The sequence below is a fragment of the Carassius carassius genome, chromosome 16, assembly GCF_963082965.1.
Source record: "Carassius carassius chromosome 16, fCarCar2.1, whole genome shotgun sequence".
Lineage (NCBI taxonomy): Eukaryota > Metazoa > Chordata > Actinopteri > Cypriniformes > Cyprinidae > Carassius > Carassius carassius.
In genome coordinates this window covers 26,833,724-26,977,902 of record NC_081770.1, presented here as the reverse complement: position 1 = coordinate 26,977,902, position 144,179 = coordinate 26,833,724, and the positions used below count along the sequence as shown (strand labels likewise).

The following is a 144,179-nucleotide window of genomic DNA, read 5'->3' as shown; positions in this document are numbered from 1 at the left end:
CTTGGTCACACCCGCCCCTCTTCCGGTTTCACTATAGTCCAGGATTGCTGTAACCGTTTCGTCTGCGTACCCTGGGAGTTGCGTCGAGCACTCATAGAAAGCTTTGAGTGGAACATTTCGCGAGTGCATCCTGACATCGTGATGTGTGATCCGTGATGTGTGTGTGATTCTCGCGGGTCTTCCGCGTACCACGTGATTTCATTCAGGTCGTGCTGCTGTTTTTCTATGACTAGATTATTCTTTTGTCCTTCGTGAATAATTATTTTGTTAGGTTTTTCATGACTTTAATACAACCCGAATTCCGGAAAAGTTGGGACGTTTTTTAAATTTTAATAAAATGAAAACTAAAAGACTTTCAAATCACATGAGCCAATATTTTATTCACAATAGAACATAGATAACATAGCAAATGTTTAAACTGAGAAAGTTTACAATTTTATGCACAAAATGAGCTCATTTCAATTTTGATTTCTGCTACAGGTCTCAAAATAGTTGGGACGGGGCATGTTTACCATGGTGTAGCATCTCCTTTTCTTTTCAAAACAGTTTGAAGACGTCTGGGCATTGAGGCTATGAGTTGCTGGAGTTTTGCTGTTGGAATTTGGTCCCATTCTTGCCTTATATAGATTTCCAGCTGCTGAAGAGTTCGTGGTCGTCTTTGACGTATTTTTCGTTTAATGATGCGCCAAATGTTCTCTATAGGTGAAAGATCTGGACTGCAGGCAGGCCAGGTTAGCACCCGGACTCTTCTACGACGAAGCCATGCTGTTGTTATAGCTGCAGTATGTGGTTTTGCATTGTCCTGCTGAAATAAACAAGGCCTTCCCTGAAATAGACGTTGTTTGGAGGGAAGCATATGTTGCTCTAAAACCTTTATATACCTTTCAGCATTCACAGAGCCTTCCAAAACATACAAGCAGCCCATACCGTATGCACTTATGCACCCCCATACCATCAGAGATGCTGTCTTTTGAACTGAACGCTGATAACATGCTGGAAGGTCTCCCTCCTCTTTAGCCCGGAGGACACGGCGTCCGTGATTTCCAACAAGAATGTCAAATTTGGACTCGTCTGACCATAAAACACTATTCCACTTTGAAATAGTCCATTTTAAATGAGCCTTGGCCCACAGGACACGACGGCGCTTCTGGACCATGTTCACATATGGCTTCCTTTTTGCATGATAGAGCTTTAGTTGGCATCTGCTGATGGCACGGCGGATTGTGTTTACCGACAGTGGTTTCTGAAAGTATTCCTGGGCCCATTTAGTAATGTCATTGACACAATCATGCCGATGAGTGATGCAGTGTCGTCTGAGAGCCCGAAGACCACGGGCATCCAATAAAGGTCTCCGGCCTTGTCCCTTACGCACAGAGATTTCTCCAGTTTCTCTGAATCTTTTGATGATGTTATGCACTGTAGATGATGAGATTTGCAAAGCCTTTGCAATTTGACGTTGAGGAACATTGTTTTTAAAGTTTTCCACAATTTTTTTACGCAGTCTTTCACAGATTGGAGAGCCTCTGCCCATCTTTACTTCTGAGAGACTCTGCTTCTCTAAGACAAAGCTTTTATAGCTAATCATGTTACAGACCTGATATCAATTAACTTAAGTAATCACTAGATGTTCTCCCAGCTGAATCTTTTCAAAACTGCTTGCTTTTTTAGCCATTTGTTGCCCCCGTGCCAACTTTTTTGAGACCTGTAGCAGGCATTAAATTTTAAATGAGCTAATTAAGTGGATAAAAGTGTAAAATTTCTCAGTTTAAACATTTGCTATGTTATCTATGTTCTATTGTGAATAAAATATTGGCTCATGTGATTTGAAATTCCTTTAGTTTTCATTTTATTAAAATTTAAAAAACGTCCCAACTTTTCCGGAATTCGGGTTGTAGTCGCTGTGTGTTTCTGATTTAATTTTTTATGGTTTGGGTTACTGCTATTTCTGTAATTGAGTTGGACTGATCAGTGTGATTTGGGCCGTAGTGCCGTGTGGTGCTATATTAGTGTCTATCTAACGGTCATCCATCGAGTATTTTGGGGTCCTCACTGCAAATGAGGTTGGACCGATTATTTATCACCTGTGTACCACCTGATCTGATCAATCATCATAATTGTGATTGATGTGATTATCTTGTATGTGTATCTTCCCTACTAATCTTTTTTTGTTTCTTTTTCTTTGTTTCGAGTCAAGGCTGAGTGTGCCGAGGGGGAGGCTAGTCACCTGGGTGAACACATTTGCTGTGAGGTTGGAGCACCAGGGTTTGAGCACCTCTTCATATGTAGTTTGCCGTGCACACATAAATGGTTGAGAGCACAATTGTTTACAGCTAGCTTGCCACCCCTAACGGGAGCTTAAGCCTTGCCGTTACATTCTTTTTGTAGTAATAATTTTTCTTGTTTGTTTTATTTTGTGGGGACGGTACATACATTTTTGTTTGGTTTAATGTTATTCAGTGCTTGAAAACCAGCGATGTCTGGAGGAATGTTCTTTTAACATTTGATATATTGTGTATTGTTATAATAAACTTGCCAGTTATTTATATTACAAACAAATGGTGCTAGTGGGATATTTTTCCTTTTAAATAAAACCATTAATTCATTGGATGAAGCGACTCTGTCTTTTCTCTGCACCACCGAACCTGGGTCTTTTTTATATTTCCTTGGGTGCAATTCCCAGGGTGGCGTAGTCTGTGCTCTTTTGATTTAGTTATACCAAGAAAAATCATACCGCTCTCGTCACACTAACTACAGGAAAAGGATAGTAAGCGCTTAGCCAGGTATTTTTATATTTAATATTTTTATTTTTATCTTTTATACTCATTCCATCATGAGATTCTCTGTTTTTCATCTAAATTTTCTGAGCTTTAATGCTTTTCACAGTAATGCTCTCCAAAATATTAGTTCCTGTATCACCAAATTAAAAAAAATAATACAAATGAATTGTATTATCATTTGATCCCTTTCAGTTTCATTTTCAGTAAGTGCATTTTCCCACAAGAGTTCTCAATCCTTTTGAATATACACTAATTCATTTAGTAGTTTCACCTAACCAATATTAATGTATAATAATATATTAATATTAACCTATGTCAATATATAAACCAATTTATCCATGCAAATGGATCCCATAATTTTTTGTAGTTTCATACATTGTATATTTATTGTCATTATAATATGTTTCACAGTTTCTTTGGAATGCACGTTTAGGATCATACAACCCATATTTTAGCGTCGCATCTTGTCATTAGATTAGTTTCAATTCTAATCACACCTCTCTGGTTATTAATCTCAACCAATTTAACGAGCTCATCCTTATCTCATTGATAATTTCCTGTTTGAATTAAATTTTCTTGTCCTTGGATTTTAACCAAGATCAAATTCCTCTCACTCCACTGAGGCCATTATCTGCTAATTCCACATTGTTGATCGACTATTTTAGTTATTTGATCATTCTTAGGAATTAAATCTTTAAACGGTTTATTTTTATGTTTATTGTCTAACCTGATCCAGACGTGGTCTCCTACTCGGCAAGAGTCTTCTGGTTGGTCTTTTGACGTTTGATCTCTGCAAGATTAACATAAAACATTAAATCTTCCATATATTCATCCCATCTATCATGATTACAATTGGCCCATTTCCAGCTTTTCAGCTTTTTTATGCTTGAATAAAAATATTGCTGGATTTTTCTTTAGCTTTTGCTGCCATAGCTTAGCCTCTTTAATATAACTCTACTTAATGGTTTCTTTCGCCTTGTTATAAGCCTGTTACTGTTATCTTCACTCTTTATTTCTTATGTGCACATTTAACCCTTTCTGGGCTGTATTTAACAGTAACCTTTTACCCTTTCTGGGCTGTATTCATAACAGTAAGCTTCTACCCTTTCTGGGCTGTATTCGCAAATACTGGTCCACCCTTTCTGGGTGTTTCATCTATTTCCGCCCTTTCTGGGCTTTCTCACCGCTTAGTCGTCTTTTATGTAGTAATTTATATAGTACCTCAGCTATTTAACCGTAAGCCTAACTACGCTTACTCTTTTAGGCAAGCGCTCAATTGTCTAATTCTGGCCAGTAATTAGACAATTAAAGCACGTTGGGCGCCATGTTTTATGGTGTCTCCTTTATCTATACACCTTTTACCTGTTTCTTTATTATTCTCAGGTAGGTAAGGAAAGTCGACTCTGGACAATACTATAAGCATTTCAAAAATACTTAAAACTTGCTCAGTAGACTTCCCTGTGGTCCGTTCTTGCTTACGGCTCTTAAATTACTACTCTTGCAGACCATAACTTGTCAATAATAAAATACAAGTTTTACTAAAGTTAACAAAAGTTATATCAACGTACAATAGTAAAGTTACATAATCAAGGTATTATCAGCTGGTATCAGGCGTCGAGGGATACTGTGCTTGTTCAGTATCCGTCCGTCGAGTCTCTCTCTCAGTCTTTTATACACAGACGTCGAACGCTGGTTCTTCTGATGTCATCACCTGGAGTGCTGCCAACTCCTCTGCCGAGGCTTTCAGTTGTTTACTTCACATTGCTTTAGCCCTTTTCCTCTTCTTTTTCCTTTTAACCGTCTGTGAAATACACCTTAACTACTATATTGTCCATTTATCATAAAAACTATTTTTAATACATAAATGTTTCTACTCTAAATCAGTCACTACATACATTTCATGCAAGTAAGCAGTTTTCTTAATGTTAGTGAAGTTACACAATACATTTTCCATATAGCATTCATCACAGGGTTACATCTTTGTACTTAAGCAAAAGCATTATTACTAGTATATCTGTTTATAGCAAATTAAGCATTAATCAAGACAGTACAATTGCAAAATCATCATCTCCATTAACAATGTCTTCAGAAGTTTTTTAAAACAGTCTATGCAGCATATCTAATAAACAGAGGTATGCATTCCATAACTTGGGTGTGTTATAGGAAAAAGCCTTCCCCCACATAGTTTTTAATTTACAACGAGGCTGATACAAGGAAAAAGATTAAAGTCATCTTGAGGTCCCCGGTGGGATTTTACAAACCCAGTGCAAATGATTTATTGAATGTATAATCTTTCGAATGGAATTAACTATCCATCTAATTAAATATTAAGTGTCTGTATAATGCAGTGTGTTAATTTTTTAATTTTCAGGACTTTTGTTTGTTTTATGAGTGGCTCTGCTAGACAGGCCAATGGAGGTTCTGCCACTTTTTAGAGCCTCTCATTATAATAAAACGTCTCTAGTTAATGTAAGTCTATGGGTGATTCAGTGCTTGTTGTGTTAAGTTCTTGAATTCTACAGTATCACAGATTCTTGCACACCAGCAGCTTGTTTAAATCTGGACATGTGTGAGTAATGGTGTGTAGTTGCTTGGTGGGCTTTTATTCTAGCCCTTTAGTACACATCAGCTGTACACTGGTTATTGTGGAGCATTATGGGCTGAATGAGTGCACAGACATTTCAGACAAAGTCTGTCCTAGACAAGATCAGTCTCATTTGGGGTCAAAAATAATTAATTAGGCATTTAAAAGCTCTGAGAAAATTAAAGCATACAAAGTCCTGTAAGGGAAATACAGTTGTTGACCCGAAGACCAGATATGATGAATGAAGAGATGCACAGTGTTGGGCAGTAACGCATTACTTCGTAACAAGTTACTGTAATTTGATTACTTAGAGTAATTTAATGCATTATAAGCGGAGGTCTCTATACGGTTCTGCCATGTTACATTGCTGACAGAATGCAGTGTTTTATAATTCAGAGATTGTGGAGAAGATTCTCTCCAGCTGTGTGCTGCATCTTTTTTACAAAGAATATTCCATTGACAGAACACACATGAAAGTCTAATTACAAACTATTGTACTCTTTATTCGATCACTAAAATCTAAAAGGTTACATGCTTGATAAGATTTGATTCCTTATGCTACAATTATGAGAGTATTGTTTAAAATTTGTTTCATCAAACTTTACTTAAAGCAAATAGAAAAGTCAAGCAAAAGAGAAAATGAATTAGGCAGATCTGTGTTTTCACTGATGTCTCTGATGTGGTTTCTCTTCAGTGTGAATCCTTTCATGTGCTTTCAGGGTTTCTGCCACATTTAATTTCTTGTTGCAGTAAGAACACTGAAAAAAAAATTATTTGTTGTTTTTTTTTTAACAGTGATGTTTTGGCGCTTTCAGTTGAGCATTTGTAGTATATGACTTCCAGCACTTAAAACACACACATCAACTCTTCCTGCATGGATCACGGTGGTCTGGTTTCTTTACTGCATGGGTCTTCATGTGCAGCTTCAGGTGATTTTTCATAGCGAAACCCCTTCCACACTAATCACATGTGTGTGGCTTATCTCTATTGTGGATCTGCTCGTGTGATTTCAGATGTGCTGACAGACTGAATCTCTTGTCACAGTGTGAAAGGTTTCTCTCCAGTGTGAATCCTCTGGTGCCGTATTAAACGGTTTTCCAAAATAAAAGTCTTCCCACACTCAAAGCACATATAATCCTTCACAGCGTTATGTAATTTCTGATGTGTTTTTAAATTTTGCAGCAGGGAAAAGCTCTTTCCACATGAAGAACATGAATGAGGCTTCTCCTTCATATGAACTGTCAGGTGTTTCTTCAGGGATGATGTCTCAGGAAATGTTTTGCCGCATTGATCACATGCGTACGGCTTTTCTCCATTGTGGATCCTCATGTGTACTTTAAGGGTCGATGACTTAGTGAAACTCTTTCCACATAGATCACATGTGTGTGGCTTCTCTCCCGTGTGGATACTCATGTGGGATTTAAGACTTTCTTTGTATGTGAAACTCTTCCCGCACTGATCACACGTGTGCAGTTTCTCTCCAGTGTGGATCATCTCATGTCTTTTCAGCTTTTCTGACAGACTGAATCTCTTGTCGCAGTGTGAACACTTGTGTGGTTTTTCTCCAGTGTGAATGATCTGGTGCCGTTTTAAATGGGATCCTGAATTAAAAGTCTTTCCACAGTCACAGCACATATGAGCTCCTACACCAGTATGTGTTTTCTGATGTAATTTTAAACTATGCAGCCGTGAAAAACTCTTTTCACATAAAGAACATGAATGTGGCTTCTCCTTCGTATGAACTGTCAGGTGTCTCTTTAGAGATGAATCAATAAATGTTTTAACGCATTGATCACATGTGAACGGCCTCTCTCCAGTGTGGATTCTCATGTGAGCATCAAGATTTGGTTTCCCAGAGAATGTTTTTTCACAGTGATCACATACGTACGGTTTCTGTCCACTGTGGATCTTCATGTGTCCTTTAAGGTGTGATGATTGCATGAAGCCCTTCCCACACTGATCACAAATGAATGGCCTCTCTCCAGTGTGAACTCTTCTGTGAAACTTAAGATTTTGCTTGTTTAAGAATCTTTTTTCACAATGGTCACATTTGAACGGCTTTTCTCCCATGTGGATCCTCATGTGTAATTTAAGGCTTTCTTTTTGTGTGAATCGATTCCCACAGTGATCACACTTGAATGGTTTTTCACCTGTGTGAACTCTCATGTGAACATTAAGATTGCTTTTGTATGAGAAACTCTTCCCACACTGAGTGCAGGTGCATGATTTCTTAGCTTTTCTTTTATTTAAAAAAATATTTTTAGTTTCCGAGCGACTTAGAGGCTTTTCATTTTCTGTCAATAAAATAGAAAAGATAGGTTTAAGTGTGGGTTAAGGTGTTGGGGATGGGTCAACACTGTAATTATGAATGTAATTAGAGATATTTACAGTTGTAATTACATGCAGGTATTTTAAAAATATAAGTACAACATAAAAAACATTTGTACAACAATTGTATCAAATAATTTAAAATGTAAACAATCTGTAGTTAAGGCCACCTTATCTAAAAATCAATTATATGACCCTGAAACTTTGCACAAATGAGGTACATTGATTTTTCCAATTATTATTTTTAGAACATTTTAGCCATAATTTCCATGTTTCTGAAGTGAGAACTGTTAAAAGTTTGATCAAAGATGACAATTATCGGTTGCACTTTATTTTACAGTATGTGCACTAGGGCGGTCAAAAAAAACGTGAATTTCGGATAGTTGTCCAATTAAAAAAATAAAAATAAATCCAAATTCCAATACAAAAATGTTGCATTGTAAACCGAACTTTAGAATGTTTTAATCTGATAATGTCCCTTTTACTTATTTTAAGAATGGTTCAAAACCTTTGAACTCAAAAGCTTAGAAAACATTTAACATTCTTGTGTAACAAACACAAACCTCTCTGTTCTTCAGTGCGTTTCATTCTGCAGGGTTCTGGATCACACGTTCTCTCGGTCCTCTTAAACTCTTTGCAGATTTCACTTCTTCCTGATGATTTGATGCTCATCTCCACTAGTAAGCTGATGGGGAAAGTCCAGCATTTATTAGTGAGTAGCTGTGGGCGGAGCTTCACTGACTGTGAATTATGGGAGGCGGGACTTCATTGACTATTGCAGTTTGGTTGGAGAAGCTGATCTGTCTAAATCAGAATAAATTATTATTATATTATATATTATTATAATAAAGTTACTATGTTTGATTTAAAAGGGTAAAAAAAACTTTAAAAGGGAAAAATGACTGTCAGAATTAAATTACATTTACAAAACGGACTTTATGTACATAGAATGTATATTAAATACAAGTAAAAAGTCTGCTTTTTCAAATAACTTTAGTGAAAATCAAATGTCCAAACATGAGTGAAATAATGTTCCAATGGCATTCATTGAAACAGATGTATTTGTCAAAATAAAACCACATACTTATTCTGAGCTGTACTTATTAAAATATATCTAAGAATAAGAGATCAGACTAAATTGGATTCTGTTTGAAAGTTTTCCAAACTTCTTGCTGTCGAATGGGTCAAACCTAGTGGTTTGAAGGATAGTGGCAAAGTAGATAGATTTACAATGACAATGAGTGTTTTAGGGGTGCACTGTATTCCTTGAATAGAGTCTTTTAATATTATTAAATTAATTATTCTTCTAAATATGACACAGGATCTTTGGACATAGAAACTATTGTACACTCATGACATTCTATTCATTTATTTTGTGCTCAGAAAATTAAACATTATTAATAAACAATTTTTTTTTTAATCGCAAAAAACATTTGGTCTTTGACCCATATTGGTACATTTAATAATTTGTCTGTCTATCAAAAAGCAACTGATGCTACTTCACATGCTAATTCTTTTACTGCTAATTCTAAAATTATTATGCTTCCTTATTAAAATAGACAGATATATAGAAAAGTAGTTAAAAAATACTAAGAAAGTAGAGTTGAGTGAGAAATAAGCGATAACGCTGTAACAGCTTTAACTCTGTTACCTTAGTGGTTATATTTTTCCACACCATTAGGGGGCGCTAATCATCTTCATAGATTAGTATTTAGCCAGGTACTATACCTGAAGAAGTAGGCAAGCAGGTGGATAGAGGAAGCAATGGCTTCCTTGAGCTATTCCATTTGACTTTTTAAGGTCCTATGATTGAGGAATGTGTTTCCTTTGTGGTCAATCAGTAAGTAGTAGTGATGGCAAAATCGAGGCCTCTTGAACCAATGAAACAGTTGAACCAAATGTGCCATATTGTTTCGAGGCTTCGAATCAATCCGACACCCGTCTCAACGGTGACACCTAGTGGTCACTTGCAGGTGTTGCTCTTAAACAACCTTGACGAGCCATTAAAAAAAATGTGTTGTTTTTTTATTATTATAATGTTCTAATATGTGAAGCTTGTAACCTATAGGCTCCTCACTGTGCATAATGTTATTTTGGTCATGAAAAATGAATATTAATAAAAGAAATCAAGCCACAATGTCTCACTTTTTTAGAGATATTTATTCAAAAATATTAATTTATCTGCTGTGGAAGGACTTAGCCTACTTCTTTTTTTACAGATAATTTCTCCAGCCTTTGAAAAAATCCTCTCACAAGGGACACTTGTTGCTGGCATACAAATATATTTTTTTGCAAGGACATACAAATGAGGAAAGATTACTGCTCTCTCTTTCCAGTAAGTTAGTGGATCATGAGTTCTGGGCAAATACGCATCGTTGATGTATTTTTTCACTTCCACTGTGGCATCAGCTGTAGCATTGTGTATCATCTTGGTTTGATGGATGCGAGTATCAAAAAGTTCCCATAAACTGTCCTGTGTTTCTACTGGTGTTGATGTTGATGGTGATGATGATGATGATGGGTGTGATGTTGACATTTCTGGGTCTGAATAAAAATGAAAACAGCAATTAGTAACAAATCCTAAACTGACGGCATATATGAAGGATATATTATATTACATGATTCAGATTACATAACATAACACAGACTGAAACTGCTCACCAGGATTTGTGTTTGAACGCATCAGTGAAGCACACTCCAGTGTGATATGCTTTTCAGCTTCCTGGGCTTTGGCAGCATTTCCAAATGCCACATTTTTGAACCTTGGGTCCAGCAGTGTAGCCAGTGCCAAGGCTCTAAAACTCTCATAACCTCCACATCTGGAGTGCAGACCTTCTTGCAGATGTGAGCCTATGAGCCAAAACAGGAGAAACACATTTATAATAATGACAATAATATGACAGTTATGGCCAATCACATGGGTAGTATGGTCATTGTGGCCTACCTAATTGAACAGTTGATTCCTGCGTTGCATTTCCTTTTTTCTGTGCAAGCTTGTGCTGCAACATCCTGTACAGTGGTATAAGCTTTGAAGCAGACACTCTCTTTTCCTCTGACATCTCTGTTGTTGCGAGTTTGAATGGTTGCAGTATTGACAATGATTGTTCAATAATGTCATAATCAATACTTGTCAGGGGAGCAGTATCATTGTTTAAGTTGGAAAGTGCAACAGCCACTGGTTCATGTTGGTCATACAAGCGCTGTAGCATGTCAAATGTGCTGTTCCATCTCGTGTCAACCTCCTGTATCAGTTTCAGAGTTGGTCTTCCCATCAAGCTCTGCATCTCCACAAGCTTGTCCTTTGCTTTGCAGCTGGATCTGAACAACCCCACTATCTTTCTGGCCTTCTGGCGTATTTCATTGATGACTGGGGTTTGATCTAGTGCCTTTTTCACAATCAAATTTAAAGTATGAGCAAAACATGGGACATGGCGAAGGTGGAGGAGCTGGGCACTTAGGATCATGTTAGATGCATTGTCAGTCACCATGCACTGAACTTTGGAGGTTATTCCCCACTCAGCCATTAGCAAGGCTTTAGCCTCCATGAGATGCTGGGCTGTGTGGGTTTGGTAAAACCTCCTTACACCCAGTACAACAGTTGCCATTTTTGCCTCTGGTTTTATGTAATGGCAAGTCACACCAAGATATCCATCCATATTAATCGAGGACCACATGTCAGCTATAAGGCTAACAAATTCGGCCTTTTGTAGGTCCTCCATTGTCTTCTCCATGGCTTTGTTGTACTTTTCGCTGACCATTATTTTAAGCACCTTCCGGGATGGGAGGACATAGCTTGGATCAAGCTTGTTCACAAATGCCCTGAATCCCTCATCGTCCACGATGGTGAAGGGCTGCAGATCCTTCACCACCATGTTTATAAGAGCCTCATCCAATTCCCTCTGTCTGACTTTTAAAAGAGAAGACAAAACATACTTTCAGACAAATACATTGGAAAAATACAGCTTCAATTAGTGCACATCTATTAAAAGTATAGCCTACTGGTTCATTATTTGGAAACCTTCCAGTGTTTATAATCAGTGCTTTATATAACTTATAAACTTTATAAACAGTGTCCCAAAAGGTTGTAATTATATTTCAATTATAATTATATCCCAAACAATGCATACCTTGCTTAGATGGCCCAGCAGTGTCAGTAGCAGGCCTAGGTACAGGGGGAATGCCATCCTCTGCACCCTGCAAAATGGCAGGATGAGTGCTCCTCAAATGGCGCATCATGGATGATGTATTGTTGCAGTAGGCTAGCTGCCGATCACAATACACACATCTCACTTTATTTGGGGTTTCTAAATGGAAATGCTCCCACACCACAGATGTACGGCATCTCTTCTGGGGAGCTTCCATTTTATCTATCCAAATCTATCTATCTATATATGAATCGATCTATGTATCTAGATATGCATCTATAATCTATGTATCTATATATGTATCTATCTATAATATATGTATTTATATATGTATCTGTAATCTATCTATATATGTATCTATCTATTAATCTAGCTGTCTATATATATTTATATCTATGTATCTATTAATGTGTCACTATATGTATACTCTGTCTGTCTCTAGCCTCTCAGTCAATGTGTTGTGTAAATTTAAATGTAAGTCTAAATTGCCTATAACTAATCAAATCGCACTATGTCACTATATCACCAAAAATCCGCTATCTCAAAGTCAAACTCCTCTCACAAAAACCCACGAGGTCAAAATGCGTTTATTTCACTTTTATACAGATGTGCGATTGTGTGGTCTGTTCCCGACCGTTCCAATCAAACGCTGATTCGGCGGACCACACCTGATGAAACAATTAGTGAAACACTTCGAGGCTTCGTTTGGTCATAGTCACGTGACATGGGTGTTTCGAATCACGCTTCGGATCAGTGTTTCGACACATCTGCGCTTCGGGATCTCGCAAAGCTTCGGAACGGCTGTTTTGCTTCAGCCATCCTTAGTAAGTAGTGTTTTTTTCTCAATATTACCAAAAACAGAGTGTACATTTATTTAATGTATAGCTATGATATGGAGTGTGTTGAGCGTTGGTCTATTCATGCTAATTGTGAATGTGTCGTCTATTTGTAACAATTTCCCTTACACTATCAAAGCAAGGAAAAAGTACTGCACGCAAAACATAAGGTAACGGGCGGATCTGCTACCTACTGATATAAATAAAGCCAGTAACAGCTTACTTTCGTTAAATAAACACTAAAGAAAAAATATATAGAATACACTTGACATGTATGTAGACTTGAATTAATTATATATTAACGAAAAAACAATGAAACACAAGTTCAACCAAGTGTATTGAGAGATATATTACATTATAATACCCAGACGGGCAGCGATATGCGCTTATTTCACAGCTGGAGGCACGGCCGCACTCCAACACAGCAAACAAACATTCTCAAATTACCCACACACATTTAACCCTCAACACCCCAATGTCCCAAGGTCCTGGCCAGCAGACCGAAAGTTCATTCAAGCAACATAAATTGTCCGTACGGAACGACAATGTACTCCGTGAGAAGAAAAAGACACCAAACAAAAATGTAAGGCGAAGCGTGGCGAGAAGCCGCAGTCAATATATCCCCGTGGACTTACGCAATCTCGCCACAGTCTGTTTAGCCGATGGGAAGATGTAGTAGTCCAGAAAACAATTGTCACGTAATCCACAAAAATAGGGTATTAGTCCCTTTGAGGAATTCTTCCTGCAACTATTACACAGAGCCCGCTAAACACAGACCGCTTTCCCCGTTTGAACTCCGGAGTCCCCCCTGACGTCACTTCCACTTCTCCTTAAAACCATATTGCGTGACATAACAATGACGCGAGGACAAAACAAAACCAATAAAAAGTCCATATAATAGTCCGTGATTACACCACAGGCATCTGAGGCTTTTTCCATGTGAAGAAAAAAAAAACAATACAACAAAGCATGTTTATCATCACCTCAAAAAGCTGTACATAAAGGCAGAAATAGGTGACTATTACATCCCCCCCCCCCCCCCCCCCCCCCCCCCCCAAGCCAGCGGCTTATTGGGACCATAGAATGGTTTCAAGTCGACCACATTTACGTTATCCACCTTCAGTTTATCAGTTAGCCAACGAACACGGTAGTTTACCGGACCTAGTTTTTTCTCTACCCTAACAGGCCCTGACCATTTGGGTGCAAACTTGGCAGAGAATTTAGCTGAGGCTTTAGACAGAGGATGTGACCTAACCCAGACCAGATCCCCAACAACAAAGTGTACATCTTTGCGTCGTGCATTATAGTACCTGGCTTGTCTGGCCTTCGCCATTCCCACATGTCGTTCGACCTCCTTCAGTAATAATGTATGTGAGTGTACTGTGTGATATGTAGATGTATTGGGTGCAGGAGACTTGTGAATAAGGCGTTCTAACGGGCCTTTAAGGCTGCGCCCCAATGCCAGCACAGCAGGGGACACCCCAGTGGTCTCGTGCACGGCAGTGTTGATAGCCAACCGGAACTCGGGCAGCCACCGATCCCAGTCCTGATGATATTCGCCTACAAAGGAGGCCATCATGGTCTTAAGGGTCCTGTTGACCCTCTCCGTAAGGTTTGTCTGGGGATGGTATGCTGTCGTGAGCTTTTGGGTAACACCCCATGATTCACAGAGGCTGGATAATAAGTGACTAGTGAATTGAGGCCCCCGGTCAGACACAAGGAAGGCAGGTACCCCCCAGCGTGTAAAGATGTCATTCTTCAAGATCTGGCAGACCTTTGGTGTCTTGGCATCCTTCAATGCAAACAGTTCCACCCACTTACTAAAATAGTCGACAACCCCCATTAAAACTGAATTCCGGGCTTTACTGAGAGGGAATGGCCCCATAAAGTCCACTCCTATCATCTCCCCTGGTACTGTGACTTCGGTTGATTGAAGAAAACCAGCTGGCTTTTCATTCGAACCCTTGTACTGTTGACAGATATGACAAACTTGGACATGGGTCCAAACATCCTTGCGAACTGTGGGCCACCAGGCCACCTCCAGGATCTTCAGGAGGGTCTTCATCCTTCCTAGGTGACCTCCCAACGGACTGTCGTGGAAGTAAGACAGAAACTCCGCAACTAGGTTAGCGGGAACAACCAGCTGGTAATTAAAGCCACCATACTTAGACGGTACACCCCGGTATAACACTCCCTGCTGCAGCTGGTAATGGATGCGATCAGGTGAGTGCTGACCAATAGTGTGAGCAAGATCTTGACACAAAGGGTCTGTCTGCTGAGCTTTTCCGATGTCCTGAAGCGACTTGGGTAGGTCAGACCAGTAAGATTTTGCGACAGCCACACATACCCTCCCATCCTGTGGTAGAGGAACTCGGGACAGAGCATCAGGAACTACATTACAGCAGCCTTTTTTATAGTGCACACGGAAGGTGAATGCCTGTAGACGCAAAGTCCATCTTGTAAGCCATGATGACGTCTTGGGACAGTTGAATGCCCAGGCCAGTGCGCTGTGGTCTGTATACACTTCAAATGCCTCTCCTTCAAGGTAATGACGCCACTTTTCCACCGCCCATACAACAGCCAAGCACTCTTTTTCTGAAGTGGAGTATCTCAGCTCAGCGCCCTGGAGGGCTCTTGAGGCAAATGCAATGGCTCTGTCTTCACCCTCGATTGTCTGCATCAAAACAGCCCCCAAACCCACATCACTGGAGTCACAGTGCACCTGAAAACCAGACTGTGGCTCTGGCTGAGCCAGCACTGGTGGGGACTGCAGCAACCCTTTAAGACGTTCAAAAGCAACCTGACACTGCTCATTCCACTCCCACTTTACTCCTTTTTTCTTGAGGTTATTAAGAGGAGCAACAATGTCTGACAGCCGAGGAATGAATTTATGGTACCAGCCCACCAACCCGTTGTTTGGGGCTGGGTAAGCTGTAATGGCCTCCACCTTTGCCGTTTCCATCTCCACGCCTTTACCTGAGACCACATGTCCTAGGAAGGTAAGTTGAGTTTGCATGAGGTGGCATTTAGCAACATTCAGAGTTAGGCGGGCCTGATGAAGTTTTTTAAACACTGCCTCTAAGTCACCCAGGTGCTGCTCATGAGTCTTGGAGAAGACAATAATGTCATCTATGTAGACGAAACAGGTTCGGCCCTTCAACTCCCCCAGAACATTCTCCATCAAACGTTGAAAGGTTGCACCAGCATTTCTCAGCCCGAAAGGCATGACCTTAAATTGGAATAGGCCTAGGTGTGTGATCATAGCTGTTTTTTGTTTGCTTTCCTCATCCATGGCCACCTGCCAGTACCCACTCTGAAGGTCAAGCGAGCTAAAATATTGTGCTCCGTGCATGGACTCTAAGATCTCATGAATCAGTGGCATTGGGTAAGCATCATGGTGTGTTTTGGCATTAAGTCCTCTGAAGTCCACACAGAAACGGAGCGTTCCGTCCTTCTTAGGTGTCAAAACCACTGGGGAGGCCCAAGCAGAAGTGGAAGGCTCTATGACACCATTTTTTAGCATTTTCTTCATCTGTTCCTCAATAACCGCTTGCTTTTGTGGTGACACTCTATAAGCTCTCCTCCGTGTTGGCAGCTCGTCGGTAGTCAAGATCTTATGTTTTATGACGTCGGTGGCACCGGTGGAATCTGTCCAAACTGTAGGCCACTTCTGCAGCAGTGGTCTAACCAGCTCAGGCTGTGCGTCAAACAGCGGAACTGGAGAAAGTTTGTTACCGACCTCATCCATCACTGCCATGTAAAAATTAACTGTAGGCTCTGCATGTCTCCACCACAGGGCCTCACGACCCTTAGGCAAGAACCAATACCCTTTGCCGCCTGGCATCACATATTTCCTCAGGTGGGGTTTCAGAACAATTTGGCTGGCACACATGAAATCTAAACCCAGGAGTAAGGGCATGCAAAGTTGATCATCACTGAGTACATGTATGCTGACGGTGATATGGGCATCATGAAGGGAGAGGAGTAAGGTGGTTGTCCCCATAGCTTTACTCTCTTGACCATTTGCCATAATGAACCTTGGAATTTCACTTGCACTCAGTGTCTCACCTGCCTTTTTTATGTTGTTCCACAGAGTTTTACTCATTAAGGAGTACGTGCACCCTGAATCAAGGACAGCATCACCACTGGACCCTCGGATGGCTATTGGCACCACCAGGAGGGTTGGAATACCGAAAACGGTGGCCACATCCGCACTATGACCCCGGCCTTGTCCGTGTTCAGGTTTTTTGCTAGGTTTTTTAGAAGAGCGGTCTGAAGGGTGGGATTGTTGTACACGACTCCAATAATCCTTAGAGTTACTCCAATCCTTCTCAATAAGCGACCCCACCTTGACCACCTGTTCCACGGTAGACACGATACCCCGCAGACCACTGGCCAGCCTTGGATTACATGCACTAAGGATGCGCCGCACAATCTCGTCTTCCTCCATATCTGGTCTTCACTTCAGACAGAGTGCCCGATGATCGTAGGCAAAATCCCGAATGCACTGGGAGGGTGACTGCACCTGTGAGCGGAGCTGATCCTCAATCTCTGTCTGGTAATCAGTTGGAAGGAAAGCCTCAAGGAAAGCACTTTTAAATTCTTCCCAGTTGGAAATCTTGCCGCGGGAAGCCAACCACCAGCTCCGTGCAGGACCTTTAAGAACAGCATTGATTGTGCCTATGAACTCAAAGTCACTCAGTGGTCTGAGGGTGAGAAAGTTTTCACACTGCTCAATGAAATCAGTAACGTCCGTAGACTCCCTCGACTCCCCGAACTGGGGAAACTCCATTCTAATAGGGGGCTTGTTTGACGCTGCACCAGATGATGAAAGGGTGACATCCCTTTTAGACATATGCCGATTAGCAGATGATAACCCAGCAGGTGTGGAGAAACTAGCTGGCCTCCAAGAGGAACGATATTTATTGCGAGTCTTTTCCAGTTCTTCACCCCACTGCTTATCTCTTCGCTTTAAGCAGTCCACCAACACCTGATCAAATCTCTGCAATTTAATGTCAACATACTCTTTAGCCTCCTTAAGCATTGACTCAATAGATGCTCTGAGACCCTCCTCCCTGTTGAGTGTGCTGTCGTTTGAGTCTTTGAGACGGTTTTCTAAAGTCTCCATCTTAAACTGAAGTTCCTGGATTTGTTCCCCCATCGAGACTCCTTCAGCATCCTCATCCTCGTCCAGCGGTGGTTGTTCTTCTGCCGGTGGATCTAAATACAGAGAATCCAACAAGGTGGTTATTTCTGTGACACCACTTTGGTTGTGTCTAGTGGTAACGTGGCGATATGGGTCAACTTTCTCAGAAGGGATGGGTTCTGGATCCCAGTCTATAAGAGAGGCGGCATCATCTTGGGGCCCATAATTTACCACATTAGTCCCCTGCTGGCTTGGGGCAGCCATTAATGGCGTGAATAATTAAGTCAACAAGGGTGTGTAAATAATGCAATGTAGCAATAATGCAAAGTAATTAACGTGCCTTGAGTGAATGTGCAAAGACTGTGTAAAAATACATATATATATTGACTGAGGTAACCTTAGTAAACTACTATATAGGCTATTTCTCCTTTTTACACTGCCCACGCGTTTAACTCAACAGCAAATAAAAAAAATCTCAAAAATCTGTGTATGTTTCTTTGCTATCATTATTCTCCCCTTTCCCCGCAGCATGTATCAAAAGTATTTGTAATGAAAACCCAGAGTAGACAACTTAGCAATATTTTACAGTAGGAACAAACGGATATACATTCACAACAATACCAAAAACAAAATCATCCAAGATCCCCGTACTGGCCACCACTCTGTAACAATTTCTTTACACGCTGGGGGGTACCTGCCTTCCTTGTGTCTGACCGGGGGCCTCAATTCACTAGTCACTTATTATCCAGCCTCTGTGAATCATGGGGTGTTACCCAAAAGCTCACGACAGCATACCATCCCCAGACAAACCTTACGGAGAGGGTCAACAGGACCCTTAAGACCATGATGGCCTCCTTTGTAGGCGAATATCATCAGGACTGGGATCGGTGGCTGCCCGAGTTCCGGTTGGCTATCAACACTGCCGTGCACGAGACCACTGGGGTGTCCCCTGCTGTGCTGGCATTGGGGCGCAGCCTTAAAGGCCCGTTAGAACGCCTTATTCACAAGTCTCCTGCACCCAATACATCTACATATCACACAGTACACTCACATACATTATTACTGAAGGAGGTCGAACGACATGTGGGAATGGCGAAGGACAGACAAGCCAGGTACTATAATGCACGACGCAAAGATGTACACTTTGTTGTTGGGGATCTGGTCTGGGTTAGGTCACATCCTCTGTCTAAAGCCTCAGCTAAATTCTCTGCCAAGTTTGCACCCAAATGGTCAGGGCCTGTTAGGGTAGAGAAAAAACTAGGTCCGGTAAACTACCGTGTTCGTTGGCTAACTGATAAACTGAAGGTGGATAACGTAAATGTGGTCGACTTGAAACCATTCTATGGTCCCAATAAGCCGCTGGCTGGGGGGGGGGGGGGGGGGGGAATGTAATAGTCACCTATTTCTGCCTTTATGTACAGCTTTTTGAGGTGATGATAAACATGCTTTGTTGTATTGTTTTTTTTTTCTTCACATGGAAAAAGCTAACTGTTGTATCAGATGCCTGTGGTGTAATCACGGACTATTATATGGACTTTTTATTGGTTTTGTTTTGTCCTCGCGTCATTGTTATGTCACGCAATATGGTTTTAAGGAGAAGTGGAAGTGACGTCAGGGGGGACTCCGGAGTTCAAACGGGGAAAGCGGTCTGTGTTTAGCGGGCTCTGTGTAATAGTTGCAGGAAGAATTCCTCAAAGGGACTAATACCCTATTTTTGTGGATTACGTGACAATTGTTTTCTGGACTACTACATCTTCCCATCGGCTAAACAGACTGTGGCGAGATTGCGTAAATCCACGGGGATATATTGACTGCGGCTTCTCGCCACGCTTCGCCTTACATTTTTGTTTGGTGTCTTTTTCTTCTCACGGAGTACATTGTCGTTCCGTACGGACAATTTATGTTGCTTGAATGAACTTTCGGTCTGCTGGCCAGGACCTTGGGACATTGGGGTGTTGAGGGTTAAATGTGTGTGGGTAATTTGAGAATGTTTGTTTGCTGTGTTGGAGTGCGGCCGTGCCTCCAGCTGTGAAATAAGCACATATCGCTGCCCGTCTGGGTATTATAATGTAATATATCTCTCAATACACTTGGTTGAACTTGTGTTTCATTGTTTTTTCGTTAATATATAATTAATTCAAGTCTACATACATGTCAAGTGTATTCTATATATTTTTTCTTTAGTGTTTATTTAACGAAAGTAAGCTGTTACTGGCTTTATTTATATCAGTAGGTAGCAGATCCGCCCGTTACCTTATGTTTTGCGTGCAGTACTTTTTCCTTGCTTTGATAGTGTAAGGGAAATTGTTACATATTTAGATGGACCTTTTTATTCCTGTGCTTTCTTACATGGGTGAAAGTACTTGCTTCAGCTAACGTTCTGCTTTATGGTTGGATGCTTGAATTATGATGCCTGGACGTTTAACGTGAGCAGTAGAGGGTTTGGATTGCACTTGTGGAAGACAGGAGGACACTTTTCCTAGTTGCAACATTGGGACTATCTACTTAAACGTGTGGACTTTTGCAAGGACATTTCATCCGTTATCAAACTTTGTCGGCTTCACCATCAGCTAAGTTTTGTAATTCATTTTTCCAGTCAAGATTCCCAAACGCTTAATTTTCTTGTTTGATGTCTGATGTAACTGATGTTTTCCTGTTTTCTACCTTGTTTATTATTTTGTTTTGTTTTTGTATAATACAAACGTTTGAGATTCTGGGTTGGTGAATACATTATAAGCAAAGTATTTCTGAGTAAACCAGAGCAAACTAGTCTTTCTTTTACCTAAGTTAATATCAAGCCTTGCCATCTCTACTCTGATATATAACTTAAGTCCAAAAAGGGGTAAGGGTTATAACGCTTTAGATTAAAACCCACAATGTACCACGCAATTAAGCAGAATTTACCTATTTGTAACTATAGAGTACTTCAAAGTACCCACTCAGAAAATAAAATGCACTACAACATACAAAATACAACATGTTTCTTTTAATTGTGATGATTATAACTGACAACTAAGGAAAATTCCAAATTCAGTATCTCAGAAAATTAGAATATTGTGAAAAGGTTCAATATTGAAGACATGAAGACACACTCTAATTAGCTAATTAACTCAAAACACCTGCAAAGCCTTTAAATGGTCTCTCAGTCTAGTTCTGTAGGCTACACAATCATGGGGAAGACTGCTGACTTGACAGTTGTCCAAAAACGACCATTGACACCTTGAACAAGGAGGGCAAGACACAAAAGGTCATTGCAAAATAGGTTGGCTGTTCACAGAGCTCTGTGTACAAGCAATAGGGATAACCAGAGATTCACAAAGAGTGGACTGCAGCTGGAGTCAGTGCTTCAAGAACCACTACACACAGACGTATGGAAGACATGGGTTTCAGCTGTCGCATTCATTGTGTCAAGCCACTCTTGAACAACATACAGCGTCAGAAGCATCTAAAGACAAAAAGGACTGGACTGCTGCTGAGTGGTCCAAAGTTATGTTCTCTGATGAAAGTAAATTTTGCCTTTCCTTTGGAAATCAGGGTCCCAAAATCTGGAAGAAGAGAGGAGAGGCACACAATCCACGTTGCTTGAGGTCCAGTGTAAAGTTTCCACAGTCAGTGATGGTTTGGGGTGCCATGTCATCCGCTGGTGTTGGTCCACTGTGTTTTCTGAGGTCCAAGCTCAATGCAGCCGTATATTAGGAAGTTTTAGAGCACTTCATGCTTCCTGTTGCTTACCAACTTTATGGAGATGCAGATTAAATTTTCCAACAGGACTTGGCATCTGCACACAGTGCCAAAGCTACCAGTACCTGGTTTAAGGACCATGGTATCCCTGTTCTTAATTGGCCATCAAACTCACCTGACCTTAACCCCATAGAAAATCTATGGGGTATTGTGAAGAGGAAGATGTGATATGCCAGACCCAACAATGCAGAAGAGCTGAAGGCCAATATCAGAGTTACCTGGGCTCTCATATCACCTGAGCAGTGCCACAGACTAATCGACTCCATGCCACGCCACATTGCTGCAGTAATTCAGGCTAAAGGAGCCCCAATTAAGTATTAAGTGCTGTACATGCTCATACTATTCATTTTTATACTTTTCAGTTGGCCAAGATTTCTAAAAATCCTTTCTTTTTATTGGTCTTAAAGGTCACATGACATGGATTATTTCCTTTTCTTTAAATGCTTTTTAATGTTTCCTGAGGTGTAGCATTTTTATATCCTGATATTAGCCCTCTGGCTTGAATGCTCTGTTTGAAGGGGCGTGTCTGCTGTGACACTCTGAGTGAATGACAACTGTTGTGATTGGCTGACATCTTTGCATATGAAATGCGTAATACATGTGGAACCCCTCTCATATACATATATACATATACATACATATATTTACTATTACAGCTGTCATGATTAACGAATCGTAGAAGTGTTGATTATATCATTATTTTTTCGATCTTTTCCCATCACATGAAAGGCTGAAGATATGAGCATTGAGTAGACAGAGTCTGTTTCTCGCGTGGATGCAGTGATCTCTTCATTATTGCAACACGTTTTCTCTCACAAAATGCTTTCACCACAACTAGCAGCAAACATATGAATACACCACATGAATACAGTAAAAGCTTCGTTGTGCAGCATAACAGCGTAATTCCTTATAACAGCAGTTTGGGCAAGTGTGCAGATATACTCGTGATGTGTGATTGACAGCTCCGAACAATAGAAAGGGTGCGTTCTTTGATCGTTCTCTGTAGTTTAATCACAATTTAATTAACAGATTTGTTTAATGCTACTAAGAGAAACAACGTGAAGTTGATCGTTTAGTCACTGGCTTGATTCACTGATGCATAAACAATATTAAACGATTTAGAAAGAAAGTCTGTGTGAACTTGAATAATTAGCTACACATCAGAAATCACTGATCACAGATCAGGCATTAATGAACACTGTTACTCACTGTTTGTGGCGGTGCTGTCGAATCCATATCATAAAAGTGTGTTTGTTACGCCTGTGCTGACATTGCGACTGAATTATATGTAAATATTTGGGCGGGCAAAGCAGAAAAAGGGGAGGTAACATTTCTCCTTATAACTTCATAAGGAGGAGATATAAGATCAGCCCGGTTGAGCTTCCATCTTCTCAAAAGCAGAGACAGATAGCAAAATTTCGATTTACACCGATTAAAATTTCTAGACACTTGGGGACCATATACAGGCTAGGGGAACTCATATTAATGTTAAAAAACCTCAGAAAGTGAAATTTTCATGTCATAGGACCTTTAAGCAATATTCTAATTTTCTGAGATACTGAATTTGTGATTTTCCTTAGTTGAATTATTAAAAATTAAAAGAAATAAACATTTGAAATATATCAATTTTGTGTAATGAATGAATATAATATACAAGTTTTACTTTTTGAATGGAATTAGTGTAATCAACTTTTTGATGATATTCTAATTATATGACCAGCACCTGTAAATGCTTTATAATTCTGTAGGTTATTACCCCCTTATTTCCCAAACGTTGCATATTTTTCCCTTATACCTACGAGTAGGTACTCTGTAGATACTCTATTATAGTTACAAATAGGTGCAATGTAAATTTTGTTTAATTACGCAGTACATTGAGGGCTGTAACCTAAATCGTTCCCAAATAAACATACTCCAATGAAATAAGCTTTAAGTGTCAATTTACATGAGATCTGTAGACATCAGCATAATAAATGAGGTGAAAACAGGAACTATTGACATGAAATAAAGGGTCTTTTTAGCAGCTTGTTAATGTTGATGAGCCTCAGGCTATTTCACGGTCATCAGCAGATCATCTCTCTCTTTTCTCTCTACCCTCTAAGTTCCTGATACAGTGTATTTTTAATAACAACATATAATAGAAAAATAACACATTTGATCAGTCAATGCTAAATTTCAAAAGAGTAATAAAAGTTAAAATAATAATGAAAATGCTTAAATTGCTGCATCAACGCTTAACTTAATTCCCCTGACGAATCTAAAAAGTTGACAACTCTGTATATATAACATTGACTTAAATGATATATATATATATATATATATATATATATAACTGAAGTTGATATATGAATAACATTCAGTAACAGTGGCATTAAAAGTCCAAACATCGAAACGAACAAACGAACATACAAAAGCACGCAAAATCGCTAAGGTCTTCATGAACTAAATAGTTATGTTTTCATGCTCGCTGCTGCTGCACTAAAATGTTCATTTCAGTAGAAAGACGCCAGAAAAGACACAAAAGTATCCGATGAAAACAACACACAAATGAGCCTGCATGTTGCTTAAACTCTACCAAGTGTTTGAAATACCGTGCACGTCTCACCTCTCCTCAGAAGACTTACGTGGACTGCATGCGCTACTGGGGACGTCGTCGCGGCGCGATTAACGGCTGCGTCCGACAGGTACGGAGGCTTCTTCTGTTTTTTTTATTTTATTTTATTTTATTTTTATTTTTTTTATGGCGGTTGGCAAACCAACTTAACGGTGCATTACCGCCACCGACTGGGCTGGAGTGTGAATCAGGAGATATTGGATCTGAAATATTTTTAAAAAATCCTTCTGGCTAAGTCTGTTGCTGTGTCTGAAATCGCTCACTCATTCACTAGTCCCTATATAGTGTGTGGCAGTTGAGTTCACTATATCAGGAAGGAGTGAACAAATAAATAAGTGAATGGATTTGGACCATAGACAGTAAAAGAAATGGACACAGCGACCCCATTGGAACTCAATTGAGACAAGTGAAGGCCATTTTTAGCACTTCCGTTTCTGACGCGCAGACTCAAACCAAGCTTGATGACGTCAGCAACCTGTCTGACAGATGTAAATCTTCTAGTAGCTGTGTGTGCAAACTGCCATCGTTAATCTTGCAGAGACGGCGAGCTTGAGCGGGGAGTTCTTTGGCATGAGTGAGCAGGAGTAAGTATTCTGATTAATTGTTTTGTATAGTATTTTAAAATGTAATGCCAGTACGCTATATTAAGTTAATTGCCTGCGAGCTTCTCCTCCTGTCTGTACGGTCATTTCTCTACTGTGCGACAGAGTCGAGTGGTTATGACGCAATCGTTAGCCTATTTTTACAAAAACGGTTTCTACGGGGCCATAATGTAACATAGAAGGTAATGGAGCCCTTTATACATTGTCGTGTATCTTTAGAAATAAATAATGGACAAATGGAGTCTTTAAACGCCTCAGATGTAAAGTTATTCGCTGTCAAAGTGACGCCAAAATGAATGCAATGTCAATGGAATGCTAACGCAAGTGAAGTTCTGCTACAAGATGGCGGCTCGCGGCCGACTTCAACTTCTGGTCGACTTCCTTGCCGCCTGATGCGGACAGTGACGTAAAGCCTACACTGCGCGTGAGACTTGGAGCTGTTGCAAAAACATTGCCATATGTAGGTACTTTTATATTACATGTACCAAATTTTAGAAAATAATACTAATAGCAATGATACTCAAAAAAACTTTATATTGCAGTTATACATACCTCCGCGTCAGCTTTGTGGTTTCGATGGTATATAAATATTTTTTTTGTAATGCTTTTATGTTCATAATCATTAAATGCTATTAAAATAAGTACTGAGAACAAAAATAAACACACATAAACACGTTCATAATTATGTATTTATTATTTTTAGTATCTTGACACTTGCTCAAGCAGCGTTTGAGCTCAGATAAGATGGTTGTAGAGCGTCCTCAGGCGTACGTTAATTTTACATCAGAATACACTACCTGTTATTAACGAAAAAATTTAAATTATCCACCAAATTATCATCATTTTTGTAAGTTAACAACGATGCCACCTCAGTAAATTAGTCAAATATTAAACTGAGTTATTGTCTACGTAACATATTTTAATATAAATAATGTAGGAAAACGTTAAAACAGAAATAATAAAGATGTAAACTTCATCTCTCATTCAAACTCGCTCGCTCTCGCTTCCAGCTCGACGCTACTCCGCATTGGATTGTGGGAAATAGTGCTTCAGCGATTGAACATCGGTTGTACACTCGAAATCAGAATGAATTGTGGGTAAAAAGTAGTGGACAAATGTAGGGAATGAAGTAGTTCACTCAGAATTCGGACAGCACTACAAAATGGCTGACATCCCATATAGTGCACTATATAGTGGATAGGGAGCGGTTTCGGACACAGCATGTGTCTCTAAGAAACTTAACAACAAATTTACAAATATTACTGGATGCTTTCCCTAACAAACCTTGCATTGTAAAATTATTCTGATGGACACTTCTGAGAGACTGAAAAAGCTGGTTGATTTATTGGCTGTACTTTGCGCACTGAAATAAAATATGCTCTACAGTTTCTAAATGACTACAATATTGGCATTTCCCTGTTGGATGTTTCCCTATTATCTTCAATAAAGAATTGAGCACAGTGTGTCCAATTCTTAACCGTGTAATTATACTTCTCTTCTACTCCTACACTCTGTCCTTCCTATATCCATTTCTGGTTGTATATATTATAGAAATGCCTCCCTTTATCTTGATCCACCCAATACTCCTGCCATTTTGATCTTGCATATGCTTTAATGAATGTTTTAGCTTCAGATTTTCTATTTGGAACTTGTAATATTCTATTGTGTTTCAGTGTTTGTTTTGCAAGTTTATCAACCTCCTCATTACCTTTACTCCAACATGTGCGCAGGTACCCAGAGAAAGCAGATTTTTAAATCCTTTGCATTTAACTCAACTTTAAGCAAAACCAGACACATTTTATGAATTATATCATTTCTTATAGATTTTCCCAGTTTTTTATGTTTTCTAAAGCTGAATAACTATAAGATATAATCACTTAGTTATCACGGAGTTATTTAACTCATTTCCCCCTACCCATTCCAAAGCCAACAAAATTGCAACCAGCTCTGTTGTGTATACTGATAAATTATCTGTTATTCTTTCCTGAGATATTACCCCATTCTTTGGTATATATACTGCTGACCCAGCGTGTCCTGTCCTTGGATCCTTAGAACCATCTGTAAATATGAATGTTTAGTCAGGAAAATGCATATCCAGATAATATTTAACAATATCTCTCACTGCTACTTCCTGAAACCGTTGAACAGTACTGTAATTTATGTAACCCTATATTCTCAGCTTTCGCATCGCCAATCCACCCAAAACTTTATAATTGGATTTATATTCCCTGCAATCTTTAGGTGGGTGGCTATCAACTTGTCCCTTCACATTAATCCAGTATGCTAACATCAGTTGTACCCTTCTGATCCTCAAAGGCATCGCACCCATTTCCACTTGCATAGAAGATACCGGGGATGTTTTAAAAGATCCACTACATTTCCTTAGAGCCTGAGCTTGCATGACATCCAATGCTTTGATGTTAGACTCTGCTGATGACATATATGCTATACACCCATAATCAAAGACAGACCTCATTAGTAAGGTACAGAGGCGTCAAGATTTTTATTTGTCATTTTTCAAGAGCGCCATTTTTTATATGTATTGACTACAACATATTTTCTAATATAATGCACACGTTTTTTTCCACAAAAAAAATTAACAATACTTGATCATTTGTCTTATTTATTTTTCTATCTGAATGAATTGAGGAAGCAACATATATAGGTAAGCCTAGATATACCTTCTGCTTTGGCCAGCAAAGAATGACCTTTAAGAGCTAAATCCCTCTGTAACCAAATATTAAATCTGCTCTTTACTTTTTTTGATCACAAGATTAAAATTTTGTGAGATTCTGTCCTGTTCATTCTTGGAAATAGCCAAATAGATTGGAGCAACCTTTACGGGAATATTACAAATGCATTTGTCATGGCAACTCTTCAAGGCAAACAATTCACAGTTTTGTAAATTCAAACAAAGACCCTAAGCACTAGGGGGAAATAATCTATAATTTTGATAGCTGACTGAATTTGACAAGCGTTTTTTTTTAAAGAGCCATGTCATCGGCCAACTGACTTATCTTACTTTAATAGGCAGCACATTACTCCAAGTATACACAATATCATCCACACTTTTTTCTCTCCATACATCAATAAGATGAAAAAACCTGCTCATAAACGGTTTCAAATTTGAATTTAAATTTGAGGGTTGTCCTGGTGGCCATCCATCAACAGATTAATTCAAAACAACATTGAAATCACCTCCTAAAATTAAATGAGCAATAGGAAATTTGGATAGCCAATAAAGAAGTCTCTCTTCTAACAAAAACAATTACTGGTCATTGTCAGGTTTACGATTATATCCATAAATATTGACTGCAATAAAAGTTTATTGTAGTCAACATTTGACTTAATTCTTTTTTTGCTGTCTTCTTTTGCGTAGTCCTCCCTAAACTGCAGACCATTGTCACACATAAAAGAAGAATTTCTGGCTGCCTTCCAAATGGCATTTCTGTAGGTATGTGTAGAAAACTGGATAATGGTTGCTCTAGACCTAGAGCAACCTGTTGTGGTTTTCCAAGATGATGAACAACATTGACAACCTCAGAAGTTTTTTCCTTTATGCTGGAAAGCACAGCCAGACAAATCCTGACATTTTCATCAGCCACCGCCGGAATACCTATGAGCTTCAGGTTGTGCCATCTCATGTTGGTTTCTAGATCATCCACTCTTCTTTGCATCTGGCTAATCAGTTGTTCAACTTGATCCACGCGTCGCTCAGACACACACACTTCAGATCAGACGTCACAGCATCTACTTTTTCAGTCAAGTTGGATATCTTTTGCTCTATCATGTCTATGTTAACAGGCAAAGCTGAAAACTCTTCTGCTAGGCTTAATGAATCCTCCTCGCTCATAGAGGCAACATAATCATGCCCACAGCTAATGCCAATGAGTGAGCATGTGCTAGCGCTAACATTTTTAGCTTCTGAGTGAGCTGAAAGTTTTCGCTGACGAACAATGGTGAAGCAAAAGCAGTCATCAATAGTTCAACAAACTGTAAAAACCAAATATAGAACTGCAATAACTAAATACAGCTTATTAGGAACATCTATAAAGAAAGTTGGTGCCAGCATTCAAAACTGCACTTCATTCAGTCACGTTTGGGATAAAAAAAATATAGATGGCGTCTGAAGGTTGCCTTTGGTGGTCAGTTTGTGTGTAATTTATAATATATATAATGTCTGTGCAAAAATGTCATATTTTATGAACCATACATTGTTGAAGTGATTTTTAATTGGTGCTGAAGAAAAACAAAATCGGGGTACTCCGTGTAGCAACAATCACTTTCTGGGGAATAATTAACTCAAATGAAGTGAATATTCATGAGTCTATGAATATAACGTGCTTATTGCTTACAAATATTAAGTTACCCAAAGAGGGAATATTTAATCATTTAAAGGTAACCTTTACTGGAATTAATCTTAGTTAATCTAGACAATCTGTTCGTCCTGCAAACTGGAAGCTAGACTTCCTTATTAAAATTCAATAAAAATACCCTTCTTACAAACTCCAAGAAATATTAATTTTCTGATCAGGAAAAAACAATATTTTCTGTGTCTGTACTACTTAGATTACTGAAATTAATTAATATTAAACAAAGCATGTAGCTTAGATCACACGATTCAGGGACTTCGTAAATATGAATATAAAGCAAAACGAAAGTACAATTTAAACAAGATAAACGAACAAGAATAGTAATGAGATAGAGAGGGAGAGAAATGAGAGAGGGAGAGAAAGTGAAAGTGAAGACCAATCTCAGCACAGTTAACTTTGCAAGAGACCCAAAGTCATTGAATAATTTCACAAACATGGAATAGCCTAGACAACCTTAAACAGTAATTTTAAGTTGCGATATAAGAAAGTACTTGCTTTGATCTGGCTCTTGTGTGTAGCTGAGTTCAAATTGTCCGTCGGTGCGGGCTTCAGCGTTGTTCTTTCCAAAGCAGATGATGCTCGATGGTTAACGCGAATGCAAACTTTGCCAAAAGATGATTAGACTTAAGTTCGTTTGGCTCGTGAAGACAACTGAACGAAGTCAAATATCAGAAGACAATAAAGAAAAACTAAAACGAAAAGTAAAGAGGAACAAACGGAGAACTTCTTGAAGTCTGGTTGCGAAGCTAGGAACCCCCCTCTTTCTCTGACGGAATGCCAAGAACACAGGTTTCCCTTTGTTTTTATGTAAAAGTAGGTTTACACCTATCTTTCCGTATGAACCAATGAAGTGTAAGAAACTGAGGCGGGAAAAATCTTCTTTGTTCGCTGATTTCCGCCCACTGGTCTAATGGCTATGACAAAATTAAACATTTTCCTAAGCAAGATCGTTCCTCTGAAACAATGCATCTTTTTGTAATTTGCTGTCAAGATTCGTTACAGTCGTTTTTTTACGATTATACAGACACCCAAAACTATAATTTTGCAAATCAAGTATACAGACATACAGGGTTGTTCCTAACTACATGCCTATAAAGTTTGATTAAACACACAGTAACATTCATATATTCCACTTTGCCACATACATACATTTGAGCACATAAAGGGAGACATTTAAATACATTTAGAGGTAGTTTTATATTAAAAAAGTCTATGTGCTAGTCAAAAATGCTAATGCCTGTTTGTGTATGCGTGTGTGTCTGTTCTGGAATGAATGATCGCGCCGTGAGTGAAAAGGGCGGGTGTTTGTCTTTCCTTTGAAGTTCGGTCTTGTATCCCTGGATAGTCTCCAAGACGTTATAATTCTCATCCACGCCAGGATGTTGCCGCCATGGCGGCGCCTGGGTGGTGAGTTATGTTGGAAGATGTTGTAAAACGAAGGTCCTTGTTTTTTTCTTTAACTCACGTTCTGGTATTTGAGTGCATATACCATCCGCTCATTGGTGTTACATCCGTAATTGTCCACAAAATCTATAACTTCCATTCCAACCTCTCCCACCGGCATGGGCAAGAGCAAACAGCTGTCAAAGGATGTCAGAGACAAAACTGAAGATCTGAACAACACAGTATCATTATTTCTGTGTTACAAACTTTCAAATCACTTAAGTACTGGGATAAAAGTTTATAGTTCAGATATAAACTCTGATGTGTATGTTAGCGATTAAAATAGAGTAAATCACATTTTGAAACTAAATTGACACTTCAAATGACGATTTATCGAATGTATTGTTACACCATTAGGTGGCAAAAAGGGGCTGTTAAAATTTATTTGTCTTTAAATCATACAGGAGATTCGTTCAAGAATGCAGATTCATTCAGTAATACATCTGGAGTGAGTCATTTATTCATAAATTACATGTGGTTTTGTTTAGTTGTCTAATATTAAAGTTTTTTTTCCAGAATTTTGAGAGAAACCCACAGCTTCCATTGGGGAAGGAAAAAAAAAAAACATCAATCCACAACCATGCAGTTCTATGCAGCACACAAACACATCTTAAAGAGTCCAGTTTTTATGTAGCCTGTTAGCTTTTGTTCATGGTATTTAGCTCCAATAAATGGTTTGCAAAAAACAGACACAGGATTAATGTTTGATATCATTATTTAATCACATTGGAATCAATACAATTCAAATAATACCCAATCCTATTTATCTGTACATACATTATACTGTCTATTGTATTTTGTCTATCGTGTATTGCCTTTACACATTTATTTTTAATCACTTATTTTTATTTTGTTATCTATTTTATTTTGTGTCTCTATCGCTTGACATCTTAAAGCTCTTTCTGATTCTAAAAAAGTGCATATAGCTGCTAATTTTTTGTTAATTTTCAAATATAAAACTTTTCAAAAGGTTTTCAGTGAGATTCTCAGTTCTTTTTTAACATTGTCATTAATGTTTTCATCTGCCTTGATAATACTGATAATCGTGATAACTTTGGTCACTATAATTGTGATATGAAATTTTCAAAAAGTTCCATCCAGGCCCGGATTAGGAATTCAGATGCACCTGGGCACAATGTATTTTTATGGCCCCTAGGCACAATGTCCATGTCGATATAATCAAAATATGAGGAGCAATTCATTTATTTCTGACAGGAGACCAATGCCATATCATCTGCATACTTTATGAGGGAGAGGTTATCTTCATCACAAGGCAGTTCATTGATGTATGAATAAAACAGTATTGGAGACAGGACGCATCCCTGCAGTACCCCAGTATTCAAAACCAAGCAGTCACACATGACATTATTAATACAAACACGCAGAAGTCGATCTCTTGATAATTCCTTAATCCATGATATCATCCAACAACTAATACTTAAATCATAAAGGCGAGTATTACTCCATAAAGAGTATTCTAATACATACATTTTTGGCTTATTTAGATAATGTTGAACTTTATTTATATGAGTGAGGGAGGTGTCCACAGTGCTCCGACTGGCCCCATATCTAAACAGTAGGGAGTCAATGGATCTCCCTTACACACTGTGCTCCATACATGCAAAGAACTGATGTGAGTAATTGGACTAAAGCCATTTGCCAATTATTCCAGAGTGAATATACAAAATCATCAAATTTTTCAATGGTTCAATGTCAGTTCAGTCGCAAGACGAGTCTATTGAAAGTGACATGACTTCAGCTTTCTTCATGTCCGATAAAAGACTGGACAGACACTCACCCACCAATACCTCTGCTCTTCTTGTTACCATGCAATCGGATAATGGCACCTTCTTTAATAGCTCCGCATCCATTTAATTTTTTTGCTCTGTCATCGTGATTTAAAACATCCTTCATGTGAATTGCAGTTTTTAATTAATGCTGCATCCGTGAATGACTTTTTGGTCTTTGACAGGTTCCAAGCCACATGCATTCACCTGCAAGGATGTGTTTTTGTGAAGAACAGCAACTGATTGCTCGTAAGCTGCCAATTGTGTTACCTTCTGTTTGCGGCTCTCACAATGTTCTGGATAATTGCAGTCAAGATTGCTGTGCAATGTATTGAAATGGCGTTAAATGTTAGTCTGCATGCATAACATGGTGGCTTTGCATTGTGGTGGTCAGGCAAATAAAATTAATTTGTTCAGTCCATTCACATTTGTATAGTTTATTTTCTATTTCCACTTTTTTTTATACTGTTAGACTAAGCTGTCAATGCTTTATTTTAATTTTCACCAACATTACCTTAATAGCACTGCTTGAAATTAGCACAGGCTGCCAATTGAGGAACCCCAACATCATATCTCATAATAATGACATCATGTCTCATAATAATGACATACTTTCAAGCCACCAACAAAATGTTCTGTCACTTATTGTGGTTGTTAGGAAACTACCTTACACAGAAGAGACTGTATTGCTCAGCACATAGGGATGAAGAGCTTACTGTGATTTCAGCTGTGATTGTTGTGAGTGAATTAAGAAGACAACGCTGTGAAACTAAATGCACAGATGACCATAGTATGGTTTCTTTATTGTATGAATCTTCATGTGTAGCTTCAGAATCTCTTGGTGCAGTGTGAACCGTTTGAAAAATTTTCTCCAGTGTGAATCCTTTGGTACCATTTTAAATTGACTGGCAAAGAAAGTCTTCCTACACTTAATGCAAATATGAGCTCTTACAACAGTGTGTTTGTGATTTTAAACTTTGCAACTTCCACATTAAGAAAGTGAAAGCGGCTTCTCTTGCTTATGAACTGTCAGGTGTCTCTTCAGGGATGATGATACAAGAAATGTTTTACCACATTGATCACATGCGTACGGATTTTCTCCATTGTGTTTTCTCATGTGAGCATCAAAACTTTGTTTGCGTGTAAAGCTCTTCCCGCACTGATCACATGCGTACGGCTTCTCTCCCGTGTGGATCATCATGTGTGCTCTAAGACTTTGTTTGCGTGTGAAGCTCTTCCCGCACTGATCACACGTGTGCGGTTTCTCTCCAGTGTGAATCTGCTCATGTCTTTTCAGATCTACTGACCAACGAAATATCTTGTCACAGTGTGAACACTTGTAAGGTTTTTCTCCAGTGTGAATCCTCTGGTGCCGTTTTAAAAGATTCACTGCAACAAAAGTCTTCCCACACGCAAAGCACACATAATCTCTCACACCGTCATGTAATTTCTGATGGGATTTTAAACCATCCAGCCGTGTAAAACTTTTTTCACATAAAGAACATGAATAAGGCTTCTCTTTCAAATGGACTGTCAGGTGTTTTTTCAGGGTTGACGAATCAAGAAATGTTTTGCCACACTGATCACATGCATACGGCTTTTCTCCACTGTGGACTCTAATGTGAACATCAAAACTTTGCTTTAATGAGAAACTCTTTCCACACTGATCACATGTGTACGGCTTCTCTCCTGTGTGGATCCTCATGTGGACTCTAAAACCTTGTTTGCGCATGAAACTCTTCCCGCACTGATCACATGTGTATGGCATCTCTCCAGTGTGGAACGTCTCATGTCTTTTCAGATCTACTGACCAACGAAATATCTTGTCACAGTGTGAACACTTGTAAGGTTTTTCTCCGGTGTGAATCCTCTGGTGCCGTTTTAATAGATTCACTAAAGCAAAAGTCTTCCCACATGTAAAGCACACATAATCTTTAACAGCGTCATGTAATTTCTGATGAGATTTTAAACCCTCCAGCTGTGAAAAACTCTTTCCACATGAAGAACATGAATGTGGCTTCTTCATATGAACTGTCAGGTGTGTCTTCAATTGTGATGCTCTAAGAAATGTTTTGCCACACTGATCACAAGCGAAGGGCTTTTCTCCAGTGTGGATCTTCATGTGTCGTTTAAAGTTTGTTGAATGTATGAAACTCTTTCCACACTGATCACAAGTGAACTGCTTCTCTCCAGTATGAACACTCATGTGAAACACAAGACTTCGACTGTAATGGAAGCTCTTTCCACATTTATCACATGTATACGGTCTCTCTCCAGAATGAACTCTCATGTGAATCTTAAGACTTTGTTTGTATTGGAAACTCTTTCCACATTGATCACACATGTGTGGCTTTTCTCCCGTGTGGATTCTCATGTGAATCTCAAGAGCGTTTTTGTATGTGAAACTCGTTCCACACTGAGTGCAGGTGAAAGATTTCTCAGGTTTGACATGAGGTTTCTCCTCCACTTCACTAATCTCATTCGCTTCCATCAGGTCTGAAAAGCAAGAAAAAAAAAAGTTTACATAAACCAAAATTATTCAAAAACAGGAATCTGAATTGAAAGGACAGAAAAGTGAGCCATGTTTTAATAGCAGAAAATAGACAACTGTTATATAAAATTCTAATAATTTTGTTTTTTTTATCAAATTTATGTATCCCTAAAACTTTGCATTAATTATGTACATTGTTCATTCCTTTATTGCTTTTAAAGCATTATGTTTTTAAAGCTTAGGTAGTGTAGTGTTGTGGTTAGAACTAGGGATGCACCAATATTGGGCCCGATACAGAGCTCCTGTACACAAACTCGTTAAAATGTCCCGATACCAAATGCCGATACCACACAGCATGTGATAAAGAAACACAGACAACAGAAAAACAAACAGCAGAATGGAGATACTAGAGATTAAGGATGTCAAAAAGTATATGTATGCAATGAATATGTTAAACATTCAGTAGTAACATCTGTATAGCTTATGTGCGCGAGCTGATAAGCAAAGCACACTGAGTGGATTGAGCGTGCAGCGGCGCAGATGAAACTGAGGAGGATATACAGTCAAACTAAAAATTATTTAGAGACCAGACAGAATTTTTTTATTTTTTACTAGTGGGTGCAGGACACTAAAGTTTATTTATGTAAGAGAAGATAGCAAAATAAAGTAAACTGTGACAAATTCTACCCAAAAATTCTTCATACAGTGGACTACCAGTAAAACTGATACAAAAATTTGGGACCAATTATTAAGACCGAGTCTGGGAAGCAATTTGAAGTTTTTTTGAAGATCAGGTTTGCATGAACCTGGATGATAGCATGCCCAGGAGACTACAAGCTGTCATTAAGGCTAAGGGTTCCCCAACTAAGTATTGAGAGTTGTGTAAATACTGTCATACAGCTGTCTGAATAATTTTTGGTTGATTGTAATCCATTACATACCTTTCTATCAAAGCTATCTAACATGATCAAGCTTAATTTGATCTGACACAATTTAACTGTTCTTGTTCTATTTTATTATAATTTTCTAAACTACAGCGAATATACTGTGATAATGTGAGAAATGTTGAAGATGTCTGAATAAATTTTTGTTTGACTATCTATTTGATAAATTAAGATAATCAACTAACATTAAACATACTCTTTTGGTTTATGTACCCAATATAAAAAAAATAAAAAAAATTACAAATGAAATAAAAATATTGGTATTAGTAATCTGTATCGGCAATTACCAAAAATAAAAGTATCAGTACCGGGCGAGTATCGATGCTTCCCTAGTTAGATCTAGGTTTGTGACGATCAGATATCACTATTTGAGTGGACAGCAATTTTCAGTGGTGTTCCAAACCATAGTGGACATTCTCGAGTGCACTCAATAAATCCCACAATGCACCACAATAACGAGTGTACAACCGATGTACACTCAACGCCTAGACAATACCCATAATTCACCTTGATGCACATGCTGTTTTTAGCTGTCATAAATGCAAGAGAAAAGGCACACACTGACTGAATTTTGTCTTTGTCTAACGTGCGTTTTTGCCCTTGGATTGTTCTCTGGTTTTTGATCTTTTGATGCCTTCCCTGACCTTCGCATGCTCGTGGATTACTCTTTTGTGCTGTCCTTTATGCTACTGTTTGCTGGTCTTTTTTGGCCCTGCCTGTATGACAAAGTTTTTTAATAAATGCCTGCACATCGATGTCCAACGACGATGTCATGCACTTCTGTTACAACTGTATATATGTACATTTTAAAATTATTATTATATGGTGAGTTTTTAAGACGCCACAGAGTGTGATGCCCATACCATGAGTGTTTCATTGTCTGTTGAAACTTCACATGGTGAAAGTCTAGATTGACTGCAGCTTAAACTGGTTTTAAATTAAGAATATTTAGCATTAGCTGTGTCCTTCAGGTTTCACTCAATAATTTTCCTCATTTTAATAAATGGGGCATTTCTTAACATTTTGACATCATTTGGGCTCTTTTCTTTTTGTTGACTGTTTATTGCCAAAAAATTATATTGAGAACTATCCAGAGAAATTATGTTGATATATATTCTAGGTCAAATTGATGCAAAAACAAAAATACAATATAAAATGAAAGCGCTAAAATTACATTCAGATTTATCTTTGACTATCAAAATGAAAGTTTCTCAAACCTTCCTTATTGACCATTTGTTGAAAACCTAAATATTTAACCATTACCCATTCCATAGTTTATAATTTCATCTAAATCTGAAAAACTGCTTGAAGCTTTATAACAATGTTCTTCAGCATCATGAATGAATGAAAAATGAAGAATAAACACCAACCTCTCTGTTCTTCCATGTGTTTCATTCTGCTTGGTTCTGGATCACTCATGTTCTCACTTTCCTCTTTAATAAATTCAGTCTTTGCAAATTTTTCTTCTTCCTGATGGTTTGATTCTTGTTTGCACTTGTAAACTGATGGAGAAATTCCAGCATTTGTTGGTGCTCTAAGACTTTCTTTGTGTGTGGAACTCTTCTCCTTCGTATGAACTGTCAGGTGTTTCTTCAGGGCTGATGAAACAAGAAATGTTTTGCCGCATTGATCACATGCATGTGGCTTTTCTCCACTATGGATTTTCATGTGTCCTTTAAGGTTTGATAAACACGTGAAACACTTTCCACATTGATCACATGTGTACGGCTTCTCTCCCGTGTGGATCCTCATGTGGACTCTAAAACTCAGTTTGCGTGTGAAACTCTTCCCGCACTGATCACATGTGTATGGCATCTCTCCAGTGTGGATCCACTCATGTCTTTTCAGATCTACTGACCAACGAAATATCTTGTCACAGTGTGAACACTTGTAAGGTTTTTCTCCGGTGTGAATCCTCTGGTGCCGTTTTAAAACATTCACTGAAGCAAAAGTCTTCCCACACGCAAAGCACACATAATCTTTCACAGCGTCATGTAATTTCTGATGAGATTTTAAACCCTCCAGCTGTGAAAAACTCTTTCCACATGAAGAACATGAATGTGGCTTCTCCTTCATATGAACTGTCAGGTGTGTCTTCAATTGTGATGCTCTAAGAAATGTTTTACCGCATTGATCACACGTGAAGGGCTTTTCTCCAGTGTGGATCTTTATGTGTCTTTTATAGTTTGATGAATTTATGAAACTCTTTCCACACTGATCACAAGTGAACGGCTTCTCTCCAGTATGAACTCTCATGTGAAACACAAGACTTCGACTGTAAGGGAAACTCTTTCCACATTTATCACATGTATACGGTCTCTCTCCATTATGAACTCTCATGTGAATCTTAAGACTTTGTTTGTATGGGAAACTCTTTCCACATTGATCACACGTGTGTGGCTTTTCTCCTGTGTGGATTCTCATGTGAATCTCAAGAGCGTTTTTGTATCTGAAACTTGTTCCACACTGAGTGCAGGTGAAAGATTTCTCAGGTCTTTTCTTAAATTTAGTTTTAGTTTTTGAGTGACTCAGAGGTTTCTCTTCAGGTTTAACACGAGGTTTCTCCTCCTCTTCATTCAGTTCTTCACTCTTCTTGTTCTCTTCCATCGGATCTGAAATTAAATATGTTTTTTTAACAACAACAACTATAATAATTCAATTACATAATGTGACCACTCTGCTTGCAGATCATGTCACTTACATTTTCATACAGTTAATTAAATGGTGAATTTCTGCCAGTCATCTAATTTGTACTGCCATGGCCAAAAGTATTTACAGTGACATAAATTTCATTTTGTTAAGTTTGCCGCTTCAGTATTTGTTAGCATATCATAAGTATTAAAGGCTTTTATTGGCAAAAATATATAATGAGTCAATATTTACAGTGTTCACCCTTGTTCTATATAACCTCTTGAATTCGCTCTGGCATGCTGGATATTAGCTCCTGGGCCAAATCCTGACTGATGGCGATCCATTCCTTATTCCTTATCAACTGCCTTATTAGTTGATAACAATTTATGGGCTTCTGCTTGTCCACTCACCCTTTGAGGACTGACCACAAGTTCTCTATGAGACTGAGGATTGAGATCCGGGGAGTTGCCTGGCCACAGAACCAACATTTTAATGTAATGATCTTCAAGGCATTTCTTTTTCATTCTTGCTTTGTGATACGGTGCTACATCATGCTGGAAAATCCACGGATCATTACCAAATTCAATGGTAGCGTTCACCTTTTATTCTCCGAATAATACATTTTCTAGATTATCCAAACAGTCAGATGGGAGCTTCATCAGAGAAAATAATACCGACAAAGGATTTTCAAAGTCGAATTGGAATTTTCAAATGTTGCCGATATTTGACTGATAGTCTAATCATATGTTTTGGGGGTGGGGCAAAATACATTACCAAGAGTCAAGTCAGACATTTGACAGTCATAATTACGTTAATACACATGGAAAAAGGGGTAACGGACACCTCGCGGATATAAACGGGGTAAATAATATTTTACATTTTGATTAAAAGATAGTTAACATTAAACGTCAGCGAAACCCTAAGAATTAAAAAAAAAATTTTTTACAATGGTGCTCTCATTAAAACATTATGTATATAAAAGTAGTTATTAATATTCTGCATTTTTGTTTTGAGCTGCGTGCACTGAAGATGACCACTAGAATGAAGCAGCAGGTTTTTAAACAATGGTATTTAAATCATAATTTATCTCATATAAAAAACACGAAATGCCCCAAATGCATGAACGTGTCTAAACGTGTCAGAAACCTGTCAACTACACTCAAAAAATTCACACCGTTTTATTATAATAGTGTTCTAATTATGTTTTGTATATGACAGTACCAGTCATAGTTATTAATATTCTGCATTGTTGTTTGTCCTGCTCAGTAAAGAGTTAATCACCATTATACTAAAATAAAGTGCTTTACTGCAGCATAACTCAGCCAAATGCATCGTATATGAGATAAATAATATATATACACAATATATATTGAAATCACTTGTCGGCTACCCTACATAATTGAAAAAAATCCTTATTAAAATTTTAAATCACTGCCACCAAGATGCTCCTCTGTCAGTCACAAGTTATGGAAAGTGAAACTTAACTTTAATCTATGGGGTGGTTGGATTTATTCATGCAGTTAAGATATTGATTCGAAGCTGCTTTCTTTTCAGATTCTTATTGACAGCATTACCTTAATAATGCTGTATATTAACTTATTGGGAAAAAAACAGTAGTTCTATGTGAAATCAGACATTTGAGCACCCCCATATGGCCAAAATGGCATGATCATAACACCCCGCGCAAATATTAGGCTGTGAGATTATTAGCGAATCGGGTTTGGGACATCCTGAAGATTTCCTCACTGCAGCTGAACCTCTCTCCTTGAAGTTCTTGATGATCCGATGAATGGTTTTTTTCAGGTGCAATATTCTTTGTAGCAATTTCTTCGCATGTGAGGCTATTCTGATGCAGAGATGATAACTGTATGTGTTTCTTTGGAGGTAACCATTGTTAACAAAAACACAATGATTGGAAGTGCTTCTCCCCTCCTTTTACAGCAATCAGTCTGCTCTCAAATTCTAATTAGTATGATAGTGATTTCACCTGTCTAGTACCCATTCACACTTTAACATGTTCTGCTGCTGATATGATTAATCAATTAATGTTAGCTGGTCATGTTTTACTGTTTTACTTTTCACAGCAAAACAAATTTCACAGTTTTTTGATCCTGACACACAGGATCAAAAAACTGTGAAATTTGTTTTACTGTGAAAAGTTTCTTTTTTGGCCAATGAAGCTTTTAGCAATTATTTAAAATGCATCCGATACACTTTACACAATCTAGAAACAATGTGAATGAACACCACAACAGCTTAAGCAGCAAACTTTGCAAGACACAAAATGTCACTGCCAAAATTTTTGGCCATGACTGTACTGTAAAATTGTTTTGTAAATTTATACTAGTAATAATAGTTTGCAGATAAAAATTTTACAATTCTACATGTCCTGAAGTAAATGCCCCTAAAAGCCTCTTAGGCCCTGTTTCCACCAAATCATTTTTTCATGAGCCTAGCATATATTTTCATTTGTTTTTAATGGGAGGGTTTCATTTTTTTTTTAACGGCAGAAGCATGCGGAGGGTCTTTTTTTTCACGCTGAGCACTCGGGCGTTTTTTTCTATACTACACAACACAGTACTCCTTGAACTGGCTTCTGTCCAACTTCAGTTCTTGGACCAAGGAATGGTACTCATTAAGATGCCCTCAAAATCTCATGAACCCACACAGACCGGTGCCTCAATGCTATGAGGCATTGTATTTTCAGCAGAGCACCTAGCGTTTTCAGCTGGCTAAAACGCTTTGGTCAACACAGGGCCTTAATGCTGCTGCCAGGAGATTTGTTTACATTCAAACAATTTTTTTTGTCTGTAATGGAGCTGATTATATATTTTTTTTCTTCTGTGAACAATATGATTAAACAATGCTTAGACAATTTCTGTGTGATTTTTTTTTAAGTTGGCAGAATCAGAAAACTTAAAGAGAATGACTTTTTTTGTTGGCTCAAAATTCATTAAAACAACTTTTTCAAAAGCTTAAGTGATTTTCTTATATTTATTAGTTGAATATGTATAACTCAATGTTTTAACTGATTGCAAAAGTGGGAAAATCATTCAAAACGTATTGATTTGTGGTTGGAATGATTGATTAGTCGTTTAATCGCTCTATTTATTGTCAGAATAAAAGAATAATTTGTTGCAGCCCTAAAGATGTGTGACTTATAGAAGGTCAATTGGTCACAGTGTGACCTCTTAACCAAATTAAAAGGTGGCAAACTTTCAGTCCAGACAGCAGTCCAGTGGAGTAGATTGTTGTCATGAATCCGGTCCCTGACATTCCTTCCACTCCCACTACCACCAGAGATCTCTATAAACATTTAGACTGGAATCATTTCCCATAAACCCTGTGCCTAGGAACTAATCACTTACACACCTGTTTCTAATCAATCATACTTTTTAAGCTGCACTTTAAGTGGGCGGAATTATACATGTCGCAGCCAAGAGCTGAGTGACTTCCAGAAAAACTTTTTCATTCTGTGCTGCCCCATCAAGCTCTCATTGGATCCGCTCCACGTCTATAAATGAGATAAACGTCTGTACTTCCTCAACAGACCACGAAACCACCATTTTTTGACTTTTCATAAAAGTGCACTCAAAACAGTCGCGTTCATTAAAAAAAAAAAGTTGCGTTCAATCCTACGGTGGCTATCCTGATTTAGCAGGTCTGGTGTCTTGTATCACAAGTTCAATGATGCAGGTAGAGATGATTCTCTCCGGCCAATCAGTGATCAGCAGAGTTTACATTTACATTTTGGTAACAGTACGGCTCACTTGGAACCTCTGCCAAGGTGGAACAACTATACCCAACTATACCCATACCCTAAACCCCTAAAAGTGAGCTGTACCAAACCGTACCAAGCCATGACATGCAGTGGAAACCAGCCAATACACTCTCAGGCCGAATCCCATTTCTACTCTTTACCCCTTCCCTTTCCCCTACACCTTTGTTTTACACATTCACTTTACGGGGTTGGGGCACTTTGATTCTCTTTTGGTTGGAGGGGTAGGAGTAGGGGAAGGGCCAAAGTATCAAAACTTCTCCTCTCCAGCCACCCAATCCCCTCAGACCTCCTCCAAGCAATCTCTCCTACACTTTTACCAGCACTCACACACATTATAAACACGTCTCTCTTAACAGGCACCTTCCCCACTGCATTCAAGCAGGCTCAGGTAACCCAACTGCTCAAAAAACCTACATTACTTACAGATAGCTACAGACCTATGTTACAGTGTCTTCCACTGACTACCGGTTGCGGCTCGCATCAAGTTCAAGACATTGAAGCTTGCATATAGAATAGCCACAGGCTCTGCACCCGCCTACTTCCACTCACTACTAAGAATCTACATCTCCTACAGAAGTCGGAGATCCGCAAGTGAGTGACACCTCATGGTACCATCACAGAGAGGCTCAAAATCACTTTTCAGAACATGCTCGTTCACCATCCCTTGCTGGTGGAATGATCTTCCCATCTCTATCCAGAATCCTTGACAATTGTCAAGTGACAGCTGAAAACTCATCTCTTTGAAGTTACTATCAAGGTGAAATTCATCATAGCTCGCCTAGTATAGACCCAGCTCTCAACCCAACTTTGAGAATATGTTGACGGCGATATCTTTTTTTTAATCGCCCAAAAAAAATCTCCCGTTAACACCGATAAATGCCCACCACTAATTTGTACGTTTTAAAATTATTATTTGATAAGTTTAATTTATGTTTTTTAAAAAGATGCCACAGAGTGTTATGCCATATCACGAGTGTTTCATTGTCTGTTGAAATTTCACATGGTCTAGATTTACCGCGGCTTAAACTGGTTTTAAATTAACAATATTTAGCATTAGCTGTGGCCTACATGTTCCACTCAATGATTTTCCTCGATTTAATACATTTCTGAAAATTGTGAAATCATTTGGGCATGAAGGGATGTAAGAAACAAAAATCTCTATAGCTATTAGAGCTGAAACAACGAATCGATTTAATAGATTAAAATCGATTATTAAAATAGTTTTCAACTAATTTAGTCATCGATTCGTTGCTAAATAACTTTTATTTGCCGTAAGCGGCTCATTTCATGCATATTTCAAATCTGCGGTGACCAAAGTGTGGCAGTAATGAGCCACCGGAGGTTTTACTTAGCCAGTACAGCAGGAGAAGTAGCGAATAGCCAATAGCTGGCCTTGTTTTATGTCACGTGCTTCCCGAACAGCGTCTCTGCAGCATTCAGCGTGATGTGGGAGTACTTTACTTTGAGCCTTCAAAAAAGAAGAGTAACCTGTAAACTCTGCACTACTTAACTGTTTAAGGGGACGTTCACATATCGAGTCTTTTGCGCGCTCAAGTTCGTTATTTCCAACACCGCACCGCATCGAGTTAAAAACATTTCAACTTTTCAGAATGCAGCAGGCGCACCGCGGGTCATGTGACAAGAACTAACCAATCAGCTTCATCCTTTCCCATAACAACGTTAAAAGCTCAGTCAAGATGAAAGGAACAGCTGATCATAGTTGTATATGGATTTCCATTTTGAAATAAATTTAGTAGCAGAGCTACTGCAAGCGATTTTTTGAGCTGCAAATCCATTTATCCTTTGCTGAAATTTCCGCGTCTTCAAGGAGAGAGCACGTCATGGTTGCTTAGCAAAGGCAGACGCTTCAGGGGCGCAACTGCACGAGCGCTTTGGAAAGGAGGAGAAAGCGGTGCGCCTAGCGTTTTCCATGCGTTTTTAGGCGCGATTTGTGAACGGCCCCTAAGACTTTCATTTGTGCAGATTCTCCAGTACAATGTTGTTTGCAAATGTTTAGTCGTAAAAGCTGATAACATTGCTTTTTAACAGTTAACATTTAAAGCTTTACAAACATGTTCTGTGATCAGTTTGTCGTTTACCAGTTCAAAATTCAGTCGTGCAGCCTAATTATGACTGAATGAGAGAGGTAAATGTTTAAAGATATTTGAAATGCACTTTTTTTTCCTAAGTATTCACTGCTCTTTTTCACACAGCAGGTTTTTTTGTGTGTGTCCAATTTTTTTTTCTGGACAACCTTCTGATGGATTTTACTTTAAATTGTGAGTTCCATTCAGGTTTCATGCCATTGGCACTTTTTTCGAAGGATTGTTCACAATTTCACAGCAAAAGCTATAAAGCTGTTTCCAAGTAAATAATAAAATGCAATGCACTGCAATTTTATTCTGTTTTATCCTTATTCTTCGTGAAAATATGTTCTGAAAGATTCCATGTTAAACTACTTTAGGAGCTCTAAGGACTGCCATGGTGAAAACATTATTTGAAATCTCCTTGTGAAATTTGCTAGAGTATGGGTCAGTGTTCTGATTGCAGAAGAGTTCGACAAAGGATTACTAACACAATAAAACAACTCCAGGTATATTTTTGATGAGGATATGACAGAGCAAAATGATTAAAATCTCTTAAAAATATATGCTGAAGGATAAAGACCATTTATTAATAATTTACTTAGGGAAAAAATGGAAAAAACTAAAATATAAGTACATAAACCGATTAATCGAAAAAATAATTGACAGATTAATCGATTATCAAAATAATCATTAGTTGCAGCCCTAATAGCTATGCATAACTCCTAATTATCAATTAGAAAATTTATCAGTAACCATAAATAAGCTTTTGCATAATTTATGCTAACAACCCTATCAGCCATTCCGGAAAGTTCCTTTACTTGATATTTTTTGTTGACTGTTTATTGCAAAAAAAATATATTGAGAAATATCCAAATGTTCAGGTCTAATTGATGCAAAACCATAAATACAATATAAAATGAAAGACCTAAAATTACATTCCAATTGATCTGATTTTGACATTCAAAATGAAAGTTTCTCAAAATTCACTTATTGACCATTTGTTGAAAACCATATAAAAGAAATGTTCTACACATTCCATAGTTTATAATTGTATCTAAATCTGAAAAACAGCTTGACACTTTATAACAATGTTCTTCAGCATCATGAATGAAGAATAAACACCAACCTTCTTCCATGAGTTTCATTCTGCTTGGTTCTGGATCACTCATGTTCTCACTTTCCTCTTTAATAAATACAGTCTTTGCAGATTTCTCTTCTTCCTGATGGTTTGATGCTTGTTTGCATTTGTAAACTGATGGGGAAATTCCAGTATCTATTGGTGAAATCACTGATGGTGTGATCCTCATGTGTGCTCTAAGACTTTGTTTGCGTGTAAAGCTCTTCCCGCACTGATTACATGTGTGCGGTTTCTCTCCAGTGTGGATCCTCTCATGTCTTTTCAGATCTACTGACCAACTAAATCTCTTGTTGCAGTGTGAACACTTGTAAGGTTTTTCTCCGGTGTGATACCTCTGGTGCAATTTTAAAAGATTCACCAAAGCAAAAGTCTTCCCACAATGAAAGCACACATGATCTCTCACAGGATTATGTAATTTCTGATGGGATTTTAAACTTTGCCTCCATGAAAAACTTTTTCCACATGAAGAACATGAATATGGTTTTTCCTTCATATGAACTGTCAGGTGTTTCTTCAGGGCTGATGAAACAAGAAATGTTTTGCCGCATTGATCACATGCATGTGGCTTTTCTCCAGTGTGAATTTTCATGTGTCCTTTAAGGTTTGTTAAACACGTGAAACACTTTCCACATTGATCACATGTGTACGGCTTCTCTCCCGTGTGGATCCTCATGTGGACTCTAAAACTCAGTTTGCGTGTGAAACTCTTCCCGCACTGATCACATGTGTATGGCATCTCTCCAGTGTGGATCCACTCATGTCTTTTCAGATCTACTGACCAACGAAATATCTTGTCACAGTGTGAACACTTGTAAGGTTTTTCTCCGGTGTGAATCCTCTGGTGCCGTTTTAAAACATTCACTGAAGCAAAAGTCTTCCCACATGTAAAGCACACATAATCTTTCACAGCGTCATGTAATTTCTGATGAGATTTTAAACCCTCCAGCTGTGAAAAACTCTTTCCACATGAAGAACATGAATGTGGCTTCTTCATATGAACTGTCAGGTGTGTCTTCAATTGTGATGCTCTAAGAAATGTTTTACCGCATTGATCACACGTGAAGGGCATTTCTCCAGTGTGGATCTTTATGTGTCGTTTAAAGTTTGATGAATTTATGAAACTCTTTCCACACTGATCACAAGTGAACGGCTTCTCTCCAGTATGAACACTCATGTGAAACACAAGACTTCGACTGTAAGGGAAACTCTTTCCACATTTATCACATGTATACGGTCTCTCTCCAGAATGAACTCTCATGTGAATCTTAAGACTTTGTTTGTATGGGAAACTCTTTCCACATTGATCACACATGTGTGGCTTTTCTCCCGTGTGGATTCTCATGTGAATCTCAAGAGCGTTTTTGTATCTGAAACTTGTTCCACACTGAGTGCAGGTGAAAGATTTCTCAGGTCTTCTTTTCTTAAATTTAGTTTTAGTTTTCGAGTGACTCAGAGGTTTCTCCTCCACTTCATTCAGTTCTTCACTATTCTCGTTCTCTTCCATCTGGTCTGAAAGAAAAAAAAAGGTTTACATTTTCAGTAAAACAAAATAATTCAAAAACAGGATTATGAATTGTAAGGACAGAAAAGTGAGCCTTGATGTAAAATCATTTTGATGCAATAATTTTTACACACATATACATACATACATATACACCTAAAGGATTATTAGGAACACCATACTAATACTGTTTATCTATCTGCTAATACTGTGTTTATCTATCTATCTGTGTTCCATACTAAAACATGGGTTTATCAATGTTTTTCTATTGTTATACGTGTATGCCTTTGGACTAAAATGTACTGAGTTGCTTTATGCATTTTTGAGATAACAAATAAATGGAGCAGCCATGACTGAACAAGTATGTTTTCTCATTTTATGTAAAATAATTTAACATATTAGTACGACTATACTAAGCCCCTTTCACACTGCGATTCCGGTAAATACACGGGTAATGTGTTCCTGGGTCGCTAGATTTTGCACTTTCACACTGCCAGTGATTACCCGGGATACGTGCGTGCTTACAACCCGTAAAGGTCCCGTATTGACACGTGACATCAGGGCGTGACGTGTAATGTACGAGTCGAAAACGTTAGGCACATTATACTTTCAGTGAAGCTGGCGAACGATCTCGGCGTCAGCGCAGAAAGTGAGGAACTGATCTCTGCTTCATTACAGTTTGCACATTTTTTTTTGTCGCAAACGTTTATCTTCCTTCAAAACAGCCGGTAAAAGAGTCGCGCAATAAGGTGTGTCATCACTACGACATAGCATTAGATCTGGCTTTTGTTCACACAGCGCTCGTCCCGGGATTCAACCCGGCAAAGTTACTAGGTGCCCGACCCAGGTTCAATGCTGGTATCAATCCCGGGACGTGTTTGCTTTCACACAGAAGGCGACCCGGCAATGTTCCGGCAATTTGCCGGGTCCGACGTGCAGTGTGAAAGGGGCTCTAGTGATGCGTGGGTCGTCTCGTAAACCCATGGGTCGGGTAAAGAAATTGTCACTTTATTTGCCGGGCGGGTTGGAGCGTGTCTTTAAAAACAAAAAAAATATCCATGTATGTTGTAGTGTTTGGCGATATGGTCTTTTTTTTATCAGATTAGATCAACGATACACGATATTATCGTACATGGGTGGAGCAAGAGAGAGACTCTTTGTTCTTGTCATACCATAACTATTTGGTGTTTTAAAACGTGCAGGTGCACAAGAAAGAGCCTATGGAATCACCAATAATCGAAAAAAATATTTTCAAACATACTGATAAATATAAAGATACTGTATTTAAACAGCTAGTCATATATAGTTGGACGCAGCTGTCATATCGTCCTGTGACAAATTTGCTGCATCTGCGCATGGAAGTTATCAGTCTAAATGTTCAGAAAAATCAGTCAACGGTGAAAATCAATAGTAGATTTAATTTGACGTCCAACAGTTGAACACTAATATTGGACATAAACAAACATAAATATAAAGTAGGCTATACAAAACAGGTAAGTTGATATATTTGGTGTAAAGTTAAATTGAACTGATCATCAGTCATACAGCGCTCCGGATCGCACGCCTCATGACGAGACCGACGCACCGCCATAGAAACAAGAATGAGATGCATTCTAACATAACTGTGGCATTCAACTCAGTTAGTGAGGGCTCGTTTAAAATATTACACACATATAGGCCGTTCAGATTACTTGTTAAAGTGCAATGAAATACCTTATATCTGCAGATGATGTACGTCTGTTTGTGGATGGAGACTTCACCGGCTACATGCGCTAATCCTCATTTGCGCAGGTGTGTGTGAAATGCGGTGCTGAAGTAACTGGGCAGTTTGATAGCTGAATTATAAAAAGCGGGTAAGGAAATTTTACTTTATTTGAGGGGCGGGCCAAATAATTTCATAAAAGCAGGACCCGCAGGTTGGAAAAAATTATAGTGTAGTCTAGTGATGCGCGGGTCGGGGTTTTTTCCAAACCGCGCAATAGACTATACTATAATAATAATATATGTAGACTGATGTACACCTCTAATACAAAGTAATAAATTACTGTCACTGTAACTTTTTTAATCCTAAATCATTGGTAAAATATCGAAGCTGGAGATATTTTTAATCTTTATAAGGATGTCGGCTTCTGTCAAGTTCTTTTTGCAATGCAACTACAATGTAAACTATATTTTTTTAGTGACGTGACATTCAGCCAAGTATGGTGACCCATACTCAGAATTTGTGCTCTGCTTTTAACTCATCCAAAGTGCAAACACACAGAGCAGTGAACACACACACACACACTGTGAACACACACCCGGAGCAGTGGACAGCCATTTATGCTGCGGCGCCCGGTGAGCAGTTGGGGGTTCAATGCCTTGCTCAAGGGCACCTAAGTCATGGTACTGAAGGTGGAGAGAGAACTGTACATGCACTCCCCCCACCCACAATTCCTGCCGACCCGAGACTCGAACTCACAACCTTTCGATTGCAAGTCCGACTCTCTAACCATTAGGCCACGACTTCCCCGTACTTTTTTACATTGGGCGATGATTATTGCGCATCTAGTCAGTAAAGCCGATAATCTAATCAGCGGTAAATACCATCAGGTGTGTGCGTGATCGTTGTTAGCTGACAAGATAACCATTGATTTGCGCAGCTTGACAGTTAACAATGGCTCCATATAATAGCTGCTCTATGTGAAATCATACACCTGGTGGAATTTACCACTGATCAGTGCAACCCTATTTTCCATATATTATACATTTGTAATGTAAACTATGTTGAGAAATGTCTAACATTTGGGTAAAATTGTTGCAAACATATAAATACAATATTAATATAAATTAAAGAGCTAAAATTACATTCAGATTGATCTGATGTTGACAATCAAAATGAACGTTTCTCAAACCTCACTTCATTTCCTGAAACCCAAAATATGAAGAAAACTTTGTACCCATTTCATGCTAGTAAAAATATTTATATAAATCTGATTAACTGCTTGAAGCTTTATAACATTAATGTAATGTAAATGAATGAAGAATAAACACCAACCTCTCTGTTCTTCAGTGTGTTTCATTCTGCAGGGTTCTGGATCACTCATGTTCTCATGTTCCTCTTTAATATTTGCAGATTCCATTTCTTCCCATCAGGTCTGATGCTCGTCTGCACTAGTAAACAGATGGGAAAGTTCCAGCATTTGTTGCTGAAATCACTGACCTTGTGATTGTTGTTTCACTGATCATGAATTTCTGTGTAGCAGCAGCAGATCTGCCAAAGTCAACAATCAATCAGTTACTGAGTTTGTGTGTTTTTAATTAAACATTTATGCATTTACGCAAGTGAAGCTGATGCCCTCCAACTTCTATCTTTGAACTCTGACCATAGTCTAAATGTTGTCCGTCTGTAAATCATTATATTACTATAGTAAAGGTAACAGCATTGAGACAAAGAGCACATCAATTTAAAATGCTCATTAAGTAACGTCCTATCTATTTTGTTTTATTATGCCCTCGTATTTAATACGATTAATATATCTGCATAGAAATATAGAGTTCGGACATTGTGTGAATCAAAGGTATATATATATATATATATACTGTTCTGTTTCTTGCACAGACCGATTGTTTTATGATTATTTTTTTTTTATTTTTTTTTTATGTTTTAACCGTGATTCCCTTCCACTTCCATTATAAGACTGACAGATTGCAATGGTTTGTGTTAAAAATCTCAGTTTGTGTTCTGCTGAAGAAACAAAGCCACCTAACCTTACATCTTGGATGCCCTCGGGGTGAGCAGATAAACATCAAATTTTCAGTTTTGGGAGAATTATCCTTTTAAAACACGGCTATGTGCGACTGTGTTAAGTGCTTTTTGAGAAATGCACGTGAAACATTAACAAATGATCGTAGAAAACGCTCTTATGCGCTAATATCAATCGTTACAGGGAAACCCGGCCCTGGGTGTTCATGTCAGCAAACACAAAAACAGCACTGAACCCGAAGAAAACAAAACACAAATGAGCTCATGTATGTTGTCTACACTCTATATAATGCGTTTGATGGTTGTTTAAATATGAGAAATACCGTGAACTGTCCCCTCTACTCTGCTGTTGTCGTCCTCGTCTTATTCTTCTTCTTTATAACGACGGTTGGCATACATCTTATTGGTGCATTATCGCCCCCTTCTGTGCCGGAATGTGGATCAGGAAATTCACTATCTATTTCTACTACAAATTGAGGATTGAGGTGGGCAAGAGAAAAAACAAAAAACTTCCAAAAATTATTCCAAAAATACCCCATTACTTAAAAGTACATTTAGCATTTCATTTGGAAATCAAGGTCTGGAGTCTAGATGAAGACTGGAGAGGCACAGAATGCAAGCTGCTTGAAGTCCAGTGTGAAGTTTCTGACATCAGTGATGATTTGGGGAACTGTGACATCTGCTGGTGTTGGTCTATTGTGTTTTTTCAAGTCCAGAGTCAATGCAGCCATTTACCATTTTGGAGCACTTTATGCTCCCATCTGCTGACAAGCTTTAGGGAAAAGCTGATTTAATTTTGCAGCAAGACTTTTGCACCTGCCCACAGTGCCAAAACCACTTCCAAGTGGGTTGATGACCATTATATTACTGTGTTTGATTGGCCAGCCAACATGCCTGACCTGAACCCCATATGGAACATGAGAAACAGTCGATGTAACAATCCAGACAAATTGAAGGCTCAATATAGTGCCTCAGCAGTGCCACAGTCTAATCGCTTCCATGCCACACTCCTCATTAATGATGTTTTTTATGCTTAAGGAGGCCTGGATATTGAGTGCATAAATGAACATAGTTTAAAGAACTTGAACTTTTCTGTTTTGCAAATCCTTTTTGTGATTGATCTTAGGAAATATTCCAATATTTTGAGGTAATGGATTTTTTACTTTCATGGGCTGTAAGCTCCAATTATCCAAATTATACAAAAAAAAAAGTTATTTTACTTTATATATGTAATGAATCTAGAATATATTAATTTTTCACTTTTTGAAATGTTAGGAAAAAAAATTCACTTTTCCGCAATATCAATTTTTTATAGATGCATGTATTTATGTATGTGTATATATGCAGTAGGTGTGTTCAACTTGAAGCAGGGCTACAGATGATGATCAACGAGAGCAGCCGCTTGCAGTCGGGAGTGAAGTTGAAAACAGAGCATTCAAGCCGGACACTCCATTTCGTTTGTGACACTTATGCGGTGTTTGCATACTCTGTCACAGATGAAGTGAATAAAATGCAATATTTGTCAAATACACAGACATTTCAGAAAAATGTTTACGAGCAACAGAGACACTTTTTATATACTGCTTAATACAGCACCATCTGTTCAAGAATAAAGTTCAACATAAACATATACGATTTAAATACTAATAGTGGGGGTATATATGCTTCTATCAGTGTGTTTTAATAGATGTGACTCAATATAACATTGTGGCTACAGTAAAAACCAGTATAAACCTGAAACACACATGATCGCTATCAAGCAGTGAATCTGACCAATCGTAAACTAGCTTTGTCATCGTCAGAGCTCCTGCAACCCTCTGGAGACGCTGCGGTCGGCTGAGTCCTGACAGTAGACAACTTGTGCTTTTTGGCAGCTTATTATTGTAATTTCCCTTAGCTAACCACACATCATTTTTCAGGAAATGTCGAAAGGAAGAATTTGAATAGAGAATGAAACAGAGTCTAAAATGCAAAAATTCATTACAAAAACAAACAAAAACATGGTAAAGAATGAGTATACAGCACAAGAGGCTGGGGATGAGCCTTGATGAGACATGGGAACGTGTCTATGCACTAAAAATATCTGAGTGAAAACTCGACTTGTATGTAGTCTAGTTTGCCAGTTGGATTTGTTAGATTCGTTCCTTCATGTGTTTTCTTTTTTTCTAAATATAAACCAGTCAAATGTATTCTTATTTATAATTGTGACGAGTGGGGCGGGGCCGAGGGACATGGGAGCGAGGCCGGTGGAGTGATTGGAGATGAGCTACACCTGTTCGACCCACCGGTCTCGAGGCCCACGGAGGAGATGGAAGGATATAAAACTGGAGCGACGACAGTGAAGGACGAGAGAGGACCAGGCCTGGGCTTTTAGTTGTGTTTTGGTTTTATTTTGTGCGCACCAGTCGTCCGTGAGGGGCTGGTGCGCTGTTTTGTGTTTATTTTGAATAATTAAATGTTATTTGATTGTCCGCCGGTTCCCGCCTCCTTCTTCCGGATGAATATGAAAGCTTTTATCGTTACAGTGGTGCCGAAGCCCGGGAGAAGGAGGGACGCGCTGCTGAAGATCCCTCGCTGCTGTGGTGAATCCGCGGTGCCAACGAGCAGACGAGGAGTGTGCTGCCATGGACGCTCGAGGCGGTGGGCTGGAGCGAGTTGCCGGGGATGGGCGAGCTCGCTACCGGCCGCCCACGATAGGGAGGGGCGGCTGCCGTCCGTGAGGGAGCGGAGGAGTCTGTGCCGTTCGCCAGGTGGCCGGAGCCTGCTGCCATCCGGCGGAACGGGGAGGAGCAGGGAACGGGGGACTCCTGCCGGCTGCCCAAAACCGGAGGAGCCGTCCACCGGGCGGCGGAGGAGTGTCGTGCCGTCCGCCGAGGGCCGTCCAGTGCCACCGCCAGGCACCGCGAAGGAGATCACCCAGCTGGTGGAGGGCCGAGCAGCGGTGCGTCTGGGAACCGGATTTTTTTTTTTTTTTTTTCTCCCCTCTCTCGTCTCTGTCGCTCCTCCTTCCATCTCCTTTTCTCTCGCCTCGTCTGTCCTACCCCCAGGTTCCCGCAGGTCCCCGTGAGCGGTCCCCCCCGGAGCGAGGGGGGGGGGGTACAGCGCAGTCCCGGGAGTACCCCCCGGCCTGCGAGGGGCGATGGGGGTATGTGACGAGTGGGGGGGGGGCCGAGGGACATGGGAGCGAGGCCGGTGGAGTGATTGGAGATGAGCTACACCTGTTCGACCCACTGGTCTCGAGGCCCACGGAGGAGATGGAAGGATATAAAACTGGAGCGACGACAGTGAAGGACGAGAGAGGACCAGGCCTGGGCTTTTAGTTGTGTTTTGGTTTTATTTTGTGCGCACCAGTCGTCCGTGAGGGGCTGGTGCGCTGTTTTGTGTTTATTTTGAATAATTAAATGTTATTTGATTGTCCGCCGGTTCCCGCCTCCTTCTTCCGGATGAATATGAAAGCTTTTATCGTTACAGTGGTGCCGAAGCCCGGGAGAAGGAGGGACGCGCTGCTGAAGATCCCTCGCTGCTGTGGTGAATCCGCGGTGCCAACGAGCAGACGAGGAGTGTGCTGCCATGGACGCTCGAGGCGGTGGGCTGGAGCGAGTTGCCGGGGATGGGCGAGCTCGCTACCGGCCGCCCACGATAGGGAGGGGCGGCTGCCGTCCGTGAGGGAGCGGAGGAGTCTGTGCCGTTCGCCAGGTGGCCGGAGCCTGCTGCCATCCGGCGGAACGGGGAGGAGCAGGGAACGGGGGACTCCTGCCGGCTGCCCAAAACCGGAGGAGCCGTCCACCGGGCGGCGGAGGAGTGTCGTGCCGTCCGCCGAGGGCCGTCCAGTGCCACCGCCAGGCACCGCGAAGGAGATCACCCAGCTGGTGGAGGGCCGAGCAGCGGTGCGTCTGGGAACCGGATTTTTATTTTATTTTTTTCTCCCCTCTCTCGTCTCTGTCGCTCCTCCTTCCATCTCCTTTTCTCTCGCCTCGTCTGTCCTACCCCCAGGTTCCCGCAGGTCCCCGTGAGCGGTCCCCCCCGGAGCGAGGGGGGGGGGGTACAGCGCAGTCCCGGGAGTACCCCCCGGCCTGCGAGGGGCGATGGGGGTATGTGACGAGTGGGGGGGGGGGCCGAGGGACATGGGAGCGAGGCCGGTGGAGTGATTGGAGATGAGCTACACCTGTTCGACCCACTGGTCTCGAGGCCCACGGAGGAGATGGAAGGATATAAAACTGGAGCGACGACAGTGAAGGACGAGAGAGGACCAGGCCTGGGCTTTTAGTTGTGTTTTGGTTTTATTTTGTGCGCACCAGTCGTCCGTGAGGGGCTGGTGCGCTGTTTTGTGTTTATTTTGAATAATTAAATGTTATTTGATTGTCCGCCGGTTCCCGCCTCCTTCTTCCGGATGAATATGAAAGCTTTTATCGTTACAATAATTTTTTACTCTATTTAAATTCTATACACAAACTCTCAACACCCAATAACTGTAATTTTTTTCAAGCTAATTGTTTCTGAAAAAAATGACACCTTGCACTTGAACATACAGTAGCGTCACACCCCACATTGATTAAGGGCAATTTCAGTGAGGATCTGCAGCTGTCTTTCATTATCCCCTGTATCACCATGAAGGTTACAGAAAGCAATACACTGAGTGAACTTATCTGTTTCTTTCCCAGAGGGGCAGTACCAGGCAATCTCCACCACTCCATCCATCAATACTCTGGTTTTGCTGCTGCCTGGGCAGTTCCTGTGAAGACAATGTTTTGTTCTTCATTGATCAAACTGTTCAACAGTTGAGATTTGGATGAGGACACTGAACCAAACCTGAAGAAAGACACCATTGGTGTTTCTGCTTTCCAGATAGGCTGGATTTTTCCAATGGTTTCATTTTTAGCTTTTTTCATCTTCCAGCTCTTGTTAATTTGTCTGAATGTCCAGAGAGGAAACTCAATCTCTTGTGTGAATGGATCAGGAACAAGCAGAGGCAGAGCGTACTGGCACTGAGACTGTTTAGTCACCATCAGCTGCTTCAGGAAACTATCAGCACAATGAAACACAGCCATCTGAACATCCATCGGGTGAATAGCATCACTCTCATTTGTTTCTTCTGTAAACAATAGTATTTATGTGAAAACATCGACATCTTCAAATAAGTCACTGTTTCTTTGTTTTTCGTCATGCTGATTATTGGTCTCTTTAATTTTTATGTATCTTGCTGTAGTTCATCATCAGTAGTTTCTGTAGGAAATTCTGAATGAGGTCCTTCTCAGCACAAGACTCATGAGACTCTAATGAATGTGCGGTAAACTGAAGAACATCTGCAGCTTTAAGCTTACACTGATGTCTGTTATCAAGACAGAGACTTTGAAATAAATGCTCTACTTTTTCACTCATTCCACTATCTTTCCTTTAATTTAGTCTTGCAACATCTTGTGCAAAACAGCACAATTATCTCGTCCCCGCCAACATTTTTGGAAAAAGTTGCCAGCCACCACCAGCATTTTTGAGGATTTTCACTAAAATTGAATGGCCCACAGAATATCTAGTTGTATAATCCCTGCCACCGCAAATGCACACACCCATCTACGCTTTAGTCTAGCATGAAGAACCACCAACAAGGCCTGGTCACAGGATTGTAGGCTTGGAGTATAAAGATGAAGAAGTTCAGATAAATAGACAGGAGCTTTGTTATGTAGGGATTCATGAACAAAGAGAATTTTAAAGTCTATTCTCTGACAAATCGGCAACCAGTGAAGGGATCTGAGAATTGGAGTGATGTGTTCATGTTTACAACACTTTATGGTAAATGGTCTGCATTTATATAGTGCTTTTTTTATATATATATATAGTTGCCTCACATTCACCCATTCACTCACTCATTCATACACCGACTGTGGTGTCAGCCATTCAAGGCGCCATCCAGCTCGTCGGGAGCAGCCGGGGTTAGGTGTCTTGCTCAAGGATTTCGTGTTACGATCGGAGACCCAGGGAAACAAAGGAGACAAGAGATCCAAACGCAGTGTGGTTTAATGGGTAATTCAAATCAGGATCCAACAAGCAGGGGTCAAAACCAGAAATCAATCCAAAACAAACAAACACTAGGAACAGGAACAGGAATGGAACTAGAAACAGGAACTCGGAAGACGAGGAAACTGGGTGACGGAAAGAAAGGACTCCATCCAGACAAACAGAAAAGACGGGTTAATATAGGAAGGGTAATGACTATCAAGTGAAGACACCTGAGTGCAATTAACAGGAGTGCAATTACTGTGATGAAGGGACAAGGCTTTGTGGGAATTGTAGTGCCTACAGTGAGGTGCCTATGGGGAAGTGAGACCACTAGTGGAGACTCAGGGAAACAGAGACCAGACAGCGTGACACTTCGTCAGGTGGAGCTGGGGATTGAACCACCAACCTTCCGGTTTGTAGACAACCTACATGAACCACTGAGCCACTGCTGCCCTTTAAAAGAAGTCTGGCTGCAGCATTTTCGACAAGCTGAAGTCGCACAATTTGAGATTTAGATATACCGCAATACAAAGAATTGCAGTAATCTAGATGCGACATGACATAAAAGCATGAACAGCCATTTCTAGAGTTTTTGGAGTGAGAAAGCTTAACATTTTAGACAGAAATTGAAACTGATAGAAACTGGATCCAATAACAGAGGAGATATGTCTAATTAATTTTAAATGCCGGTCAATAATAATACCTAGATTCTGCACCCGTGAGGATCTAAAAATGGATAAACTTTCTAGCTCAGGGCTTATACACAGAGTTCTCATTTGGAGCAAAAACAATTACCTCGATCTTGTCCTCGTTTAAGAAGAGGACATTTTGGACTAGCCAACTTAGAAGTGATCGCAGTGGAGTTGTTTTTCTTAACTGGAAGATAGATTTGAGTGTCATCTGCATAGAAATGAAAAGACACATCATGTTTTCATAGGATAGAGACCAGAGGCAGCATGTACAGAGAATGGAGAGGGAGCTAAAATAGAGCCTTGTGGAAGGCCACAGGTCAGAGGAGCAGCTTCACTAAAAATTTTCAGTACAAAGTTGCAGGAGATCACTTCCATTAGCACTCCTAAACTTGCAGTCCTTTAACACAAAGAGTTAAAAAAGGGTGACCAGACATCCAGTTTTTCCCTGGACAGTCCTGTATTTCAGTTCTATTTTAAATGTCCACACCTATGTAAAAAACAAAAAAAAATCATGCTGTGTCCCGTATAACAAAATTTCTTTACGACTGAGTGATCAGAGTGAGTAGTAAAGTGTTCTGTCATGCAAAATTCATGCAAAAACAGCCTAATCAAAGGTAACTAAGCATGTCGTAGAACAAAATTACCATCCAATGACAATTAGTTATCAATTAACATGCAGTAGGCTAAGTGAAGGCGGGATACAGAAGCATATCTATGTGATCCCAGTTCTGCGATCAATTTTCCTTGCGCAATTGTCAAATACACACACAGCTGTCAAAATGTTTGCAACTGAATTGGGCAAATGTCCAATGCGTAAGGATAAAAAGAAACTCAAGATACTTTGATCTCCTGAGCCAATACAAACATACACGGACATCTTCGAGACACCCCCCAGAGTGGAGGTGCAGGAGACCCCCTCCCTGTCTGTCCATTTGTTTCATTTTAAATCCCTTCACCCATGTTTCCTTCTACTCAATCTGCTCAAAATGATTAAAAGCAAGTGAACTAACAGTCATATCTCGTATCATTTGAAATGTCTCAGTGCAACTGGTACAATGGTCTCATCATCTAAAAGATCATACAGATCCTAAGAGATAAGGTATATTTAGCATCCTTATGCATTGGACATTTGCCCATTTCAGTTGCACATAATGCAGTTGCACATAACACAGATTATGTAGTAAAGACATAGAAATATACAACAAAACGGACAAATACACATAGTAAATTAATGTTAGTGTTGATTTAATAAGTTTGATTTGAATTCACTAAAAGAGGCCCTTTCCCAGGGTCCCCATTCCTGTTCCCATTCACACACTTAATACTATGTAATTCACTAAAAGTCAGGTATGCATCTTTTACTCTTAGATTCATCTTTGAGAATTTGATGTCTTGTATTGATTTGATATCTCTGAATTGGCCATGTAGTTGGCATAATACTTACCTGACTTGATAATAAATTGTTACACTTGATTTTATTCTGACGTACTCTTTATATTGGGTCTCTGAAAGGGAGCCATGACAGAATAAAAAGAATATTTTATTGTCTTACCGTATTCTCCGCGTTGAGTCAGAAATGTCCAAATACACCTGACTGCATACTATTGGGGGGCTGCACCAAGTTTCGCTCCACCCCATACTCTGATTGGTTCGATTGTCTATCATAGGCATACATAATAGGAAAGTTTTTTTTTTTTTTTTTTTAAGTGTTCGTAGTTGCTTTAGAGCAGCGAAAATGCCATCCAAATCTCTAGTAATGCTATGTAGTTTCACAAAGCTTTCATTATGATGCACAGAAGAAATAGCCTGTATGTCCTCTCTGAAGTGTTTGTTTTTGCTAAATTAAGATGATCTTTAAGCTTATGCACGAACAACAACATACAGGTCCTTCTCAAAAAATTAGCATATTGTGATAAAGTTCATTATTTTCCATAATGTAATGATAAAAATTAAACTTTCATATATTTTAGATTCATTGCACACCAACTGAAATATTTCAGGTCTTTTATTGTTATGGAGGCCCAGGATGCTTCGATAGCGGCCTTAAGCTCATCCAGAGTGTTGGGTCTTGCCTCTCTCAACTTTCTCTTCACAATATCCCACAGATTCTCTATGGGGTTCAGGTCAGGAGAGTTGGCAGGCCAATTGAGCAGAGTAATACCATGGTTTTGGCACTGTGAGCAGGTGCCAGGTCGTGCTGAAAAACGAAATCTTCATCTCCATAAAGCTTTTCAGCAGATGGAAGCATGAAGTGCTCCAAAATCTCCTGATAGCTAGTTGCATTGACCCTGCCCTTAATAAAACACAGTGGACCAACACCAGCAGCTGACATGGCACCCCAGACCATCACTGACTGTGGGTACTTGACACTGGACTTCAGGTATTTTGGCATTTCTTTCTCCCCAGTCTTCCTCCAGACTCTGGCACCTTGATTTCCGAATGACATGCAAAATTTGTCCAAAAGTCCAGTGCTGCTTCTCTGTATCCCAGGTCAGGCGCTTCTGCCGCTGTTTCTGGTTCAAAAGTGGCTTGACCTGGGGAATGCGGCACCTGTAGCCCATTTCCTGCACATGCCTGTGCACGGTGGCTCTGGATGTTTCTACTCCAGACTCAGTCCACTGCTTCCGCAGGTCCCCCAAGGTCTGGAATCGGTCCTTCTCCACAATCTTCCTCAGGGTCCGGTCACCTCTTCTCGTTGTGCAGCGTTTTTTGCCACACCTTTTCCTTCCCACAGACTTCCCACTGAGGTGCCTTGATACAGCACTCTGGGAACAGCCTATTCGTTCAGAAATTTCTTTCTGTGTCTTACCCTCTCGCTTGAGGGTGTCAATGATGGCCTTCTGGTCAGCAGTCTTACCCATGATTGCGTTTTTGAGTAATGAACCAGGTTGGGAGTTTTTAAAAGCCTCAGTTGGTGTGCAATGAATCTAAAATATATGAATGTTTAATTTTTATCATTACATTATGGAAAATAATGAACTTTATCACAATATGCTAATTTTTTGAGAAGGACCTGTACAGTAGGAGGGCAAAATATTATGTGTATTTTTTAAGTCAAATGTAATATTTTATATGCAAGTTATTGGTGTAGTTGAGGAATTTTGTGGTAAATAGGTAAAGTACATCATAACTCAAAAAACAGCATAAACCTACAGATTTTTTTTTAAACATTTGCTCTTATCAGCACCCAAATGGTAACAGGAAGTTAATAGTAGGAGGGTTAAATAAAATGTGAAAACCAAGAATGTTTTAAAATAATTTAATCAATTCACTTCCATTTTTATGTGCTTTCGGTCTTTTTTTATTCTCAACCAGAAAATACTTTGCTTAAGTTTGTCCTGAGAGTGAGTCTCCGATGTGAAATTCTACATGTAACAAAAGTAACTGCACCTTTATAAAAACAGCAACTGTAACTAGTGTGACAGATTTAGTTTTTACAGAGGTATTGTAATATCTTTTCCATCACTAATATAAAACATGATATTTCTGCTCCGTAACAAACGGATGTCAGGAACAGAAAGTAGCGCAGCATTGCTTTGTAATTGACGCTTCAGTGAAATCATCATTCAGTTCAGCTCTCTTTCAGTAATGTCTCTGCAATCAGTCCCCAACTAATGAAGCCAAAGGTGACAGTGGCAAGGAAGCAAAACTCCATCAATGACAAAATGGAGAAAAAACCTTGGGAAAAATGAAGCTCAGATGAAACCAACATGGTGTGGTTTAATTCCAGACTGCAACACAGTTCTGATTGTGCAGAGGGCTTGGTCGGTTCCTGTGGTCTTGACCTGATGGCTGTCTAGTTAACACGGTCTTCACAGGGGATCTCTCTCTAGGGTTCATCTAGTTCACAATGTAATATAATGTAAATGTACTGTCACTAATCATGCCTACAGCGTGAATCCTCTCATGTGTTTTCAGGTGTGCTGACTGAGTGAATCTCTTGTCACAGTGTGAACACTTGTAAGGTTTCTCTCCAGTGTGAATCCTCTGGTGCCGTATTAAATCGTATTCCAAAATAAAGGTCTTCCCACACTCAAAGCACACATAATCTCTTACACCAGTATGTGATTTCTGATGTGATTTTAAAGTTTGCAGCAGGGAAAAACTCTTTCCACATAAAGAACATGGATGAGGCTTCTCCTCCATATGAACTGTCAGGTGTTTCTTTAGGACTGATGATTCAAGAAATGTTTTGCCGCATTGATCACACGCATACAGCTTTTCTCTGGTGTGGACCCTCATATGTATTTTAAGAGTCGATGAACGCGTGAAACTCTTTCCACATCGATCACATGTGTGTGGCTTCTCTCCCGTGTGGATACTCATGTGGTTTATAAGACTTTGTTTGTGTCTGAAACTCTTCCCGCACTGATCACACACGTGTGGTTTCTCTCCAGTGTGGATCCTCTCATGTCTGTTCAGATTTCCTGACAGACTGAATCTCTTGTCGCAGTGTGAACACTTGTGTGGTTTTTCTCCAGTGTGAATGATCTGGTGCTGTTTTAAATGGGATTCCGAAATAAAAGTCTTCCCACACTCAAAGCAGATGTATTGTCTTACACCAGTATGTGATTTCTGATGTGATTTAAAACTTCGCCACAGTGTAAAACTCTTTCCACATGAAGAACATGAATGAGGCTTCTCCTTCATATGAACTGTCAGGTGTCTCTTCAGGGCTGATGATCCAAGACATTTTTTTCCACACTGATCACATGCATACGGCTTTTCTCCAGTGTGAACCCTCATGTGTCCTTTAAGGGATGATGATTTAATGAAACTCTTTCCACACTGATCACATTTGTGTGGTTTTTCTCCTGTATGGATAATCACGTGTTCTTTAAGAAATGATGAACGCATGAAACTCTTTCCACATTGTTCACATTTGTGTGGTCTTTCTCCTGTGTGGGTCATCATGTGGTTTTTAAGAATTTGTTTGCGTGTGAAGCTCTTCCCGCACTGATCACAAATGTGTGGTTTTTCTCCTGTATGGATTATCATGTGTTCTTTAAGATATGTTGAACGCGTGAAACTCTTTCCACATTGTTCACATTTGTGTGGTCTTTCTCCCGTGTGGGTCATCATGTGATTTTTAAGACTTTGTTTGTATGCGAAACTCTTTCCACACTGAGTACAGGTGATGGATTTCTCAGCTCTATTTTCATTTAAAAATTTATTTTTAGTTTGCAAGTCACTCTGAGGTTTCTCTTCAGGTTTGACATGATGTTTCTCCTCCACTTCACTCTCCTCGGTCTCTTCTTTAAAGTCTGAAATTAAGGAAAAAGTCAAACATTTTCAGTAAACCAAAATAATTCATAGACAGGAATATGTAAAAGTAAGCCCTGATGTAATAGCAGAATAAAAAACTGCTATTAAAAAATTACAATCATTGTAATGCATTTTTTTTATTAATGATGTGTCAATATGTTACACCTGGCTCAAAGACGTAACATTAAGTGAGATAACACAGTGGGGAATGGATTCGACTTAACATCAGAATAACAATTAAAATGTAAGTATCAGCAGTATCAGTCAGTATGAAATACAAATGAATGAATGCATTAAAATGAAGTGTTGTCAGTGCTAACATATAAATACTAGTGGTTGACCAATATGGGATTTTAATGGCTGATGCTGATATTGAGAAATCAATCTGGCTGATAGGCCGATGTGTGGCCGATATATAGTATGTTATAACAGTAAATGAGAGACGTGCAAAAAATTGGTGAAACTAACAAACATTTATTATGCATAAATATTTATTAAAATCCTTTAGTGCAGCCTATCCTTTTCTTTTGCTGAAATATATATATATATATATATATATATATATATATATATATATATATATATATATAAAATACATAAATATGTATTGCTTGAATTTAAACAATTAGTTTAGGTAACAATTAAATGAACAAGATTTCATGCAGCCTTTCCTTCTTGCTGCTGAAATATCTACAAAAATATTTAGAAAACCTAAACAAAATGTAAACAATTGAGGTAACACATAAATGAACAATTCAAACAATACCAAAACTTCAATCAATATAATTTTTATCCAGCTCCTTCTGTCTGCTGCAACATAGGGCTGTCAAAATAGCTGAAAAACTAAATTCGAATTTTGTACCTAAATATTATAAAAATTCATATTATATTTGAATTTAATATACATATAAGTTATGGTGAAGAAAAGCTTGTGGTTTGTCTCCTGAGGCCACAAGAGGGCGCATCAAGCAAAATATTACTAATGAACATCTATTCAAAACATAAGAAAACATGACTGTGGAAAAAAAATAATTAAGTTGCTTAAAAAACTATAAACAAAACAGCGTCATGTATGCATGCAAAGGAAAGCCAGTCACACAGAATACATTTTTTTTATTTAAAAATATGAGATGCACTGGGATGGGAAACAAAAACCCACCATAAAGGCTCAAGATATGTTTTTAAAAAGTTTAACATACATTAATTTCACATGGCTTTCTAAACATGCGGCTCTCGCGCGAGACGAGAGTCCAACGATGTCCCTCTAGAAGATGTGTGAAATATGGGTTCTGTGTGAACGGCTTGGTTTCAGTTTTGATGTAAACAAGATCTTCTCCACATTTATATTCTCTTTTTTTCCAGTGGCTTTAACAAAAACCTTATAATGCAATACATAAATTGTCATCGCATCTCATGCACCACTGATAAAGGTCAAGTATACTTTGGCCGTCCACGCACCGTCTGCATTGTCATTTTCTACATCCGTGTGCAGGCAGTTTTTTGAGACCGCGTGGACGGTGTGCGAGGTGAATGATGAAACAGAAGTGGCACTGCGTGTCGAGCTCATCTGCCTTTGAAAGTTGTGTGAACACGGCTGCTGGCGAGACGGAACGAAACACGGAATGTGAAGTATACACTGGGCTTATAAGGCAGCCTGCTTAATGCACACCTAAAATTCAAATGTAACGTTTTTGCATTTGAATGTGGATTTTTATTTTACATTTCAATGAATATTGGAAATACTATTTTTTTTGACAGCTCTATTGCAATATTTACATAAATGGCGAAACACCTAAACAAACAAAATGTCAACAAATGCAATGCAAGGTATATTTTAATAAATAAATGCTTTGGTGAAGTTGAAAGCAGCCCGGTTTCACAGTCTTTTTTGGTTAACACAAACTAAACCATTTTTACAACAAAATGTAGACAAAAGTGCTCACAGCATTACCGGTCCCTTTATATTGGAGCCCCAGTTTGACAGTGGCAAGTTATAATGCAGGTAACAAAGTTTCTTTGCATTTTCTCTAGTGAGCCTGCATCTCTTCTTCTCTTCTCATAAATGGCCCCAACCTCACTAAATACTCTCTCACTTGGAACTGTGAAGGGCAGAGAACAGAGATATTTCCTTGCCAGTGGTGCAAGGAGACTCACTCGTGACTTATTCTGTTTCCACCATTCCAGTGATAGACCACTATTTCTGTCAATAACTGGCTCCCTAAGGTAAAGGTTCAGCACTTCTGTGATGTTCACTTCCACTTCTGGAGCAGCTTGAGCTTTGAGAATGTTGGAATAAATCTGTAGCATTGTCTGCCTCAGTGTTTGAATTCTTCCTGTTGTGGGCCCCTTTACTTTACTTTGAGTATTTTCAGTAAAGCAATGTTTGGAATAATGCACGAGAAAGATGCTTCAGCTTTGCTCGTTTCAAGACTGACTTCTTTAATGGGACCCGGTGTCTCTAGCAGATTTGAAGATCTGCAGTTGGCCATTAAATGTTCCCATGTTCCCCTGAACTCAATGCACACTTCTGCTCCAACATTCTTTGCAGCAAGTGCAGAGTGGAGTTCCAGCGTGTTGGCACAACTTGAATTATGGCATTATTTGGAAGGGCAAGCTCTTCCTGTATGGCCCTCACACATTGCTTTGCCAGCACAAAGTGACTGAAGTGTGTTGCACATGTCCTTGCACATTCACCACAAGCTGCAGAAAATGACCACAGCAGCTGAAGTCTGGTATTTCTGCCAGTCACATGCCTTTCACAACATTTGCACCACTATCTCTGAGAACAAGCACTTCTCTTTCTCTTGAAATTTGCCACTGGTCGAGCATGTCAAGAAATATTTTGGCTAATGTATTGCTCAGTATGAGAGCCGAATATGGCCTTAACACTCAAGATGACTTGTTTTCTTTCCCAGTTCTTGTCAATAAAATAACAGGTTAAGAGTCATCAGAGATTCAGCATCCCCAGACCAACAGTCTGTGGTGAAAGCCAAATGAGAGCCAGAACTCTCTGGTGCAATCAAAGTTTTGATCTTATCCATTACTTTTATGTGCACACTATCAAGCATGTCTGTGCAGTAGTACTTTTCGTTTTTCAGAGTTTATCTAGCCTCAGCGACAGCCAACAACCGTTGAAAGCCAACATCTGAAACCACAGTAAAAGGCTGATTGTCTGTGGCAATCACCTCTGTTATTAATGTTTCAATAACTTTTGAACTGGGATCAGAGTTTTGCCATTTTCTTGGACTTTGTTCACTGAGCCGGAGTTAGAAGCAGCATCTGTTTTGTTCTGTGCTTCCTCATTCACAGATGCATGGCGATATTTAAGGTGACGCCACATGTTTGAGGGGTTTTATTTTTTTTCCTGTTGCAGCTCCAAATTTTACTGTGTAATTGCAAATGTTGCATTTTGCATTCCATGTTGTTGGTTCCGTAAAATACCGCCACAGGGGATTTGTTTTCTACCCAGCCATCTATCAGAATGAAAAACAAAAAGCATTGTAAAAATAATACAAGCCTGAAGGTGTATAATTACATGCTTGGATATAATCATGTAGCAGCATGAAATAATACAGGAACATATGAAAAGGTATACTACATTACACCAATCATGGGCAAACTAATATTGTGGATATTCCCGAATAACCAAATAAAGGAAATCAAACATATTATTTACTTACCATAGAGTTCTCATGCTGACCCAGCTTTCATTCTGGAGTACAATGGTTTTTGAGTCCACCGGAAAACAGCGTCTTGTTTAGAAGTACACAAAACAACTCGCATATCTAAGGAAGAGCCAGTCGCTGGATTTTTGATCGGTTGTGAGGTTTTTTTTTGTTTTCAATTTGTTTAGATCACATCTGTGTCTCCCACTGAAGCTACCGTTGGATTGCGGACCTGATGTCTCACGGTACTCTGAATAAGACTTCGGGTTGATTTACGGGGTGTGCCCGAAGTGTTAATCCTTATAAGTGAAAACAAATAATGATTCCTAACAAATGGCGCTACAAAATACTATAGAACCACTGATCTATAATAGAGATTCATTACATATAGATCAGTGTAGAGGTCGACCGATAGTGGATTTTACCGATAGCTAGGATGAACCACACTGGCTGATGCCGATTAATCAACCGATAGTTTGTATAATGGACACTAAATGAAAAATAAAACAGGGCTTTACTGTTTTTAAAAAAGCAGTAGCAGTACTGAACCTTACTTTGTAAATGAATAAACATTAATATGAATTATTATATTGATCACTAAAGTTATTTCATAGTTTACTAATAAACTTTAAAATTAAATAGTAAATGTTGAAATGAACAGACTAGGAACAAAACGTCTACAGCTTTCATTAATATTACAAATGGACTCTAACTGTTATGTATTACAATTTAATTTGAATATGTATCTATTTTAGAACACCACATGATTATCTAAAACATTATTAACCCATATTTCTTCTCAATCCATTTTTACACCAACAGTACAGTGTTGACTGTATTCAACAACCCTGTTACCAAAGTTACTGTAAGAAAAGCAATCTCTATAACTATGAATAACTCCTATAATGTATTACAAAAATTAACTTAATCAGTCACTATAAATAATATTTTGCATAATTCATGCTTACCACCCTGTCAGCCATTCTAGAAAGTTCATTTACTTTATATATTTTGTGTTTACTGTTTATTGCTTTAAAAAATAACAACAAAACACACAAACTTGTTAACTATATTGAGAAATGTGAAACATTTTGGTAACAGTTTCACAAAAATATAAATACAATATGAATATTAAATAAAAGAGCTAAAACTACATTCAGATTGATATGATAAAAATGAATGTTTCTCAAACCTCACTTATTGACCATTTGCTGAAAACCAAAATATGAAGACAAATTTGTACCCATTTCAAACAAGTTTCAATATTTAACTAAATCTGATTAACTGCTTGAAGCATTATAACATTAACGTTCTTCAGCATCATAAATGAAGAATAAAAACCAACCTCTCTGTTCTTCAGTGTGTTTGATTCTGCAGGGTTCTGGATCACTCATGTTCTCACTTTCTTCTTTAATAAACTCAGTCTTTATATATTCCATTTCTTCCTGATGGTCTGATGCTTGCTGCACTTGTAAACTGATGGGAAAATACCAGTATCTGTTGTTGAAATCACTGACCATGTGATTGTTGTGGGAGGAGCTTCACTGAACATGAATTTCTGTGTAGCAGCAGCAGATCTGCCAAAGTCAACAATAAATCAGTTACTGAGTTTTTGTTTTTAATTAAACATGTATGCATTTACATAAGTGAAGCAGATGCCCTCCAACTCCTATCTTTGAAGAAACCATAGTCTAAGTGTTGTCCATCTGTAAATCATTATAAAACTATAGTAAATGTAACAGCATTGACACAAAGAATCAATTAAAATGCTCATTCAGTAACAAGCGCTCATAATTCATATATTCTGTGCACTTTTGTGACAGAAAATCTTCAGCACAGAAATCTTCATTATTTCAATATAAAAATGTTTGAACAACCGAGTACAATTGATTTCTACTTAACTGTAATTGAGATATTTGTAAATTAGATCAAGTAATACTGGGTGAATGACAATTCTTGTTATTCCTCGCCTCAAGGTATTTTAATAAAGGGGCTCACTATAACTTTGTTTATTCAGCTTCTAGAAACTCCCAAATGCTTGCTCTCCAACATTGCATTCTCCTGAATGAAGCATGCGTAAGTGATAAAAACTTGAAAAAGCCCAAAGTCAACAGTCATAAATGGCAGAATATAAAATTAGTTATTTTATGGATTTAAATGTTTTTATTTTCGCATATTTTCTAGTATAAGTGCACTGTGCTCACATTTATTTGTGCATTAAATTACAAATAAAAAATACATACAGTATCATCTTGTGCCTTATATGGTAATCTTCAATTGCAGAATGTATTTTAGTACATGCATTTGAGAGACATTCTTGTGTGCTGCGTACATGCAGTTTGCAATTCTAATCACCTTTTTGGTGATTTCATGACTTTAGCTGACGACAGAATGAGGTATGTAGCCTATGCTCAAGTTCTTGTGCGGGTTATTTATGATGAAGTGATATAGAGCGTGCGCCACATATCTGCGTACTGTTGAAGAGTGTGTGCTCAGCACAGTGAAATGGCTGATGGGACAGGGAAGTGTGTTTTACTGACAAATAGTCTAACCGATCTCACAGTTGTTCTACTGAAGCTCATTTTGGCTACTCTATAGTTTGTTTGACTCACGCCCGAGGCTGAGGTGAAGTTCAAGTGCGTGTCTGAAAATTCTGCAGTTTGATGTGGTCATAGCCAAAAGAGATACGGCGGTTCTGCATCTAAATAAATGCATTACTTGCCAAGAAAAAAATGGACAAAAACTGCAGTTCTGAGTGGGGTGGCCAAAGGCCGATTTTTGCCTTATTGCAACTCTCTGTTCGGGACTTGCACAAACTGCTTTACAATGCAATCATTGTAATTATGTGATAATATGAAGTCTATTGACACTGTTAAGGCCAGAGACGCTGAAGACGTATGCACAGAGAAAAATACTGTAGCAGGCAGATCACTCGCTGTTCATGATGCACAGACTATTGGAAGAAAAACCTCAATATTGATTTGGGCGAGTTTATGAGGGGAGCTGACTGTCTTCTGAAAAGTTTACATAGTATAATTTCACAAAGCTTGTCCACATTGTTTTTGCTTCAAATTGGGTTATTATTCAATAAAATTATGTGTATGATTATTATTATATAACTAAATGATACGAAATGATATAAATATGTATATGAATTATATAACTAAAATTAAATAACTAATTACAGATTTAGGTTAAATAAAGATGTCAGTCAGTCATTTTTTTTTCTTTTTAGGAAACAAATCATAAAAAAACTAATTCTACTGTTTCTAATATTCTGTATGTTGCTCAAAAACAAAATATATGATTTTGTTTTAACTTACCCAGTCATTTAAAAAATTAATTTCAGAGATTTAACAACAATACTGTAAAACCGTAGTATTTTTGCTTAAGGTTATCATACCGTCAAAATCTTATACCATGCCCATGCCTTATATTAATATATATATTCTTCTGCTACGAATGTAACGTTAGTTATTAAAAATAATGAAGGGGGTATATCTTCCTGTTATTTGGGAGAGTTTAAAAGACATTTGATAACACTCATCTTCATTATGTTTAATAACTACATTCGTAGCAATAAAGCAATTCAATTATAACTTGTTATCGTTTTAAACGTGAAGAAACTGATCAAATCTTCTTTACACACTAAGAGCACCACAAAACAACATTTATAGTTTTAAAGGTTCATTATAAAGTATTCAGCTGTATCTGTAATTAATTTTAACCACATATAGTGACTACTTTAACACATTTGATCACCCAAAGATAAACGTGAGAGAAATACGTTAATAAATCAAATTGCAGCAGCAACACATGACATCGGTTCGCGTTCACGAGACGCTAATAACAACATTAGCAGTGCAAACATCGACACAAACAAACACACAAACGCGCTCAGGTCTTCGTGAACTGAACAGGGTTTCCTCACATGCTTGTTTCCTGCTGTTCTGAGTGTTTGAGTCAGCAAACACACAAACAGTGCAGAACCGCTGAACTCACGGTTGTGTAAACATGAGAAAGACCGTGGCATGAACTCCTCAGAAGTCTCGACGCTGACTGACTGCGCGGGAAGGCGCGAGTAGTGACGTCCTCACGGCGAGGCGAGAGCTTCTTCTTCTCGCGATTTTTGGCGGTTTGGCAAAACAGTTGAAAAGGTGCATTTCCGCTACCTGCTGATCTGGAGTGTGGAGCTCTCAAGCGTTTAAATCATAGACTGTATAAGGTTTAAATGCTATATAAAATACAATATAACAAATGGGTAATGCGAATTGGGGCAGAAAACAGTTTTTTAAAATTATATCCATTATTTATATACTTGAACAATTCTTCAACAATGTTTCTGATTGATATCACTAATCTATTAGGCTGTATCTCTTCAATCCACTAGAGTTAGACATACGAATAATACAGCGGTGCAAGTATTATGTCACTTTGTAGGCAAAAACACGGAAGGAGTTAGTATTTTAGCACTTCCGGTTCCATCGTCCCAGAGTCAATGGGTTTTTTGAATGGGAGTTTGGTTAAATCCCCTAAAATAAGGTCAGTGGTTCACACAAGCTCAAGATACTTTCACGCTTTATTCTATGACATAAAACACACTAGTTACATCCCATTCGTGATTTTTAAATCTGTTACATTTCTTAACAAAGATTGCTAAATAGGACTACAGGCGGTGTCGGAGAAATTAAGCGTCATATGAAAGTATCTCGAGCTTGTGTGAACCACTGTCTTATTTTAAGGGATTTAACCAAACTCCTATTAAAAAAAAAACATTGACTCTAGGACGACGGAACCGGAAGTGCTAAAATGTTGATATTTTTGCTCTAGCTTTGTATTTACTCCAGTTTATATGAAAAGGTTCATGTAGCGTGGGTTAAAATTCATATACAGAGTAATTAAAGGAACACGTTGTCGCAGGCTCAGTTTGAGCTGATATGAAGAATGAGTTGTGAAGTTGATTTAAACCTTGAGCCTTTAACTGCTCAGACTCCTGCACTGTATGAGGATCATCATATCTGACCTTCATCAGTGTCCTACACATGCAGCAGATACATGCGTCTCAACATCCATCTGTTTCACCACTTAAAGCTGCACTATGTACCTTTATTTGTTCAAAATAAACAGTTTATTTAATGAGCGAGTGAATCATGAATCTATGTCAGAGGTGGGTAGAGTACCCAAAAACTGTACTCAAGTAAAAGTAAAAGTACTTCTAGAAATATTTACTCAAGTAAAAGTAAAAGTACTAGTCTTGAATAGTTACTTGAGTAAGAGTAAAAGAGTATCGGATAAAAAATCTACTCAAGTAGTTAGTTACTAGTTACTTTGGGTCATATATACTGAGCCTATTTTTATTTAGATATATAGATAAAATGTATGTAATGTATGTGTGCGTGCATGGGCGTCAGTTTGGTTTGAAATGTGGTGGGGACAGAGACGCATTCAGAAGTGCATTTTCAGAAGTGCTGGGTACAATGATGCATTTTTTTTTCTCTTTCGCGCAGGTCATGTTTTGAAAGACGTCCTGTGTCGTATTAATGTAAATAAATAAAAATGTATACAAAAATGTGATGATGTCCGACTCGTTTTATGAAGAAGAAAGCCGTACAAAGCATTAGACATATGATATATGACCCACTAATCTGCTTCATATCATCATATAAGTACCATGTTGACAATATGACATGGCCATGACGTGGTTTAATGTACCTAAACAATGATTACCACATTTCTCTTTCATGTTGCTTTGTTATAACCACTGAAAACGGGGAAAAAAATCTAACCCAAAATCGGGCCTCGCTCTACATTATCCCGCTTATTACATGGCTACCCACCAAATAAATCAATTTTACACAAAATATTGATTTAAAAAAGAGTTTATTGATTTAAACACGATTGTATTGCTTCCGCTAAAGAAAATAGTTCCGTCTCTACAATTAGAATCCTGCCGCGTCCATAGCAACGATCTGTTTTAATGGCAACGGTGTTATTATCAAGAAATAAAAGACTTCATTCTACAGTGGAATTCAACCAAGCCATGTAATAATTTGATTTAATTCCCAGTACAATTTACCATATCCACACACAACACAACTTAAGCACTACAAATTTTATCAAGATTGAAAAAGCAAAAATATGTGTAGCACAGATGAACACTATTGACTATCACACCATGATCTGACTGCTCTCAATTCACAACAACATGCATCCATCCAATCTACATCAGGCATTTTGACTAAAACTTGATCCATTCCTCATCATCATCATCATCACAACTATTCCAGAATTCAGCAATAGATTCAAGCAATAATTAAACAAGATACTGACTACTCAACAATCATCTCCCCCAATACTTGCTGTATGAACGCAAACCGTAACTAGCTAATTAAGTTGGTGGCTAAGGAAGTCTAACGTAACATTAATTGCAAGAGAAGAATTAAAACAGCCGATCCCTTGTGTGCAAATGCACAAGACCTAGCCATAATACCAGCAAATCTTAATAAACATAAGTTATCACGTCTTACCTTTGTGTCAATGGTCTGCAGACCCATGCTGTGTGTACAACAACATCCATTTGTTCTACAGGTTATCACTTTGATATGTTATAGTCCATGGCACTAGGATGCAACCTTGTGATATTGTATGAAGGCTAAATGACTTGCTCGTCTATGATACATTCGCCAGAAATTCTGGCCAATCCCAGCAAAGACTAGGTAGCCTCGTTCCCGCTCGTTCACTGTCCATTCCAAACTGTCAACGCATTTGCAAAACATTCTTTAAAAAAAAGAAGCGCGATAGTCATATAGAGAAAATAATGTTACAGTTGTTGCAGTTTTAATGAACAGAAAAGCGTGTAGCCAGCGCAGCAGCAGAACTCGAGGTTTTCAAAAAAAAAAAAAAAAAAGTGGTGGGTACAAAATGACTCATGACGAAATCAGGGGGGGACGCGTCCCCCCCGTCCCCCCCGAAATCGACGCCTATGTGTGCGTGTATAAATGTATATATTTCATCAGCCTTTACTCCAATTTATGTAATTTATTATAAAACCCTGTCTGTTTACTTAAGTAACAGATATAGGTGTCATGCCATAGCATATTTTTAATACGACTGACTTTATATTAAATGTGAATTTAACATTGAAAGTTAATGTGATATAAATATTGCTACTAATCTTTCATTGTTCAGAAAGAGAGCAAATAACATTTACATTATTAAAGATAATTTTCACTGACAGTCTAGATTTCAATCACTCTCAGAAACTCATCACTCATAAAATCACTGAAACTGTTAACACTGTGAAATCAATATCTTAATTAAAGATTCGTACACACATCTGCACTTTGTTGTTCCTGCGAGAGAATTGGCCAGAAAGAGGTATTCAGTCAGTGAGCGAGTGAAGGAAGCACCGGCATTTTAGCGATGACTCATCTGAACGCCTCTGATTGGCCAATGCTTTAATAAGCTCAAAAGAATCATGTGTGATTTGTTATAATGGGCAGCGCTGTATAAACGCATCTATCTCTGGCTCAGCGCCAGCAAGCAATCACAGATCTGAATTTAGCAGCTGATAATATGACTCGCTGAACGTACTTGCACCAGTGTGATTGTATTAAAATTAATAAAATCTTAATCGGCTATTTTTTGTCTTTTGGAAGCTGCATTCAACTTGACTCCCCTCTGTTATAAGCCACACACGTACAACAAACTAATGTCACAGTGGTATCGTGTACTGTAATCGAATGTAGCCCAAGTTATTACCTGTTAAACAGTAGACAGCACACGCGGTGTTCATCTAATAAGGATCTCCATCGCTAGCAAATAATAACCTTTGCAGATTTCAATTCAGTGCAGTTCCAGCCACGTTTTCAACGCTCTTTCTGTTCTTAAACGTTACAACTCCGAGTGAACCACTTCAGACGCTCAGCGCGTGCGGCAGGGAACTGAACGACTCATTCAAACTGATTCATGAACCAATTCACTCGTTTGCCAATTGGTTTGATCAAGCCTTTGAACAGAATTGACTCAAAAGAATGAATCATTCGCGAATGGGCATTGCTCATTGCCCAGAGAAAAGTAGACGTCGCGTTTGGAATAAACTGAAGCATTTATTGCATTAAGATAAAGTAACGAGAGGAGCGTCGCCCACAGTAACGAAGTAAAAGTACAGATTTTTCCCCAAAAATGTACTCAAGTAAGAGTATAAAGTACCCATCTTTAAATATACTCAGAAAAGTATTCGTTACCCCAAATAATTACTCAAGTAAATGTAACGAAGTAAATGTAACTCGTTTACTACCCACCTCTGATCTATGTTTCAAACTGTGTTTTTGTCCTGAATCGATACTTGTGAGCCTGTAATGATGCAGTTTTCTAAAGCACCAAATGTCACCCATGTAGCTTTAATAAGATTTCTAGACAATGAAGATTTAAATGAGCTTAAAAAAGTAGAAAATGAGTATGATGGACGTGTTTATGGTTTTGGCAGCTTTAGTGCAGCATAGGTCCTGTTGATTTGGCTCGACCGAATATTTCTACGGAGCTTGGAAAAGTCCACCTCAGCCTACTGAAAGAGAAATGAGGACAACAAAAGTAGCATTCAGAAGCAGTTGTCTCTGAAGCAAAATAAATATTATAGATATATTACACATATTTTACCTGTAAATGTTGTGGATCCTGATGCTGTGTTGGTTGTAGATCAGCGTTGAGTTGTTGTGATTGACATTCTGTTCCCAAATACATAAACTTTTAATAGTCCTGTGAAAGGAACTGTGATTCATTCAGTTTCACTAAACGTAGTATACTGCTTCCTTATAATGATGTGATGATATATAAATGTTTATATCAATTTCACATACATGTAAAAATAATGTTTTTGATCAAAAATTCTGCATTGACAATTTTAACTTTAACTTTAATTAATTAAAAACTTTATATTAATATTTGTACACTTGTCTGAAAATACAAACATCAGAAGTCCTTTCATCAGAGCTGATATGACGGTAATAAAAATGCCATTTTGTTTGATTCTGATCAATAAACTCAGAAACTGTGATTGTGTGCATGATTCCATAATGAACGTTTCCACAGTCTAAGTACCAACTGTTAGTGTTTGTACAATGTCTGAATCTAAATAAAATAGTACTAAATGTGATCATCAGTATGTTTTGATCACTGAAGCAGTACATGAACTCACCAGTGAAGTATATTCGGCTCCTTTTGCTGAGTTAATGCAGTAATAAACTCCTAATTCATCAGCAGTCACATTATTAATAACCAGACGATGTTTAAACTGCACTGAAATGTGGTGTTGAGGTTGAGCATGATTGTTGAATCACTGTTGGAGGATCTGCTGTTTTCAGTGAAATCACAGTTTATGATCACCAAAACAAGACTGTTCAACCAAGAACAATTTTGATAATTAACTAAGCAAACCAACTCGCATTAGGCCTACACTTCAGGTGCAGAGAAGAGCCTCAAAGTTTTAATGTTGTGCCTCGTAAACGTGAAATATTTAAGTGGTAACTGATAAAATAATTAAAATCTGAATAAAATTAAACAGAATCGAAATGTGAGTGCATTAAGTAAGGTTTATTAATAAATATTAAATCATTTGAAATAGCCCAGGTGTTAATACAGAGAACAGACGGTAACATGCATCTCTGAACTATCATGAATGATCAAGAGGATTAATAATAATAAAAATAATTTCTGATCAGCGGTTGTTTTAAGATCGTATCAGCATTGTATTAGAAATTTCATATGTTAAAAACATAAAAAATAACAACAAAAATATATAATATAAACATGCACCTTAATAAAAACATGCACCTTCAGTTTTATGGGTGCTCAAAAGGAAATGCTATAGCAAGTTAATGTACCAAGTTGGCTCTAGATGGCGCCAAATAAACGGATTCGTTTGAATTCTGACATCACGTCATCCCAAACTGCAGATACACATACCACTAGACAAAATGGCTCTTGTATTTTCTTAAAATAGTTCATTATTTTGTGTGGGGGAAATAATGATTTGCATGTGCGTCAGTCCTCAAACGACAAGTACTAAGATTCAAATATAAAATGAAGAGAAACACGAAGCATATCCTGATCTTTTTTTGACAATCTTGGTGTTTATTGTTAAGTATTGCATTTAAACTCACAGCTAGAATCAAGAGTGCATGTTTACAAAGAATGGCCACAAGTTCTTCCCAGTGGAGAAGCTTCTCCTCTAACAGACCCTTGAGTCTTTTGACAAAACACAGATGCAGTTTCAGGATCCGCTTAGCATTTTTCTTTATCTCCGGGGCGACTGAGAGCTGATCCCAGACCAGCACCACTTCTCTGGGAAGTGTCTTTGAATTCGGGCCTGGATTGGTACATGGTGGCCTCAACAGGACACGGTCCGTTCTCTTCACAAATTAAATGCAATAAAACAAAACAAAAAACACCGGCATCTCAGTATGGGCCCTGCAGATTCATAAACCAATAAACCAATATGAATGAAAATGATAGACAAAAGCAACATGGCCTCTTGTCAGGAGGACAGCAGAGGTTTGGCCAGGTGTTGATCGAGCACCAACGCACGTGAAAACGCCTCCGTGACGCTCACCTCAGTTTGTTCCAAACAATGGATTTACACCCGACTAAAACAACCACTAAAGCTATCTTTACAGGGGTGATTACATCTTCTCCACACATATGGGACGTTCAGCAGCCAAAAAGCATGTGGTTGATGCTGGATCGGGACACCTAGCAGATGTCTGTGCTGCTCTTAATGCAAGCAGAACGTTTACAAATTAAACTTGGCTTTAAAACGCACTAAAAAAATAAAGCAGCCCTGCATTTGGGGAGGAAATATAAAATAAAAATAATAAAATCACAGACGGAGTGAGGTTATGGTTTAGAAGAGAATTGGGAAACTAAAATGGAGAGTGCCATCAAAGATTTGACGAATGAAATAAATTAACCCTTTCCTCCGATCTTCGGATCAAGGGGAGAAAATAAATACGACTTGAAGAAAGTTAATTTAGTATGAATGATTCTTCTAACACAAAATAAAGAAATTAATGTGTTTGACACAGTAGAGCGGGAAGCGAGAGTTCGCGGCTATTTTGACGCGCATGCGCAGCTCGGCGTCCACAGCACGCGACACGTAGTGGAATGCCTTTCAGCTTTAAAACGAATAAAATTCAAAACATTAATCGAATAAATAAAGAGCACCACTCAGAGTTAGCATGCTTAAATCACATGTCCACGACCACTACCTGTGGTCACTCGTTCTTGTGTCGGATTTTAAGTACTTCAGTGTGTCGGTTGTTTAGTTTTAAAGAAAGTCGTCAAATTCCTCGGGAGGCCACAGAATTAAACTACTTCGGTTTCATCCAGCATAATGAACAAATAACACTGTCCGTGCCACCTCAGAAGACTCTCAAGCAGGAAGATAGTCAATCTTTGCAAAAATATAATTTAAAATGCACAAAACACATGACATACAGCAACAGAGGCAAGTTCTACCCATGGGTAACTACCTAACTCAGCTTTTATTTTAACTTTAATTTATTAAACTATCATATTATTTACAAAAATGAGCAAGTTGGCGTTGCTCTTTTGGACGGACACAAGTGTTGTGTCTCAAGAGTAGGAGTGCTAATGTGTTGATCAGACTACAAGAGTTTATTGCTTATTTCTGCCAGGAGAGACATCTAGTTAAACACGGGGGTCTACGGCGGGCTCTATGCGGACGAGTGCAAGATCGCTGGGTTTTAGCTGCTGCGTGGAAAGTAGCTCCACGGTTTAATGCACCAGAAATTCCCACAGCCATGGGATTGTAGTTTTTCCGTCATCTTTGATGAATGCAGTAGATCTTTCTGCTTTACTGGTTTTGTCACGTAGCACCAATGACAGTCCTCGTTAGAACCATTAGACCGGATGGGAAGGAAATCAACAGGTGTGGGGCTTCTTGTGTTGATATGGAGTTACACGTGTGAAGTGATCCAATTTTGGGTGGGTTTAGTTGAATGTTTCACTAGTGACCAGTTCAAGACCCATTCATGTAGAGAATTAACAATCAGGGGTTTGGATTAAAAATTAAACATCTATTTTTATACATCTTAGCTTTCCTTTCGGAAAAGGGGGATACAGATAATGACAATTATCAGAAAAGTCTCTTATTCAGGAATATAACCATCTAACCCAATTTTTAAAAAAAATCACAATCACAGATTGTTTCCATCTCATTCATATTCTCACAGATACATTCACAAACTTAAAACACCAGGCATTCTGTAGGGCGGGTGGTGTTTTGGTCACCTGACTTAAATAAGAGTCTCTGATTGGTCGAGGAGGGAAAGGTGGCTTGGAGGCAGGACTCACTTTGAGGGCTGGGACTGTGTGTGTGTGTGTGTGTGTGTAAAGGGGAGCTCGTTTTATGAGCTGAAGGCCAGTTTGATGCTGCAGGAGGAGTAGCCCTCATCGCTGGCAGTGCTCTGTAGACTGCTGTGGTCGTCCAGATCGCTGGTGCTGGCTGTGCTGACGCTGTCCAGCTCTCCATTAGAGAACTCTGTGCTCTCCACGTCCACCTCCATCTCTTCTGTGTCTAAAGAGAGAGTGAAACAAAGTCAGACAACACTATCAAAGCATCACATCATGTGTGTCACATGATATCTAGCTTTGCATTAGAGACGGACAGAACAATAGATGATAGAACGGTTGACAGAATGAAAATAATAAGTTTACAGTAGATATATAAACACATGAATCTCCAACCTTGGTCTGAGTCGGAGCGGTCGGATCTCTCGGAGCTGAGGGCGGAGCCTACACTGTCAGTGCGTATCCTCTCGCCCTCCAGCACACCCCCGCCGCCCCGCAGCAGGTCCAGTCGCCTCTGGAGGTGACGTTGCTTTCTCTCCAAACTCTCCAACTGATTTTGAGACTTACGCTCCGCTTCCTCCAGTTTCTGTGGGAAGACAAAGAACGGTGACTCACGGATAATTATGGAAAATCACTAACGGCACGCACAAGAGAATTCACTGTGTGATCAATGATTATTACAGCTAAGGCATAAGTAAAGACACCTTCAGCGCTACAAGACCTTGAACTTATTTTGTTCCTTTTTATCACTTCAGGATTGGGAACTGTTGCAAGCCAGATTCAAACTTGCATATATTTGCAAGAGCACTTAACCAAAACTTTAAAACTACTTCATTAACATCATGCTCTATGAAAAAGCAGGACGGCTGATTTAAAGAGGTGTGCGTTTTGTCAAGCTCATGTGACTAATGGATTTGTTTACTACAGTTCTGAACCCAGTTCGGATCAATAACCCCCCACATGTGACCTTATAATACATTACACTTGAACTGTTCAGCATGACCCCATCTACAACCACTAGTGCACACACACACACACACACACACACACACACACACACACACACACACACACACACACACACGTAACTGGTCGGGACAGCTTAACCTGTTATTAGGGAAAAACCAGTAGGTCATCAGAATGAAAGCCAAACTGAACATACAGGGTTATTATCAGATATTTATAAAATGAAATGAATTTATTTACATAGTAGTAAATGTTGTTTAGACTGGACAGGACATCACAGGCAGAGAAGGGCTACAGGATGAGTAAATGTGGCGAGTCAAATTCGAACTCATATTTCCCATATGAGCACCGTGGCTCAGTGTGTCAGAGCATGTGCGCAAACCACTATGCCACAGCTTAATTTAGGAGCTCCTCTGAAGTGTTTACCTTTATGTGTGTTTTGGCCTTGTTGAGCAGTCCCAGTGTGGTGTGGCGGCTGCAGTCTGGTCCCAGTGGGATGAGAGTCTTCAGTCGCTCCAGACACAAACGAAGGTGGGCTCGCCTGAAACATGACAAACAGAAACCTCAGCCTCGCACACGCACGCCTGAAAAAACTCAATGAACTCGCTGTACCTGTGTGATGTGACCAACCGCTCACGAGACAACACCTCATTCTCTGGCTCAAACACGCACACAAACACCCACACATGACTACTTCAAGATAGTATTCTAGGAACCCAAAACTTGAGGTTGAGATTGTTTCCTATCTGTCCCAAAAGATACCTGTGTGTCCAACAGTTATTAGTGTTAACTAAAACTAAAGAGAAGTATTTTTAGTACTTCAAATAAATATAAAAATGTTAGAACAATAGAACCATATAAATATTTTGAACCAAAATGATTTAACCAAAGAATGGTAGACATAATAGAACTATAGACAGAATGATTGATAGAACAATCAAGAGACAGACAGATAAATAGATAGAACAACAGACAGACGATGATGATTATGTTAGAATGATACAGATAGAACGATAGAATGTTAGAACGATAGACAGAACAATAGAATGATAGATAGAATGATAGACAGAACGACAGATAAAACAATAGAAAGATAGGTAGATAGAACGACAGATGGAATGTTAGAACGATAGACAGAACAATAGATAGATAGATAGATAGATAGATAGATAGATAGATAGATAGATAGATAGATAGATAGATAGATAGATAGATAGATAGATAGATAGATAGATAGATAGATAGATAGATGGATAGATAGATAGATGGATAGATAGATAGATAGATGGATAGATAGACAGAATGATAGACAGAATGATAGACAGATAAAACAATAGAAAGAGGTAGATAGAACGACAGATAGAATGATAGACAGAACGACAGATAAAACAATAGAAAGATAGGTAGATAGAACGACAGATGGAATGTTAGAACGATAGACAGAACGATAGACAGAACAATAGATAGATAGATAGATAGATAGATAGAACAATAGAAAGAGGTAGATAGAACGACAGATAGAATGATAGACAGAACGACAGATAAAACAATAGAAAGAGGTAGATAGAACGACAGATAGAATGATAGACAGAACGACAGATAAAACAATAGAAAGAGGTAGATAGAACGACAGATAGAATGTTAGAACGATAGACAGAACAATAGACAAAACGATAGAAAGAGGCAGAACGATACATAGAATGTTAGAACGATAGACAGAATAGACAGAACAATAGATAAAATGATATTTTTTTTTTTTTACTGAAAGTACTAAAGTAATAAAACCTTAAAAACTAAACACACATTAGAAACACTAACAAGAAGATTAACAAAAACTATAATAGTTTATCAAGGAAACACTGGTGTCCAGCAGCCCTTTAAAACACAAGCAGACTCTCGGTCTATGTTTTACGAGCGTACTTGAGCGCAAGCGTGCTTGTGTACAGGAGATCGCTATCAGTTCTCTAATTGTGTTATTGAGGCTTTTCAACTCTAATTCCATTTGCATTCCACCTTATCGGCAATGAAGATGGCTGGTCTCTTTCTTTCTCATACACACACACACACACACACACACACACACCGTCCGTCTGGCCTGTGACAATTGCGGGAGATTTATCACAAGCCTTATCGCTCTGTCTGAGCACCACTGAGAGGGCACTGTTATCAGGACACCAGTCACACACCCGTCGCAAACGCTCCAGTGTCTCCTTCAGTGTGTGGACATTGATTGATCAACCTAGTGCATTAATGGCTGTAGGGAGTAGACTGGTATTTTAGACTTACTTGTAGCTCATACAAATGACTGCACCAGGCCTCTAATTCTTCTACGTACATCAATTTTGCCCTTCAACCCCTTCAGCATGGCAACCAGATGTAACCCAAATATCTTTAAAGTACTTCTCACGCTATCTACATATCATCTGTTTCCAGACACGACAGCGCCACGTCACGCACTCAAACAGTGCTTGTCGGGAAGGTCTTATATATGTGCACGTGTTTGCTTTCGCCTGCGTTTGGCGTGATAAATGACTTGGTTTCAGTCAGCAGGCAGAGACCGTGCCAAACAACAATCACAAAGTATGTTGTCTCGCAAGCTAAGTGAAAAACAACATCTTTTAAATACCTAATTATTACGTCACACATTAAATACTCAGTTTCTGTGGTAACTAAAAAGCTTGGTTGTACAATGCGAGAAATCAAAACAGAAACCAACGCAAAAACACACACAAAAAAAGCTAGGTGTGTTTCAGTTACTATGAATAACTTGCAGTGCGAACGACAATGCATGTGCAGTAAAGTTATGTAACAGATGAACTTTATCACGTCAGTTTGATTCCTACATAGGCAGCTGCCTTCTAAAGAGGAATACTACACTCTTCAAATAAGGGTTCTTTATTGGTATACTTTACAAAAGGTTCTTTGATGAGGAAAAATTTTCTTTGGATTTTTCAAATGTTCTTCACATTATGAAAAATAGTTATTTTAGAAATGATTCAATTAAGTGTTTTTTGGGGAACTGAAAACCGTTGTTCTATGGCATCACTGTAAAAAAAAAAAAAAAAAAAAAAAAAAAAAAAAAAAAAAAAAACCTTTACAACCTTCTTTTATTTATTAAGATATATTTTTGAGGCAAAGTGGGAGAGAGATGGGGGTGGGATTGGGAAGTCTGAACTCAGGACGCCCGTAGCGCAACAGTGATGTATGTCGGTGTGCTGCCCACAAGGCTATTGGCGCCAACACTACCTTTATTTTTTATAGTGAACAGTCTTTGAACCATATAAATGGCTGATATAAGAAATTTTACATGTACAGATAAAAACAGCCCTCTGCAAGGGAACCTCAACTTCAATTGACTCCATAGCAGCTAATAGCTCAATTCTGTACACAGGAATAAAAAAAAATTACCATTTTTATTGATACTTTTTTTGTTGCATTCTGGGATTGCCTGCATCACAAAGGCAAATTTGAATGAAACAAGTTAAGTATATAGCCTTAAAATGCTGCTTCTGTAGGCAGTTCATTTGGATTTGAAAGAGTAAATGAACGACCCTTGACAATCGTGGTTGTGCAGAATCTGTGCTTCAAAGCTGCAAGCGGAGTCTATTCTTCTGGTCAAGATCTGATGCTGGTAGAAGATGCAGAGATTTATACTCCTCTGCATTAGTCATATAGAGAACTACACAACTCGGTTTAATAATAACTCCTATTTTACGTTTGAGCGTGTTCAGACCTGCTCTCTCTTACACCCCGAGCAAATATTTTATGACAAAACATCTACACATTTCCTTTAAATGACTCATAAACAAACACACGCTCATAGTCAGGGCTGTCACGATTGTGAAATGTGGGATTACATTTAATTATCACACAAACAAATGCAATATATAATGTGTATACATGTGCACTTGCACTGTAATGTTTATACACATACATCTTTTGAGTTAGATGGATCCGTCCTTTCTGTCCTCTGGTGTGGTGGAGGTTTTATTAGGGATTGAAAACACATGCTTGCTCCAGATACTGCTTGGTTTATTGGTAAATAATGAATGGAGTTGGCATAATGCTATGGGCTTAGCATAGTAATAAGTAATGTCAAGGTCAAGTGGAGGATGACACCATTCGAACAAACTCTTAAATTATAATCTGCATTGAAAACAAAATATTCAACACATTTTGCCCACACAAGTGTGTGGAAAAAAGTATGCAGATTACATACTGGCCTGTCTATTTATACATATATGCACATGTGTAATCATAGCTTGATTCAACAGGAAATCTCATTTTCCCACGCAGCACCTTTGTCAATGCAGCAAACTCGAATCTGCACAGTTCTCCACTGATCCTGATTGTTCCTAAATCTTAGCATTTTTCTTTAAGTGAGAACAAACTGCCTGCTCTCTCGCAACCAACCACCTATTTATAGCATCATGTGTATGTAATATAGATGAAACCTCAAGCCATAATGATGGCATGGAGTTACCGTACAGTAATGCACGCACGCACACTAAAAACGTCAGGGTTTTTTCCTACGGATTCTCCCGTAGTATATTTTTCCTCCATTGCCTCACATGATGCCTTTAAAGCATTGTGTCACATGGCTGGGTTATTGCACACCACTGCACAGATTATAAAGCGAGAACAGGCTCTGGGTTCTCAAGCCCTAGTTCGAATCTGATCAATACAGCAGGACTGACAGCTTGATCTGGGTTACCAGCCTTGTTTTATTTAAAGGTTTGCCCACGTGCTTTGTGATGTCACAATGGGTGAGCATGCAGACGAGTCCCCATAATATCAGTAACAGTCCCGAGCTGTCAAACAGCTCTTAGATTAAACACGAGTGTTATCCTCCCCCACCACATAAACACACAGATGGGAGGCCATAATTGGTGCTAGTCCTCCGTTCTCATGTAATCTGTCCAAAAACTGGACGAAAAGTAACGCGAGCATGACATTAGAGAGATGTACTAACCTAAAAGCAACGTGTAGCCTACACATGCTGAGAACAAAGCAACCTTCAAATGTGGGCAGAGGAGGTTGCAGATGTAAAGTTAGAAGGTAGGGGGGTTGGCAGGATGGAGAGAATGAAAGGGAGATGAATAAAGAGGTAGGAGGAAGAGACTGATACCAGTGGAAGGAGAGTAGAGACAGACACTATGACGGCGCTATATGTAAACATGCTTGGAAACAAAGCAGCCTTTGAGCCATGCATGGGGTGAACCAATGACAGCTTCCTGTACAACACACGAAGGGGGGTGGATGTGCAGAAATACATATTTTCAAAATTGAATAGTGAGTGGGTTGCCTGTATATAACTAGTGGTGGACAGACTAGTCTCATTCAGTGTCAACAGAGCAAGAAGTAATGTAATAGGCTGCAAGTGTTTAAAAAAAATCTGGACTCTTTATAACTTTATTCAGGTCTTGAATGCAGTTTTCATGATGGAATGCTCAAAAAACTGTGTGAGATGTGATACAAGCAGCAGCAATAAAAATATCAAAAACTACAAACAAACAAATGAAAAAATGTGGATGAACTAGTCTCACTTCCATTCGTCTAATCAGTCGTCGTGCAACTAGTCGAACATTGAGACCTATCCCTAGTAGGGCGAGACAGAACGAGACCTAGATCGGGCTGAGGATATACCTTTGCTGCACCCCTGGTTAAACACACATACATAAACGCACTACAGGCAGAGCGATGGCTACAATCCACAGGGAAATAAAGGAGCATGTACAAACTCAGACAGTAACAGCTGTGGTGGAGCAAGGCCCGCTCTGGCTCATCAGTTACACATGGATTAGTTCACACGTGCTGAGCTGTAATCTGCTCCATACAGCCCAGACCAGCAGACCCCACTCACATGCCCACAGAGTTTGTGTGTGTGGTCATGTGATTGCTGCCCCCATACCTAAAGCTTCTGCAGATGGCTGTGTGCATGGAAAACACAGATTCTCTATTGTGTGGCTCTCTATAACGTGGGTTTCAATTGGCCAGAAGGTTGTGGACACTTTGAATAATCTAATAAACGTGAGGTGATCCCAAAAACAAACGGGACGAATTTGGAAAACAGAAATGTCACCAGATGTTTGGATCACACCACTCGCTCTCAGCAAATCCACTCAATCCATTTTACTTCCCGGAAGGCCGCCTAATCCGAACGCAAAAAATACACACACAGCTGTGATGGAAGGGCAAACAGCCACAGGACTCTTCTCTAATCAGATCAAAGGCCATGACACACAAAGCAAAGGACCATGGGTGCAGATCAATGTTGTCGGTTATGATTGGACAACCTTCAGAGGAGGTCCACTGATTGGATGGCTGGATAGTATAGCTTTGACTTGCATGCCATGATGAGCCCCTAGGACAAGCATAACTCAATATATGGCACTCTGTGGTAGGCCCCAGGGCTGTAACCACCACAAACATTGAGGAGGACATTTCAACCCAAGATTTTGATCAGTAGGTAGTTGGCCAATAATTTTTTTTTCTCCAAATGGCCAATTGTCAAGTGGGCTATTTCAAGTTCAATTTGGTCCTTGCACCAGTTTTTAACATTTAGTTTCATCCTTGCCAGGCCTGCAAACAGTCATACTTTTACACAATGGAGACAAAAATCCCTTCAAATTTCATTATCAGGTTTTAAGGGTGTTGCTCGTGACATTCAACTGACTGTCAATCAGGAATGTAACTTGGTTCCTAGAGTTCAGCCTGTAATTCAAGAATTTGGTTGTACTAGTAAGGAGGTGTCTAAAAATGTTGGGTGTGGATGTATAGGAAGGTTTATGATTGCATCAAGGATGTGGGTCTGTTTTCGTGTTGTTTCTGTAACCTTACCCAATAGTAACCATGTGTGCTGCATTTGAAGTGAGAAACACTGTGTTCTTTTACAGAACACAGTAAATGTGGGCCAAGGCAGAGCACTAGTGGCCTGTGAATCTAAAATGTCCTCTGCTATACTCTTCCGACATAACCCAAAGACTGCCACAGGGGTGTGTGTCCTTCCTGACTCACCCAAAACACCCAGAGCTTTGTCAACCGTCCACAGCATGAATGTGCATCTACGCGTGCACTGTGAACATGCTCTGGCACGTGTGTGATTCTTTGCTTACTTGACCAAAGACACGCTCCCTAAGCTGCTTTTGCTGGCCAAGAAAAGCTTACAAGGCATCAGGTCATAGAGAACAGTCAGTTCTCAGCTTCCCTTCCAGGGCTTTCCGGAATTCCCAGGGGAAGCGGAATGTTCAGACTCCAGCTTCCTCTGTACTGCCGTAGAAAACAGGGAGGACAACATGTAAGGTCATCGGCAGAGAGTTCTTGTGGAGCACACTTTGGACATGGATGACGTCGTAGCTTCTAAGCGCACTTTATTCCTAATGATTCTTTTTGTGGGTGGAAGTGTGTTGTAGCCAATCTGCCAAAGCGCCTCTACGTTCTGAAAAGATCTTTTCTTAGGGCCGCTGGTCTATTTTCAGTAAGCCTGCTTGGCAGCTTTATTCCTGAGCCTTTGCATTCTGACTGTCAAACACACCACAGCCCACACATCCACGGCAGTGTGCTTAACACACATTCAACCCTCGCTTTCATACACCCAATAATTAACAACCAGATACCCATAATTGGAAATGAAATCAGTGATTTCAGTTCAATTTGAGATCTTTTTCTGCTGACATCCGAACTGTGCAACCAAACCCCAAGTTCAGGAAGTTGAGGCTCACCACATATGTTCAAAGGCATCATAAGATCAAACGACGGCATGCTTGCATGAACAAATGCGTGTTATCTGTATAACTGTGTGGTGGGTTATGAGAGGCCGGAATGCGGTCACAAAGCTTTCATCTTCTTCCTCTTCCTTTCTCACATGCAAAAACACTGAGCTATCTTACATCTTCATCAAGCAGATACTGCATGTGACGCCTGACACAAAATGGTCACCGCTTGCCACCTGGTATTGCAGTAAGGCATTGACAAGCAGGAAACTGTCTCCTTGCGCTTCCAGTTGGGCCACTCAAGGCATTTGACTAAGTATTTTGGTATATCACGAAAGAAGGTTGGAAAGGATGTCCTATCTTTGAGAACTCAACAAGTCATGCGGAGTCAGAGGTAATATGGTTTTGTGTTGGGTGTGGCTGTTTTACTGTACCTTCGTTATAATGCGTTGTGTAATATTTGTTTGTGCTGACAGTAAAGGCTGTCTGACAAGCCCTGTCCTCTTTATCTGTACCAAACCCATACAACCCCACACCAGCGCACTGACAACCCTTCATATGTTTAGACATTATCTGAGAAACCCAGCCGGTCTGGTAGGAGACAAGTCTACTTGCATGCTCGCATACATATGGGATACACAGTTGAACTGTGTGCTTTGGTCCTCCAATGATTCTGCAGCAAATTCTTTGTCCAAGTTTCTAATCTCACCCATGTCCCATCTAAAATGACTGGCAAGCAAATAAACGTGACGATCCATGACTAAGCTGTGCTTAAGAAAAGTTAACAAAGCTCCAGGTTTTCATACAGAGGGTCACAAAGGAGTTCCTGTTAGTCTAGACCAGAGTTATTTTCAGTCTTTAAAGTGGAGCCTTCAGTATTCGCGTGCATAGAGCCTAAACAGCAGGCCCCACACTGTCTCATGGACTAGAGCATACAGTCCATCTGTAGACACTCATGCTTTACGTTCACTATGCACACGGGTGGCTATTTCAAAGAAATAAACCCCCCTTATGATTGGGACATTTCAAAGAAATCACACTTGTATTCTTCTAATAAATGTACACCTACAGTAATAACCGGTTTCCTTCTGTGAACATCCTATTATGCAAATGACGTTGTGAAAGAACGGACATATGAGTGCGTCTCTCCTTTCTGTTGTCTCCCTGGACTCTGGGCAGTAATCTGAAGCTGAGGCTGTAGTAGTTGTGCAGGAATGAGGGGCGAGAGAGCCATGAGGAGAGTGAATGCCCTTAGATTAGCAGAATTGGGTCACCTCTTACTTTCACTTTTAGGTACCTGTTGCTGCATGGACAAGCTGAGGACAACTATAGGACAATTCTTCCGTGTTGTCAAACTTCCTGTTCACCCTAAGTAATGATGTTTTTATATCTTTCATATTTAATGAATTTTGAAAAGTAGCTTCATTGAAAGGATTTTTTTTTTCTTTAAAGCACTACAATTATTCCGCATGATACTTTCAATTTACTCAGGACGCACATTTTTTTTTTTGGAACTGCTTTTTATAACTTATTAACTCGTCTGATTACTTAGGAGCTTTAAAGTGTTGTTTACTGCAAGTCTTTTCGGAAATGACAACTATACACTATTCCCTCACTTACCAACACTTGCATGCCAATGCTCTACAAAAAAACTAATCAGGAAATATAGCAACAAAGCTACAACTTCCAATTTTTATTGTGAGTACAAGACTGCAATACATCACTGTTCAACCACAACATACTAAACAAAAGACTAAAGCACTGGTCTCATATTGGGATCCAAATATCATCGCCTTGCTGGCTATCACCTTTTTTGGTAATAAAATTTTAGTACCTATTTGTAATCGTGACAATTAGCGCACATTCAAGTGGTGCTCATGAGGTTGAGGCAAGTTTAAGTGATATTGGCTTGTGATATTTCCTGTCATTGCCCAGTCAAATAATAATAAATTACTTAAAAATGGTACTTACCGATTTTTCTCTAGCTCATTGTGTGTGGACCTATAAAACAAAACAGAAGCAATTAATGAGCAAACATCAACCTGCTTGTGAGGAATTAAGTGCAAGGTTTTTATCATAACCCCCATCATAAGCATTAGCTCATTCCTTGAGCACTTATCTCCAGAATTAAATGTCAGCTCTCATCATTAGATCAGAGAACGTGTATGCGGGGAAGAAAGCCTGGCCGCTCATAAAAAACAAGTCTATGCATCATTAAGGGTTCCAATGGATTTACTAATTAATCTTTATTGGGGGGTCGAACCAGCCACAACCAATTCAGTGGCCCCAGAGGGAATTATAAAGGCTCCTCTAAATGACCCACATGTCACTGCAACTCTTTGTTTGCGGCGTAAAGACAGAGAAATGAAGTGTGCAGAGCAGAGAAAGCGAGCACAATGACCAGCCTATATGAGAGTACGTGAGAGCTTTCCTCTTCGTACAATGAGTGAGTGCCAGTGGACGCTCACTTTCTCTCTCTCTTTCTCGTCCTGTCTGAGAGCACGAGTCAGTGTTATGTTAATAATGTAAAGTGAATCAGCAGCCCCCCTAAGAGGCTCTTTGTGTGGCAACATGCTGAAAGCTTTTCCAAAGGTCTAAATGGCCGGCCGAACCGGTGCACGGCAATGCCGTTGCAGCGGCAGCAAGTCGTGGCTGCAGCGAGGGCCTACCCCTTAGTGGGTCATGTGACTTATCTTCCCTTCCTTACTATTAATATCAAGATTATGTTTTCAGGCATCCTGTAGCTGACCTTATGGTATTGCCACTTCTGCACGGGAGGATGCTTGCAAGCTCAAGGGGGAGGAGGAATACAGCAAGACAGGAAAAGTCAGATGAAAAAAACCAACAGTATGACCGTTTTGTGAACGGATGTGTAGTGTCAAGAGGCTAGGAAAAGACCATAAAAATGGCACACAGGTTTTTACCTGTCGTTTTAAAATACACTTTGAATTGTGTTGTATTTAGGGTTAATGTCCTGGTAGGAAATTACCAGTACTTTTTCATTTAATATGGATGTTTTTCTTATATAACACTGGTGTATTCTGTATTTATTATTTGCAGCAAAAGTGAAAAAATCTTGTATTTTAATGCTCAAAAATGTGGGTTGCCTAAGGCGTGCAAAAATGCGGACGGCCCACACGTTTTTTTTAAACATATGGAAAAGTATTTTTTTCAAACAATATTTCCACCATCTTCATTTCAACTGATGAAGCCTGAATGACCTCTTCTCGGGGAGACACACACAGGCATGCCAGATGATCAGATAGTGTTTCCCTTACATTTCCCTCATCAGAGCTCACTTTGTGTACAGTAGCACAGACCTGAGATCAGTCATCAAGATGTCTGTTACTTAGAAATGCCGTGAAACAAAACAGACACTACAGACAGGAACTGACACATCATTGAACGTAAATCACATGCACATTGCGTCTGAGAGACAAGGAAAGAAAAAAAAACCTAAATGGCATTCTGGTCAATGCAAAACCTGTAGCTAGATGCCATTTTGATAAACTCAAAACTTGTTCCCAGACGGCATTCTTGGTCAACTCGAAACCCATAGACAGAAACCATTTTTGGTCAACTCAAAACCTGTAGCTGGACATTTTTTTTGTTGTTGTTTGTTTGTTTTTTTGGGTGGGTTAACAACACTTGTTAAATTGCCTACAGTGAAAGATATTCTGGGCATCTCAAAACCTAGTGAACTACCTATACAGACAACATTTTAGGCATCACAAAAAAAGTGACCAACCAAGATGGCATGTAATAAACCAACACTGATTAACCATGGTTTTATTATAGTAAACATGCAGTAAAGCATGGCTTTTGGCAGATTGATTGCATTTGTATAACCACAGTTTTACTAAAAAAATACCATGGTTAAACTACGGTTAGTGCAGAAAACCATGTTTAACAATGGATCAACTATAATAACCGTGTTTTTGGTTTCATTTGTGGTAAACCCGTGGTTAATTTCCGCACTGTCTACCCAGTTGCCAATTATGGGCATCACAATACCTAGTGAGACGTTCACCTGGATGATATTTTTGGCCATCTCAAACGCTAGTAAACGGTCCACCAACATTATAACATTTACTGGCATCATATCAGCGCACTATATTCGTGATTTAACAAACCGCCTTTTAATAGACGGATTAAAACGCCTGTTTTCGCATTTTTTATTAGTTTCTTTTATCAAATCGTCATTCAGCGGAAAAAGACCGGTGACGGTTTTCCAAAACATGTTTTAGTAGGAGAATAACGTGGAAAAATAATTTAATAAGGACGCCTCAGGCTGTTCACCTTGGCAGCCTGAAAACAACAGTCGCTGTAAATAAGAGCCAGTGTTCAGGAGTCCGGGGCGAAACTAAAATACTCCTCTCTCGTGACAACCAGTGGTGCAAACTGGTTTGTGTGCTTTCCGCACTGACTCTTGAGCGGACATAACCGCAGACTGGTAGTGTCAACACACACCAAAGATGTCAACACTGCAGACTCTCGGTGCAAACGAAACGAAACCAAGTGGCGCTCAAAAGCGAAAACAGGACGTGAGTTTTAGCACGGTCCCTGCGAGCTCAACGCTGCGGCAGTCCTTTTGACAATCAGCTGATGAGAGCTCCCCTCCCCCAAAACAACACAAAATAACAAAACACCACCTTTTAGAAGGTGCATATTAAAATACACACGTGTTATTCTCTGCTATATTTCTAAAAGGCATTATAAAATGTTTATTTAACGTATCAAAAACAAGTCATAAACTGAAAGGCGATGATTCAAGCCTGTATTAAAAGCAGTGACAGATGTCATAGCAGTGTGATCTATGCACACGTCTCTCTTTCTCTCTCTAGCTTTCCTCCAGCAGTTTTAATTTGTGGAGAGTCGGATCATGTGCTGCTTACCTGTTGTGGTTGTTGCTGAACTTTTTGTTTCGGAGTTTCCTTTGTCTCTGGTAGCTGGAGTGCTCAATAGACGGAAAGGTCGAGGCATATCCGTGTTCACTCTCTGAAAAAGACACCGCAGAAACGTGTCACATCTAACCAGACACGGGCCAAGTCCCTCTGAACACCCCATGCACTTCAAAATGCAGCCAGTTCACGGGCTGGCCTCGTTTGGCAGGACAGTTTGCATGTTAGAAATATCAATAGCATGTACCTCTTTCTCTCCTTTCTATATATTCGGCTGCTTCCAGTAACCTCTGGATATTCAGCACAGCAGTCATCGTTTGATTAGATCTGAGTATCGTTTTGTTTTCTGATATGTGATCACGATGACAGCTGTCGCGTCGCAAAACGCAGCATTGAATATCCTCCTGTGTTTTTGTTTCTATTTGCTGAGCCGTCGAGACTCGAGGTATTATTCCCTTAACACTTTCACCAAGCGAGTTACAGGAAATCAAACACTAATAAAACACCCGACGCCTGGATATCAAAGTAGTAAAAGTGCTTTAGGAAAACAGTCGAATACAAAGTGTATAAAACGAGTAGAAACAGGTACAAAAGCGTCCCCGAGAGCCCAGTCTGCGAAGTCCCTGGTGCTCGCGCTGTTCTCTCCTCCTCTCGTTTGTTTACCTTCTGTTTTAACAGCTGAGAGGACAGAAACCTCCGCGCAGGGCATCATGGGAAATGTAGTCTTTCGCGGCTCTTTAACTCGGGAACAGGACACGTTAGTTTATTACGCTATTAGTTATTAAAAATAACAACCTTGCTTAAATGGTTAAATCTGTCTTTAGTGTAAGTTTATTAGCGATTATTTTATAGTAAATACATATATACATACATTAGACCAAATCTAATTTAAGAATATTTAGCAATTCATACCCAATGAGATTAAAACATACTAAGAAAAATGTAAATATTCATTAATATATAGTTTACTGTTGTATTCGTTATATTTAATATCAGTAGTAGTAGTAGTAGTAGTAGTATTAACCGAGCTAATACCAATTGCATCTCAAATGTATATTTCACTCAACCACTTATTTAGCATTTAATTTTATAAGCAGCCATGTAACAATCCATGTAATCTGCGTTACGTTTAATAATTAAAAATGCCTTTTTTGCCATTTTCCCGTTTTGTCACTTCGCACTTCAACTCCCACAATCCCTTCCTTCCAGTGCCGTTTAAGCCGGGCCCAGCAACATATGACATCACAGCATCGGAGCGCCGTGATTGGTTAGAAGCTCTAGTAAGCGTCCGCCAACGCAACACGCCCCTGGCCAATCAGAGCAGCGCAGTGCGCCATGTGTGGAACACACCCCCAAAGAAACAGGAAGGCGAATTGGAGAACTCTTTAAAAAGTAGAATTACGCAATACATAACATTTCAGATTTAGCCGGTGTCACTCTGGTTTGCTTTAAATAGCAATGAATAATAATAAATCGAACAAGAGCGAATGGTGAAAATGTAATCAAGATCTACTGTTTCTAAAGCGCTTCATATTAATCCATATTTATAATAGTTGCATAATAGACGCAATCAGCTTTAAACATTAGCGCGAATAAAAGAAACACAGGCGCCAAATACATTTTCCGACAATTTACGATCTGATCAAAGCACAATATAATGCACAAACGAAAACAACTTCATGTGATAAAATGCCTTTATTTATAAGATAGACGTTTAATCATCATTCATACACTCTTATACTAGATGCGTAATGGAGAGTTAAAGCTGCAAACTACAGTCAGTGAGAGGTGACGTAAGCGTGTGTATTATGCCAGCAGATGCAATATATTTATTTATTTATATACTTGTTTATGTTCCTCGAGAGAAAGAGATGGCAAACAGCCTGGGCATGTCTCTCCGCCGAACAATGCCAGACAGTGCATGCCAGCTTATTGGGACAGCCAGCCTGCGATCTGAGACATTAAGTGCGCTGCAGAGGGAATTATTCACCTGTTTTTGTCTCTCTGACACGTGCAATAAAACACAGATCTTTGAAATCTGGCGTTATGCGACTTTGTGCATTTGAAAATAGCCCTGAAACAATTAAAGTTTCTGTTTTGTGTGTATTATAAAAAAGCTAAAATATAAAAGGTCTCCTGTTACATTTTGTAAACTTGATCCTTTAAAACCATTGTGCATCGCATATCGGGGTACATTGCACATGTTCCTCGTCTACTTGGCTTGATCCTTTGTTGTCTGAGTCTATTGACAATGAAACAGTTTGTCTGCATTACACGAATGAGTCGAAATCTCTCATAAGTGCACTATAATTTCACTTACTTCCATCCTTCCTCTCGGCGCTCTCAATAAAACGCGCAGCCTCCAGTAAAACCTGCACATTTGTCAGGAAAGTGTTTAACATGGAAGAGTCTCTGGAGTTGAAGACGTCATTGAAAGGACAGGTGGACATCTCAAAGTCTGGCTGATCCAAAGACGTCTCGGACTCCAGAAACAAGTCCTCGGCCTTCAGCTCTCTTCGTTGCCTCTGAGTCCTCACCATTTCGCTCCCGTGCAGTGAATGTGGCTGATATCTGAAGTGTGTGAGAGTTCTTGTGCTGTGGGAAGCGCTCTCGGGAGCTACTGAATAAATGAAGGGAATGTAAGGATGAGGAGAGAAAAACACACTCCGGCGGTGCGGGGTCCTAGCGCCCGCCGCGCGCTCGCCTGTCACGTCCGCAATGTGCCCCTCGGGACTATGACGTCATCAGCCTGCTCCCGTGCCTTAGTAATCGCGACTTGTCATGTTATATAAAAAGGTTGATCTACATACTTATGAAGTACTAGCTTGCATCGTAAAAGTAAGAAAAATGCAGGCTCATTTTAACTAGAAATGAAACCAAAAAAGCTCAGTTACTATAGTTAAAGCATGGTAACACCAATTATAATATTTAACAGTGGTTTTGAAACACTAACCATCAGTTACGCTGCCTCAATGCATCATGGGATAGCAAAGCTATTGGATGTGTTCTTCGGAATCCAGAAGTAGTGAGTAATTGAGAAACATATGACTATTGTTTTATGAACACTGTGAATTCTGTCACAGGACTGCTCTTTTCACCTACTGTTTTTGCCTGCTACATAGAAGGGAAGCAGGCCTAGTAGATTTTGGCTTCCACCATACCAGACATTAAAAGCTTTTCTAAGCTACAAATTTAACACAAGAACACGATGAGTTACTAATTCAGATTAGTCCATCCTCTTCCATTACTAAGCACATTTTAGGCCTTTGTGTAATCAGTTTTATTAGGCTTTATAAAGCTCAAACATACGAACATGTCACGTTTTGGTTTGATTAGCAGAGTAACTTTCTGTCACACCCAGGTTAAAGGAGCGGTCATTACGCTTTTTGTTCCATTGTATTCCATTCATATGCATTGCAAACCCTGGAGACTGGAAACGTGAGCTCAGCTCATGCGAAACTGTTTCACTGCTTCAGGTTTGTTGACCTCTGACCTGCGAATAGATGCATCATAGTGTGACCTCTTAGCATGGTTATCATCATTAAAGGGACAGTTCACCCAAAAATGAAAATATTGCAATTTATTCACCCTCATGTGGTTTCAAAACTGTTCTTTCTTCTCTTGTGTTGAACAGAAGAAAGAAACCCATATATGTTTGAAACAGTGTGAGGGTGAGTAAATGATGTCAACGATCTCTTTGATGATAATAATCATGCTAAAATGATAAAAATAAGAAAAAAAAATCACCGTCCATTCCCTGCGGTCTTTGACTTTTTTTTTTAGCATGGCAGCTTTTTACCAGCACCAGCACAAGAGCTCAGCTCTCCCCAGCACTTCAAAGCCAGTGCACAGGGCTTCAGCCGTTTGATGTGAAGTTCACAGGAAACTTGAAAGTTGAAAGCACAAAAAAGCCAGCGAGCTCTACGTCTAAAAAGAGAGAAATTGGTAACGTGCCCTTCAACCTCGATGCTTGCTAGTCAGACACCTGACGATGATGCAAGGCATTGTGGGAGATGAGCGGAGCTGAAGAGGCTTGTATAGTTGATCTGTACATCAGTGAGATTATTGTGTCCTTGATGTTGTCACTAGAAGCACTGAGTAGTGCCTTAGTCTGTGTGGCAAAAAAATGTTTTTGGAAAATTACAAGTTTTACATTTTTATTTCAGTTTTATAATAAATGTCTTTAGTGTTATTTGATCAATTTAGTGCATCCTTGCTGAATAAAAATATAAATTTCTTTAAGAAAAAAAAAAACCTGACGACTTGAGAATTGCATTCTCCAAACCCGTTATCTCTGTAAGGTCAAAGGGATACAAAATGGATCGGAGATCTCCCTGCATGAGGACATTCCATGTAGCTCTCTACAATCAGTAACGTTTAAAAAACCCCATTGAGACCTTAATTAAAGAGGAGCCATGAGTGAACAGGCGCTGTGTTTAAAGCCAACTCGACCAGCCGGCACTGCAGGCTATCTAGGGTCAGAATACCTCGTTAGGGTCGTCATTCTCGTACGGAGCCATGACGACAGGCACCAGCCAATCCTCCACTCCCGCCCTCCAGACCGCGTCCACCTGATTAAATATTTAACACGCTCATTCACGACGCGCACACAACCAAATTAAAAATGCATCCTCTCCCTGGTATGCTTTTGAAAACAGTAAGCCGTGACTGTGAGTGGAAATCATCGCTGAAACTCTGGGGCCCAACAATAGCATTTAAAATTCTCAAAACAAGTTGTTTGAAATTCTTCACTGAGGAATTCAGGAGCTCTCGTTCTCGAAGCCATTGGGTCCTAGAGGAAATATGATATGTAATTGTGATAATAGAGTGCGGATGAAGAAGTAGCTAATATTGTCAAAAAGGAACTGCTATAATCGCTGTGTCCTCCCATGTGTGTTCATTCTGACGGTGTCTCTCCACCTACATGCTCACTCTGTGACATCCGAAATAAATGCCAGCAATCTGTGGCACTCTAGGGAAAGCTTCACTTTAGGGGGCGAGCGTTTGATAATTAGCTTCGAGTCGCTGCTTCCATCAAAATCACTGGTGTGAGACAAAAAGAGTTTCAAAATGCGTCAATACAACTGAAGTTTTAGCACAATATTAATAAATTATTGAGCATACTTAGGGTTAGCAAGTAAGCTAATGCTGAAGTATTCAACTCTACAGCTGTAAAAATGCTATAAATCATCCACCTGATTCATCTTAAAATCAATCACTTGCTACGATTTTTTTTTTTTTTAAGAATAATTAAATTAGGTCTACATACAATTTCGACCCATGTTTAAATAAAAAAAAAAATTGTGTAGTTCAGTCTCGTATTACTTTAAAAATGCAACATGCTAACAACAAACTCTTAGGGGATACTTGAATTTTCACGCTTGTTTTATGCTAGATGACATTGTTAGCTTAGCAACATGTTAACAACCAAATCTTACAAAAATACTTGTATTTTATGCTTGTTTTATGTTAGAAGTATCACATTGTTAGTTAAGCAACATGCTAGCAACAAACTCTTACGTGATACTTGTATTTTGTGTTTTATGCTAGAAGTATGACATTGTTAGATTAGCAATTTCCTAACAACAAAATCTTATACGATACATATATTTTATGTTAGAAGTATCACATTGTTAGCTTAGCAACATGCTAACAACAAACTCATATGTGATACTTGTATTTAATGCGGTTTATGCTAAAAGTATCCCATTGTTAGATTATCAATGTGCCAACAACAAAATCTTACACGATACTTGTATTTTATGCATGTTATGCTAGAAGTATCACATTGTTAGCTTAGCAACTCGCTAGAAACAAACTCCTATGTGATATATTTTTATTTTATGCATTTAATGCTAGAAGTATCACATTGTTAGCTTAGCAACATGCTAACAACAAAGTCCTACATGATACTTGTATTTCTAAAAAAATTGATGCTAGAAATCTAGAAATCATTTTAGGAATCTACGTTAATCTTGAATTCCTATAGCACAGAAGCGAGCTGTAAGTCCTAAGAGAACTGTAAACATGTCTTAGGTAATAACTGATCGGATGCAACAGGATATGCGGTTGCTTCTGAAACTGGTATACCATGCTCAGCACCTAAAGTGATGCAGTGTAGCTCAAAACCATGTGTCTTCTCACATTAGGTGCTACATTTCACCTCTAACTGTGAATTAGTGATGCTTACCCTCCCTGTGTTTCTTGTTCGGGGTTTGTATGCACATTTTGGTGTGTTTACACTGTAAAGCTGACCCCTGAGTATAAAAACACCACTACAATATTCTCCTAGCTGCTCTGTTGCTCTGTAATGATGGTGATCAGTGTAAACTGCAAGTGACTCCCTAGAGGCTTTTACTAAGCAGACTAGCACAAGCTAGCGCTGTTTATAACTGGCCTTCTTTGTCTAAAGTGTAATCAGCTGTGTGTGGCCTTTATTCATTGAGTGCTGATGGCTTTTTGTCTAATCATGTTCAAAACCACATCCACCACTGTAAACACGGAGGCAACTATTTACAGAAATTAGCTGCTAGCTTATGAATAACACCTTAGCATATGAGGCTATTCATAGGTTGTTCGTGTTATGCAGTGACATTTGAACACTGTGTAGCTTTTCAATATGTAATTTTTGATAGTATATGAGTTTTTGATAGTATATGATTTTCTGAACTTTATTGAACAGGATCATTTAAAGCGAGACAAACCAGCTACAAGTAATACTACAAAACGTCAAAATTTACAGGAATTCATTGCTACTTACTAAAGTTTGCGCTGATGTCACTTCCTGGAGGATGAGGACATTAAGGAACTGCCATTGTTAGTTAAAAGTATTACAAAAGACACCAAGCCACAGGAAAAGCCTGTGAAAATATTAAGCATGTTTTATGCTTAAAGTATTACATTGTTAGCTTTGCAACATGCTCTTATATGATATTTCATGTAGGCAAAGCCCCGGAAACACACAACATATGTCATATAAACCCAGAAATACACAGCATATTTGTATGCTATGTGTTTTACATTTCATTACATGTCAAAACATTTTGATTAGCAAAAGGAAAAACATAAGAAATACTAGTATATAACTAGTTTTTAATAAATCGACAGTTAATAATACAAGAAGTTAATTGTACACTTGGAGATATTCAAAAATGGCAACATCAAATCAAACTAATGTAGTGACTTTGTTTATAAATCACCCTTATTTAAATCAATTGTGATATTGTTATTAAGTAAAACCATCTAAAATGATTTTCAATCCTTTAAAAAGTTGATTATTTAACAAACAAAGCTGTATATGTTCACGTGTCTTATCAAGAAATATTAACTTACTTTGATTAGCGAAAAAAAAAAATGAAATACCTGAAACAGTTCTAAATAAATTGCCAGTTTTTTTTTTATTCTAGAAGTCAGTGGAGAACCTGGGGATATTACAAACAGTTATTTTAAATAGATATTGTTATTAAAGAAAACTATCTAATATAATCTTCTTTAAATATCGGTTCATAATTTATCCTGTATATTGACACACATAGACTTCACACATAGACCCTCAGGAGCTGTAACCAGTTGCTGTTTGGGTCAAATATCAATCAGGGGGTCTTTTGTTTGTCCAGATGCCTCCAAGACACAGAGAGGACTTCCTGGATGTTATCATGGATGAACTATTCTCACCCTTTCCTTCAGAAACCGTATCATAACATCATGTACTGGACCCTCCCTGCATCTAAGCAATCAACATATAAGTCTCTCTCTCTCTCTCACACACACACACACACACGCACGCCAAACCCTCACACTCTCTCTGCTTCACGTAATTGCCCTTTGGCAGCTCATTGTCTTCCTATGTTCCCAAGGAGGGACAGCTGGTGACAATGGACGAGGGACAGAGAGATAAAGAGAGGGGGCTGGTGTTAAATAGGGGTCCGGACTGTGCTCCACTCAGTGCGATCTGTCTCACTCTGTTGCGGTTTTTTAACCAGTTATTATTTGCGTGACACTCAGCCATAGACACCTGTCTCTGTTGAGACATCTGTCTCCCTGTCATCTGGTCTCTTACTAAGAGTAAATGAGTTTCTGCCTTCGGCTCTTTGAAGCGGCGAGACGCTGCCGTAGCTGTTAGCATGAGGCCTCCTCGGAAAATTAGAAGGAAGGAAAGGAGATGATTAAAGAGAGAGCGACAGGTCGATGGACCTAATGCCGGCCTGAGGCCAGGATGTTGTGGAAGTTGTGAATGGCGTATGCATCCATCACCTCCTTTAACAGTAGGACAAACACATGTAGATGGGGACTTTTAATCAGTGATCCAGGCTAGGAATGGTGATGGACTTGTTTTTTTTTAATGGTATAGCTCAGAATAGCTGTGTTTCATAATCTAATGTAAGCAATTTAGGGCATCGATAGGTGTGCTCCCTACTGGAAATTTGTTCGAAAATATCAATTGAGTTTGATATTAACATGTGTGCTATGTATTTTTATGCTTAAGATAAAGTATTGTTATGTTAACTATAATCTCATACTCAACTCTTTAAAAAGCCTAAAAATACACAGCAATTTGTTTGATTGTGCCGAATCCAATGTTACCTTCACTTCCTGTCTCCTGAGATGCCTTGATTTGATTGATATTAGAAGGCAGCCCAGATGTATCCTTCACTGCCTGATATCCTGTGCTTTCAATTCCATGACAGTTGAACTAGAAAAAAATAAATAAATAAATGAAAAAATATTTTTGTGTGAATGTAGGTTTTTCCATATTAAGTGTCATTTCTAGTGAAATTAGTTTTGTAGTAAATTAGAAATCAGTATTTTAGAAGTTAAATTCACTAAGTTATAATTGAAGCTTTCACTATTTTGTTGTCAATCATTAAACAACTATGCTGCCTCGTAAATGTGTCCGAAATCAGTTTTGTGAGGTACCTTTGTGCGCAAACACTGTCTGTAAAGTCATTGCCGGATAAGGCAACAAAGCATCAAGAACACTGTTAGCCTAGCAACAAGCTAACTACAAACTCTTATCTGGCCTGTAACCAGTGAAAAATGTAGTGCTTGTAATTAGAGTATTTATATTAGAGGATTTATAAACATGTCTACAGTTCTTTGATGTTGATTAAGGGTCACACTGACATGCAGGTAAACCAATACAATATTTATATTTTTAGAGTTGAAATTGCTTTTATTTGACATTTTTATGATTGAATAATTAAGTTTTTATCAACTCACTATTCACTTTCTGTCATCTCATTTATGTAATGTTTAATGCATTTTATGATGTTGTTGCTTTATTTTAAGGTATCCTTGCTACAGTGTAATTATACATTTAAGTACTGAGTAATATTAATTAACTACATGTACTCACTATATGGTTAGGTAATTGTTATTATAATAGTAAATGCATGCCATTTGTGTAACAAGGACTTTTAGCTTTTTATATCAATATGGTACATTTAAAACAGTTTGATAATCTAAAAAGTAGTCTGATTATTTTACCTAAACCGAGTGACCTAGATTACGTTACTAACAACAGTTTTTATCATGTAATCGATCATCAGTAATGGCCTACAATTCTAAAGTAATCTACCCAGCTCTGCCTGTAATATAATTGTGGGCCACGTGTTTTTATGCTTATTAAAATGTCATGCTGTTGAGTTAGCAATATGCATATTATGACAAATGGAAGTGCAGCCCACTCCAAATCAATCATTAATGAGTGACGTAAGGATCAGATAGTGAGAAAGCTCACTTGGTTTTGGAGCAGAGCCAATGTAAAGCTGAAAAATAGATTCCTGTCAGCTCACAGCTGTCTCTCTCGCTCTCTTGCTACTAGTGGTTTTCTGTTCCCATCATCTCACAGGCTGGTTTTCTGTTTATTTCTTAGTTGATTGCAGCATTTCAACACCCAGACTTTCTGATGTCACTCTGTGTGTTGCAACTGGCAGCTGGTTTTATGAGGTTTGGGTGTTTATCTTCTGGTTTCGCTCAGCTGCTCTACCATGTGACAGAGTTTAGCGGTGAATCATTTAGCTTGCGTGCGTTTAACAACTGGTAGTTTTTGCAGAAGTGAACTGCAAGAAAATGCACACTCATGCAGACTGCTATCAGAATCTGGGGCATTGCTTTTATTGTGTAAGTGGTGTTAGCTGAGGTAAGCTTCATTACTATTGACCATATAGGGATGGGTTTTTTCAGCATTACACTTCGGTGCATTACACCTCCAACACAGTTTGTGTTACGAACATGAATGATCTGTAAAATTAATGTGCAGCATATACTTATTTAAATACTTTTCCAAGTGGATGATCAAGTTTTGCTTAAATATCACTTGCAGATGTGCAGGTGGGCTTTTTTGAATTAGGCCAGTAAGCAACCACCTAGCAACCATCCATAATACCATGAGAACTAACTAGCAATGGCTTAGCAACCCCTAATAAGAACTAGCAACCACGTAGAAACATGCTAAAACAGGCCACAATACTCTTCCAACCATGTATCACTGTGTAAAACCCACCCAGAACACCTTAGCAACCACTCAGAACACCCTAGCAACTGCATGGCAACATCCTAATACACAGAGAACAGCCTAGCAACCACATAACATGCAAAAACCATCAGAACATCCTAGTAACCATATAACAATGTGCAAAAACAACCTGGTACACCCTTGCAACCACTCAAAACACCCTAGCAACTGCATGCCAGCATGCTAAATCACCAATAACACCCTAGCAATTGCATAACAACAGGTAAAACCACCAATAACACATTAGCAACCACTTACAACACCCAAACAACAGTATAGTAACATGCAAAAACCATCAGAACACCCTAGTAACCATATAGAAATGTGCAAAAAACACCCAGTACACCCTGGTAACCATATAGAAATGAGCAAAAAAACACCCAGTACACCCTGGTAACCATATAGAAATGTGCAAAAAACACCCAGTACACCCTGGTAACCATATAGAAATGTGCAAAAAAAACACCCAGTACACCCTGGTAACCATATAGAAATGTGCAAAAAAACACCCAGTACACCCTGGTAACCATATAGAAATGTGCAAAAAAACACCCAGTACACCCTGGTAACCATATAGAAATGTGCAAAAAAAAAAACACCCAGTACACCCTGGTAACCATATAGAAATGTGCAAAAAACACCCAGTACACCCTAGTAACCATATAGAAATGTGCAAAAAACACCCAGTACACCCTGGTAACCATATAGAAATGTGCAAAAAAACACCCAGTACACCCTGGTAACCATATAGAAATGTGCAAAAAAAAACACCCAGTACACCCTGGTAACCATATAGAAATGTGCAAAAAACACCCAGTACACCCTAGTAACCATATAGAAATGTGCAAAAAACACCCAGTACACCCTGGTAACCATATAGAAATGTGCAAAAAAACACCCAGTACACCCTGGTAACCATATAGAAATGTGCAAAAAATAACACCCAGTACCCCCTGGTAACCATATAGAAATGTGCAAAAAACACCCAGTACACCCTGGTAACCATATAGAAATGTGCAAAAAAAAAACACCCAGTACACCCTGGTAACCATATAGAAATGTGCAAAAAAACACCCAGTACACCCTAGTAGTAACCATATAGAAATGTGCAAAAAACACCCAGTACACCCTGGTAACCATATAGAAATGTGCAAAAAAACACCCAGTACACCCTAGTAACCATATAGAAATGTGCAAAAAACACCCAGTACACCCTGGTAACCATATAGAAATGTGCAAAAAACACCCAGTACACCCTGGTAACCATATAGAAATGTGCAAAAAACACCCAGTACACCCTGGTAACCATATAGAAATGTGCAAAAAAACACCCAGTACACCCTAGTAGTAACCATATAGAAATGTTCAAAAAACACCCAGTACACCCTGGTAACCATATAGAAATGTGCAAAAAACACACAGTACACCCTGGTAACCATATAGAAATGTGCAAAAAAACACCCAGTACACCCTAGTAACCATATAGAAATGTGCAAAAAACACCCAGTACACCCTGGTAACCATATAGAAATGTGCAAAAAAACACCCAGTACACCCTAGTAACCATATAGAAATGTGCAAAAAACACCCAGTACACCCTGGTAACCATATAGAAATGTGCAAAAAAACACCCAGTACACCCTGGTAACCATATAGAAATGTGCAAAAAAACACCCAGTACACCCTGGTAACCATATAGAAATGTGCAAAAAAACACCCCGTACACCCTAGTAGTAACCATATAGAAATGTGCAAAAAACACCCAGTACACCCTGGTAACCATATAGAAATGTGCAAAAAACACCCAGTACACCCTGGTAACCATATAGAAATGTGCATAAAAACACCTAGTACACCCTAGCAACCACTCAAAACACACTAGAAACTGCATGGCAACATCCTAAAACAAGTCAAAACACCCTAGCTACTGCATAGCAACATGCAAAACCACCAAGAACACCCTAGTGACCAAATAGCAACATGCAGAAACCACCTAATACATCCTAGAAACTGTATAGCGGCATGATAAAACAACCCATCACACCCTGCCAAACACATATCAATGCTCAGGAACCACCCAGAACACCTTAGAAACCACTCAAAACAACCTAGCAACCATACAGAAACACCTTGGCAGCTAGTTTTGCATCCACTCACATTTTATTTGAAAACATTTTGGTCCGTTAATTCTGGAACAAGAAAATCAAGACTACTGGCTTGAGATGGATCAAAAACTGAGAACATAAGAGAAAGGTTTATAAATCTTAAGTACCGCCCCAAGGGTTACATCATTCAAAAGATAAGCTGACATTGCATTAGCCCTAAATGCTGGCCATTGAAAGACAATCACCATAGTTCCCAGGTCTTAAATTTGCTTGGACAGATGAAGGAAAGCCCATCTCTTTTAGTATGATGGCTTTTGGTTGGAAGTCTGGATGAAATGGCCATTATTCTTATTCACATGGATCAGAGGCAAGCATTGCCCCAGAGCAACAACAACCACCTCATCATTTGGTGCCCTGACCCCGCCTACAGCTCATCTCGCTGACATTTTAAACACCCTAATTTAATACCCCCTCTCACAAGGACATACTTGTCCCCCAACCCCTAGTCAACACCCAAAAGCCTTCGCTCTTTACATCACGCACATAGTAGCCATTGGGACAAAACTCTTTGAGTTTTCATTGGTGGTTTGATATAGACTTTGATGAAATTGCATCCTACACTCTGCTTACATGGCAGTCAAATTTTGGCACACTCATTTACATGGACATGACTTCAGAAAGACACACAAGCACATATTCCTTCACCCGTCTGGTTAATGCCGCCAGCCCTGGAGTTTAATCCCAAAATCAATCATGTCTCCAGGGCTTCCGCTTGCTTCATCGTGGCCTTGACAGACAATAAGATCCAGAAGAGAGAAAGAGAGTGAGAGAGATCATCCGTCTGTAAAGTAGGTCTTCCATTCAAACTAGCTCACCCTTATTCTTCACATTCATGGTGCCGGGGATGGCTGTTTAGGCCAGACAATGCCTGGTGGTTTGCTGGGATCTGAAAGGCCCTTGCAGACCCAGGCAGAGGTCTGTTGTCTGTGCCAGATTGAAGGCAGATACTGGGGCACCACTTGCTGAGGAACATCTGGACGTCATGCACATCTATTCACCCACTTAACGGCAGAATAGAGATTTCACGAGTATTGTGGAGATCTCTTTAGGAAGAGGACGTGAACTCAGAAGCTTAAAGATTTACATGTTTGTGTTTGAAGGTTAATGCAAATTTGAGGGACCATGTAAACTTCAGATTATCTGGCTATATAAGGTTCTTCGTGGACACAGCCTTTCAAGGTTAAGGTTTAATAATAATAACCAACTGGGGAAAAATAGTCACATTCCTCAATAATCAATTTATAATTATTTATCCTGTTAATCTGGCTTCAATACCCAGATTTTACATTGGACATCAAGTTGCAACCCAACACAGTATCTAAATTGTTCCCTCATACAAAATTAGTTAGAAAAAATCTTGTCATAAAATGAGTTAACATTATATTGAATATACGGTTGCAATTGGTGAGGATTTGTCAACCTCTCTAAATGAAGCCAAATTAATTTGAGCTTTGAGTTTGATTTGGTGGACAACCTTTGACATCAACAACAAAAGAATCATTTATTCGCTATTTTAAGCTAAATGAGAATGATAATGATTATTTGCATAAGGATTGTTTTTCCTGCTGTCCTAGACCATTTTTTGGAGTTGTGACCTGCCTGATCTGCCATTGACAGCAATGAGATTAAAATGAGAGCAGATGGAGATTTGGTCCCCTACAGATTTTCTCTTAGTGATCTCACATATTTAACCTTTAGAGTTTCAAACTAGGTCTCAAACACTCCTACCAAATGTTCCTACCAAGATGCCAAATGTCTACAACCAAATGTCAGACACATCTACAACTCTGCACTTGTATTGTATGTCAATACTTTATTTCAGTAATGTTTTCGTGTCTGTTTATTTCTCCCAAGGATCTACAGGAGAAAAATCAGAGACAAAGTCTCCTAAGCTATGAAAGAGCAACTTTGTTTCCTATGAGAACTTAATGTTAGGATAGGGAAACCTCATCTTCATATCACAATGGCTTCAAAAACTCTATAAACATAATAACCATAAACTGGGCGACCAGTTCCACTGCTGCTATCTCTGTCCCGCAGATCCACTGTCATGTTGTCCCAAGGGGGTGGAAAGACAGACAGTAGGAAAGAAAGGGGGATAAAAGTTGATATTTCAAACAGAAAGGATAATAACAGCTGTGGGTTGAGGATAGTTTCTGTTGAAGAGTGATTAGTTCCTTTGGGTCTTTATTGAGCTTATGTTTTACTGCTCAGTAAGTCATGTTTCTTCATTGCAGTTGGATTTAGGACCCCTGCCCCCTTCTACATAGCTGGTTGTGTGTGTATGCAGGGGGTGGTGGAGCCTTGTCTCCTGCCCCAGACAATGGGTGCAGATGGCCTTCAGGGTGGGGTGAATGTGGGGAGGGTAAAGACAGACATCTGCAAGAAAGAGAGGGAGAGTGTGGCATTTCATTTTGGAAAGCTAACTGTGTATTTTGGGTAGGGGGAATTGACCAAAACTAGTAAAGAAGAGACAAGTCAGCAAATATTAGCCAGGAGACTGTCTCAGACATGAGCTGAGGACCTAAAATCCTCCACATGATAAAACCAGTATTGTTTTCAGTCCCTTTTGTTTCAGTCCTTTTACTTACCCTTGTGTTGTTTCAAAACAATTTGGTTTCTTACACCTGAAAGTAGATATTTTGCATACTGTCCAAGCTGCTTGTTTCCCTGAAACAAACGTTAAAGTACAAAAATTAAAGGACAAAAACAGTATAAAAGGTGTCTATATTACTTGTTTGCTGCGTCACGTTAATCTCTCTTGAGTGGAGTGTGGTAGACTCAGAATGTTCCTTTTTGTTAGTTAACCACATTTCTGTCTTTGTTTCATTATCTCTCACAGTTTAAATTGCTTTTGTTAAATCATACACTATGTGTTCCTGGGGAAGTGCCAACTCTCAGACCCTGGTGCAAGTTGGTCATTGTGGTTTGGGTGTAAGGCTGATATCCGCTGTTAGGAAAACCCAACTCAGCCTAAAGTCTTACACCTTTATCCTACCCTGCAAGCAAACAACATGACAAATCTAGAACTTGACCGTCATAATCACCCAAGTTAAGCCGAGCACTTGCTGACAGATTTGTTTATAATGGGAGCTTTCCAGTTTGTCATGTCATGTCACCCGCTGGTAGTCCATTCATCTGTCACTTTGTAGAAGCTGATTAAATTAAGACGGATGTCATTGTGGGTGTGGCCAATCCATATCTTTGAAAACTATGAAAAAACTGCAATAGGTATAGGAAAATATTAGTCAGACTTGAATAACTTGTCCATTTCCAATACAGATAAACATTTGTTTGCAGTGAATTTAATCCAGTTTAAGCTTTTAGCTGTGTTTTGGAACAAGGTAGCAAGTTTACCTTGAGGCAGGTTTCCTGCAGGTTCAAGTTGGTCATTAGCTGATCCAAGTTAGTTTTTAGTTGGTCAATGTAGTCACTATGTTCCAAAAACAAGCTTGACTCCTTGTTGAAAGTTGGTTTGCTAATGGTCCAATATGGTCTACCATCTTATGACCAAGTTGGACCAGCAAGAAACTAACTACCAGCTGGACTTATCAAAACATACAACAGTTTCACAAAACATAGTATCTGGTTGACCAACTTAAGAACAGCTTGGACCTGCAAAAAACCAGCTACCGTGTTACAAAAGACAGCTAAATTCAAGATTAAGCTGGTTTTTCTTCATGGTTACTGGCTGCTATGAACATGTAACTATCAAAATTCCATTTCAAATTGAACAATTTTGGTATTGGTTGGGTCGCCTCTAAAATCTGGGTCCTGACGTAAAACAATTTGAGAACCACTGATCTAGTCACAAAAATACCTAGATACAGTTCCTAAGAATGCATAGACCTTAGAACATGTTACACAGCAGAGTCGGGTTCCTAATCAATGGTTGTTTTTCTCCCTTCGAGAAACACAAAGGCATCAGTGTGACCTACTGCTCGATATTTGCCCTGAGACTGATGCATTACATGCACACAATGGGCTTATCTCATAAGGAGGCCAGTGTGTGTGCGTTATGACACTGGGTCGTCCTGGATTAGACGGCCGATCGGTCCTTATTGTGCTCGCTAAGATATCCTGAGAGTTGGCAGGACAGGGCGGCTCTCACAGTATTGCGTTACAGGAAAGAGAGGACCAACAGGTACAAAATGAAGCTAAATATGATCTCATGGTTCTCCCTCCCCTCTCTTTCTCTTCACTCCCCTCCCTACATTCTTGACAGCCGGCCATCACATGGGAGACACATTGCATGACTCCCTCCTTTTTATTTCCCCCTGTAGCATTCTCTCTGAACCATCAGGCTGGTAAAGGGATGAAGGATGCAGTCGGATATTGGTGGTGTTGTTTTGGTGCCCTAATCCTTTTTTAATATCAGATTTAGGAAGGAGGCAGAGAGAGACTGGTGGAGACAGAGCCCGATCCCAGTGCAGAGTTGGCCTCCTAGAGTCTTGCTGCAAAGTCATTCGTCTAAACACAATCTTATAGCGGCTTGTCCTCGTTTAGAGGGCTGATGGGAGCATGTTTGTCATCGCATTGCTGACATGGCTTTGGATCTGTTTGGCTCCAATTCAAGAAGCTTCTGTTCTCTCTGAAACAGGCTCGGATTGAGGCCAGTTACAGTCTGACTGGTGCTAATTTTAGTCCTGTTATAAACAGGCATTATAAAGTGGACAGTTCTGACTGGTCAACATCCATTATGCTTAAACCTATACCTATAAAACTTATAAAAAGCCAGAAGTGGGCCATTTGAAATCATGATTCTGAGCCAAGGGGAAAAGAAAACGACAAGTTGATTTGCCTTATCAGAATTGTAAGATATAATCTCGGAACTGTGAGGAAAAAGTCAGAATTTCATAAATATAAACTCAAAATGACCTTTTTTTAAATTATTTTATTCTACAGACTCCATAGTCTTCTAGTATAAAACTGTCATTTTCTGCCACCAGAAAACATCACTATTTGCAAACACCAAAACTGTTCTATAAAAACCAGAGGCTTGCGTTTATGTGGATACATTGGCTGGTCTAGCCTGAAAAAAAAAAATCATTTTTGAGCATAAGAAAAAAAACATTCAAGGGTCATTTTATTCCAGATTCTTTTGCCGATTTGAAATATGTAATTCAGTTGCAAGTTCAGGAAGCAGTTTTTGAGATTTCAGGATTCTCTCATTTACTTAGATAGGACTTGGTCTTAGATTAAACAAATAGCTGCATTGCAAAAATGGCTGCCTAGTAAACAGACTTTCCTTGTAAGGGGCTTTGCATCCCTCCTCAGATAGCACCTGCTACTGATTAGCATTAGCAAGTAGCAAACAAGGGTTTCACTGGATCCTATTCTAACCAAGTTTCTTTACCATATATTTAGTCTTAAATATATGATATGTTAATATGCTTTAAATGACATAACACATTATTTTACAGAAGCTAAAAAAGAATAAACATTTCCTTGTGTTTTCAGTGAGCAAGTGAATTTAGCCACTATCTTAACACTAAGCTCTGTTAGCTTAAACAAGACATCATGAGGAAGGGCAATCAGCATTTTGCATAATACCAAGCTACGATGTCAACTGAACCCTGCTAGCCATTTCATAAAAGAAAGGACGAGCCCTTTGAAAATTTTGTAAACAGCCTAAGGTCGTACTATCTCGACATTCGTGGAGTTACGGCAACAGGTGTGGTCTCAGGACACCCGCTTTTTATTATATGCATCAGATAGGAACATTTTATTCAAATGGACTTTCAATATGCTGAGATGCTCAGATGCAGACCTTGAGTGTTTAGATGTGTATAAGTGTTATAAGTCACACTCACACACATCCATCTCCGTCACTTAGGAAACCTGACCCTCCTATTTACGTCCACTCAGGTCAACACGGGAGAGGGACGCACGGGAGACAATGTGCAGAGAGCAAGGGCTGATCCTGATTAACCCTCTCTGACCTACACTGTCATCCTACACTGTGTGTGTGAGAAAGAGAGAGTGTGAGCCAGGTCACCATGTGCTATTGTAGGTAGGACAGTGTTTTGGGATTGTGTCTATGTGTGTGTGTGGACCTGCAGTGCCGTGGGCTCCATTAAAGGCATTGTCCCCTAGTTGGGACATCCTCCTACCTCCCTCCACGGTGACCCCGCTGACCTCTTTTCAAGCGTGGATGGGGTCTGCCTTTCTCTTGTCCTGGCACAGGGATGGGACGGTTTCTTCCTTGAAAGTAGTCTTGAAAAGTAGACTCCAAAACACCACCTGCTGCAGATGTCCTGCCCATTGGACACCGTTTCACAGCGGTACTCGTCACCCAAGGAAATTATACCAACAGAATATAATTTACACCCTTAAAGACAAATGATCTGTTCACATTAGAAAGACTTCTTCCCATCTGAAGTGGGTACACAGCAGCCAACATAAAATATATTCATTTTAGTTTAGTTTGAACCACCAGACCAGTTAAAGGGTTAGTTCACCCAAAAATCTATATTATTTATATAATTTATATGTATATGACTTTCTTTTTTCAGATGAATCCAGTCTGAGTTATATAAAAAAATGTCAGTGATCTTTCAAGTTGCTTCATGCCACTCAGATGGTGTTGCACTGCATCAGTCCAAAAGAAATAAAATAAAAAGCAGTGAACTGATGCAGTGCAACACCTACTCTGACTGGATTCGTCTGAAAGAAGAAAGTCATTTACACCTAGGATGATTTAGGGTGAGTAATTTATGGCCTAATTTTCATTTTTGGGTGAACTATAGCTAGATAGATAGACAGATGCTTTCAATTATATAACTACGTATATGATTTATATTATAATGTATATTTAATATACATGAAATATAATGTAAATATATACAATATATAATGTATATAGTATGTAATATGTATTTATTAAAAACATGTATTTTTGACTTTTCATTTAATAAATTAAAAAAGTATATTAAATACATGTGTATGTATATAAAATTTATGAATAAAACCTATAATAGGCATAGAGTGTCATTTATTTCTACTTAATGTCACATTAGCCTGGAATAGTTTGCATTTCAGGATATAAATGCAGCTCATCTGGCAGCTTCTGCTCTCCCAGGTTCTCTGTTTGACGTCTAGCATCGCTCCCCGACAGTGAACAGAGGCGAGGCTTATAAGAACATTGTGTCTCCTGATGGTTCAGCTTGGACTGTTCCTGAGAGCGTACGAACTAACCGTTCAGGTTTCTCAGGGAGGGCAGGAGTGCTGAAAGAACAAAAAAGGGAGTCTGGTCTTTGAGAGTTTTGCTGACAATAAATCCACCTCCCCTTCAGCTCCACAGAGCTCATCACAGTGGCCTGTAGAGGGAGCGTGTTTCTCCGCATCCATCTGGACTTGAGCTGTTTTATTGTTTTGACACTCACAGCAGGACACCGTCTGGAGACCTGGGGCCCTATCCTTCGATCTCTCTCTCTTTCCAACACCCCCACACTTCAGTTCCTCTCGCTCTTCTCCAGCTTAATGGCGAGATCCTGTGATCTTCCACTAGAGCCCATCTAAACGATACGGTCAGAAGGAACAGCAGTTTCCCGGCTCGCTCTGTTCTCCAGGGACAGCCCGTGTCTGAAAGGCTGTATTGTCTAAGGGCTGGTGTTTTTCAGCCCACTGACCAACTTCCCACAGCTCCTGCAGTCATGAGCTCACAGGCCGAACACAACGACAATGCAGCTCGGCGACCGAGGAGCCTTTCTTCCTGACAGGAAGGATATTTCTGGAGCACATGTGGTTAAAACTCAACTGCTTTGAAGCTAAATGTTACATGGGAATGTTGGTTTAACATTACCTTTGAATTCTGCTCCTGTTAATATGTTTATTTAGGATGCATAACTTATTAGTATGTACTGCTCGGAAACAGGGTGCAAAATCTATCCATCCATGTATCTATCTATCTAAACAATTCGAAGCACATACATACCTAAAAACTGAATATTAAGTTTAATTTTTTTTCATTATTTCAATTATGACACATTTCATAACCACACACACACACACGTAATACGTATGGGTTGTATGACTATTTAGTAAATAATCCAAAGCATGCATTCCAATAAGGTCACGAAGGAGAAGAAGAAAAAAAAAACCCACAAGGGCTCTTTCGTTCATTTCCATTTAATGTTTATGCTTTATATACAACCATAATCTTCAAAAGATCCATTTTCAAGGGCAAAATAAATCACAAGGCTGATAATATTTGGGTCACTATAGAGGCTTATCTTTACAATTGCACTATGCATATGTCTGACCCCAGCTCAGCCCTCAGGGCAGCATTATTCTATGGCTCTTTGAGAGTAAAATGAGTCGATTGAGAAGAATCAAATTAGATGTGCAGGGAAAATGAAAGCAAATGAGGCTTGTGAAACAGCCGATCTACAACCAGCATAAAATGTCTTAAAACAAGCAAAGCTGCCCCACAGTGAGCATTAGGGATTTGCCCCCACCGACTCAATCGCCCACGGTTTAACTAATGCGTGAATCGAACCAGTGTTTGGATACATTTGTTGCATATTTCAGGTGTTGCATTCATGGGGAAAATGCAGAAAGGCACATCAGCACAAACACAATAGTGAAGCGCCTGCTTTCAAACGAACAGTCTGCCGCTTGTGCAAAAGGAATCAGATGCATATTCAATCTCTGAGAGGTCAAAGTGTAGAATAGACTGGATTTCTCAACACTGAGAAGTACTTGTTAATATATTGATGTTAAAAATTCACCATATTCTAAGTAAAAGCATTGTTTTTGCTGTAAAGAGGGAATTCACTATCCTGCAGCAGGGCTGGTCTTTGGTAGTTTGTGGTGCATATTGGTAATAACGGGAGTTTTCGGTTTAAAATGCTGCATACATAAATGTAATTGGAAACAAGTGATGGCTATTTCATGAGGACATGGTTGTGAACCACATACACATGATTTTTAGGAACATGTTTCGCTGTGTCAGAGATCCCAGAACTGAAAGTGAGTAAAGCACTGCCTGTTTGTTTACACATTTTGACAGATCATCCGTAAACTGCCCCTATTATGGATTTTTGAAAATTGCCTTTCATGTAGCGTGCAACAGTTGAAAACATCATGCAATGTTACAAATGAACAATTGAGCAAAACTTTTGGGATTCAGTGAGCAAGTAAGGTAAAAATAAATGCATATTATAAGAAAATGAAAGTGTTTTTAGACCTTGAATGCATGTCAACTTGTTGGTGACTCCCAAAACCAAAATATGAACCTTTTGTAACCCATAATAGGGACACTTTAAAGAGATAGTTCACCCAAAAAATTATTTTGCTGACAATTTACTAATCCTCAGGCCATCCAAGATGCTCAAGTCTGTTTCTTCATCAGATTTGGAGAAAGGTAGCATTACATTACTTACTCACCAATGGATCCTTGGCGGTGAATTATTATGGACTCATATTTGGGCCAGAAACAAGTTTGTTAAAAACAGATTTTGATAGACAAACACACAGCTTTTCTCTTCACAATAAGTTAACTGATAGACTGGAGTGGTGTGGATTACTGCAATGTTTTTATCAGCTGTTTGGACTAATTCTGATGGCACCCATTCACTGCAGAGGATCCACTGGTGGACAGGTGATGGAATTCTACATTTCTCCAAATTTGATGATGAAAAACAACCTCATCTACATCTTGGATGGTCTGATGATGAGAACATTATTCATACTGAGCAGAGTCTATATTATTTTATGTGCTAATCAACTGTATGCATGACATATCAATCTCAAACACCATTGTAGTGATCGGCTACAAGACTCTTGACAACAAATGCTGTTATCAATTATGGTGCGACGTCTTCATGCTCCATGGAAATGTTTGGCCATTACATTAGTGTCTTTCGCTGTCTTGATAATATGATAATAGTGTAGTAAAAATCTGATATTGTGAGCCCTACATACATATAGTGCACAAGGCATAATTACCACTTTTTATAATCTTCCAAAAGTGTAGATGTTGAAAATTTCACATTTTGTTTTCCACCGAAGAAAATCAAGGCAAGTACAAATTTTTTTTTTTGTGGTAAACTATCCTTTGAAATCAAATGTTCCCCTTTTAGTTAACATTTGCATGTTGAAATGAAATCTGTGAAATGGTTGTATATGAAGAACTGAGGAAAAAGCAATGAATAGATGTAAACCAATGCATAAATGGAATGAAATGCATGTTTCCGTCCCCACAGATGAGTGCAGCGTTTGCTTCTTAAAATAGTTTATTTGTGAATTTACACTGATTAGCAATACATCTAAAAGCAAGTCCGTTAGATAACCATTTATATAGGATTTCACAGGTCACAAAGAGGCTCGGCTCAAACTCGCATGCCAAAGCAAACAGGCCTTCTGAACCACAGACTAACAGAGAGGCATTAGTAAAACAAGGTGCAAAATGGTCAAAAGGGGTAAAAGATCAACAAACATAAAAGAGAATGTGATGCACATTCCAGTTAACGCGTCCTACACTATAAGTTTTGCTTCCAGCCAAAATAAGGAAAACTTTAAAGCAATAAAAACAAGTTAATCTTCCCGCCTGCCCCAGTTCTCGCTTCAAACTCGCACTCGGTGCAGCTTTAAATGCGTTTTAATCCAACGCCTGGCCCGCGTTCAAAAGCACATGCTCTTTACACAGCTTAGAGGTGTCTCTCTCTCTCTCTCTCCGTGCCCAAGCCAGTACTTCACATTGCCCACTGGGATATATATATATCTCTCTCTCTTTCTCTCAGTGGTTCCTCCTCTTCCTCCCCCAATGGGACGACCACATTCAGGCCTAACGGGAGTTCAAACTGAGGTCAAACTGCTAATCGTAACCATAAGAGATTAGCTTTTGGTGTACATTCTGCCCACGGAGCGTCATCTCATGGGACAGGGCGCTTCAAAACGGGCAAACCGAGCAACCTCTGACCTCACGGGAACTGGATGTGGCGGAGGGAAGATGAGTAAATCATTCCAGTTTTAGATGCAAAAAACACACTGTCCAACAGCGTTTTGCAAACTTTAATAACACTGAGGCTTTGGATGGTTATGGGATGACCACAAGGTGACATAATCAACGATGGAGCACTATAAAGGCCCAGAGTGAACCTTAAATGTCTTCGATTTAATAGATTTGAACCCACTGTTGACCCCATGAGAGCCAGTACTTTGCGTTTTTCTTCTTCTTAAAAATACAGTTTACAAAATATATTTTTTCCATACACGTTAACAAGTTTCCCTTCTCCACCCTTTTTCAAGATGCTAAAACATTTCTCATGTTTTCCTTTCGCGCCTCTTTCGCTTCAGATCTTCATCCATAGATTTTTTTGTTGTTATGTTGCATACCACATTAAAAAGTGCAGCACAAAAATATTATATTTTATACATATTTATCTCATCACTCCAGTTTTCATATATTTCTGTTACACGTGTTTAGTAATCGGAGCTATTACACGATTGAGAAGTCAGGCACCGCTACATTATCAGCCACGGAAATTCAGACCAGCAAAACATGCGTTGTTTATTTTTTTTGTTCGTTGTTAAGAGTATAGTATAGAAACGAGTACAAAACTAAACAGACAAAAACTAAATAATTTCAATTGAAGCTAAAACCTTTCATAAGAGATGAAGAGTTGGTGTTCACTAAAACGTGACTTCTCTGCTTTTTAGAATGGTTAAATGTTTTGATAAGGAACGGAGAGGAGACTGGAGGGACACAGGAAGAGACCACGGGCAACGCAAGAGAAACTTAATAAACCCTGTTAAAATAACCCTCGAATGGTTTCCAGTGTGAAATATTAACCGCTTCCTGTGAAATGAGCCCAATTTGATTTAAGGCTGCAGAACTGACACCATGAGAGATGACGGATTGAAAAGGGGCTCATAAAAGGTCTGTGTGAGAATCTATTAAACATACAGTATGAAAAAAACAATGCAGTATGGGCTCATCAACGAGATAAAATCTGAACATTTTGAGTCTATTGGGTGAGAGAAGCCAGTTTCCCAGGAGTTTCCCTCGCTTTTCCTCCTGTATAAAACTCATAATCATGGCACGTCTTTTAAAAAACGGGTGTTGCTTCATCTATTGACCGACTCCCAAAATAACGTGCCGTGTTTTTTTTAAAAACAAACGTAGAAACGTAAAACGACAAACAAAGACAGACAAAGCGACAGGTGTGGATGCTCTCCGTCCTCTAGGCCTCCACTTTCTCTTTCTTTTTGTTCTTCTTCAGGAAGGACGGGGTTCTGAACTTCTTCTTCTTCTTGTTGGGTGATTTGGAGGGCGAGCTCTCGGGCGTCAGAGCCTCTTCGATCTTCTCTCCGGAGCGCACGCTGATCTCGACGCTCTCCACGCTGGTGGTCAGCTGACTCACACGCTTGATCAGCTCGTCCTCATCGCCGTGGTCATCTTTACCGTTCAGCATCATGCCGCTGTGGTTCTCTGCATGAGGAACGATGAAGAACACAACCAATCAATCACTGTTGGGTCAACAGTGCTAATGAATCTTATTCCTTTGTGGTGGTTCATTTGTATTGCGTTCATTTTATTATCAGTAAATTATACAGTACCTATTAGAAACTAACTAATAATTATTCATGTTGTTTGGTAACCAAAAAGATTTGTGTGGAAGAATTATTTTTAGAAGAATGTTGCTGGTTATTTATTGTATTATTAATAAAATAAAAGTATTAGAAAAAAATAACTAGTAATAATCTTATAATATATAAAAAAAAAAATAATATTTTAAGTTACATTTTTCTTAGCCCAAAAAAATAAAATAATTATTTGCTAGAAATCTAGTTTGTTGTGGTTTTTATTTATTTTATATATATATATATATATATATATATATATATATATTATATTTTACTTATTAAATGTATTTATTTATTGTGTAATTGTATTATTAATTAAACTGAAATAAGAAAATACATTAATAATTATTACAGTAAATTGTTTTTATAATAACAATTTAGAAATAGTAGATTTCTTAAAAAGTGGCTTATTCCATTGTTGTGTTAAAATCTGCTCTGTTTTTTTTTTACGGTTTATGTTTTCGGTTAAACGGTTAAATGTTTTCTTTAAAAAACTGAAAAGAGACTTTATTTATATTTTATTCAGAAATAATTTACAGAATTATTTTTTTCAAATGATTTTGTTTAATCTGCAATGTTGCTTGGCAAAAAAGGGACAAAAGATGTGCTAATGTGTTTTTATTTTCTAGATTTGTTTGTGGTGTTTTTGTTGTTTTATTGTATTATCTTATTATTAATAAATTCTAAAGTAGTTATTAAAAATATTAACAATAATAGATAATAAAAATCTTTAATTACAATGTTGCTATTCCATTAAAAAACATATTTTTTTGTTGTTGCATTACAAGATTCTAAACTAATAATAAAAATTTAAACAAACAACAAAAAACCACAACAGATTTAATAATAATAAAAAGAAAAATCTTCAAATGTTGCTGTTCCATAAACTAAAGTTGTTTTTTGTTGCATTGTTTTATAAAAACATTCAAAAACTAATTAGAAATGACAATAGATTAAAGAATCTTTAAGTTACAATGTTTCTGTTCCACAAAAAAAGCCTACAGTTGAGAGCAAATGTTTGTGACTATTTAAATATATTTTTATTTATAAATTAAATATATATATATTAACAAAAGTCATTAAATTATCATGTCGATACCCCATGTGATAAAACGACTGCAACTCACAATTTATTGCATTATTTTTACAGAGTGAAACTATATGGGGAGGTGATTACTGCATCTTTTATAAAACGTTTGAATATTTAATAAAAAGCTTTGTTGAACACCAGATTCACATCTAAACTCGTGACGCCTGAAGTAACTGAAGTTAATCATTGCATCATCATTACAAGAGGCTCTGGGGCAACACGTCCTGGCTCGAGTGTGACCTACACTTCAGATGAACGTGTTGAACGTGCCCTCAACTGATGTCTACTTATGGTTCATCACCGCTCATCTAATATGTTTGATTGAGTAATGATTGTAATACAACTGGTACAGTACACTTCCTGTTTCTCCACCCAACACTACAGATTATCCCTCTGTGTGTGTGTGTGTGTGAACACGTATCAGTGTTTCCTTTGTTTATACAAGGCTCAATCTTCAGTTTATGTAAAGGTCTCTACTGTGCTCCTCTCAAAGCTTCACTAGTCAACTTTAATTTACTCTTCTAAAATGGAAATATCAGGTATTGCTTGTTTCATAAAGGCAACAGAAGAGCAAGGTAACATCCTGCAACATATCCTCCCAGAAAGTTTCACAACAAGCAGGACAGTTTATTGTAAACATTTTGAAACTATGATTCCTGTTGACCAGAGCTACTTTAGTATTCTTTATGAACTAATATGGCATTCATTCATGTTTAGAATTACATTTTATTTGTATATTTTTACTTTTCATTTTAGTTTTACTAACTTCGTTACATGCTTTTATTTTTTTACATTTAAACAGTTCTATTTAGTTTTTACATTTTGGTACTTCAACTTCTTTCAGTTAGCTGACAAAGCAACATTTCTCATGTTGTGGTGGTGTCCGTCTGATGTTTATCATGTTCATGATGTTTGCTACTGTGATGAATGTAGCTCGCATCGTTAGGGGAAATTCCCCACATTAAAGAAAATAACCGTTTACATGTCTAGGGTGTTTGCATTGTAAGAATGTACAGAGTTACTTCAGATTTATAAACACCGAGTTAAGAGACGTGAGACTGACACTTCGTAGGGGATGTTTTCTCATTCAATTTGTATGATTTCCTATTAATTCAACAGAATCTAAGGCAATACTAGGGTTTACTAATATGGCGGCTTCACTTTCATGACGTCATGAGCAATCCAGTTGTCTATTATACATAGACCAAGTTAATCTACAACTGAAATAAACATGAATAAATCCTATAGACATAAAAATAAAAACAGCTAAAAATGACAAACACAACAAAATTACGAAATCAAATGAAAGTGTAAAAAATTAAAAAGGATTCAAAATATTAAAACTCAGTTGTTTTTCATCTAATGTTTATTTAATTTTAGGATTATAAATATAAATGAATATAGGAATAAACATGAAAATAATACTAATGGTTTTAGCCCTAGATATTATAGTAAAGTAAAGCTGAAATAAAAATGTATAAATCAAAATGAAAACGTCAAAAATAAACACCGATTCAAAATATTAATAAAATTAATTTGTTTTTTTTTAACGTAATGTTTATTTTATTTTAGCATGTTTTATTTCAGATTCACTTCAGTTACCAAAAAACGATTTTAATTGTTTTAGCTTATACTTTGCTCTTTTTCAGTATAATGAATTTCTCACAGTGTTTGCTTTCATTTTCCCTTTGAACTGTTACCCAGCAACCCTGGTAAACATTTACAGCTAATATTGACATGATATGCTAACACACTGCAGTTTGGAGCTGCATCACACACACACACACACACACACACACACACACACACACACACACACACACACACGCAGGTCACAGCTGCTCTTTCAGTGCTATACCTTCTTTAGCGGGAGTGTTTTGTGGAGACACTGACTGAGAGAGTGTGGAAGCGTCGTCTGACGTGAGCTGCTCTTCATCTGCAGGAGTCAGTTGTTAGTGAACAGACAGACAGACAGTTAGAGAAGTGGACTGGTTAATATGAGAGGACACAGTCACAGGACAGACAGTCTCGGCTGTATGCATTCAAGTTAGTCCTGTGCAAGATGCACTGTATTGATTTTTAGCTATGAGGGCCGAGTTACACCATTAGCATTGACTGGGTCATATATATATATGTGTGACTTTGGGAACAGGAAATGAGGTGTTCTTAAAAGCAAGGACGTATCATGCATCACAGTGGTCTTTATTTATTAGTTTACACCAATTTGAAAGATAAGACACAGTTTAAAAGTTTGGGGTTAGTAGGGATGTAACAATGCACCACTTGCTGTTCATAAGCGCCACCTACTGTCAGAGACTCTCTTTCAGCCCATCTGCTGCTTTTTTGTTCAGTGCGGATGTTTAATGTAGTATAGTTTCACAAAGATAATGTAGGACCATTCTGTTTAGGCTTCAAATAGTGAAATTATACGATCTTATTTAAACCATACGCTGCTCATGTTGCATGTGTGTATCATCTCTGCTTGGACTGTGGTTCAAATGCAGTGGTTGGCTCTGATTTTAAATGGAAAGAGCTCAGACAAAGCCTTATTCTGTTCATATGAAGACATTTCTTTGTGTGACTTGCTTGTTTGATTGATTTGGGCTTTGTTTTAAAATTTCAATTTAGTTTTGATATATTTCAATTTCACTAAGAAACGTGCAGCAATAGCCTAATAAAACGACACCTGTTCCTTTACTGTATAATGCCTTCAATTTCATTTAGTAAAAAAATAAATGAAAATAATGAGAAACCAGAAGCGTGCGTGAATCGTTACATCCCTAACGGTATTAAATACACATCTATATTTGAGCGGTAGAGTACGGTGGAGGTGTGAGGGACTCGTGAGCGTGTTTACCGTCTACTCCGAGCTGATGTTGTTCTAGTCGTTTCTGGTAGTCCTCCAGCACTTTCTCGCTCAGCTCGCTGAAGGGGTTTGGAGGAAGCGGTCCCGTCTGCTCCTCGTCATCGCCTGTGTATGGCTGCACATGTGTGTGTGTGGGGGGCAGGGTAGAGAAAACAAAATAAGACACCCACCACTCAAACACACAGATGTGTTGATCACTGTGCATTTGAAAGCTAGACAAGTCACAAATCATCTAATATTAAAACTAAATATGAAGCGAGAACAACGCAAATCCAAAACTAAAAAGATTTCGAGTCATGCAGATATTTCAAAATATGAGAACCGTGACACAGCGACAAACAAAACTCCCTGGGATTTTACATGGACTGGCGACTGTCCCTTTAAATGAAAAACAGCGCTTCATAAGACCCTGCTGTGAAACATGAGGCCTTTTTCTTTTAAACTGATGCTCATTTCAGCACGGTTCAACAGTCTGTGAGAGGATCTGGCGCCACCTGGTGACACGGATGTCACTCTGACACTCACCGGGGGTCTTTCCACCACAATCCCTGCCAGCCGCTGTGACTGCGGCCCTGCTGTCATCATGTCAAACCGGTTCTGTTCACGAATCTGAAAGGATCACCAGAAAGCAGTTTAAGACTCAGTGACATCAATAAAACGGTGGATTAAGAGTCCTGATGGCTCACCCAAAAATGAAATTTTGGTCATTTACTCCACCTCAAGTTTTTACAAACCTGTTTGAGTTTATTTTGAAGAATGTTGGCAACCAAACAGTTGACGGTAGCCATTTACTTCCATAGTATAGAAAAAAATACATTAGGAGTCAATGGCTGCCAGCAGCTGTTTGGTTACTAACACTCTTCCAAATATCAGAAGAAAGAATCTGCTGTTTTGAAATGGCATGAGTAAATAATAATAATCTCACTATATGTTTTCTTTATTTGGAAAGTCACAGAAATGCTATTGTAGATTTGTTTCTTTTGCTTTTGGAGCAAGTGTGAATGCACACATGGGATTTGTTGATGTCTCACCTTACTCCTCTTCTCCAGAACTTCACTGGGGTTCGTGTTCAGAGGAACAAACTGGTTGGGATCTTCAATGCGGATCGGAGTCCCGCTGGTGTTTCCCCCCTCATCAGACTTCATCCACTGTAGAGGAGGAGTTAGAGAAAGAGATTTAGTGCAGAATTCAAGAAAATAAATACAGGCTTTTGAGATTTTGAAGCATCTGAGAGCATTCAGGGTCAGTGTAAAAGTCTAGGGACTGCTGTTTGGAAAAACACCATTCTGTCCAATAAACTCAATTATACCAAGTACACATTTCTGCCATGAAAACATATGCTCGAATGCCTAGTTTTGAGCTATATTCAGACATCTCATTCTTTAACATCACAATCACATCACAGACATCACAATTTAATCTGCTACACTAAAACACGCATGATGCTCGTGGTGCATTCTCACTACATGAGGCCGAGAACACATTGTATTTCTCATAATAAATTACATAAAACAACTACTAATGCTATTTTATAATCACAGTTTTTTTTCCCATATTTTAATTTTAACAGAGAACCTCAATTTGTCTGGCAAATTAAGAAAATTAAAACAGTCATCAAAGAATTTCTAACAACATAACACATTTTTATAGGACTTAATTATTAAAAAAAAGATTTTATGAATGCAACTGAGAATCGAGTAGACACGTTTTATGATTATTAAAATTGAATTAAACCATTTCAATGGAAATAAGGAAAACAAAACGTAGAATCAGAAAAAAAAAGTAATATTTTATTCTCTAAAGATGTAATATTTGCTCCGCTCTTCATGATTTCAATTAGACATGACTTTTTATTACTTAAATTTAATAAACAATTAAAATACAATTAAAATAGGTAAACGGAAAAAAAAAAGGATTATACAAGGGTCCCAGAAATGTATTTTTTGGGATGATGTATTTTTTTTTACTTTTAATGAATTGTAAAAGTTTCATGATTTCAACAGAAACAACATTTAATTTAAGCATTAAAACAGAATCTAGAAATCAGAATAATTTCACAGGGCCCTAAGAAAATGCGGGGAAAGCTGTAACACTAAAGCTCGACCACTAGAGGTCAGGAGGGAACTGAGTTTGACATCAGGCTTGAAGACAGTGGTCTCCAGTCAACTGACACAAGTTATCTGAGGCTTCAGTAGTTTCTGTGATGACACAAATATGAGCTAATTTCATCTGCCGTAAGGTATGCTCAGGAAATAACCACATACTACAACTGTCTGATAAGAGAGATTTACTACTTTAACATCAATCCCCTTTTTTTCTTTCAAAAACTGGATTGCTCAGATATCAGATGCCCATAACCGAGCTGAGCTGTGCCTCACCGTGGTCTTGGTGCGTCCGTTCTCCTGGTTCACCCCGTCCGACACGTTCACCTTCATGTAGCAGTTGGGTGAATTGAGCCAGCGTGTTTTCTCTCTCTGCTGTCGCTGCTGCAGTAACTTCAGAGGGAAGCGTGGAGCGTCGTCGTCGTCGAACAGGAACGCCGTCACTGTCGCAGGAATCTCCACTTCACTCTTGTGCCGCGGCTTCTCTCGCACGATGGGGTGCCGGTACGTGTAGCCTGTCCTGTAACCCTGAAGAACAACAGAAAGGTTTACAACATACATGAAAAACCAAAAAAAAGTATGCAAAATAATAGAATAGGACCAAAGTTATAAACCCATCAATACTTTGAACAAGAACTACAAAAATGCACCAAACTACAAATAAATAAATAAATAAAAAACACAAAGATACATGCAAATATAAATACACATAGAATTAATGAACTAAATTAAAATGCTAATAATAAGATTAATGTACAAATATGTAAAATAACAGTTTTAATATAACTAATATAACTATTACAGTTAATAAAAAAAAACTAATTCTAGAAACTACAAATGTAATAAAGTTAATTATACTAAATTATGTTCATACACACACACACACACATATATATATATATATAGTCAATATTTAGTACCTACACTTATGAAATATTAATAAGTATAAATAATAATTATTATATAATAAGCTCTTTAATAAGACAAGAATTTAATTTCCTATAATATTTTTATTTGTATCATTAAAAAGGTCAATAATACTATTCTATTTAATTTGTGTGTATGCAATAACATACAAATTATAAATAATTGATTAAATACTACATATTTCTAACTCTATAATGATTTAGAATTTATATATTTATACATACACAATAATAAATTTAATAGAATTATTATTTAAATATTTAACAATACAAAAGTGAAGTCAGATTAGAAACAACAAAAACTCAATTTATTCTCATTTAATTGTTTCTTATTAGGGCTGTAGTTATCGAATATTTTAGTAATCGAGTATTCTACCAGAAATTCCATCGATTAATCGAGTAATCGGATAAAATGTGTTTTTGCTAAATTAAAGTGCAATATCAATTATGCAAGAGAAAATAAGACTCCTGGGTCTCTTAAAATTAACAACTAAGTTTCCTTTTTTAGAAAAAAAACCTTTTTTAAATGCATAGAATACATCAAAAATAAACATTTAATTAGAACCCATTGTTTCTCTGTCCTTACTTGTACTGTGAACAATGACAATAAAGTTGACAGATGAATTAAGTGTATTTAAGTGCCATTCAATTGGGGTTTTAAATAAAGCATTTTCTGAGATGCACATTAAACACATAAAACATTAATTCAATTTATCTTTTAATTATTGAAAATTAAGCAAACTTAACTTTTTGGTAAACAAAGGGGATTTACTATTAAAAATAAAACATGGAAGAAATGTTGTGTGGTTAAACCTTAAAAAAAAGAATGTTTGAATTTTTTTTTTTTTTTTAGTAGTAGGCTATGTACATTCTGCTGAACAATAGTAATACATCTCTGGCAAATACTTGTCTAAACTAAACCGGACTTTTATTTTGACGGGTTGACGTACCTTTACAGTTTTGTGTATGTGATGTGACGCTAGTTTTACTCAAATCAAACGGTCAAATGCTCATGAAGTGACTGTCAGAGCAGTTTTGGAGATGTTGTTCATGTGTTCACGAGACAGCAGACGCTGAAATTACCGCGAGCGTCACGCGCGCTTCAGTGTGTGTAAATAAACAAAGAAGCGCTTCTGCGCCGTTCATTAACAGAGACACGCAGAACATGCAGGATTCATATTGCTTAATGTTTAAATACATTATTCCATATTGTGATTTGATGTAAGTGCAATGACCTATTTTGAATAATTCATTCAAAATTTGGCAAATTCCGTGCCATTCCGTGTTAAACTGTAAATTTAGTTTTTATGACTGGATTCCGCAATTCCCTCCGCATTTTCTGCATCGCGGAAATCATAAGGCCCTAGTTGTGGTATGCCAGCTCTATCTTGCAATGGACACACGCCACGACGTTCTCTTTACGTTTGCCAGCGCCCTCAAATCAAAACACTGCTGACTCCTTGCAGTATGTGATTTCGTACTCAGCGCTTGTGTCTCCTTCCGCTTTGTGGGTGACGTAAACGCGTTGTCACATTAAAAAAATCATTGCGAAAGAACCTGACGTGAGATTTAAAATAAATTAAAAGAGGCTTTGAGTCAGAGGAATTTGCCTCGATCATTTTTTGTAATCGAGTTACTCGAGGAATCGTTTCAGCCCTACTTCTAATATATATATATATATATATATATATATATATATATATAAATAAATAAAATGTTTAAAACTAGCTTAATTCTATTAACTATAAAGATCTATTCTTAAATCATTTAAATGTCTTTTATGAATTAATGAATGCTTAATGGATAATTGAACTGTGAATTATTGAACTGAATTGGTTTATATAATCAGCGCTGCTTGGAAATGGACTTTGCAGAAAGAAATGGCCAGCTACTAAAGGTCCATCTGCGTTTCGAGCACATTATGTAACTCTCCAGCAGAAGCAGGAAAAGCGCATGGCTTCACTGAGAGCTGGTGACGGCGGCTCACTGAGCGACACACCGTATCATTATCATCTTCCACATCACTCCATTCTTCTGCCGCGGCTGAGAAAACAGACTGTCCACATGCCTGCATTCTTCCCCATCTCACACGGACGGAGAGAGAGAAAACAGCACGGTCTGCACAGCTGGAGAAAGAGACAGACAGACAGAAAGAACGACAGAGAAGAGAGAAGAGTTTTGGCTCTCTCTCTTTTCGTCTATCTCCGTTCGACTGCCTAATAGGAGAGGAAGGAGGGCGGAAAAAGAAAAAGACTAAAAGACGAAGAAATAAATGATTTTCCAGTCTCTCGGCTGTGATTATTCCTCTCAAACACAGCTGGACTAGTAGTAAGTAGTCATTTAGCAGCCGCTTTAGACTATTTTTGGCTTGACGGCTTGGTTTAAAGCAGAGTTCATATCCAGTGGTGCGCTGTATCTGTATCTCACTGGCAGCGAGGCTCACACAAACACTCACGAGGTTGTCCATCATTCTCATGAGCGACTCGAACTCCAGCTCTCCCAGCCTCCACTTGTGCTGAGAGCCCATGTTGACCCCGGCTTCTGCCACCCCCTGCGTCCGAGATCTGTACTTCTCCAGATCCAACACGATCAGGTTCTCCACTCCTCCAGCGCACGAGAACGCATTCACCTACAGAGAGATGTGCAGATATTGTACAGAAATGGAGTGGTTTTATTGCATTTACTGCTGTATCAGCTTACAGATACATAATACAAACTTAGTTTAAAATAAATATGAACATTTATTAAAATTCAATGTAGAAAAAGACCGTAGGATATGCTGATACAGTAGGATGCAGGTCTCAGTGGAATACTACTACTAATGATTAACATTGTATTTTTTTTAAAGAACATTTACACAAATTTTCCATGATTTAATTTTAGCAGTAAACCTCTGTTGCACAAGACTTTGCCTTAAAATTAAACTTTGCCTTAATTTACATGTCATTAAATTGTTCATGTTTTACACCTTCATTTGATTACCAGAAAAATTAAAATACAAAACATGGAATTTCTAAAAAACAAAATGGAACATTACATTTCACAGGGACTTATTATTGTAAAAAAATAAAATAAAATAATAATAATAATAATAATAATAATAATATATATATATATATATATATATATTCTTTTTTTTTTTTTTTCTATTTAAACAATCAATACAGAGCACAGGAAAAATGGAATTTGACCAAAAATAAAAATAGATAATTAAACAATTATATATAAAAAACATTCTCAACTTTTTCCATATAAATTTCATAAAATTTACTTTATTTTAACTTTTTTAATTGTTAAATTGCTTGAGTTTTATGATCTCAATGAATAAGACATGCTTTTTGATTAGTAAAATTGAATTAAAACAGAGCAGAGAACACTGTAAACCAAGTAAAACAGAAAATTTAAAACAAGGAAAAATAAAACTCAAAAAAAAAAAAAAAAAGGAATTTGGAGGAAACAGTTTTTCTGTGCCCATCTTGCAAACTATGCCCTTCAAAGTGTGTGCTTCATTTGTAATCATTGTCTCATCACATTAAAACTTGGGCAGACCAAGTTCTACAGACAATTTAGTGGTATAATACTAACATGTTGGCTGCTCATCAGTCAAATCCAATAAACTGTAAAAGTCAACGAGAATGAGGAAAGTTTTACCTGTATTTCACAGGCCAACTGAGCATTGTAAATGTAGTGAAAGGCCTCCTCAATGGTCTCGCCGAGAGCTACAATCCCATGATTCCTTAAAACCAACACCTGCAACACACACAACAAATACGTAATTATCTAGCACGCTTAAAAACAGTATTTTATACTTTCATTCTCAATAACATTAGCTATGTTTCCATCCAAAGTCACAAATTAAACTTGCGCAAAATCGCATAAACCATTTGTGAATAAAATCACCATTTCCATCCAATGTGTTGAATAGAACAAAATCGTCACTTCTGGTTAAGTTGCGCTCAATATTACAAAGAAAAGTTACATTTGCACTGTATATAATTATGAGCTTCAGAGCACAGAGACGAAACACGGTCATGTTATCTTATTTTCGGAGCCTGCACATCTGTGAGTTAATTATAACAAAGCATTTTGACGAGATTCTACTCAAGAATTTTAGAATGATTAAATTGGCATTTCAGATGCTGTGCAATGAGATCGGTCCATTGGTTGCTCCAGTTTTATGTCTCTTTTGATGCACATTAAAGAATTTATCCAGATTCAATTGTAGTTTATGCATGTTTTCTCACCAGTTAAGGAATGTATCCAACTTAGTTCATTGCGCACGTTTTTTTATTTCTTATCTGTGCATTTTTCGAATATATGCTCATCTTGGTGTATCCATCCAACGTTTTTTTTTATGCAATATTCCAAAATGCGCTTAAAATAGGTGGCTGTAAACATAGCTAATGACAAGCACAGGAAGTAGTTCACCTTCGCCGATGGTCCGAGGGCTTTCTGCAGCTCTATGCGGTCCTCTTGCTCGTCCAGACTGCCTTGGTAGTTGTAATAGGCAATGTCACCCAGGATCAGAGCCTCCTGAGAGATGGCCAGAAGACCGCACTTCATAGACGACACCTGACATGACAGAAGAGATCAATGCAAGTCATGGCGATTTACAGTTATAATGTAAATGTCAGCTACGTATTACTTAGGAACTGTTGACAGAGCATGTGGAGCAGAAGCAGGCGTGGATGGACGGAGACTTACAGCAGCGGTGGCCGGTGTGCGGATGTGAATGATGCAGCGCACATCAGGTCTCACGGAGTAGATGGCAGCGTGAGGGCTGAAGCCATCCGGGTCGATCTGCAAGTTGGTGGAGCCCTGATCGATTACGTCACCCAGAATATTCACCTTCACCTGGAGAACCACAAACACAAATGGAGTTTATCACTGAAGATGACTGTAAAAATGTAGGCTAAAAACACTGAAGCCTGTGAGGCTACACAAGCTTTATTAAAGAAATCAATATTAGCACGGATACAGCATCTGATCGCTCTTTGTTCCCACATCCTACACTATCTCTCATTTCCTTTTAAACTTGACACTGTGCACTGTGCATCAGGAAGGAACAGTCATCAGAGATACACGAAGAACCGGTGGATGATTCAGTTAATGTTTTAAATAAGCCTGCAGTTCCTGGTATTGTCAACAGATGATGACCAATGGGGAAATACTCCAGGAAGTTCACAGCCTGATCAAGCTGGTTTACACTAACGTTATAAAATAAAATCTGTTCTTTTTAACTTTTTATTTATCAAGGAACCTTAAATATTAGTTTTTACTCTTTTTTTTTTTTTTTTGATCAAATAAATGTAGACTTGACAACAAACTTTTTTTGTGTGTGTGTGTGTGTCAGTGAATGAAGGTGCTTGTGCACGTCTGTTACCTCAAGAGCTCTGATTGAGTATCAAATTGCATCACATACTTGTCCTGTAACAGGCCACCCAACATGCTTTTCACATGCTTGTCGCCATCGATGCCATACCCAACATCACTACCAGCTTAAAGTAAACACACTGTCCCGCTGCAGTTAATGACATCCAAGCTCATAGAGATCATATTTACACACAGCACTAATATCATGTGACTGTTCTCTCCCCATCTTTCTCATGCGATTCTTACTGCAGCGCTTACTAGCGCATCCCCACAGGAAGTTGGTCCACTTCTGTATGGACGTATCTGCTGTACTATGCCACCACACTAATGCTAATGGACTGAAACAAGACCTAGCTGTTCTCTCACGAGATCTTTATGAAATCTTGCATTTCATTTGGAGAGAGAGTTGGTTGCAGAGAACGTTGGTTTTAGTTTATGATGCAATAAATGCCTTTTAAGGAGTGAAATAAACACTTTCAACAGGGCACATTAAAAGCATGAAAAGGCAAAAACAAAACTACAAGTTACATTTCCTGTTACATGAACATTTGGAACGGTTTACAGCAGTTGCTCCACAGACATGAAATCTCATGCCACATTATGTAAGAGTTACAGGGATGCTTGCTTTAGCAAAACACTACTAATCAACATTGCTCATTCCTGCGGTAAGGGATCTGAACACACTTCTTAAGGTGCGGCTGCATGCACTGTTCTTTGGCAGGTTTTCATGGGTAATGAAAAAGGTTTTCCCCATGCATTTTTCACAACAGGTTTAGGTTGGATTCACCTTGTTGACCAACAGAAAGTGACATTTATGTGAGACGTGCTTCATCCACAGACATTGCTCTTCAAGAAGTGCTCGGATGTAGTGTTAACGTTATGTTGTTCGCTGTTAAGAGGGTTTAGTGAAATAATGAGTGTAGAAGAGAGAGTGTGAAAATGAGCGATCGTGTAGAGGGTTAATAAAACTCTGACCCAGATTGCTGGCCTCGTTCCAGCGGGCACAGTCCCCATGGCCACGCCCACAGAAGACGAGAACAGCTCTGAATGACTGTGTCAGCAACACTGTCGCTCTCATACACACAGAGACAAAAAATCCTGCATGTTCTGCCGATGCAAACGAGATCGCTCTTTATCTAACTCTCACTGTCCACACAAACAAAAAGAAACTGGACGAACCTGAACTGGCTTTGATCCATGCATAATAGGTCGACATGCACCTATAATGAATGAGCAAAAAATCTGATCTGCCCTAATCCTGAAATGGCACAATGACTGAGTGTATGTTTAAGGACTGTGAAATATGTGTTTGTGGCAGTGGTCATAACTCAAGCCCGAACACAATTCAGCATAGCACTCACTGCATTACAAACAGCATTAGCCAGCACAAGAGTGCAAGTCAGATGCGGATACAGCCACTGCTCGCGCTTTCAATTCTGTTCACCGAGTCAGAAATGCTGCAGGCAGGAGGACAAATGTGCTTCACAAATCTGATCCAGCATAAATCACCTGATTGGCAGGAATTTGTCAAAACAGCATCCACCACAAGTAGCATGTCAAAACTCATTAATACGCCAGCGGGAGAGAAAAACGCTCAAAACCTCAAGAACTGGTTCGGTTCTACTTGTCACCAACTAACTTGTGGTTTGCAGATATGAGCCAGAAGTGAGTTTTTAGCAAGGGCGTTAATGCAGTCACATATGCTTGTATAAACTTGATATGTGTTTTTCTGTCATGTGGTGGTAGTAAGGAAAACCTTGGTACTTACCATGTTACCTTTAAATGTGTGTTGTTATAAGGGTGGTTAGCTATTAACAAATTAAAAGCTTTGACTTTAACAGAATCTGATTTGACTCCAGATTAAGTGTGAACAAGTTTAGACGAACCCCTTCAGGGTTTTTGCACAAATTAGTCCACAAAATGGCAACAATATCTAGAGTTTTTTCACAGTTGAAAAAACCAGAAGATACAGAACGATACACACACTACTGGAGATGAATATGAAGAATAGATGTTTGTGTTTATGAGTGCTTGTGTGAGTTAAGATATGCAATTCTAGTTTAAATGAGTACAAAGACATTTTTTAACCATTCATAACTTCTGGAGAGATATAGCACAGACACTTTTTTTTCTATGGCAAAAAATGGTGTATGAGCTACGTGTTTGGCTACTCAAAGTATACTTTTGGCTTTTTTGCTGGGGTTTTCCAGGACCAGGATTAAGGACCACCGCAATACGATTAGAAAATAATAACCATGAACAACTACAGGCTCTAAAAGCCTCCGACGGACATGAATACACAGGCTAGTGCAAATCCAAAACCCACTCTGAGATTTCAAAGAAATAACCGGCTGATTAAGCACATGCCACACATTGGCAACGAGGACTGAGCTCAGTCAAGGTCTGCCAATGCATTCCCTCTGTGCACAGCACATATCAAGACTGCAAAAATCCCAAATGCGTATTATTAAGCTCTAGGCAATATCATTGTCTCATTTATAATTTAATCAGACTGCTAGATCACAAGGAAAAGTGAAAGGATCACAAAATATAACCTGAAGCTATCAAAACGGAAACATCAAGTAATCATTTATCATTTAATCAACTGATAAATTAATTCGGATGGTAAGAACTGCACAAGCCTGAATCCAATCTATTTCAAGTCTTACTGGAATGTGAGTTCAACTAAAGCCACCACTCAAAGTGACCCCGGCAGCCCTGTGGTGTGATGCTCGAGCCGTTCCCAGAACTGCTATCAGGCTCAGCCGTGATAATGCAAGACAGACAGTTTGTTTACCAGATTGTACGCAGAGGCCTCAGCGAAGGACAGTCCTCTGGGGATGATGAGGATATGATCCTGCTCCTTACTGACACGAACCTACAAGTTTTAAAACACACAAATAAGCAGCTGTTTTTCCTCTCCTGATCAAGTTAGCTCAGGGTTTCTTCATCTATTCCAACAAACATCCAGATACTTTGATATTTCCTTCTTTAGAACACCTGGTTAAGCTATAACTACAGCATTATTAAGACAAAAAGCATCTTTGTCCATTTACAGCCATTCAAAAGTAGACATGTAAAATTTAATAATAACAATTAAATCTGATGATGAATGGGAAAGCAGATATAATTTTCCATGTATTAAACTGGGGGTGTCTGATTAGTGGAACTATAATGTTTATGGCCAGCAGGAATGGATTGCGAAACCCAGGATTACACAATGCACATCATTCAATTCCATTTCCTTGTTCTAAAATAAAAGACATGTATAATATTTAATCTGTTAAATATTAAATGACAATATGCTATGCTGTGCCTTACTGTAACGTAACAGTTTGTGAAGTGGGCCCAGCTGAACAGGTCCACTAGTCTGTAGAGGCTGGCCAGTTTGCAGCGGATCTGTTTCTCTCCTTTCACCATAGTACTGGACTCCATGCTGAACATGTCGTTTATTGGGGTCACCATGCCCAAACCTGAGAAATAAGAGCAAAAAGGGACAAATCAAGAACAGGTTTGAACCATTTTTTAAGATGGACTTCACTTAAAGATTTATTAGCCCACTTAAGCGCAGAACTTGAAATTGAGATTTCTATATAGTGGTCATGGGAAAATGGACAACAAACAAGTGTAAATCAATACCTTGATACTAATCAAACTCGGATTAAAAGCAAGTGCTGTGTCCTGGTTAACTGATAACACCTCGAGAGTGTCCATGAAACACTGATATGCCTGAATCTAATAAAGATGTTTTCAGTTAGACTGATCTAGTTTATACAGCTAAAAACACTGCTGTAATCAAATTTACCATAGCTTATTTGGAACCTTGAGGGATTCTGGTCAAAGAACAGTCGGGAAAAAAAACAACAAAAAGAAAAAACCCAATTCAGCCATAAAAAGATCCAGCTACAATAAACACAGTCAGCACTTCACATCTAGAAGACTCAGACTTTTTAGAATGGCAGTTTGTGTATTACAGAACTCTAGCTGTAAAAAAAAAAAACATTCTAGATCTCCATTTGATTACACATTACAAAACTCTTTCTTGAGTTTAACTGTTACTCATTTCAAATTTCCAGTTATTACAAGTATCAGGAAATCATTCTCAAACTTCAGTATACTTTGCATTCCAGAGCTCCACTTGACTAAACGTTCCAGAATTCATTTAGTTAATCTCCAGTTCACCAAACATTTGAACATTGTAGAAAAATTCATCCTTGAACTTCATATGACTAAATGTTGCAAAAGTGTTTCTAGAACTCTACTGAACATTTCAGAAATCATTCTAGAGCTCCAGCTGACTGACTAAACACTCTAAAAGTCAACCTTGAACTTCAGTTGACTAAATAATCGAGCTCTTTTTCTAGATCTCCACTGACCAAACGCTCCAGAACTTTGAACTCCACAAGGCTAAACATTCAGGAACTCATTCCAGACCTGCAGTTATTACAAGTTTCAGGAACTCCCATTGATGAAACATGACAAAATTCTTTCAAGCAGACCCGGTCCTGCAGATTTGCCTTATACAACATTAGGAAGATTAGACCCTTCCTGTCAGAGCAAGCAACCCAACTTCTTGTCCAAGCTCTTGTTCTCTCCAGACTGGACTATTGTAATGCTCTCCTGGCGGGCCTTCCTGCATGTACTGTCAAGCCTCTGCAACTGATCCAGAATGCAGCAGCAAGGGTTGTCTTCAATGAGCCAAAAAAGCTCATGTTACTCCTCTCCTCATCAGGTTACACTGGCTACCAGTAGCTGCTCGCATCAAATTCAAGGTACTGATGCTTGCCTACAAGACGACCACTGACACTGCACAAACCTACCTAAACTCACTAGTTCAATCCTATGTGCCCTCCAGAAGTTTACGCTCTGCAAGTGAACGACGCCTTGTGGTGCCATCCCAAAGAAGTTCAAAATCACTCTCACGGACCTTTTCCTGGACTGTGCCCAGCTGGTGGAATAACCTCCCAATCTCAATTCGAACAGCTGAGTCTTTACTCATTTTCAAGAAACATCTAAAAGACACCTCTTTTTCGCCAGCACTTAACTAGAGATCGACCGATATGGGTTTTTCTATAGCCGATGCCGATGTTTAGAGGTCAGGGTCAGCCGGTGGCTGATATGTGCTGTCGACTTTTAGGGCCGATATCTTGAAGTTTTCCCCTTCATTTGCATGCTAAAATGTCACACTAATAATAAGTAGATGCACAACATTTCTAAACTTATCATCATTTATTGAGCACTGACTTGAACCATCTCTCAAATCTTAATTTTGTGCACTGCACGGTATTAAAATAAAAAATGTATCCAAAGTTAACCAAACAAATCAATAAACTGACCAAGTATTAAATATATAAAAAAGGTTTTATATATATATATATATATATATATATATATATATATATATATATATATATATATATTAGTGCTGTCAATCGATTAAAAACTTTAACTAGATTAAATCACACATTTTTTCTGTGATTAATCGCAATTAATCACAATAAAAAAAGAAATGTTTTTGTACGTTTTTAATATATTTTTAATGTAACACAGTTAATCAAATTAATGTAGAAACAACATAAAGACAGTATATTTTAAATACTTGTTTAAATGGCATCTTTTTATGAATGAAGGCCCGTAATACTGATATTAATACAGCTACTGATTTCTTTCTATTTTTTTACATTTATTATTAGGCTTCAAAAATATAACAGTTTTTAATTTAAGTAAACTTAAAACAATGCTAACATAAACCCATAATAAATGTCATGTTTACTCCTGCCCTTCCTGTCTTAACAGTTAGGAAATATACAGAAATTTAATAAAGTTATCAAAGTTATATGCAGTCTGCACTGCATAAACTATAAATTAAATAGTTAATCCTTATTAAAGCTACAAAAGTTATTTAGTCAAGAGCAGCGAGTCATTTTCTCTGTTCCCTTTGTTCTTTAACTTTACTGACAGGAAGCTTTATTGGCTGCTGTCCCTTTAAGAGCAGACAGACACGCGGATCTCACCGTTTATATACTGTCTATGGATCTCGCCTCATTCTCTCACAACTCTTTTTGTTCATTTTAGACTATATAAATGATTTAAGATTGCTCTTATGAGGATAATCGACAAAACTGGCACTTTGGGATGTTTATTGTTAGTTCAAGCGCTTAAGAGAACTGGATTCTGGCGCCCTGTCTATGCATTGTGTGTGTGTGTGTGTGTGTGTGTGTGTGTGTGTGTGTGTGTGTGTGTGTGTGTGTACGTGTGTATGTGTCACATAAGGGCATTCACAGACAGCGCATTCTCTTTTGTCTTGCCACGCTTGAAATGTTTAAAAGCATTTAAATGAATAAGAGCGTGATCATATAATGTAAAGCTAGCCAACGGATGGCAGAAAATACGGATGCTGCATTAATTGCGTTAAATATTTTGACACGTTAAACCAGACAAAAATGAATCGCATGCGTTAACGTTGACAGCACTAATATATATATATATATATATATATATATATATATATGTCAATCATTTACATAAAGGTTTTAGAGCATTTATCAAGTAGAATTTTTAAAGTTTGTTGGAACATAAATGTAAACTTAAATATACATTTAAATAAATACAATTTTAGAAATAAAAATCAATTAAACTAAAAAATATAAAAAATTAAATATAATAAAAAAAATTAAATTAAAAATAAATAACAGTAGTGCTGCAAAACACACTAGCAACCAGCAACATTTGTGTTTGGTATAAATGACATAGAACATCTAAAGTGCATTCTTATTTCAAACTTACATCGCAGTCTGTTCATTATTAAAATAAAAGTACAGTCAACCAAACATTTAAAAGGTTACACTGGTCAGTTTAAATAGACCGTAGTATACCGGTCCACTCTGCTGTTATGCACGTTTTTGCTCATGTGAAGAGGATGATCTTTTCCATCTAGTTTACATTAAAAAAAAAATATTATAGTTTTAACATTCATATACATTGCGAATATGGAAACATTTGGATATGTGCTGAACGAGACGTGAGCAATAACCTCCAAATACATCTAAACCCGCGCTCACTCGTCCTCGTATGGATCGGATCATTTTTCGGATCAGCAAAGAAAAAAAAAAAAAAAAAAAAAAAAAAGGCCAAGACAAATAAACATACGTTTTGTCTTTTTATATTAACATTAAATTATTAAATTAAAATATATGAAATCAACTTAAAGTGCACATGGCATAATATCTTCTTTTTAAACATAATAGCCGGACTTCTCATCTCCCAGTCTGCTGTAATGAAGTGAGCAGTTATCGTCACATAGCTCTCCGTCCCCCTGGACGTCCACCCTACTGTCGTGAGCGCAACAGAGGAGGCTTGGGATAGCTCATCCACAATTTTTTTCTTATCCTGTTCATAAAGATCTGGCACAATCTTTTCGCTGAAGTGCGTGCGCGACGGGATGTCGTAACGTGGCTCTACGCACCATCACGGTTTTACACTCTAACCTCTTTTCTTCATCATTATATCTGACAGGGAAGCCAAAATGCGCGGGGCGTTCAAGCTCCTCCGTTCCTCCGCTCGCCATGACCACTGAGTGTGGACTGAACACGCGCAACTTTTTTTCCATAAATCAATCCGCGGGTCACGTGTGTGCCGAACCGAAGATATTGATCCGAACGGATCACGGATCAATGATGATCCGTTGCACCACTACTATAGTGTCATTTGAAAACATTGCGTTTTAAAATACAACAACGAGCACCACGAAACCATTTAAAGAGGCGCATTCAGCGGTCTTCCTTGACGGGAAACAGTCAACAAAGTAAAATGATCTCCAACGTATGGCGCGCTCTCTTCATTTTATCAAATGATCATAATCACATCTATTCATTTTACAGTCCTGCTACTAGCATTTTATTCATACTAAAAACCCTTTAATTCGGGTGAGAAAGCTTTTATTCCAAGTGGCTTTTGCACATAATAATAATACCGCTGCAGACGCATTTTGCAGCATTAAGGTTATTAATTGATCGTTAATTTAAACGACGATCGATCATGGAAATTATCGAATATTGACATCCCTAAATACAAATGAGTTGGATGGAAAACTGGTTATTGTCTGCATCAAACCATGCTTCCGAACAAATGTGATTCACGGTTCAGGGCAGCTCCAGGACAGCTGTCTCTACGAGCACGGTGCTGTCTGTGAGCAGGGCGGAGTAACGCTGCAGTTTTTGTGCGAGCTGCCAACTTCACCCCATTTACAGAGTGAGATTCTCTGACTACCTTTATCTCCCAGGACTGTTGTTGAATCTTCCAAAAGTTTTGGCTTGGGGTCCTTCACATGCGCAGCAGCACTTTCCACTGCAACAATAACACGGGGCTGCCCGCCAACGTGCCTGACTTTAAATCAGCACTACTAAACACGGATATCGGCCGATGCCGATATATTAAAAAAATGACAAATATTGGCCCGATATATCGGTCGACCTCTACACTTAACCAACTAATACTAGCACTTACATTTTCTTGTCTATTCTATTCTTGAAAAAAACCTGGCTACATGTTCTGTACTACACTAACTGAGACTTGTCATGGCACTTGTATACTGTTGTTGTTCTCTCACTGGTCTGATTGCTTCTATTGTTCTCAATTGTAAGTCGCTTTGGATAAAAGCGTCTGCTAAATTATTGATTGTAAAAAGTGCATAATGTTTAAAAATGTTTATAAACCAATTATATTTAAGTTGCTTAAACAACTATAAACAAAACAGCATCATGTATGTATGCATAGTTTAACACAAAGGGCGGAAAGTCAATCACACAGAGTACTTTTTACATTTAAAAACATGAGATGCAGTAGGATGGGGAAAAACCCCACCATAAAGTCTCATTTTCATATTCAAATTTTTTTTTTTTTTTTACAGTCCTAGTTTGCAGAACTCCACTTTGCTTAACATTGCAGAACTCATTCTAGGGCTTCAGTTGACTAAACATCTTGCAACCCATCTTTGAGCTTCAGTTAACTAAACATTCCAGAACTCATTCTTGAACTTTAGATAGCCAAGTGTTCCACAGCTCTTTCCAGAACTATTCTGAAATGCTCCAGAACTAATTTCAGAACATTATAGAACTCTACCTGGATAAATCTAGAGCTCAGTATACAGCACAAGATTGAGAACTGATGCTTTCAAAATCTCCACACATTTTAAATGGCCTGGTTTTGCAACTTTGTTTAGATAAATGGCGTGGGCAAAGAAAGGAGGGCATTAACCATTTATATCATTTTTACATCTAAACAAACTATCAGTGTCTTATTTTTAAATCTCATACCTTTCCATTAGTCCTAGATTATGCTCTAGATCTGTGCATACTCTACAGACACCTTATGAGCTTTAGGCTATGAATTTGAATGAACAAAAAGCACTGGAAGGGGTTCACTGAAGTTCTGCTGATTAGGTCCACATACATGCACGGTGTGATAAGGGAGGAAGAAGCAAGATGGCTAGTCTTATTTCCTCCCTCAATGTCTATTTATGGGAATATCAGTTATTTAGCGACCTGTGTAACTCTGAATAGGTGGAGGAGTGGGGCAGTCTGGGACATCGGAGGGCTGGAGGAATGTTGCAATCCGTTCCTGTGTAGATGAGACACACTATGGCATTACTCACTGAGGGGGGAGGTGGAGAAGCCGGCTACGGAGCTGGCCATGAAGAACTCTGCGATCTGCTGCAAAGCGAGCAGTCCTGTGGGGTTGTTCCCCTTGTTCATTTGTTCCTGGATCAGTCCCTCTAGCTCATCCCTAAACGCCTGAAAGAGAAAGAAAACACAAGATTAGAGATGACTCACTCACTGTAATGAGAGATGGACACAGACCTGTAATCCTCTCACGCTCCTCCATGTTAAACCTTCTGTACTCGTTTTTTTTTCCACTTGTATCTTGACAACTAGTTAAGTCTATTAACCCATAGGCCTACTCCACTTCCTCTGAAGCTGGAGGAGACTCTCTACGAAAACAATGTAGTGAAGGATGAAAATACCATCTAAAATTATTTGGGTACATCCAAAATTCATTTATAGTCCACTGGAACTATTTATTTTCAATGTTTAGGGAAGGAAACCATCTGTAACTGGTTTTATAAGCAGTACGAGGCTTTTCTGCACACCTGGTCGGAGTCTCGAATTAATGTCAAATGAATCACAGGATAAACAGACACTGACTGAGCGCTCACACCGACACAATGCCTCAGTTACAATGACTGCTAGTTCTTACTTACAGACTTGTCTTATTTACAGGTGTGAGTAAGTGTCTGGATGTGAACTGAGGCATGTACCACTTCACTCGGCACTGTATCTGAGATTGGTGACATCCAAACATGCAAACAGTATGCAAAGATATATGGCATATCAGAAAAAGAAAGTTAATCTAGTCTCAGCAGGCACGCTCGGTTCACTGATGGTCTGATGTGTTTTGCACACAAAATATCAAGCAGTAGCAAAAATCTGGACTGATTGGTTTTATACAAACTGCAGTTACTGGGATATATAATAGTTTTCGAAGTTGTTTATATGGTACAGGATTGCAAATAAGCATCAATGAATCACTACATTTGCCAGGTTATTGGCTTCAAATCTGGAAGTTCTACCGTGTCAAATTTTTACTTGCCCTGCCACAAAAAATAAAATAGTTGCCATTATCCTTGTTTTTGATCAAATTAATTAATGATACAAATGAAATTATACAATTCTCTATTTCAATACCACAGAAAAATAAAATAAAAGAAAATCACTAAAATCTATGAATTGTCCATCCATTCTGGAATGTGTTTTTTTGCTGATGTGTGTGTCCCATAAAGGAATTGAACTCCCTTTAAGGTCTGGAGATCGAGCTAAAGAAAGTCTGATTTCCATAGTCACAGACGCCAAGCAGCCACAGGGAAGTAGGCATGGTGTTTAAGTATCCATGTGCGGGCCATCCCTGCCAAACTCTCAGTGACTTTGTGTGTGTGTGGGTCAGTGAAGTTCACTGGGGCTTGGTTTCCTAATCTAGGGTGAAACAAATTACACAGGAAGCAAATTAAATAGGCCCTTAAGTTTGTTTGGATCTAAATGAGAGCCTCATTCATCAAACATACACTGAAAAAATAGAAAGAAAGACAAATTAATTTAATGCACACATTTACACGGCTCTGTGGAATGCTTGATTCTGATTGGTCAGTTGCGACATTCCGAGGTATATTATCCCTTGATAACTACCAGTAAAAACTAAAAACAGGCTCATCCGGGTTACTGAAGTCAAGTGTTCTTGCTAGGAACATTTTCTCTTCGTGAAAGCTTTGTGTTTAGTTAGCTAATAAATTTTTTGTCTAATTATTTACTTATGAGGCAAGTAGCCTCCGCTTTGCGTAAGGGTCCTGATCACCTTGTCAGGGGTTATTATGCGATAACAACTGGCTGGATGTATATTATCCCTTACGTAATAGCCTAAAAAGTTATGGTAATGGTTTTAGAATCTTAACCGTAAAAGTGAAGCACATTAACAGCTGTTCGATGACATTTTGCCCAAATTTCACTGCAGCCTTAAAAAGCTTAGTTTGCCCAAAAATGAAAATCCTGTCATTAATTTCACTTTAATGCCGTTCTAAAATCCTACATTAGGACCTTCGTTCATCTTTGAAACATGAATTAATATATTTTTGATGAAATCTAAGAAATCTGACATTTTGATGATGTCCTTACTATCTGTCTGGGCCTTGAATGTGTCAGTTGCATCGCTGTCTATGGAGTCAGAAACAGGGTTGCAAAAAATGTGGAAAATTTCCAGTAATTTCCAGTTAACTTTCCAGTAAATTTTGGAAACTTTCCAGGATTTCTGGGGAATCTTCCAGAGATTTTTGGAAAGTTTTCGAAAATTTTCCACCCCTTTGCAACCCTAGTCAGAAAACTCTTGGATTTCATCAAAAATATATTAATTTGTGTTCTGAAGATAAATGAACGTCTTACGAGTTTGGAACGACATGAGGGTGACTAAATGACAATTTTCATTTTTGGGTGAACTATCCCTTTAAGTTTGGGTAACAGTAAAAGTGATGCTTGTCTTGAACTAAATGAACTCAAATAATGTGAACATTTAAATATTTAAGCAAAGTGCTTTAGAGGTGAACTGCATCATGACGGAAGATTAACCGTGGGAATCATCAAACCTGCCTCCAAAAAAACATACCTGCAGCCAACACGCTCTTGTAGGGATACGCCATCACAAAAACATGGGCTAACATGCCCACACTTTCACTAGATCAAAGCGGTGTTCATCTAACATCATAACAACACAAAACATAGTAACTAAGCACAAAGGTGAGATGGAGATATCCTGGGACTCTAGTTCCCTGTGTGAGTATTAAATTGTGCTTGGATGAGAAGTGGACGCTTGAGACAGGGTATGAACGATCCCCGCCTGCCTCTCAGCAGAAATTCCTCTCAAACGTAAGTGTCCCGACCGACCCAAACCACAGAGCTCTTGGAAAACAGCTACGACTCTGGAAATGGCGTGCTTTAATGCTGAAGAGGGAAACAGAGGGGAGTGGGGAAACTAAAAATAACCCAAGGGAGGAAATTCAAGACAAATTCAATTGTGCCATTATGGTTTAATATCATTAACATGTTGTTTCACCTCCTAAGTAAATCTCAGCGGTCCCTCAGTGCAAACCGCTATTTTTCCGTTTGGTTCCTGAGCGGGATACGTTGACCTTGAGATGTCTTCATTTGTTTTTGGTTGTGACAGCACAGATGAGGCCTAAGCATAGCTAACTCCGCCCTGCCTATAATAGTCTGACCTTAAATACAGTCCACGCAGAGACGTGCAATTTAAGCAGTGCTCTTCTGCGTGTCAGCACATACGCAGAAACCCTGCAGAGAGAGGGAGATGAAAGACAGGCTTGTTGAATCAGCTCTGATAGTGCAGACGTAAACACACAGGCCTGTGTGTCGATACACCTGCTGCCTACCCTGCCTGGCTCTTCTCCACAGAGAGTGTAGGATGAGTGAGAAGAGTATACAGTGCGTCTCAGAAACACGTGCTTGGACAGCTGCTGCTAATAAAGCCCAGCGGCGCTGCCGTAATCAACCGTACTGTCACACAGCCTCTGTTTTATCACAAACGCAGGGATTACAATGACACAATCTATTTCAGTTTCACATACTATAAATACAGTGCTCAAAATTCTCTAGGTTTTCTCTTCTTTTCAAATTAAAGTAGTTCAGATTTCAGATTTTCAAAAATAAATAAAAACCCAACTTTTTTATAATTTTACATATTATTAGAAATTATAATAAATTATAATTTTAATTAAACTTTTTAAATACACACACACACACACACATATATATATATATATATATATATATATATATATATATATATATATATATATATATATATATATATATATATATATATATATATATATATTTATTTATTTATTTATTTATTTTAATTATTAACAAAAATATGCAATACCAACTGGATATTACACAGTTATTATAATTTTGCAAGAAACTTCAAGAATCTGAACTCCAAAGCAGCATAAAGTTCTTGAATTGGTTTGTGATTTTAAACCCTTTCTTACTGATGCTATTGAACACTATTCAATTCAAGGTTATTTGAACTTACAAATCATTTTTTGCAATTTCTTAAGTTGACAAGCGGAATTTGCAAACAAACGTCAGTGATGGTGCAAAGTGTTTTTGTGAATGCATTCACTACGATTCGGGGTCAGTAAGAATTTTTAAAGAAATTTTTATTTAAAAAAAGTCTCTTATGCTCACCAAGGCTGCATTCATTTGATTAAAAAATGCAGGAAAACAGTAGCAACGTTAAATATTATTACAATTTAAAACACATTTAAAAAGTCATTTATGATAGCAAATCTGAGTTTTCAGCAACTGCGTGTGCTCAAAAACATCAAATATCATGACCAATGTTGAAAACAGCTTATATTAATATTCTAAACCATTTTTTTCTAGAATATTTGACGAATTCAGTTTAAACTTTTTTGACATTTTAAATGACTTTACTGTCACTTTTGACTAATCAAATGTGTCCTTGCTGAATACAAGTAGTTGTTTTCAATCTGTGTGGGAGTTGGATTTATTTGCAGCATGTGACAGAAGCCATCCATACAGCTTAACTTCTACTGAACTCTGAACATTGCTTTAAACACAGTATGTGTTTGCAGAAATGTCTGCAGGAGTGTAATCTGTGCAATATGTTCTTTGTAATCTCTCGTGTGTGTGTTAACTAATCGCGCGCGTG

General features: G+C 38.6%; 4 protein-coding genes across 5 annotated transcripts; all 4 read right to left on the bottom strand.

The window, feature by feature from the left end:
* Nucleotides 1–5,812: 5,812 nt before the first annotated feature.
* LOC132159180 (gastrula zinc finger protein XlCGF57.1-like) lies at nucleotides 5,813–8,483 on the bottom strand. The gene is made up of 2 exons (XM_059568734.1): nucleotides 8,253–8,483; nucleotides 5,813–7,655 (listed from the first exon to the last, which is right to left on the bottom strand). The coding sequence occupies exons 1-2, from the start codon at nucleotides 8,359–8,361 to the stop codon at nucleotides 6,400–6,402; spliced, it is 1,365 nt and encodes a 454-aa protein (XP_059424717.1). The 5' UTR covers nucleotides 8,362–8,483; the 3' UTR covers nucleotides 5,813–6,399.
* A 22,803-nt stretch (nucleotides 8,484–31,286) lies between these two features.
* On the bottom strand, nucleotides 31,287–70,414 carry LOC132160225 (zinc finger protein 721-like). Its single transcript, XM_059569961.1, has 8 exons — nucleotides 70,242–70,414; nucleotides 67,656–67,887; nucleotides 61,222–62,644; nucleotides 55,504–55,716; nucleotides 55,237–55,426; nucleotides 49,987–50,047; nucleotides 37,182–38,411; nucleotides 31,287–34,872 (listed from the first exon to the last, which is right to left on the bottom strand). Exons 2-8 carry the CDS (start codon nucleotides 67,828–67,830, stop codon nucleotides 33,368–33,370), a joined length of 4,797 nt encoding a protein of 1,598 aa, XP_059425944.1. The 5' UTR covers nucleotides 67,831–67,887; nucleotides 70,242–70,414; the 3' UTR covers nucleotides 31,287–33,367.
* A 6,006-nt stretch (nucleotides 70,415–76,420) lies between these two features.
* LOC132160064 (max-interacting protein 1) lies at nucleotides 76,421–94,932 on the bottom strand. The gene is made up of 6 exons (XM_059569760.1): nucleotides 94,579–94,932; nucleotides 92,253–92,355; nucleotides 89,329–89,358; nucleotides 80,072–80,186; nucleotides 79,076–79,265; nucleotides 76,421–78,905 (listed from the first exon to the last, which is right to left on the bottom strand). The coding sequence occupies exons 1-6, from the start codon at nucleotides 94,796–94,798 to the stop codon at nucleotides 78,736–78,738; spliced, it is 828 nt and encodes a 275-aa protein (XP_059425743.1). The 5' UTR covers nucleotides 94,799–94,932; the 3' UTR covers nucleotides 76,421–78,735.
* Nucleotides 94,933–115,159: 20,227 nt separating this feature from the next.
* LOC132160060 (gamma-adducin-like) lies at nucleotides 115,160–139,676 on the bottom strand. Of its 2 annotated transcripts, XM_059569751.1 has the most exons (13): nucleotides 139,540–139,676; nucleotides 133,209–133,360; nucleotides 132,685–132,765; nucleotides 129,219–129,368; nucleotides 128,943–129,086; nucleotides 128,166–128,264; nucleotides 126,970–127,143; nucleotides 123,865–124,116; nucleotides 122,518–122,634; nucleotides 122,012–122,095; nucleotides 121,478–121,601; nucleotides 120,479–120,556; nucleotides 115,160–117,375 (listed from the first exon to the last, which is right to left on the bottom strand). In XM_059569751.1, the coding sequence occupies exons 1-13, from the start codon at nucleotides 139,637–139,639 to the stop codon at nucleotides 117,128–117,130; spliced, it is 1,803 nt and encodes a 600-aa protein (XP_059425734.1). In that variant the 5' UTR covers nucleotides 139,640–139,676; the 3' UTR covers nucleotides 115,160–117,127. The 2 variants fall into 2 exon arrangements, with proteins under 2 accessions (XP_059425734.1, XP_059425735.1); XM_059569752.1 differs by lacking the exon at nucleotides 120,479–120,556.
* Between the last annotated feature and the right edge of the window lie 4,503 nt (nucleotides 139,677–144,179).

What these genes read in the sequence shown, in the direction of transcription:
- LOC132160064 (XM_059569760.1), bottom strand. Translation starts at nt 94,798, where the DNA reads ATGGTGAGGACTCAGAGGCAACGAAGAGAGCTGAAGGCCGAGGACTTG. An exon ending in AATGAGCTAGAGAAAAATCG is followed by an intron (nt 80,187 to 89,328) that starts GTAAGTACCATT and finishes GTCATGTTTCAG; the next exon opens with GCGAGCCCACCTTCGTTTGT. An exon ending in CCGCTCCGACTCAGACCAAG is followed by an intron (nt 78,906 to 79,075) that starts GTTGGAGATTCA and finishes CTCTCTCTTTAG; the next exon opens with ACACAGAAGAGATGGAGGTG.
- LOC132160060 (XM_059569751.1), bottom strand. Translation starts at nt 139,639, where the DNA reads ATGAACAAGGGGAACAACCCCACAGGACTGCTCGCTTTGCAGCAGATC. An exon ending in TGAGAATGATGGACAACCTC is followed by an intron (nt 124,117 to 126,969) that starts GTGAGTGTTTGT and finishes GTTGTTCTTCAG; the next exon opens with GGTTACAGGACAGGCTACAC. An exon ending in AAACACTCCCGCTAAAGAAG is followed by an intron (nt 117,376 to 120,478) that starts GTATAGCACTGA and finishes TTCCTCATGCAG; the next exon opens with AGAACCACAGCGGCATGATG.
- LOC132160225 (XM_059569961.1), bottom strand. Translation starts at nt 67,830, where the DNA reads ATGGTCAGTGATTTCAACAACAGATACTGGTATTTTCCCATCAGTTTA. An exon ending in TTGCCCTTAATCAATGTGGG is followed by an intron (nt 50,048 to 55,236) that starts GTGTGACGCTAC and finishes AATATTAAAGAG; the next exon opens with GAACATGAGAACATGAGTGA. An exon ending in ACACACTGAAGAACAGAGAG is followed by an intron (nt 38,412 to 49,986) that starts GTTGGTGTTTAT and finishes ATCCGATGGAAG; the next exon opens with AGAACAAGAAGAGTGAAGAA.
- LOC132159180 (XM_059568734.1), bottom strand. Translation starts at nt 8,361, where the DNA reads ATGAGCATCAAATCATCAGGAAGAAGTGAAATCTGCAAAGAGTTTAAG. An exon ending in ACGCACTGAAGAACAGAGAG is followed by an intron (nt 7,656 to 8,252) that starts GTTTGTGTTTGT and finishes TTTTATTGACAG; the next exon opens with AAAATGAAAAGCCTCTAAGT.